This window comes from Molossus molossus, unplaced genomic scaffold, assembly GCF_014108415.1.
Source record: "Molossus molossus isolate mMolMol1 unplaced genomic scaffold, mMolMol1.p scaffold_m16_p_1, whole genome shotgun sequence".
Lineage (NCBI taxonomy): Eukaryota > Metazoa > Chordata > Mammalia > Chiroptera > Molossidae > Molossus > Molossus molossus.
In genome coordinates, this window is record NW_023425344.1 from 245,310,258 (window position 1) to 245,454,436 (window position 144,179).

General features: G+C 44.1%; 2 protein-coding genes across 11 annotated transcripts in view; both read left to right on the forward strand.

The window, feature by feature from the left end:
• AK7 (adenylate kinase 7) overlaps positions 1 to 11,440 on the forward strand; it is a 66,384-nt gene extending 54,944 nt beyond the window's left edge. For all 4 annotated transcript variants that reach the window (XM_036279378.1, XM_036279388.1, XM_036279404.1 and 1 more), the window contains 4 exons: positions 2,538 to 2,735; positions 5,988 to 6,208; positions 10,530 to 10,688; positions 11,402 to 11,440. In XM_036279378.1, coding sequence (XP_036135271.1) covers positions 2,538 to 2,735; positions 5,988 to 6,208; positions 10,530 to 10,688; positions 11,402 to 11,440 — 617 coding nt within the window. The remainder of the gene's footprint in view (positions 1 to 2,537; positions 2,736 to 5,987; positions 6,209 to 10,529; positions 10,689 to 11,401) is intronic.
• Positions 11,441 to 29,453: 18,013 nt separating this feature from the next.
• On the forward strand, positions 29,454 to 98,432 carry PAPOLA (poly(A) polymerase alpha). Of its 7 annotated transcripts, none has more exons than XM_036241657.1 (22): positions 29,454 to 29,645; positions 48,777 to 48,950; positions 49,338 to 49,404; positions 54,660 to 54,741; positions 56,733 to 56,842; positions 57,291 to 57,344; positions 59,934 to 60,045; positions 60,922 to 61,011; positions 61,102 to 61,240; positions 62,967 to 63,039; positions 64,355 to 64,475; positions 65,406 to 65,490; positions 71,000 to 71,053; positions 71,597 to 71,716; positions 73,680 to 73,789; positions 78,035 to 78,156; positions 82,502 to 82,644; positions 85,827 to 85,927; positions 87,033 to 87,253; positions 91,578 to 91,640; positions 93,991 to 94,065; positions 96,282 to 98,432. In XM_036241657.1, the coding sequence occupies exons 1-22, from the start codon at positions 29,638 to 29,640 to the stop codon at positions 96,375 to 96,377; spliced, it is 2,220 nt and encodes a 739-aa protein (XP_036097550.1). In that variant the 5' UTR covers positions 29,454 to 29,637; the 3' UTR covers positions 96,378 to 98,432. The 7 variants fall into 7 exon arrangements, with proteins under 7 accessions (XP_036097550.1, XP_036097568.1, XP_036097574.1 ...); XM_036241675.1 differs by having other exon boundaries at positions 85,830 to 85,927; XM_036241667.1 differs by lacking the exon at positions 29,454 to 29,645 and adding an exon at positions 45,747 to 45,767.
• Positions 98,433 to 144,179: the final 45,747 nt, after the last annotated feature.

The window sequence follows — 144,179 nt, forward strand, 5'->3', positions numbered from 1 at the left end:
TAACAGCTTTTTTCAGAGGACTGGATGGTTTGCGTAATTCCAGTGGTCTCTGGCCTCTAGTCGCCTGGTACCTGGCCCTGGATGATTTCTGGCAGGGGAAATGTTGGCCTGGTGTGTCTTATACAAAGGGGACAGTTGATTTGCATATGAGAGGCTTGCTCCTGGTTAAGCTGTTAACTATGTTTAGAGACTAGCTAGCCCTGGGAGGGACAGCCTCCCGTCCTGTTCCGTAAGGCCCCCTCCAGATGTCAAAACATCGTAAGATACAGAAAACAACATGATTAATACAAGCACCCGTGCTTGATTTGAGTGACCACACGTTTGAATCTATGGTAATCCAGGCCTGAGGGTAAATCATTGCATTTTATCTCCACTGTTAGCATATATATCCAATTTGATTCTTTTCAGAACTCCTAGTTGAGACACGTCTCAAGTTGCGCCTGCCTGATAAATATGGAAACATTTGTTAAATTTTAATTTTCACATGACTCTAGATAGTCAAATACAGTGACCTCTTTGTTTTGTACTATCTTACCAAGCAGAAATCTACTGCTTGCTGTCCACAGTTAGCCAGCACAAGAAAAGGAGATGTTCTGAATAATTCTCTCAAGATACTGCAAAGTCCTGACGTTCTCCCTGAATCCTAAAAGATAGAGGGTTTTATTTTATTTTATTTTTTATTTTTATTTTTTAATCCTCACCCGAGGACATTTTTCCATTTTTTGTTCAGATAGAGTGGGAGGGAGAGAGAGGAAGAGAGAGAGAGAGAAATATCGATGTGAAAGGGACACATCGAGTGGCTGCCACCCGCACGACCAACCAGGGCCGGGGACAAACTGCAACCGAGGTACGTGCCCTTAGCGGGAACCGAACCCAGGTCTCTCTGGACCACAGGCCAACGCTCTAACCGCTGAGCCAAACCGGCCAGGGCAAGATAGAGGATTTTAAAGATATACCATCTAGGGGGAAATATATTTCATCATATTAAAATTGTTTGAAAATTGGAAGCCAAGTATATCACTCATTATTCATAATATTTGATTAACTGGAATCTTCCATCTCCCAATCATTAGAAAAAAGATGCAGTATTTATTATATTTTGAAATTCTTAGATTTTTGACAATTTTTTAAATTTATTGATTTTTTAAAAAGAGAGATAAAGGGATAGAGGGAAAGAGAGAGAAACATTGATTTGTTGTTCCACTTATTTATGCATTCACTGGTTGATCCTTATATGTGCCCTGACTGGGCATCGAACCTGCAGCCTCGGCATATCAGAACGACCTCTCTAGCCAACTGAGCTACCCAGCCAGGTCCCAGAATAACTAAATTTTGACCTAGATAACTGACGTCATGGAGCTTATAGACACTCAATTTCCAGTGAATTTGTTCACATAATTCCTATTTAAGTACCCTAGTAGCATCCTGGGTCCAGTTGTATCCTTTTCAAAATATAGCTACTCAGAAAAATCAAATGATCAAAGATGAGCATCTAAATACATTAAATTGGGTCAGAATAGTGGTGGTATCAGACTGTGGCTATGCTCTGTCCTCAACCTTTGTTTTCACTGTTCACGCACAAAGCCAACAGTGTTCACAGGTGTTCCATGTGCCCCAGGGCACACCCTGCTCAGGGCTCTGCACGGAACACCTACTTGTCTTGCTTATTCAAGAAAGCATATTAGAATGCAATGAAGTGAGAGTGGCATTATTATGTGGCAAACCAATACAATTTCTGGATAAAAATTAAAGCAGTCCCAAGCTTCGCAGGCAATTTGCAATGTCCATGATGGCTGATCAGTATATTCCGGTCTTGTCGAGGACATCTGAGAGTAGCATCTCGCCTAGAAAGTTAATTTCACTGACCTGCACTTTAATCACTCATTCATTCACTCCACAAATATCCATTGAACTTATACTAGAAACTGGAGAAACAGCTGCTTTCATGGTTTTCAAGAAAATCACAGGTGGGTGAAATGTCACTGTCAACACAACCTGGGGGTCAAAACTTAGATAAGCGCTGACCATGTAGTGTTGGACATAGATGTTTCTTAGCCAGCGGCATGAAGTAAGGCAAGTGCTGGATCCGTGGAAAAGTAAATTCTCAAGGGGAGTCACCGTTTATATTAATTTGGCGAATCAGCTATTAAAGCACTTCGCTCGTAGCCACCGGTCTCTGGGGATTGACTGAGAAGCTGAGGATGGATGCCTCAGGGTTATTAGAGATTTGCCGTTTACAATTTCTGCTGCTTTTATTAAAATAAAGGAAGGAAGGGAGGGGAGAGGGAAGGAAGGAAGGGCTGGAAGGAGGAAGGGAAAGAAAAATAATAGATCCTTCAAGTACCAACTGGTTGGGCCTCAGCGGGCAGTCTCTAAAAATGCCTGATTTGTGTGTATTTAACCTCCCGTTTCTCAGGCCATTGACAGCACGTGAGGTCTCAGCTGCCACCCAGGCAGTTTTCCTGTCCACCAGCACCTGCTAGTTACATAACCTGCTCTGTCACTTAGCTAACTCAGGAGCCCCTCCGTCTCCCCAGAATTTGTCTGTGCACTGGACGCCTCGGACGAGTTCCTGAAATTCCGGGTGATGAATCTCCCCGAGAGCGTTGTGGCAGGCACCCACTACAGCCAGGACCAGTTCCTCCGGGCTTTGAGCAACTACCGGGACATCAATACCGAAGATGAGACGGTCTTCAACTACTTCGATGAACTTGAAATCCACCCAATACACATTGGTATGAAATGACCCCGAGGATAATGTGAATGTGGAAAGCCACTGCCAGTGTCTGGACCAGCCCCAGCCAACCCCAGAGCAAGACCAGGTCGGGCCGGGCAGGGGAGGACGGAAGTATCACAAGGTCACAGGATCAACAGGCACTTCTCCTGGGGAGTCCTACTGGAGGCTTTGGTGGTGGCGTGTTGTTATATGAAAACACATGGATATATTATGAAGCGGGATACCAAATTTGTAAAGGGCATTTCAAAGAAATGTGTTTGCTGCTGGCTGCTCTGGGCCATTTCCCCAGCTTTCTTGGGGACTACGAGCCATCACTGTTAACATTGGGGGGCACTAGTGCTCTTCACAGAGCCCCTCCTGGCCTTTGGACCGGCCAGCTGACCCCCATAGCTACTCAGAAAAGCAAATAGCCCTTTGTTGCATTTTCCCATGTTCCCCTAAACACTTTCCTCGGAACTTAGCCCACAATAAGCACCCAGGGTGTGATCTCTCATCATCCTCACCATCATCATGGTTCCTGGCTCCAAACCTCAGCTCTCATGGCTGTTTCAACTCCACTTGGCTTGGTGAACCTCTAAACTTCCTTTCTGCTTTTCTGAGCACACACTTGTCCTCCTTTAGTGAGAAAGCCCCAGCTTGGTGGGAGCTTAGTGGCTGGGCCAACCCCTTGAGCCTCCCGAGGCCTCTCTTCACCCCCAAGAGCCAGATGGGCCAGCATTTGGACCCTGGAGTATTGGGAGCCTTAGAGCTAATGTCAGGAGAACTGATTCCAGTTCTGGCTCATTTTTCTCATCTGTGAAACAATAGAGTAATCCCTGGCTTGTAGAGTTTTTCCAAACGGTAAAGATAAGAGATAGGAAGTATCTGGCACTTTGAAGGAGTTCAAATTTTGTTTTTACTACCAATATGAAGCCATAAAATGACCTACTAAGAAAAAGATAACACTTCTTATAAATCTGCACTGTTGGAAGTGACTGGGTTTTGCCTTTGTCAGACTGTCTGTGGATATTGGATATATTTTATTTTTATAATTTCTATTTATTGATTTTAGAGTGAGAGGAAGGGAGAGGGAGAGAGATAGAGAAATCGATTGGCCACCTCCTGCGTTCCCCCCATTGGGGATTGGGCCTACAACCTGGGCATGTGTCTTGACCAGGAATCGAACCTGCGACCTCTTGGTGCATGGGTCGACACTCAATCACTGAGCCACACTGGCCGGGCTATTGGATATATTTTACATATTCTATATGTAAAGCTAAGGATCTGACACCTACTAGTAGAAAAAGTCCTTTACCCTATTTAATTAGAGAACTAAGAAAAAATGGTGAGCAAATGTCACAAAAATAGTAATTGTCATCTTTTCAGTAAAACCCCAGAAATTATTTCTGGAAAGATCAGGAGAGCCCTAGGGAGAAATGTTGAGAGACACAGAAATGACGAGAGGAATGAATGACCACTGTGTTCCTGTCTCGTTCTATGCCCAACACATTTGGCCTCATTTCCATGCTGATAACTGGGAGATAAAAGTAAAGGGGAGAAATGTGTCCTAAGGATGGACATAGGGAGGATGTCAAGGTCAGGGGTGCAGCCTGGCCTCAGAAGGGTCCGGAATGGCCTGGAAAGATGCTGGCACCCACATTCTTTCTGCATCTCTGAACTCCTCTTTTCTGTCCTGTCCTTCACTCTCTCGCTCTTTGGGCCAGAATCTCTGTCTCCTCTCTGGCTCACGCGGTGGGGCAGCCCTACAGCCCAGGGTTTCCATGTTACACTGAAGCCACGCCTGGAGCTGGACGTGACTTTCCGTCCTAACTCCACTTTCCAAGAGTCAGAGACCACGTGGTGCCCATTTGGTCCTGTGCCCATCCCCGCCCAATCCACAGTCCTCACCCCCACCCGGGGTCAGCACAGAAGTATTGCCTGGGGCAGCACTGCCCTCTGTGAGCCCTTCCTCCAAAAGTGAACCTTCTCAAAGATGCTTCAGAGCTCTTTCAAACACACCAAGGTTGTGACTACTGTACAAGAGGAATCAGGAAAACGCACTTACAGGCTAGGATTCAGGCACCCACGGACAGACGTGTTTTGTTTTTGTTTCTGCCTCTTTTTTTTGGCTTGCTTCTACCCACTGATACATTGTCCCTGTTCTTTCCCTCTTCCCAGGGCAGAAGCTGGCGTGCCTCTAGTCTAGGTCAAGGTTATGTTGTGTACACATGGGGTGGGGAGGAGAGCATCCGTGGCTGTACGTGGGTGTGGGGTGAGGGAGAACGGTCTGGAGGTGCCGAGTAGCAAAAGGCATCCAAGGAACACCCTTGTATGCAGACGGAAACCTTCCGAGGAAACCCAAAAGAGAGGCGCAGAGTTGACTATTTAGTGACTGTGGGGGAACTCATTGTTACCCACAAGTCTTTCTTTTCTTGGTCCTGATATTAACATTACTCAGAGAGTCTGTAGTTTGGACTTTGTCCTTCTCAAGTAGGCTAACTGAAATGGTTCATTTTTTTTTTTAAATCATCCTCACCTGAGGACATTTTTCCATTTTTTGTTCAGGTAGAGTGGGAGGGAGAGAGAGGAACAGAGAGAGAGAGAGACATCGATGTGAAGGGACACATCGAGTGGTTGCCACCCGCACAACCAACCAGGGCCGGGGACAAACTGCAACCGAGGTACGTGCCCTTAGTGGTAACTGAACCCGGGTCTCTCTGGACCGCAGGCTGACGCTCTAACCGCTGAGCCAAACCGGGCAGGGCAAAATGGTTCATTTTTAAAATAAATTAAAACATGTCCAAAATAATTGATTCTCAGAAACAGAAAACAAAAGAAACCTGGAGGTTACCCAGTCTGGCCTCCAAAGGATGTAGGACTTCCTTCTGTGAAAACCTCCACATGCAGTTTTCCAGTCTTTGCTTGAATGTTTCCAGGGATGGAGAGCTCACTCCTTTGAGGAAGTCCATTCAACCCCAACCCCACCCTATCCATCCACTTAAATTAATTAACAGTGACTGTCAGAACTCAAAGACTGGAGCCCAGTCTTCCTCCCTGCATTTTCCCAACACTAGTCTGATGTTACAGTTAGACAAGAAATTCTGAACTATGCAACTAGAGAAGGAAACCCCAGAGTGGTAATTCACATAACTTAACCATCACAAGTTGATAGTGATGAAGAATTTTCCCAAATATGGGCTCAGAATACATTGCAGGCAGGCCCAGAATGTAAGTATGTGTTCATCACCTTCCTCTCTCCTTGTATTTAAAGACATAGGAAAACTTGAAGACACTCAGAACAGACTCGCTATCAAACAGCTTATCAAAGAGATTGGGGAGCCTCGCAATTATGGTTTAACGGAAGAGGAGAAGGCGGAAGAGGAGCGGAGGGTTGCCGAGGAACGCATGGCCAGGGAGGCCATCGAGGAAGCGAACCGGGAGCACAGGGAAGCCACGGAGACAGCAGAGAAGATTGCTCGCTGGGAGGAGTGGGTGAGTGTGTGTGTGCGCAGGCGTGTGTGTATGTGTGCAGGCTTGTGTTTGTGTGCATGTGCGTGCACCTGTGTAGGGTCCCTGCAAAGCCTTTGAGGCCAGTTGTACTTCCAATCCTGCTAACAGAGAAATGGCACAGAAATACTCCAGGTAAGTTCTGTTTGTTAGTTTATTTAGTCCTATGTACCATTTCAGAAACAATGCCCATAATCTTTTGCTTAGTATAGATCATAACAATAGTAACTAGCTGTAACCAGTAGCATTAATAATATGTATCCCTGTACATGTGTCAAATTTCATTTGATTTTCCTCCATTTACCCATCTTGCCTGGGTGGTCAGCCTCGTTCCACCCTGCTCATTCCCAGGTTGCACTGAGTCTTACCTAGTCCGCTTCCTGCAGCAGTGCTCAGAGCCTCGTGGCTCTCCACTCCACAGGGTCAGTGCTTCTCACCTGAGTACCGGGCTCTGCCTTCCCGCTGCCGTCCCAACCCCACCCCATCCCTCCAGTCTCTTCCCATGCAGCCTTCTTTCTTTTTCTTATCCTCACCGGAGAATATTTTTCCTTTTTTCTTGATCAGTTAGGGTAGGAGGAAGAGAGAGAGAGAAACATCGATGTGAAGGGACACATCGAGTGGCTGCCACCCACACAACCCAACCAGGGCCGGGGACAAACTGCAACCGAGGTACGTGCCCTTAGCGGGAACCGAACCCAGGTCTCTCTCTGGACCGCAGGCCGACGCTCTAACCGCTGAGCCAAACCGGCCAGGGCATCATGCAGCCTTCTAAAAGAGTTGTTCCATGGCCATTCTTTGCTTCAAGTCTTCCCAGGCTGACCATCGCATTACATAAAAGTCCAAAAACTCCTTTAAAATTTATTTATTTATTTTGAGAGAAAGGGAGAGAAAATCATCGATTTGTTGTTCCACTTGTCCATGCATGTATTGGTTGACTCCTGCATGTGCCCTGACTGAGGATTGAACCCGAAACCCTGGCATTATTGGGGTGATGCTCCAACCGAGCTACAGGGCCAGGGAAAGTCCAAACTCCTTATGGGGCCCCCAAGGCCCTTGGTGACTGCCCAGTGCATTGAAACCTGCGCCACCCGCGTGACTAGTTGCCTCACATTTTTTGTCTTTACTAGAAGTCATCTTTCCAATGAGACCTTTCCTGGACATCAGCCATATTTAAATGTTCAACACCTGCCCTGGCTGTGTAGCTCAGTTGGTTAGAGTGTCATCATGATACACCAAGATTGCAGGTTCAATCCCTGGTCGGGCCACATACAAAAATCAACCAGTGAATGCCCTGGCTGGTTTGGCTCAGCGGTTGGAGCGTCGGCCTGTGGACCAGAGAGTCCTGGGTTTGGTTCCCACTAGGGGCATGTACCAAAGGAAAAAAAAAATCAACCAGTGAAGGCATAAATAAGTGGAACAACAAAATCGATGTTTCTCTCTCTCTCTCTCTCTCCCCCCAGCTTCCTCTCTCAAATCAATCAATAAAATAAAGTTTCAACCCCTGCCCCTCTCCAAAACATGTCATATCCCCTTTTATAATTTTTAATTTCTCTCTTTGCACTTATTCTTTCTATTGTACAGAAGGAAGGAAGGGTGGGAAAGAAGGAAGGAAGGAAGAGAGGGAGGGTTGGAGGATGTCCTCATGCTCATAGCCGTGTGCCCAATTGTCTCCTTAGCATATATTTCTAAGTTTGCTAGGTCAGGCTATGCATATGTGGTTTCATTTCTGATACACATTTCTGAGCTACCCTCCGGCAAGGGTAAACAAGTTCATGCACTGTTTACGGTGTGTTTCCCTCCAACCCTGCTTTCTCAATTTTGCACACACAGGCCACTCTGATAAACAACAACCGATCTCATTGTTTTAGTTTTCATGCCTCAGATCACAAATTTAACAACTTTCCCTACGTCAGTTCGGGATTTACATTTCTTCTTATGTCCCCACGTTCCCTCTGCCCATGCTTGAGCCGTGTGTGTGTGCGTTTTTATTATTATTTTGCAAGAACAACTCCTGATAAGGAAGGCCGAGAAAAACAGGAATGGCCCCAGGGGATGACGTCCTCCCAAGTTGTCCAAATCCGGCTCCACGCTCTTTGTAGGTCCGTTGCCTTGTACGTGTTACTCTCTGTCCCAGTTACTCTGTGTTCCAGGATAAAATGAGGATGGTTATAGCATCTACTTCAAAGAGTCACAGTGGTGATTAAAGAGTTAATATTGTAAAATCATGCCGACAGTACCTAGCAAATAGTGTGCACTCCCATCATATCTTAGCTTTTTATAATACGTTGTAAATAGTTTTTCGTAGCTCATTTATCCTTTAACATCATTTATGGTGTTTCTTCTGGTCATAAAAATACTTGTGTTTAGATGTAGTCAAATCCATCAGTCTTTTCCCATTTTGATTTATGGGTTTGCTGTTTTGCTGGGAAAGACCTCTTTATTATTATTTTTTTTCCTCACCTGAGGACATTTTTCCATTTTTTGTTCAGATAGAGTGGGAGGGAGAGAGAGAGAGAAACATCGACGTGAAAGGGACACATCGAGTGGTTGCCTCCTGCACGACCCAACCAGGGCCGGGGACAAACTGCAACTGAGGTACATGCCCTTAGCAGGAACCAAAGCCTGGTCTCTCTGGCTCGCAGGCCAACACCCTAACCACTGAGCCAAACCAGCCAGGGTGGAAAGACTTATTTAAAAAAAAAAAAAATCAGTTAGGACTCTTTATCTTGCAAATGACAGAAAAGTAAAGTTAAAATGGCTTAGAAGTAAAGAAAACTGATGGAGTCTGGCTGCTGTGGCTCAGTGGTTGAGCATCCTCCCAGGCACCAGGAGGTCGCTGGTTCGATTCCCAGTCAGGACACATGCCCAGGTTGTGGGCCCGATCCCCAGTGGGGGGCATGCAGGAGGCGGCCAGTCCATGTTCTCTCTCATCGATGTTTCTCCCTCTTTCCCTCTCCCTTCCTCTCTCTCTCAAATCAATAAAGAAAAAAAATTTTTTTTTTAAAGAAAATAATGGAGTCACAAAACAGACAAGTCCAGAGGTAGGACTGTCTTCAGGCAAGGCTTGATACAGTGATTCAGATGACATCACGAAAGACCTGGGGTCCCTTCCTCTGCTCCATCTTCTTTGTCAGCGTTGTCCTGGGCCTCTCCCTGATGCGTCCATGGACAGGAGGTGGGCTGGACTGATGTGCTGAAGTCCCACCTCAACCACTAGCCTGAGAAGGAAGATTTCTTAAAGGAAATATGGAATTACTCTTCCCAAGGGAGTGTGGCTGTGTGCTGAGGAAGGAATAACAAATGTCCACCACCACAGCAATACCTTCCAGACCTCCTAGCACTTCTATGAACCTTTCTTCTCTCTCTTCTCCCCTTTCTTCCTCCCTTCCCTCCTTCCCTCCTTCCCTCCTTCCCTCCTTCCTTCCTTCCTTCCTTCCTTCCTTCCTTCCTTCCTTCCTTCCTTCCTTCCTTCCTCCCTTCCTCCCTTCCTCCCTTCCCTCCCTTCCCTCCTTCCCTCCCTCCTTCCTCCCTTCCTCCCTTCCCTCCTTCCCTCCTTCTTTCCTTCCTTATCTAGACAGCTAGAAATTATTTGTTTAAGAAGTGAGGTAGGGGTCCAGTTTATTGTTTTATTTTTTTAATATGCTTTTATTGATTGTTTTTTAGAGAGAGAGGAAGGGAGAGAGACAAACATCGATGTGAGAGAGAAACCTCCATTAGCTGCCTCCTGCACGCCCCCTACTGGGGGTCGAGCTGGCAACCCAGGCATGTGCCCTGACCAGGAATCAAACTGGGACCTCCCAGTCCTTGAGACAACACTCAATCCACTGAGCCACACAGCCTAGTGAGTTTATTATTTTCTTTCTTTTTTTTTTTTTATCCTCACCTGAGGACATTTTTCCATTTTTTGTTCAGGTAGAGAGGGAGGGAGAGAGAGGAACAGAAAGAGAGAGAGAAACATCGACGTGAAAGGGACACAAGTGGCTGCCGCCCGCACGACCAACCGGGGCCAGGGGCAAACTGCAACCGAGGTACATGCTCTTAGCGGGAACCGAACCCGGGTCTCTCAGGACCACAGGCCGACGCTCTAACCGCTGAGCCAAACCGGCCAGGGCAAGTTTATTATTTTCTAAATGACTAACCCATTGTCAACACCATTTATATCTATTTTCTGCTGGTTGGAAATGCCATCTTTACAGTAACATGGTGAATATTTATAGCATTACTCTAATGCATTGTGGGGTGCGTTGTACGAAAGTGTTCTCCCTTTTCTGACTATGTACCCCACTCCTAAATGTTCTGTTTGTAGAATAAACGACTAGAGGAAGTGAAAAGAGAAGAAACAGAATTCCTAGAGGCACAGTCTGCTCCCCTGAGGAACTATTTAATGACCTATGTGATGCCAACGCTCATGCAGGGTCTGAACGAGTGTTGTAGGGTCAGGCCAGAGGATCCTGTTGATTTTCTGGTAAGGTATTTAGGTTTTTTTGTTTTTTTAAAAAATATCAGTTTGAAAATAAAATATACCTGAATCTAAATGGGAAGTTAGTTGGCATAGAGAAATTGTGTGCCTGGTATTTGGGAAATAGCCTCTAATACCTTCACAGTCTATAATAAGAGTTTTACATTTTTTATTGAATTTATTGGGGTAACATTGGCTAGTAAAATTATATAAGTTTCAGGTGTACAATTCTATCGTACATCATCTGTATACTGTATTGTGTGTTCGCCCCCTCCCCCCCCAAGTCAAGTCTCCTTCCATCACCATTTATCGCCCATTTACCCTCTCCGACCTCCCCCACCCCTTTCTCTCTGGTAATCACCACACTGTTGTCTGTCTATGAGGTTTTTCTTAATCCCTTCACCTTTTTCACCCAGTCCCCCAAACCCCCTCCCTTTTAACAGCCATCAGTCTGTTTTCTGCTTCTATGAGTCTGTTTCTATTTTGTTTATATTGTTCATTAGATTTCACATATAGGTGAAATAATATGGTGTTTTTCTCTAAGTGACTGGCTTATTTCACTTAGCTATAGTAAGATTTTTATTACTCATTTGAAAGTAAAAGATTTATATACTTTTATTTTTAAATTGTAAACATTAATAGTACAAACATATGACTCATAAATACTTTGTAATATCTGCTGATTAATGACTTGCCTTTTTCCTTTGCTTCACTTACAGGCAGAGTATCTCTTCAAGAACAACCCTGCAACACAGTGAAGCTGGAAAGGCCTCGTGCCCTAACCCTTTACAGAGCTAGAGATGACTTTGACATTTGATTTGAAAAACTGCTTTGAAATATGTTTTCCCGGTTTTTGGAAAGTTCTTTTTTCCCCCTGCAAGCAAATATTTCATTAAATCGTTATAAAAAGCTACATGGCAATGAGTGACTACTTCATTAAACCTGTATTTGAGCCCTGGCCAGTTTGGCTCAGCAGTTAGAGTGTCCGCCCGAAGACTGAAGAGTCTCGGGTTCGATTCCCAGTCAAGGGCATGTACCTGGGTTGCAGGTTTGATCCCCAGCCCTGGTTGGGGTCATGCAGGAGGCAACCAATTAATGTTTCCCTCTCACATCAATGTTTCTTTCTCGTCTCCTTTCCTTCCTTTCCCTCTGTCAAAAAAAAAAAAAAAAAAAAATCAGTGGAAAAATACCCTCCAGTGAGGATTAACGAACAGAACAAGGTAAGTTGAAAGGTAAATTTGATAAGGTATCTGTGACGGAGCTCATGGGACAAACATTGATTTAATATTTCATTCTTAGTCCAAGTAGTCTACACACTAATGTTTCTGGTAATTTATAGTATAGGGAAAAGTAAGACTATATATTATTTGAACATGTAGGTTAATAAATTTACACAATTTGTTATGGCCCAAATACCAGTGGTGTTAGAAACAGAAACAAATTATAGGATGGTTGATGCTTTGCTGAGTCACAGGAAGTCAGATGTGATTGGTTTCCATAAGGTTGGTTTTTGAGTTCAGGGTCAGTGCCCTGACCCATGAGTCAGAGAGCATTAGAAACTTCTTGGTAGAAAAATTCACGTAAGAGAATGAATAATGCTAGTATTTGTGATAACCAGAAAGCTGCCCAATATTTGAAACTGACTGTACAGTACAGGCAACAGCAATCAATCCCTGTGGTCTCTTCCAGCTCTAAAGTCCTATAATCCCCAGAATTACACTGAACAAAAAATGTGTTTAGGTTTATTTTAATGGTATATCTATTTCATCCCTTTAGATAGTAATCTGAATACAACTGTGCTATTGTTTTTTATTTTGGTAAAATACACACCACATAAAATTTATCGTTATAGCTATGTTAAAGTGTGCAATTCAGTGGCACTAAGTACACTCAGTGCTGTCCACTCACCACCACCATCTAGCTCCAGAACTTTCATCACCCCAAATGGAAATCGTGTACCCATTAAGCAGCCATTCCCCATTATCCTCTCCCCCCAGCTCCTTGCGACCATTAATCTGCTGGCTGTCTCTATGGATTTCTCTATTCTGGATATTTTATATAAACAGAATCATACAATATGTGGCCTTTTGTGTCTGGCTTCTTTTACTTAGCATGTTTTCAAGGTTCATCTATGTCACTGAATGTATCTGCTTCTATTCCTTTTTACAGCCGAATAATATTCCATTGTGTGGATAGACCACATTTGGTTTAATAATTCATTTGTTGATGGCCATTTGGGTTGTATCCACTTTTTTGTTGTTGTTCAGATAGAGTGGGGAGGGAGAGAGAGAGAGAGAGAAATATCAACGCGAAAGGGACACATCGAGTGGCTACCACCCGTACAACCCAACCAGGGCCGGGGACAAACAGCAACCAAGGTACGTGGCCTTAGCGGGAACCGAACCCGGGTCTCTCTGGACCGCAGGCCGATGCTCTACCGCTGAGCCTGTATCCACTTTTAAATGTTGTGAATTCAGCCCTGGCTGTTTTGGCTCAGCAGTTGGAGTGTCGGTCCATGGACCGAAGAGTTGTGGGTTCAGTTTCCGGTCCCCAGTTAGGGTGACGCAGGAGGCAACCAACTGATGTGTCTCTCTCATATCGATGTTTCTCCCTCCCTCCATCCCTCCCTCCCTTCTACTCTATCTAAAAAAAAAAAAAAAAGTGGAAATATATCCTTGGGTGAGGATTAAAATTAAATAAAGATAAATAAATAGATAAGTAAATATTGTGAACACAGCTGCTATGAACGTTTGTGTACAAGTTCTTATTTGAACACCCGTTGGCAATTCTTTTGGGTAGATACCTCGGAGTAGAATCACTATCATGGTAATTCCACATTTAACTAACTGAGGAACTGTCAAATTGTTTTCCACAGTGGCTGCATCATTTTGCATTCCCAGCAGCAATATATGAGGATTCTAATTTTTCTGCATCTTTACCAACACTTATTTTGTGTGTGTGTATTCAATGGTACTGAAGTGTGCATCACATTGTGACTAAGCATCTGTGCATGTGCTTGCTGGCCACTTCTATGTCTTCTTTGGAGAAATGTATATTCTAGTCCTTTGCTCACTTTTTAATTAAGTTGTTCTTTTGTTATTGAGTTATATGAGTTCTTTATATATTCTGGGTATAAGACCCTTATCAGATAAATGATGTGCAAATACTTCCTCCCATTTTGTGGCTTGTCTTTTCACTTTTTTTAAAAGTAGGTTTTTTTTTACTATTATTAAATTTTTTTTTTTTTTTTAGAGAGAAAGGGAAGGGAGGGAGAGAGAGAGAGAGAGAGAGAGAGAGAGAGAGAGAGAGAGAGAGAGAGATGGACTGCTTCCTGCATGCCCCCCACTGGGGACTGAGCTGGAAACCCCAGCATGTATCCTCACTGGAAATCAAACTGTTGAGCTCTCTATGAATGGGATGAAGCTCAACCAACTAAGCCACACTGGCTTATTTTATTTTATTAAATTTTTTTTTTCTTTATTGATTTTAGAGATGGAGGGAGAGGGAGAGAGGGATGAAAACATCAATGAGAGAGAACATGGATTGGCTGTCTCCTGCATGCCACCCACTGAGGATTTGGCCCACAACCTGGGCATGTGCCCTGACCAGGAATCAAACTGGTGACCTCTTGGTGCATGGGTCAATGCTCAACCACTGAGCCACACCAGCCAGGTGACCCTTATATTTTAATTAAAAAGCTAAATAAATAAAAAGAACACATTTTCAGCAGACTGAAGTCATTAGTCTTTATAACAGTTACCTTTTCATGCCTTCATGGTGGTTATATTTCATGATGTTGCTTCTTATTTCACTGAGAAAATCCAAGCAATCAAAAGATAGCCTGCCACTCTGGTCTGTTTGGCACAGTGGTTAGAGTGTCAGCCCAAGGACCAAAGGGTCACGGGTTCGATTTCGGTCAAGGGCACATACCTGGGTTGCAGGTTTGATCCTTGACCCCAGTTGGGGTTGTGCGGGAGGCGACCAATCAATGTTTCTCTCTCCCTCTCTCTCTCCTTCCGACTCCCTCCTTCCCTCCTTCCCTTCCTTCCACTCTCTCTAAAAATCAATGGAAAAACATCCTCGGGTGAGGATTAAAGGAGAGAGAGAGAGAGAGAGAGAGAGAGAGAGAGAGAGACTCTGCCCGCTTCTCACCCCTCCAATCTACTGCCCTGGCCCAAGACACCACCTTTTCCTACCTGGATTGCTTGCCTGCTCCTTTTTGTAACTGTTCTCAGTATATCCACAGGGGAACCTTGTTGATACGGAAGTCATATCTGCTCAAAGCCCTCCGGAGGAATGGCTCCCCATTCACGTGGAGTGAAAGGCCAAGTCCTGACCTGGGTCTGATCCCTCAAGACCTCACTGTCCCTCTCTCTGCAATATAGTGCCAAGTAGAGTCTCTTTTGGGGTCTTTGCCTTAATACTGGCCTACACATATCCATGTGCTCAGTCTGGATTTCTCCAAGCTCAGCTCAAATACCACCTCCTCAGAGAGGCCTCCCCAGATCACCCTGACATCCCACTGTTCCCTTTCTCTGCTCACACTTGACATCATTTTATATTCCTATGTGTTTATTGTCTATCTCCCCCACCAAAATGTAAGCTCCATGAAGGCAGGGATTTTGTTTTGCTTTTTTGTATCTTTAGAGACTAAAAAAGTACATAGCATATGGTAGAGGTATAACAAATATATGCTATTTAGCTGAAATTCTGTCACACAGCTGTGTGTGTGTGTTTAAATAACTAATTCCAACCTCCATTCAGTGAAGCCCATAACTTATTTACATTTTCATATAACTGTGATGGGACACTTACGTAACTGAGGGTCACCGAGAGGCTTCCCTAAGTGGCATTAATTTTGGCAGATTCACTATGGAGTCTAGCCTTCAGCCATGCAAGTTAAGAAGCATGGTCTTGCCTTGGCCAGTTTTGCTCAGTGGTTAGAGTGTTGCCCCACAGACGAATGGGTCTTAGGTTTGATTCCGGTTAAGGGCACATATCTTGGTTGCTGTTTGTCCCCGGCGTTGGTTGGGGTCATGCGGGTGGCAACCAGTCAATGTGTCTCTCTCACGTCGATGTTTCTTTCTCTCTTTCTTTCTTTCTCCTCCTCCCACTCTATCTGAAGATATTTGAAAAAATATCCTCGGGTGAGGATTAAAAAAAAAAAAGCAGCAGCTGGGTCTCAGCCACATTTTAGGACAGGACTCTAAGATGCTGACATGTCTTAACTACTCTCCTAAGTGACCAGGAGAGAAGACATGATTATTTACATTACTGTTGGGTGGGCTGATACTTGCACCCATTTCACCAGTACATTCCCTTCCTGGAAGCAGTTTCAATGAGAAGCCAAATGATCAGAAGGGCTTGGTGAATGCAAAACCAGGACAAGGCATTAGTCTCCGCTAGCTTGATCTATATCCATCACGCCACAACTGTCCGGTGTTCCGGTCCTTCCTGACAAGGTGCATGTTCCCAGACATTGTTTGGATAGGCAGTGACAATTTCTACCTCTGTGACTCTCCTTGATACCTTCTGTCTTCAGATGTATTAACATATTCACTCTTTCAGGTCTTTGTAGGTTGAGGCATTTACTCTCTTTAGGGCGACTTTTCATATTTCTAGTTTGATCCATTAATTGTCATTTTATTTATTTGTTTGTTTATTTTTGTTAATCCTCACCCAAGGATATTTTCCATTGATTTTTTTAGATAGAGTGGAAAGGAGGGAGGGAGGGAGAGAGAAGCATTGATGTGAGAGAGATTGGTGGCCTCCTGCACAACCTGAACTGGGGCTGGGGATTGAACCTGCAACCTAGGTACATGCCCTTGCCCAGGAATCAAACCCATGACCCTCTGGTCCTTGGGCCGATGCTCTAACGGTTGATCCAAACTGGCCAGCACATTGATTGTCATTTTAAAATCAAGCATCCTTTCTATATAACTATAATTTTATAATTTGGATAGACATATTCCTACCTCGCTTAAAAGAATTGGTATCATTTACAGTGGAATGCCTTGAGACAATCTAAAAAGGACGTGTAAGACCTCTGCACTGAAAATTACAAAACACTGGTGATAGTAATTAAAAATGAAATGAAAGGAGAGATGAACTATATTAATGGCTTATAAAGCTTAATATTGTCAATACTTCAATTCTTCCCCCAAATGATCCATAAAGTCAGTGCAATCCCAATCAAAACCCCAGTGTGTTTCTTCTCTGTCTCTCTCTTTCGGGTGGGGGGATGTGGAGAAGGTGGACCTTGATCATCTGATTCTGAAATGTATTAGTAATGTAAAGGACCTAGGACAGTGCAGGCAGTCTTGAGGAACAGCAACAAACCTGGAAGACTTCATTCTCCAGATATCTAGACTTATTATAAAGCTACAGTAATGAAGACAGACATGTGGATTAGTGGAAGAGACTAAGGATCATACGGGAGGCAACCAATCGATGTATCTCTCTGACATCGATGTATCTCTCTCTCCCTCTCCCTCTCACTCTCTCTGAAAATGAATGGAAAAGTATCCTCGGGTGAGGATTTGAAATAAACAAACAAACAAACAAACAAACATAGGAGGAATTCTTTATAGCCCTTGACTGAGCAAAGAATTCTCAAGACAACATTAAGAGAGTAAAAAGGCAAGCTTCAGAATAGGGAAGATATTTGTAATACATATATACAACAGAGGACTTATATTCAGAAAACATTAAAAATTCCTACAAGTCAATAAGACTGACAACCCAATTTAAAAATAGGCAGAAGGACTTCTGGTCAGGATGGCGGCACAGGTAAACGCAGTACTCGCCTCCTCCCACAACCACATCAAAACTACAGCTAAACTATAGAATAACCATCATTCAGAACCACCTGAAGTCGAGCTGAATGAAAGTCCTACAATTATGAAATTAAAGAAGCAGCCACATTGAGACTGGTAGGAGAGGCGGAGGCGCGGACGGGCTGGTCCCATACCCACGTGTGGTGGATAAAAATCAGGTGGGACACCTCGGCTGGGAAGGTCCTCCCTAAGGAGTGAGGGGTCCCCGTCCCACACCAGGCCCCTGGCTCAGGGCTCCAGTCCCAGGAAGAGAATCCCCCTCACTTCTGGCTGTAGAAATCAGCGGGAACTGAGGCTTCTGGAGCCCCAGGCAGCTCCTCTTAAAGGGCCTGCACATGAACTTACTTGGACCTGCTCCCTCCAGGCTCCAGAATGGGGGAAGCAGCTTGAAACGTACCAGAGACATATAGGGAAGAACTGAGTTGTTTGGCATTAGGGCAAGAGCTGGAGAGGCAGCTTTCTCAGGGACAGAAGTGCTGATGGAGCCCTTTGTTCCTTCGGTGAGCCCTTCCCCAGGGTGGCAGATGGCCACCATATCTGAGACTCCAGCAACCTGGCTCACACTGTTTGCCCTGCCCTGGTGATCCTACCCAACTTTCAAGCCCACCCAAGCTGTTTCCAGTGGTTTTACCATGGGATTGGCCTGTCTTGGTTCCTGCTTCAGATTTTCCAAATTCTCTCAAACAAACAGCACATGGCCTCAGCAAGCTCCACACCTCTTGCTAACTGGCCCCAGGCCTGGAACTAGAAGCAGCCAGCCTTGGTTCACAGCTTGGCTTTGCCTGGGCACCTCCAAGACCAGCACAAGAAGCAGCCATCTGCAGATCACTTTGTAGCTTATGCCTGGTGGTCCCAAATAGAACATCCGCAGAGGCTGACCTGGCCCCAGAGCCAGCACACCCAGTGGACAGCTTCAGAGCATGTCAAAGCACCACCACCCAACCCTCTCCACAAGCAATACACTCAAGGAGTGGATTCAGTGGGTACCAGAGACCTGCTGAAGTCAGTCTTGTTCTGTGTGTTGGGCCCCTCCACTGCTGATCCTCCAAGGTAGTCAGAGGTCAGTGGTCAGTGGGCACAGCCAGTCCTTGCAGCTGATCAGCCTGAGTAATCTCTCCCATTGACATGCCAACAGCAATCAAGACTCAATTTCAATAGAAGGGTGGACAGTCCATACAAGGGGTGCACCTCGAGGGTCCAGCTGGGGTGCTCAGGGAAGCTGTGCCACTGGACCCTACAGGACACCTACCACAATAGGCCACCCTAGGAAGTCTAGGAGACATAGTAACTCTACCTAATACATAGAAACAGACACAGAGAGGAAGCCAAAATGAGAAGACAAAGAAACATGTCCCACATTAAAGAACACAACAAAACTCCAGGAAAAGAATGAAATGAAATGGAGATAAGCAATCTAACAGATGTAGAGTTCAAAACACTGGTTATAAGGATGCTCAATGAACTTAGTGAGAATGTCAGTGAATTTATTGAGGACCTCAAGTGCATAATAAAGGACCAGTCAGAAATGAAGGATGCACTAACTGAAATACAGAATAATTAACAGGGAATCAATAGTAGAGTAGGTGAAGCTAAGGAGCAAATCATCAATTTGGACTATAAGGAAGCAAAAAACACCCAATCAGAACAAAGAATCCAAAAAAATGAGGATAGTGTAAGGAGCCTCTGGGACAACTTCAAGCGTATCAACATTTGCATCATGGGGGTGCCAGGAGAAGAGAGAGCAAGAAATTGAAAACCTATTTGAAACAATAATGACAGAAAACTTCCCTTGGTGACGGAAAAGTGCAAGAAGCACAGAGAATCCCAAACAAGATGAACCTAAAGAGGTCCACAGCAAGACACATCATCATCACAATGCATTAAAGATAAAGAGAGAATCGTAAAAGCAGCAAGAGAAAAGCAGTTAGTTACCTACAAAGGAGCTCCCATAAGACTATGAGCTAATTTCTCAAAAGAAACTTTGCAGGTCAGAAAGGATTGGCAAGAGATATTCAAAGTGATGAGCAACAACCTACAACCAAGATTACTCTATCCTGCAGAGCTACCATTTAGAATCAATGGACATATAAAAAGTTTCCCAGACAAGAAAAAGCTAAAGGAGTTCATCACCACCAAACCAGTATTATATGAAATGTTGAAGGGTGAAGAAGAAGGAGAAGAAGAAGAAATATAAACAATAAAATGGCTATATATATACACAATTGAATCTACAAACAAAATAAGCAAACAGAACAGAAACTGACTCACAGATACAGAGAATTTTTGTTGGTTGCCAGGGAGGGGTGGGAGCAGGGAGGAGGCGGTGAATGGGGGAAAGGGGGGGAACATCTGTAATACATTCAACAATAAAGATAAGTTTAAAAAGAAAAATTTAAAAAATAGAAGACATGAGAAACCAATTCTTTTTTTTTTTTTTATAAATATGTTTTTATTGATTTTTTTAGGGAGAGAGAGATAGAAACATGGATGTGAGAGATACATCAATTGGCTGCCTCCTTCATGCCCCCTACTGGGAATTGGGCCCACAACCTGGACACGTGCCTTAATTGAACTGGCAACCTCTTGGTACACAGGTCTATGCTCAACCAGTGAGCCACACCAGCCAGGCAAGAAAATACTTCTTTAAAAAAAAAATTATTTTTTCTTTATTGATTTTAAAAAGAGAGAAAGGGAGAGGGAGAGAGAGATAGAAACATCGATTAGAGAGAACATCGATTGGCCACCTCCTACATGCCCCCCACTGGAGATCAGGCCCACAACTAGGCATGTGCCCTGACTGGGAATCGAACCAGTGACCTCTTGGTGCATGGGTTGACGCTCAACCACTGAACCCCACCAGCTGGGCAAGGAACCACTTATTAACAGAGGATATCCAAATGACCAATCAGTATACAAAAAATACTAAAAGTCATTAATCATCAGAGATATCCAAATAAAAACTGCAATAAAATTTTATTGCAAAACTACCAGATAGCTGAAATTAAGTAGACTGATTTTATCAAGTGTTGGGGAGGATGTGGAGCAACTAGAACCCACATGTATATTGCTGGTGGGAGCCTAAATTGGTACTCTCCCTTTTACAACCATTTGGGAGTATTTACCAAAGCTAAATATGGAGATACACATGATCCAGCAACTCCACACCTGGGTATGTACGCAAGAAGGAGTGCTTATGTCTACAAAAACATGTTCAGGAATATTCACAGCAACATGACTCATAAAAGCCCCAAGCTGGAAACATCCCAAATCTTCATCAATAGGAGAAAGATACATTGTGGCACTGGAAACTACTACAGAGCAATGAAAAAGAATGAACTGTTACTTGCGCCAACATGAAGAATCTCACAGACATAATGTTGAGCAAAAGAAGTTAGATCCAAAAGTAAATACTGTATGATTCAGTGTATCTGAAGTGAAAAACAGATATAACTAATCTGATGGAGCTGATGATAGTGATAGAGGGTTATCCACTGGGAGGAAGCCTGCTGGGTACTGGACATTTTCTGTATCTTGATTTAAGTGACGGTTACATGCAAGTACACAGAGATAAAAATTCATACAGCTCAATGATGAGTGTTAATAGAAATGGGAGTCAAGCATAAAAGCCTTAATGTTTGTAAATTTGAGTGTTTAAGTTGTACTTTAATGATCTTTTTAATGAGCTGGTACTCTACCTAAAAAAAATAGTAGCCCTGTCAGTGTGGTTCAGTGGTTGAGCATCGCCCATGCACCAAGAAGTCACCGGTTCGATTCCCAGTCAGGGCACATGCCCAGGTTGTGGGCCCAATCCCCAGTGGACGGTATGCAAGAGGCGGCCAATCGATGTTCTCTCTCATGGATGTCTCTCACTCTCCCCCTCTCCCTTCTTCTCTCTCTCAAATCAATAAAGAAAAGTTATTTTAAAAAACAGTAGAGTATACCATGTGTCCTTAAAGTTAAAAAAAAAAAATGCCCTGGCCTGTTTGGCTCAGCGGTTAGAGCGTCGACCTGAGGTCCAGAGAGACCCGGATTTGGTTCCCGCTAAGGGCATGTACCTTGGTTGCAGTCTGTCCCCGGCCCTGGTTGGGTCATACGGTGGCAGCCACTCGATGTGTCCCTTTCACGTCGATGTTTCTCTCTCTCTCTCTGTTCCTCTCGCTCCCTCCCTCTCTATCTGAACAAAAAATGGAAGAGTGTCCTTGAGTGAGGATAAAAAAAAAAAAAAATGCCTGGCCAGTGTGGCTCAGAGGATTGAGCATCATCCCATGGACTGAGAAGTCCTGATTCAATTCCTGGTCAGGGCACATGCTGGGGTTTCTGGCTAGATCCCCAAAAAAGGGCATGCAGGAGGCAGCCAATCCATGTTTCTCTCTCACATTGATGTTTCTCGCTCTCTCTCTCTCCCTTCCCCTCTCTCTAAAAAAAAAAAATCAATAAAAATGTATTTTAAAAAAGCCAAACTCATGCCCTGGCTGGTAGCTCAGTGGTTAGAGTGCCGGCCTACAGTCCAGAGAGACCTGGGTTTGGTTCTCGCTAAGGGCACGTACCTTGGTTGCAGTTTGTCCCTGGTCCTGGTTGGGTCCTGCGGGAGGCAGCCACTCGATGTGTCCCTTTCATGTTGATGTTTGTCTCTCTCTTCCTCTCTCTCCCTCCCACTCTATCTGAACAAAAAATGGAAAAATGTCCTCGGGTGAGGATAAAAAACAAAACAAAAGCCAACTCCTTAAAATGTGGACTTGTTCGTAGCCATTGAGTACCTTAGATCCACTTCAGGAAAGAAAATATCATTTAAATTTCCATGAAAAAACGTTGCGGCTTTTTATATTTAAAAAATTAAAATTAGCCCTGGCCGGTTTGGCTCAGTGGTTGGAGCGTCGGCCTGCGGACCAGAGAGTTCTGGGTTTGGTTTCTGCTAGGGGCACATACCAAAAAAAAAATAAAGTAAAATTAATCAAAATTTGGTCCACATTTCTTAGTTGGTGTATTTGAGTATGGCACAATTTTAGGTGTTGCACAAAGTAAGTTCAGTTGATGTGGCAGGCCACCTCTGAGATGGCTGGTCAGGTGATCTCTGCCTGAAGGTACTTAGGCCTTTATGTAATCTCTTCTTCAAGTGTGGGTGGGTCCTGGCTTCTAGCCAGTGGAATTCAGCAAAGCTTGGTTACACAGAGTGAATGAGATCATGCTAGCAGGCTCTACTGTCTTCTCCACTACGTGCTCTGATGAAGCAAGCTGCTATACTGGAGAGGCCCACTTGGCCAGGAACTGAGAGGGCCGTTAGCAAACCACCAGCGAGACACCGGCACCTTCAATCAAACACCCTCTAGGAACTGAATCCTGCCGTCAAACAGGTGTGGAAGTGAATCCTTCCACCGCTGAGCCTTCAGATGAGACCCCAGTCCTAACATCATGAATGCAGCCTTGTTGAGAGACCCTGAAGCAGAGGACCCAACTAAGCCATGTCTGAATTCCTGATCCCCAGAAACTGGTAATAAATGTGTGTTGTTTTAAGTAGCTTAAAGTTTGTGGCAATTCTTACACAGCAAGCAATACATAACAAATATAGATACATAATTAAGAGGCATTATTACCTCCCAGGAGTTAACAATCTGTGTGGATCACTGTTATGGACTGAATGTGTATATGCCCCCAAATTCATATGTGGGAGTACTAACCCTCAAACCCCCTGTGTGACTGTATTTGGAGATGGGGCTTCTAAGGGAGTAATTAAGGTTAAGTGAGGTCATAAGGGTGGGGCCCTCATCCAGTAGGATTTGTCTCCTTATTCGAAGAGACACCAGAGCTGGCGCAGGCATGGAAGTGCTTCCTCTCTGTCTCTGCCATGTGAGGACATGCGACAACACTGCCATCCACAAGCCAGGAAGAGTCCTCACCAGAAACTGGCCATGTTGGCATCAAGATCTCGGACTTCCCAGCCTCCAAAACTATGAGAAATAAACTTTTGTTGTTTAAGCCACTCATTCCCTGGTATTTTGTTATGGCAATACATGCTAAGATAATTACCAACTGTTGTTTCAGTCAGATTAGCTGCAGAACTGAAATAGCTGAACGGAAATACTAGAATCAGTAACAACTTAATTCTTTAAGTGCCAATATGTGCCAGGGGCTGTTTTGTGCTTCGACTAGTAATAACAATATAATCAGGATCCCTACCTTCATCGAGCTTATATTTTAGTGGGGATGACAGAAAATTTTTTTTTCTTTATTGATTATACAGAGAGAGGAAATGAGAGGGAGAGATAGAAACATCAATGAGAGAGAACATTGATTGGCCGCCTCCTGCATGCCCCCCATTAGGGACTTGGCCCACAACCTGGGCGTGTGTCCTGACTGGAAATCAAACCAGTGACTTTTTGGTGCATGGGTCAATGCTCAACCACTGAGCAACATTGACCGAACCAGAATAAGTAATTAAAAAAAAAAAATTAACAAGGAAGTGCTGGTTACGTGATAAGGACTATAATGCAAATAAACAAAGCTGAGATAAGTGGTCTGGGAAGGCATCTATGACGTGATGACATTTGAGCTTTGACAGATAGACTGAGTCAGCCATTGAACTTGGCAGGACTGCAGATGGGAACAAGTGTGGAGGCTCAGAGGTGGGAAGGAGCTTCTCATATTTAAGGAAAAGAAGAGAGGCCAGGAGGGTTGATGCTCAGCCAGAAAAGCAGAAGAGTTTGAGATGGGGCTGGAGAGAAAATCAAGAGCCAGATTATGCAGGGCCTTGTAAGCCATTGTGAAGTTTGGTTTTATTCTAAGGGCAACGGGAAGCCATGAAATTGCGTTTTAATGCGGGGGAATGATAAAATCTAGAGCATGTTCTGAATATCCAGCTACTGGACGGAGAATGCACTGTAAAAAAGCATGAGAGGTAGTTGGGGGCAATGGTCTAAGAGAAGACAGTGGCTAAAACTGGGGTGGTGGTAGAAGAGACAGAGAGAAGGGGATGGATTTCAGACGAATTCTGGAGGTGGAATCAATGGCACTTGATCGTAGACTGGATTTGGGTAATGAGGGAAAGGAAGAAATCGAGGGTACTGATTTGTTGCTTTGGTTTGATGACTGCGCTGTTGACTGAGGGGCAGAAGCTAGAGGAGGCACAGGTTCGGGGCTGGTTCTGGTCAATATGCTATTGTGACCCTTTCTTATATGCAAATGGTACAAGACACATTATTCAAAACAGAAACTGACGGACATCTAAAAGGGGAATGAGAATTTAAAGAAAATACAGCTCAAGAGTCCAGTACACATTCGAGGAAAGTGCTAATGTTATTTTTATTTTAGTGACTCATAAATCTGGGTTTTAACTATACATTTTTACAAAGTATGCACCAGTAATAGCCAAATAGATCATTGAATTTTATTATTGGGACAAAAACCTCCATCTCACACAGGATCTCCAATGATTATCCCCTAAGTGACAGTGAAACACAGTCCAGGTAGATTGTGGTTGATTCCATAACCTCCCAGTATGTGAAGAGGTTCTGCTCTCAAGAACATTTGTGTGCATTTCTTTGGATTCGAATGCACTGTGGACCTAAGAGAACCAGTTTAAGAATTCTTCCTGCTATTTATGACGTTGTTGTGTAGAGAACGCAGTCAGAACTATACTTAAGATACCGGTTGAAAACATCTTCCCCTTTCTGAGGCACTGGGGTAGGGTCAGGGCTGGGGTGAGGGGCGGTCATTAGCAGAGACAGGCAGCAGCTGGAGGGAATGGGCAGGGGCTCTGAGGACAAGCAAGGCAAGACTACAAATATGGATACCATCTTAACCAATATACTGGTAATTTGCTTTATCTCACTCTCCACTTTCCTTGGCTCAAGTTTTATCCTTAATTGGGTTCTAAACATTGGGGATAGATATGTGAACACCTAGCTCATTCCTCACGTGTGAAATTTTAGTTGCAAAGATTGCAGTGACTGGGTGTATGTTTAAGTCTCTTCCAGAACTGAAACATGATTCCAAAACACGATTCTTGCTTTCAGAGTTTACAACCTCTATCTCCAGCCCTGATTTCTCTTAGCTCCTAAGGCATGTTTTCAATTGCCTGACATAGTTCTGAAGGTCTCACAGGTGCCACAAAATCAACGCACACCAAACTACTCTCCCGATCTCATCCACCCACCCAGTTATCTTTCTGCTCCTTATTTCATTTACCTATAACTCCATTCATTCTGTCACCCTCTATAGAAACTTTGTAATCATTTTTGTCTTCTACTCCATCACCTCCTACAACCAGGATTAAGTATATCACCTAAATATCTCTCAACTTGCCTGGCCGGTGTGGCTCAGTGGTTGAGCACTGACCCATGCACCAAGAGGTCGCTGGTTCTATTCCTGGTCAGGCAACATGCCCAGGTTGAGGGCCCGATCCCCAGTGGGGGGCATGCAGGAGGCAGCCAATCAATGTTCTCTCTCATCGATGTTTCTATCTCTCTCTCCTTCTCCTTTCCTCGCTCTCTAAAAATCAGTAAAGAAAAAAAGATTAATAAATAAATAATTTAAAAAATCTCTCATCCTGGTCTCTTTAATTCTTTATTTCAAGTATCATCATCTCTTACCCAAATCATGCAAGATCTACCTCACCTATCCTCCAACTTGAAAATCTCTCCCAGTTCAAATTCATCCCCCACCCTTTGCCTGCTTTCAAAAAATAGAAATGTAACCTCATTCCATTTAAAAACTTTCAGTGGCTTCCCCAGCTACAAAAAGATAAAATTCAAATCTCTCAGAATGGCCTCAGGTCTCAGCTGAAAGGTCTGCAGCTCTGTGAGGCCTTGTCTGACCACTTTATTTAAAGTTGATCCCCCCATAATTCTAACTCCTAATTTACTTTATTCATGATTCTTAATCACAACCTGTAATTCCCACCTCTGATTATGGGTTTATTATTTGCCCCCAAACCCCTAGAATTTAAGGTCTAAGTGGGTCAGAGATCTTTCTTCACTGTATTTTTCACAGTGGAAAGTAACCCCAACTCAGCACCTTTCCGTCTTTTAGTTTTTCAATTTTCCCCTCTACCTGATATACTCTTCTCTGCTAATCAGATATTAAATTTTCTATCAAGATCTCTTTCCCTTGCCTCTCCCCTTCCCTTTTCTTCTTTTTAAGTTGTTCCCTCTACCTATATGCTCCTCTCCTCCTGTCCATGTACTAAATCTTAACTTTTCTTTTTTTTAAATCCTCACCCAAGGATAGTTTTCTATTTATCTTCAGGTAGAGAGGGAGAGAAAGGGGGAGAGAAAGGGAGAGAGAGAAACATCGACATGAGAGGGACACACGGACTGGTTGCCTCCCACACAACCCCAACCAGGGCCTGGGATGAACTGCAACCAAAGTACGTGCACTTGGCTGGAATCCAACCCGGGACTCATTGGTCTGCGGGCTGATGCTCTACCACTGAGCCAAACCGGTCAGATCCTAAATCTTAACTTTTCTATCAGGACACTTCTAAAGTCACCTCCTATGTAAAACCCACCTTAACTCCATCTGCAAATATAGTTCCTTTTAACCATCTTCAGCAAGCAACATGGTACCCAGCACACTCCAGGGACTAAATAAACAACCTTTGGTTGTGCTGCCTAGTTGCCTCAGTCTACACAAGCAGAAACAAAAGTAGTGCCGAGCAACTACAGGCTGATGCCCACCTCTTGTTACTGCTCAAATGCCAGGCAGGGGACAGCTATGAGCTCAAGAAGTTTCCATTCTTTAATTTATAAAGTCCATCATCAGTACCTATCTTTACCAGCAAGTTGTAAGACCACAGCCTTCATATTTTCTTAATTTCTCTGGATCTCAGATTTTCAAAATTTTAAGGACAGTTCTGCAAATGGGTCCTTAAGCAAAAGCTGCCCCATGACAAGAAAGTAGGAGAATCAAATACCAATCTGTCTGCAGATAGTGCCATTCAATAGAAATGATGGTCTCATATACCATTTAAAACTTTCTAGTAGCCACCCTTAAAGATGTAAAAAGAAACAGGTGAAATTAATTTCTGTAATGTTCTCTTTATTATTTATTTATTTTTTGTTACAGATGTTTCTCCTTTTTTCCCCTTGACACCGTCCTCCCAATCCCGCCCCCCGCCCCCGCCCCCAGCGCTGTGTTCTACTCCATGGTTATGCATACATGCATATAAGTTCTGTTGTTTATCTCCCCCCTCACCCGCCTCTCCTGAGGTCTGTCCGTCTGTACCCTACTTCTATGTCTCTGGGTCTATTTTGTTCATTAGCTTGTTTTGTTCATTATATTCCACAAATAAGTGAGATCATGTGATACTTATCTTTCCCTGATTGGCTTGTTTCGCTTAGCATAATACTCTCCAGGTCCCTCCAGGTCTCTGGAAGGATAAGAGATCTCTCTTACAGCTGCATAGTACTCCATTGCATATATATGTACCACATTTTTTTACCCACTCATCTACTGATGGACACTTGGGCTGTTTCCAGATCTTAGCGACTGTAAATAGTGCTGCTATGAACATAGGGGTACGTGTATTCTTTCTGATTGGTCATGTTCTCTTTAATGCCACACAGCCAGACTATAAACATCATCAGTGAGGTATCTCATTCTTTTGTTCATACCAAGCTCTCTGGAATCCGGGTGTGCTTTAGTTACTGCACGCCACTCACCTCCCTGCAAGTGCGCAAAAGCCCCACGTGACAAGTGGCCACCACACCGGACCGCGCAGGTTCCCACCCTGTTTGCCCCCACTTAGTCCTAGAACGCTAGTGACACCGGATGTTGGGGGCGGGGATCCTTTGTCAAATTTCCCTTGTATGTTCGGAGAACTTAGAACTTGGGCGTTCCGGTGCGTATTTGATTCCTTCCTGCCCCTCTCTTCCCATCAACCTGTGTGACGCTTTATAACGCATTCTAATTCGAAGATCGAGGGACTATCGGACTCGAGTCTGCCTCAGGCACGGTTTCTGCAACTTTTGCTGGAGGGGTGCAGGCGGGAGTGGGGGCTCCCAGGTCCCACCCTAGGGAGAGATTAGGGCTTCAAAGTACAGCCTCGGGGAAACCATGGCCCAAATGTTAGCGTAGGTCCACCAGCAACAGAAACAGCACCCGGCTACTCTCCCAGAGGTTACTGCCAGCGAGCTTCCACGGAAGGGCAGCTTCGCCAGTCGGTTCCGCCCCTGGTCAGAGTGAAATGACCTCGTGTTCCAGAACTGGTTGTCATCGTCCCACCCTGCGAATTCATTCATTCAATCAACACTTTTCGGGCGCCGGCGTACCTGCATTCCCGGAGGAAACGGCCGACAAGCGCGGTCTCGGGGGGAAGGCATCAAGGGGGAGGGGGCCCTAACATCTCTGCGCCGCTGCACCGGCTCCGCTGGGCACCCCGCTTGCACTACCACCTTCAGCAGCAATGAGGTTTATTCTCACTCTGCAGAGCAGTATGAAGAGGTTGGGTAATTATTTACAACTCTCAGGCATCGACCCACGTGGTCGCCTTCCGAGCCCCGCGCGCGCGTGGCACACGGTGCACGTGTGGGTACCTCCGTCCCGTCCAAGCGCCTCCACAGGCGCCATTCGAGGGGAGGCGCAGCCGCCGCGACCTCAGGCGACGAGAACGACGGGACCTCACAATGCGCCGGAAGAGGCTCCTCACGGTCACGGAGCCTATCCGAGCCCTTCCTCGCGCCGTCCGGGCCGCTCGGAGACCCGAGCGTCTCCGCTGGACAGACGACCCGCCCCCTGGAGTCCCCCGCACCACTCCCATCTGACGCATGACACCCCTCGCGAAAGCGTGACGGCATCGGGGCGGAAATTGCTCGCCCGGCGGCCGCATCACGAACTACCCTTCCCGTGATGCTTCGCGGCGCCGGGCGGCCTCTGAGCAGGCGCGCGCTCGGCGTGCGTGGCAGCGTCAGCGGTTCTAGAACGTTGCTGTGGTAGCGCTCGGGCGCCATGTTAGGACGAAGGGGAAGGAGAAGCGCTTAAAGCGGCGGGAGCGGGTGCGGGAGTGGGGTTGGACCCAGGGCTGCGGCAGGCCCCCCCCTCCCTCCCGCCTCAGTGGATCATGCCCAGGGCGGCAGCGGCGGCGGTTGCGGGGGGGAAGTGACTGGGCGGTGCCGGCGCAGGAGACGATGCCGTTGTAAGTAATTAGTATTCTGTTTTCTTTGGCATGCCGGCGGGGCCTTGGGGGCGTCGGGGAAGGAGGAGGGGGTGGCGCGCGAGCCGGGCCCTCGCCCCGTGGGGGAGGCCGGCGGGACTGGGGCTCTTCCTGTTTCCTCACCCACTCGCTGCCGCACTTCCCCTTGTGCTCGGTTCCCACTTCCCCCCACCCCTTCCTGGCTTCAGCCGTCGTCGGGCCGGGGGCCTTCCCCTTCCGGAAGAGCCGGGGGGATCCCTAACCCTACTATTGCCGCTTCTGTGCTCCAGCCGGAAAACCAAAACAAACCCGAAACGGTGTCCGGCGGCGGCGGGGCGGCCCTGCTCCTCGCGGGGTCTGCACACCGGGCTGGGGCTCCGGCTCGCTCTCCGCGCCTCCCCGGAGCATGTTGCTGCTCCTGTTCCCGGGCTCCGCCGCCGCGCCCCTCTTCCCGTTTCCAGGAGGCCCAAATGGTGCTCCAGTGTTAACCCCCTTCCACGTCGGAAGTTGCTTGAGCATTCGTTCAAAACCCGGTCGCGAGCGTTGAGCCCCGCTATTTGAACCCCTCCTCCCCCGCCTCAGCCCTCCCCAGCCTTTTCCCCCGCCAGGAAAGGGGCACTTGCCACGGTGCCCTCCGAAATGCGTCCGGTTCTGTATTGCTCGCCGTTTTGTTTTGATGGGATAGCGGGATTGCAGCCGCTTCCTTCTTCCTCCATCTCTTAGTGATACTTTGTGCTTTTCTGATCGTAGAACTAAAGCCAGTCCATTTATGCCATCTAATCTCACTGGGCCTATATATTTTTTTTTTATCCCCCCCCCCCTTTTAGAGGGTTTTAAAAAGTTTTCCCTTTCTAACTGAAAGAGTGAGATGTAATTTTAGAAATCATTCTTGGGACAGAAAGATTACAGCTTATTTTCTGCGTTTATACAGCAGTGTTGAGGCCTAAATAGTGAGACTGCATTTCTTTCAATTTTGACGATATCAGAAAAGAGCCCCTTTGAGACCGGGAGGAGGGGAACCCAGTTTTCTTTGTGGCCCCCAAACGAAGTATCGATGTTTTACTTAAATTCAAAATAATGCTTTATAGACCCCTATTGTAGTACATCAGGTTCTTTTTTTTTAAGTAAAGACAATTTCTTTTATATCCTTATCACTGATTATGGTTTTACAATTTATACAGGGTGGGGCCAAAAGTAGGTTTACTGTTGTGAGTAGGAGAAACAGTTTATTTTTGTATTATTATTTGTTACTGTATTATTTTCCATACAAACAACTGTAAATCTACTTTTTCCCCACCTTGCATATGAGTGTACATACATATGTGTGTATGTGTGCATGTCTCTCGAGGTGAGGCTCTAGCTTTGACACACAGGCTTTAAGGACGTTTATTGCTTTTTACACAGTATTTAATAAAAGAATTTCATACTCCTTTTTTCTCACCTACTCCTGTCATATTGTTGAGGCTTATCAACATATTTCTGTAATGAGAATGTTAAGCTTTAATTAAATATACAGGCCTAAGATCTTAGAATCTGCAAGATCCCTTTTAATTGATTCATCCTTTTATGGAACAGAAAAAGGCACCAGGAGAACCAAGTCTAAGCAAGATTTCTGTGGCCTTTTTCAGTTTAGCAGCAATTAAAATAAACCTAAATGTTTGCAGTGATGCCATGTGACTTCTTTGTGTTAGCTCACATTTTACTGCTGCTTTTGAAAAGGGACTTCTCTTTCTGATAATCATATCAGTATTAAAAGTTGATCAGTGATAGGAAATGTATGCCTTAAAAGGCTTTAATGAGAAATAACGCAAGTAATATTTTGTCTGTCTTTCTAGAAATTAAAAGTCCTTTCATACCCAGTTTTCCCAGACTTTCTTTGAGGAGGGAGGTATACATTTTCTTTGAAGACCTAAGTGCTTTGAATTCTTTGATGTAGTTCAAATGTATAAGGTGGAAGACAGAGTGGAGACAGCAAATGTATACACATGGATATTGCCTTTCCAGTGTGTTTCTTGAAATGTGAACAATATGGCCAGTTATTCATTAGCTAGCCCTCTCATTTTTAACTTAAGTGTGCAGCAAAAGACAAAAACCGCCTACTTAAATGAGCACTTTCCTCATTGATTTGCTTTGTTTTTCATGTTCTGGTGTCACACTATCATTAATTTTGTTTCTTTGATGTTTTGAATTGTGACTTCCAGGCCAAATTGGGTCTTTCACTGTAATTTTTGGTGAAAGATTTGGGTGGGTGGGTAGGGTTGAGTCGAGTCATAGACCGTAGGTGAGTTGTCAGACTGGACCAAATCAAAATAGATTATTGAAGGTTAGGTCATTGCAAAACATTGTGAACAAGTCCATAATTTGTCTTAAAATCATATGTAATTGCATATGTAATTTTGAAAGGCTTGTATGATTTAAGAGCCATGGTGGTGAAAGCTTCCAATAATTTTGATAGTTATGGGGCTCATTGATCGAGTTTCTCACATTTTGGACTGTATAATTCTTTTCATGGGGCTGTCATGTGTTTTGTAGGGTGTTTAACAGCATTCCTGACCTCTCTACCTGCTAGATTTCAGAAGCCCTATCTTCCCTTCTCCCTAGTAGTGCCAACCAAAAAAGACTAGATTTTGCCAAATGTACTCTGGGGGCAAAATCTTTTTGTTGAGAACCACTGCATTAATATAGAGTATAATGCCCTTATGGAAACTATATTTCGATTCTGTGCTGGTGAGATTGTTATTTGCATCAGCTCAGTTCTGGCTATCACACTTGAAAAGACTTTCAAGGAGAGTAACCAGCGTCTAACATTCATGCCACCTTCATAAGATTGTTGTGCAAGTTACTAGAAGAGACATTTAGCAAGACTTGGGGGAGACAATAGCTTTTCTTCCAAATATTTTTGGGGCTGTCACAAAAGAGGGATTGGAGTAGTTTCATGTAGTCATCACATGTAATTCCACTGGGACATGTTGGTGGATACCAATATTGTGTATAGCAGTGGTTCACAGAGTGTGATCTGTCAAAGCCTTGAGAATGGGGTTCCCTGGGATTCTTTCAAGAAGTACATAAAATCTAAACTATTGTCATAACACTGAGATATGTTTTTTTTACTCCGTTGACATTTGCACCAGTGGTGCAAAAGCGATGATGTCTAATACTTCTCACGTCTTAGGAAGAATGAAGGCAGAGGCATCGTGTTATACTACTATTCATTGTACTTCTTCACTGCGCAGAACTGTTTTAAAAAGTCCTTGATGCTCAGGTGGCGTGGGTCAGTGGATTGAATTTCATCCCACACACCAGAGGTCACCCAGCTAGGGCACATGCCTGGGTTTCTGCCTCGACCCCTGCCTCCTGCAGGCCCCCTACTGGAGATCCAGCTGGCAACCCGGGCATGTGCCCTAACCAAAAATTGAACTGGGACCTGTCAGTCCATGGGACGACTCTCAGTCCACTGAGCCACACCAGCCGCCTCATCGATGTTTCTCTCTCTCCCTTCCTCTCTCTCTAAAAGAATCAATAAAAATATATTTTAAAAAAAGTCTTTGATGAAGCAGTGATGTTAATTTTATTAAATCTTGACCCTTGAATTTGTCTTTTTTTTTTTTGCATTTATCTTCAGATACAGCAGGAGGGAGAGAGGGAGGAAGAGAGAGAGAAATATTGCTGTGAGAGAGACACATCGAGTGGTTACCACCTGCACAACCCCACCTGGGGCCGGGGACAAACTGCAATGGAGGTACGTGCCCTTAGTGGGAATCCAACCGGGGCCTCTCTGGTCTGCAGGCTGATGCTCTAACCGCTGAGCCAAACTGGCCAGGGCTTGAGTTTGTCTTTTAAGTATGCTGTGTTAAAATGGTAAATACAGCCCTGGTCGGTTTGCTAAGTGGTTAGAGCATTGGCCCATGGACCAGAGAGACCTGGGTTCAGTTTCCATTAAGGGCACGGACCTTGGTTGCAGTTTGTCCCCAGTCTTGGTTGGGGTTGGGTAGGTGGCAACCAGTCAGTGTGTGTCTCTTGCATCAATGTTTCCCTCCCTCCCTCCCTTCCTTCTCTTCCTCCCACTCTATCTGAAGATAAATGCAAAAATGTCCTCAGGTGAGGATTAAAAAAAAAAGTAAATACACATAAAGCTATATTTTAAAAAAGTAGAATGGAGGTTTTGAGAAGAACACATGTGTGATGATTTGATTTGTGAGCTAAACTGGTGCTTTTCTCGTGGAACTCTATTTTTACCTGAAAGAACAAGTGATGAACTGTTGGTAGTTGTACTTGACTATTTAGCATTTACTTGAAAATGAAGTGAGCCCGTCTTTTTAAGGAAAATGACACAATATTTTTGGCCAATGATAAAACTTGAGCTTTCAAACAAAATTAGAATTCTGGAAAGCTTGTTTCTGCCATTGTGTGCTTGATAGCTTCTCAACAATTAAAAATGTTTCTAATTAGATTGGTGGTGATATTGAGCAATACAGTTTTTTGATAGTGTATAATAATGTGTCAGCATTTGGAAGATACGTATAATTTTGTGAACCCACATTTTCCAAATCACCACTCATGGTGTAATACAATCATACGTGGGTGAAAGGTAGACAAGTGCAAGATAGACCAATGGCTTTTATTTTATTTGTTTTTAAAGGGATAGAGGGAGGGATGGGGAGGAGAGGGGGGGGGGAGAGAGAGAGAGAGAGAAGTGTCTATGTGAAAGAGACATAGATTGGTTGCCTCCATGCACCCTGACGGGCCGGGGATCGAACCTGCAACCCTGGTATGTGCCCTTGACTGGAAATCAAACCTGGGACCCTTTCACACTGGTCGATGCTCTAACCATCACGCCACACCGGCCAGGGCAGACCAATAGATTTTAATGCAACAGAGTACAAAGGGTTTATTGATCGGGTTTCAGCTTTCAAACTAAAATCTGAATGAGATGACCACTTGTGGAGTTATAGTGTAATATCAAAGAAGAATATCCACAATTTGAAAAGTTTACTAAAATACTCTTTCCCAGTTATAATGGTATGATGCCAGGTTTACTTCGTATGTGTCTACAAAAACAGCTTATTGAAAGGGGTTGAATGCAGAAGCAAATAGGAAATCCAGCTGTCTTTGTTTAAGTCAGAATTAAAGAGACTTGCAAAAATGTAGAATAATGCCATGCTTCTAACTAAATTTTTGTTTTCGAAAACAGTTATTTTTTAGAAAAGTTATTTATGTTAACATGTAATGGATTTCTTGTTACTTAAATGAGTTAACATTAAAAATTTTTCCCAGCCCTGGCCGGTTTGGCTCAGCGGTTAGAGCATCGGCTTGCGGTCCGGAGAGACCCAGGCTCGGTTCCCGCTAAGGGCACGTACCTCGGTTGCAGTTTGTCCCCTGCCCTGGTTGGTTGTGCGGGTGGCGACCACTCGATGTGTCCCTTTCACATCGATGTTTCTCTCTCTCTGTTCCTCTCTCTCCCTCCCACTCTATCTGAACAAAGAATGGAAAAATGTCCTCGGGTGAGGATGATTAAAAAAAAAAAAAAAAAATTTTCCCAGTTATAATTTCCAATGCAGTAAATATTGGCAGACATAATCCATCTAAACAAAAGTTCTTTGGGGTCCTCAGTAAATTTTAAGACTTATAAAAGGGTCCTAAGACCAGAAAGTTTGAGAACTGCTGCTGTATAGTAACAGCTAACAACTTGCCCCAAGTTGCTATTTCCAATGGTGGTGTCGGTGCAACAGCTCTGGTGGTTTTTTAACATAGTCTAGGAAAGGACACGTGATTTAAAGACATCTTTTTGTTGTCAGTTAAAATGCATTAGATAATCGTTAGAGAAGGTAACTTCTAAGTGAGAGATTTTGATTCTAAGATTTTAGGATTTAGAGATTTGTAATGAATTATTTGCTGCTTAATGAGTATTATGGTTTTGAAATGTGTTTTCAGTGCATGCTTTTTCAGTTGGGAGGGAAGGTATTTGAGTTGGGTAAATTTATGAGCCTATTCAGTTCTATTCTCTGATAACTCCCACTATCCCTTAGGCAAAAGCCTTTTGGCTTGATAACAGTACTTTTTTAAACGTTTTGTTTGATTTATTAGAACGTTCTAATTCTTGATAATTAAGCCGCATTTAAGTTAACATTACAATTGAATTGAATTGAATTTCACCTTTATGTGCATCTAGGCAAGTTTATAAAAGTTACTTTTAGGCAAAATGTGGCCATTTTGATTCTTACCTATTTCTCTTTTTGGGGGGGGTGGAGTGGGAGGCATGTCTTTTATTCTGTACGTTTATTGTTTTGAATATTCAGCAGCTTTTAAGTAATTGCACAATCTCAGTTCACAATTAGCGAAACAACAGCATTGGAGGAGGCATTAGTTCTCCTTAAAGTTGGTTAAATTGAGGCTCAAAGTAGTCACTGGCCCAAAGAATTAAGGATGCTAAGTTGTAGATTGGGCCTTAATTCAACTCTGGGTTCCATGTTCTATTCACATTCTCATCCTGTACAGTGCCATCACCTATGAACCTTGTTGGGAACTGTTTGATTAGCTCAGTTGGAGTCTGTTTACATGTCTGAAATATAATTAATTTTCAGTATCAAGTCTTTTTTTGTGAAGAACATTTGAATCTTATTTTTTTTAATTGGTAACATTTATTATATACTTAGAGTATATAGGAAGTATAATATAATATAGAATCTAAGATCTTAGTATGTATTTTTAGTGACTCATTTATTTATTATTATTTTGTTAATCCTCATCTGAGGATTTTTTTTTCCCATTAATTTTTTAGAGAGAGTGGAAAAGTGGGAGGGATGGAGGGAGAAATATCAGTGTGAGAAAGACACATCAATTGGGGCCTGGGAACGAACCTGCAACCCAGGTATGTGCCCTTGACCAGGAATGGAACCTGCGACCCTTCGGTCTGAGGGCCTGTTATTTAACCTCTGAGCCAAACTGGCCAGGGCATGACTTTTATTTATTTAAAGCCATGTACAGATTATCAGGTACAAACTTCGTTTTGTGACCACTGCCTTCTGTGGAAAGGTGTTATTGTTATTTTTTAAAATATTTTTTCTTTTGCCCTGGCCAGTTTGGCTCAGCGGTTAGAGCGTCCACCTGCGGTCCGGAGAGACCCGGGTTCGGTTCCCGCTAAGGGCATGTACCTCGGTTGCAGTTTGTCCCCGGCCCTGGTTGGTCGTGCGGGTGGCAGCCACTCGATGTGTTCCTTTCACATCGATGTTTCCCTCTCTCTCTTCCTCTCTCTCCCTCCCACTCTGTCTGTACAAAAAATGGAAAAATGTCCTCGGATGAGGATTAAAAAAAAAAAAAATTTTTTTTCTTTTTATTGATATTTAGAGAGAGAGGAAGGGAGAGGGAGAGAGAAACAGAAACATCGATGAGAGAGAACTTCAATTGGCTATCTACTGCATGCCCCCACTCAGGATTTGGCCCACAACCTGGGCATGTGCCCTGACCAGGAATCTAACCAGCAACCTCTGATGCATGGGTCAGCACTCAACCACTGAGCCACACTGGCTGAGTGAAAGGTGTTATTTTTTAATCTTTGGATTGCAGGTCTGCAGAATTGTATGGCATTCTCATTTGTGGGAATTTAAGGCTTGGGAAAGAAAAAATTTAGGTTTTTTAAAGATATCTTTATTTTTCTTCTGTCACAGAAATTGTCTTTCAAATTTATTTTATTTTAATTTAAAAAAATTTTTTTAAATTGATTTTTAGAGAGAGAGGGAGAGGGAGAGGGAGAGGGAGAGAAACATTGATGCGATCTTTAGGGAATTGAGCCTGCAACCTGGGCACGTACCCTGACCAGGAATAGAACCAGCAACCTTTTGGTGCATGGGATGATGCCCAGTCAACTCAGCCACACTGACTGTTTTTCAAATTTATATTTTCTCTATATTTTGTCCAGAAACCAGCTTCTTGCAACTTATGGTAGTTTTTATAGCTTGGGATTAATAATAATGTTCCTTTCGGTTTGGTCAACCGAAACTTCTAAATTGTATTTTCTAGCGTTATTGTATATATTGTATTGATATATTTTGACTATTCCCAATACATTTTCATACTTTTTCAGGTTTTCTACTTTATTTACATTTCCTTCATTTTCAAGGGTTCTTGGCAAGTTGATGTAAGAGTGCTGTGGTTTGTCTGACTTTGTACTGCTTCTAATACGTTTAGTAGTACAAAATGAATAAACTGATAATCATGTCAGTATTAAATATGGGTCATTGATAAGAAATGTATACCTTAAAAGGTTTTAATGAGGAAATAACTAAAGTGATAATTCGTCTTTCTTGAAATTAAAAGTCCTTTTATACCTACTTTTTCCAAGCTTTCTTTGAGGAGGGAGTTGTACACTTCTTTTGAAGACAAGACCCTCTAGAGAAGAGAACAAAGGGGCAGCTGGAAGTGCAGTTAGGAAGGAAGGAAAAATAACGTGGCCATTGTTATAATTGAATAAAAGTACCATTTCCCTGCATAATTAACCTTGAATTTCCAAAGTTTGGCCTTGGGATTCATGATAATTTATTCCTCTTCAGCATGAACTATTATTTCATCTGTATCTGAACCTCTGTGCTGCTTTCTAAATATTGGCTGAATGATCCACCTGGAATATAAATTTTAAGAATATAATTAGGTTCTAAGTGTATTTAGTACCACTAACACAGAACACATGGCAGGTGAATTAGCTATCCTTAGAATAATTTCTTAGTGAGCAAATAAGTACATTGTCATGGTATATGCTTGACCATAAGCTATGAGAAAAATTCAAATATGTTAAACTTGTGAAAGATTTATATTTCTGCTAAGAATGAATATTTAATGCACATTCACATAGTTCATAGAGATCCCTTATTTTCTGCCCCGTGTCTTTTTTTCCCCCTACTTAATCCAAATGGACATATTATGTTTAAGACCTTTAAACAGCAGATTGTATTGTTATGAGTTACTACATGAAATAAGTTATTGTGGTTTGTCTGATTGCTTCCAAAGAAGAATATCATGTTTTCAGTTTAAAAAAAATTTTTTTTATCATCACCAGAGGACATTTTTGCATTTATCTTCAGATAGAGCGGGAGGGAGAGAAGGGAGGAAGAGAGAAACATCCATGTGAGAGAGACACATGAAGTGGTTGCCACCCACACGACCCCACCCAGGGCTGGGGACAAGCTGCAACCGAGGTACGTGCCCTTAGCGGGAACCGAACCTGGAACTCTCTGGTCCAAGAGCCGACGCTCTAACCGCTGAGCCAAACCGGCCAGGGCATGCTTTCAGTTTTAACTTGACTAAAACTATGAAGAAATGATAAAAGTGTTTTTTATTGGCTGATAGCTGCATGTTTTGATATCATTGACCACAACATGTACCAAATGCCCAATATGAGGAAGCAGGGATTCATCAGTAGTATGAGCTTTGTTTAGATTGGGATGCAAAGGCATTAAACATTTACTATTTGGGAAAGCACCATTGGTGATTTATTGTCCTTTTCTTTTGTAATAGTCATCTACCTAGACTGCACCTTTCCAAACTCTCTCCCTTCCAATCATTTAAGGACATACCTCTTTCACTTTTTCCTTCTGCATAGCATTGATTTTTTTGTTTGTTTCTATAATATTTATTTTAAGCTTTTACTTTGCACTTATCTGTTGTTTACGGTTCTGCATTCCAGACCATATTTGAGACTCATCGAGAATAGAGGTTATCATTATATCCCTGATTTTAGCATTGTTTTTCATACGTATTTAGGGGTTCGGTAAATTTCAGCCTAAGTATTTATTATACTATGCTTTTTGGCAAAAATAACTTAAATGAGGAAAGGGTGATTTTAGGAAAATTACATTAATGAAGCTTGATCACCTTGGATGCCTTAACAGTTTTCTGGAGCTATTAATGAAGCATAATGTGCTTTGTATTTGCTATTTTAAGTCACAGAGTATTGCACTGAAGAAATCATTTTTAAACTGTTGTTTTATTTTACTTCTTTAAAATAATGTGTTTTGATTAACACAAGTTGGATTTTTAGTTAATCAAAAAGCTACTTACTATTTTGTTTCTGTTTATGTTTTTTTCCCTTTGTTTTTAGAGAGAAAGGAAGGGGATAGAGAGATAGAAACATGAATGTGAGAGAAACAGCAACTGAGCATGTGCTCTCACTGGGAATTGAACTGGGACCTATCAGTCCACTGATCTACATCGGCTGGGCACTACTTATTGTTATAAATGAAGCATTTGTTTGGTGTCCCTTTCTGCCAGGCAGAGATTTTAAACTTACTATCACTAACTTAATTTAATGTTGGATAATAGAATTAGGAGATTTCAACTTTTGTATGACATCATTAATATTTGTTTTTAAGAATAACAAATTGATATACAAATTTATAAAATAGAAAGTGGTATTTTCTCATCTCATTTCTGCTTGGTGTGTTTCTGTGCACATATAGATATACTATACATACTTTTTAAAGAGTATATTGTGAAAGATGTACAGAGACACTTTAGCCTTTAGACATAGAGGTTATGATTATAGTCAGATGCCTGGGTTTATAGCCTAGTCCAGTGAATTTAGGTAAGCCTTTTTTTTTTTTCTCTATTTAATTTTTTTCATCTGTAAAATGGAGAGTTAATAGAGTTGTTAGAAACAATTGGGAATAATGTACTTCACACACTACCTGGAATATGTTTCAGTAAATAGTAGCTATTATCATAGTTATATTCTACAACTTTTTTATCCTCACCAGAGGACATTTTCCCATTCTTTGTTTAGATAGAGCAGGAGGGGAAGAGAGAAAGAGAGAGAGAGAAACATCGACGTGAAAGGGACACATCGAGTGGTCGCCACCCGCATGACCCACCCAGGGCCGGGGACAAACTGCAATCGAGGTACGTGCCCTTAGCAGGAACCGAACCCGGGTCTCTCCGGACCACAGGCCAACGCTCTAACCGCTGAGCCAAACCGGCTAGGACTATTCTACAACTTTTTACCTGACATTGTGGGCAGCTATCCTTGCAACTTACCTTATTCTTTTTTTTTTTTTTTAACTTTTTATTGAATTTATTGGGGTGGCATTGGTTAATAAAGTTATATAGGTTTAAGATATACAATTTATGATACAGCATATATATGTTTTTTAAAATATGTTTTTATTGATTTTTGGTTTTTTTTGAGAGAAACGTCGATCTGAGAGAGCACGCCCCCTACTGAGGATTGAGCCTGAAACCCTGAATGGGAATTGAAATGGGAACTCTCAGTCCACGGGGCGATGCTCAGTCCACTGAGCAACACTGGTCAGGCATCATCTGTATATTGCATTGTGTGTTCACCACCCAAGTCAAGTCTCCTTCCATCACCATTTATCCCCCCTTTACCCACCTCCCTACCTTATTCTTTTTATCTTTATTTTTTAATCCTCACCTGAGGATATTTCTCCATTTATTTACAGATATAGTACAAGGGAGGGAAAGAGAGAAAGAGGAAAATATTGATGTGAGAGAGACATATCAACTGGCTGCCTACCGCACAACTCTGACCAGGGTCAGGGACAAACCACAACTAAAGTATGTTCCCTTGACCAGAATTGAACCTGCGACTCATTGGTCTGTGGGCTGATGCTCTAATCGCTGAGCTATATCAGCCAGTGCTACCTCATTCTTCTTATATCACATAGTATTATATTATAGGAATGTATTGCAATTAACCAGTTCTATGTTAATGGAACATTTAGGGTGGTTTTCAGTTTGTTAGTGCATTATGTCCAGTGCTCCAGTGAATAATCTGGGATATCTTTTTGTATAATTTCTTTGAAAAGGGTCAAATTCCAGATCCTGTGGGGTCAAGAGAGGTATTCTTTGCAAATATCAAGTACGCCCCCTCTATAGGAAATAACCCTGGAATAAACACTGCTCATGTCAAGCTTATTGTTGCTGTACAGGCTCTAGGGGCCATGTCCATATTTGGCCTGCCTTCTAATCCATTGTACCCCTACCCTAGGAGTAACCGGAAATTAGGATTTTTGTGTAATGTGTTATGTATTAAAATATGAATTAAATAGGATTTGTTTTCCTACTTCAGGGCCTTCAGTTTGGGTCCTGTGTCCTAGTATTTCTGTACAATAGATTGCTAGAGGTGCAATTGCTAGGCATAAACTTCAAAAATTGATATGTGCATTTTAAATTTTGATGAATGTTGCCAAATTGCTTTTTATCTCTTTTTTATCTTCACCTGAGGACATTTTTGCATTTATCTTCAGATGGAGCGGGAGGCGGGGAGAGAGAGAGAAACATCAATGTGAGAGAGACACATTGAGTGGTCGCCACACACACGACCCCAACCAGGGCCAGGGACAAACTGCAACCGAGTTATGTGCCCTTAGCGGGAACCGAACCTGGGACTCTCTGGTCCATGGGCTGACGCTCTAACCGCTGAGCCAAACCAGCCAGGGCACCAAATTGCTTTTTAAATGACGTACTGAGTTCACTTTTATTGTGATGGATAGGAGTGCTCTTTTTTTTTTCACCATTGCCAAATTGGAGGTTTATAGTAAGTTTTTTAAAAATATTTTTTTACTTTTTATTGACTTTATTGAGGTGACACTGGTTAACAAAATTACATAGGTTTCAGGTGTACAATTCTACAACATATCATCTGTATACTGTATTGTGTGTTCACTACCCCAAGTCAAGTCTCCATCCATCACCATTTATTCCCCCTATATCATAAGTTTTTAATTTTTATCAGCTATTCATCAACTTTGTTTTACTCCAGTCTGGCAGAAAATGGTTGTCTTAATTTGCTTCCCTGATTTGCATTGAAACTGTGTGTGTGTATTTAGAATTTTACTACTTTGGCAGAGGTTGCATGTATTTTCCTCACTTATCATTTGCTTGACCTTTGTTTATGATGTATTGTTACTATATAAAAGTTGGAATATTTTTATTTAGGCAAATCTGTTTTGTGTATGGCTTTTGGGATTTTTATCTTGCTTAAAATATTCTGAAAATAGTGTTTATTTCCTTTAACATTTTGAAATATCTCTAATTGTTAAATGTTTTGAAATATATCATGGCATCTGAAATTTAAGTTTTACTGTATGTAACCAAAGCTATCTGAGTATTTTAAACTTTCTTCACTGACTTGGAATAGTTATCAGTAACAATATATGCAAAGAGTGATCATACTTTAGCTGTTTGGATGCATGGCCACTAAACTACATTCACAAATCATGGGAACCTGCATGCTGAGTTAGCTTTATAATTACTGTACCAAAGTAGTTCTTGATATTTCAGAGTGTACATATTGGTTAAATTGGATGTCTAAACTTAAAAAAAAAATCTTATCTTTATTGTTGAAAGTATTACAGATGTCCAGTAGAGGTACAGGTGTACAATAGATTGCTAGAGATGAAATTGCTAGACATAAACTTTAAAAATTGATATATGCATTTTTAATTTTTGATGAATATTGCTAGATGTCCCCCATTTTCCCCCATTGACCCTGTCTTCCCCACTCCCACCCACACCTCTTGCCCAGACTTTTGAACTATCTAACTGTATTGAGTCTCCTGTGCTAATTTTACAAAAACATTGCTATTCTTTCTAAGTGCCTAGATATCCTAATTACAGTCAGGTCTTGGACAATCTATTATGGGGAAAGGATGGAACTTTGAGTATTGGTTTAAAAAATTTCTATGTTTGGAGAACTCTTTAGTGTCACAGTTTTTATTTATTTATTTATTTATTTATTTATTTATTTATTTATTTATTTATTGTGTCACCGTTTTTAAATTCCTAGTTTGCCATCTAACTCTAACTTAGAGAAGAGATATAATAAATTCTAATGTAAATCCATAGAGATACATCACCAAGAATAATGTTACTAGTGGCAGAAGTGAAACCAGTGATACAACCAGTAGAAGAGAAAATAGGCCTCTTTCTCACTCTCTTTCTACTTGATCACATTGCTTCGGAGTTGAGAGTAGACTTTGTAGATGAGTTTTGAATGCCATTACCAGAAGTCATGGAGGTTTTTAAGGAAGCTTTGTTTTAGGAAGACACTCTTGGTAGCAGTATGGATGGTGGACTGGCATGGCAAGGGAGCAGGTGGAGGGAGTGGGGCCAAATGCCAAGCATCAGAATTGAAGTAGTTGGAATGGAATTGTTACATAGAATGTTGTTAAAAAAAAAAATAAAAAAAGTGAAAAGGAAATATGGGCATGTGCCTTGTGTGGACTTTGCCCTGATGAAAATAGTTTAAATGTAGTAAAGAAAATACCCCATGTTCTAAATGTTTTAAGCGAGAGAAGGATTCTGAAAACACCTTGCCCTCTTCCTCCTGCTCTGTGCATCCCCTCCCACTGGAGTATTTGGCAATCATTTGTGATTTTGAGAGGGACGAAAATTTGTATATGTACTATACGTGTAGGTATGTATATTTTACTGTGATCCAGAAAGGAATAAGACTTTGAAGAATGTTTTAGTAGTCACATGTTAAAAACTAGTTAAAAACTAACAAGATGTTTGCATTAAAGATGGGTGTAAAGGAAGAATGCGGATAGAGATATAAAGCAGAGGAAGAAATTAGGGTACTAAAGTAGTTCTTACAGAAATATAGTGATATTTAGATTTTTGTAAAATAGAGAACTTGATGGATTCACAGCAGTTTTACTCAAAGAATTCAGGCAGGATCCTAAAGGTAAATACAAATAATGTTTATAAGATGAAAATAAACCAGTTGCTCAAAAGAACAAATGTTCTTGATGTTGAAAACTAGAAAGAAATTGTAATGAGTCACACACACAGTAGCTCTGTATCTAGTTTTTTTTTTTTTTTCATTGTTTCACATAATTGTAGTTTTATTTTTAAAATAGAATAATGTCTGAAGAATACTAAATACTGGTAAAAAATGTCTCTAGAAAGTGATAGACATGGGCAGGTGTCCAATGTGTTCAAGAAGGGGAGGAAGAGCTTTGCATTCCTGGGATTGGGTCTGGTGTATGGTTCCAGAAGAGTCTGTAAAGCAGAATCCTTCAAATTACCCAGTATTGTAGTGTGAGTTTTTGTTTTGTTAGCGATGTAACAGCAACATAAAGATCCTTAAATTGTTTTATTACTCTATTTAATTTCTAATATTAAAATTAAATGGAAAGACTTAGCTTTCTCTATTTAAAGTACAATCATGGTTAGTGTTTCTACTTGGGATATTTTGGAAATACAAAGCATCTGGCAGTTTGGAATTTCTAGCCTTGTCACTTTTTATTGGAGGCACAAGTATATTGTAATGTTCAGAACATGTATTTTTTTCCTTCCTTTTATTTGGTAGTGATTTATTTATATGTGTTCTTTCTTGAATTACTATATGTTCTGTATGTGTACTTCAATTAGATATATATCCTAGATGTATAAATATGTGCTACATATATTTTTTCTTGAATTAGTGGGACAGATAAATGTGGTTTTATCATAGATGATGTGATTACATTTTGAATAAAGTAAATAAAAATTTACAACTTGCATATTATTTGTTTTCCCGTCGAAATGTTAATGTTGAAACTAATGTAGACATCAACGTTTGTTTTTCAAATTAAAGTGAACAAACTTAGTGTAAATTTAGAAATTCCCATCTGTATTCTAATATTCTGGTAACATAGTTGAAGTAGACAGGTTTTCCAGTCATTGTTTTTTTGTATGACAGTGAAAAAACTGAATATCTGAGAAAGAAAAAAATGGGAAGTGAGGAATCTTCACCCTGCAGAGAATGGGTACTCATGTTTTGTTGATGATCTAAACTCAACTAATGAATTTAACCCTTTCAGAAAGGAAATGAATGCAAAGAAACATATTACTACCGACAAACTATCCAAAAGATAGTTTACTGAGTAGAGATTTACTGAAGTTTAGAAAACATGAATTCAGTTTACACTTGACTTGAAGTCTCTCCTTGCTTGAACCAATTCTGTCTAGAATAAACTTTACACTTGTTTTCATTTTTGGCTTCGCTCAAAGTTAAATTATTTATATAAAAGTATTCATAACCCTGGATAGTAATGAAGGGCTGTCGTTTACTTGGAGAAACTCATGAAGCAATGAACAACATAAGACAGTGTAATTACTCTAAGATATGTAGTAAGTGTACTTTTTTTCATTCAATGCTAATTTGTGTGAATTTATTAAGAGTATGGTGTAAAAGAGGATTATAAAATGACTGGATTATGAAATGACTTTTTTAGGTAACTATTCGTTGATTGATGAAAATGTGATTGACCAAGATATTATGAATGTACTTGTTAAGTTGTATATTTTAATCATAGGAGGTACTACATAAATTTTTGAGAAATAGAACATTAATGTAAGATATTTAGTCTTGCCCTGGCCGGTTTGGCTCAGTGGTTAGAGTGTCCGCCTGGGGACCAGTGAGTTGCGGGTTTGATTCCGGTCAAAGGCACGTACCTTGGTTGCAGTTCGTCCCTGGCCCTGGTCAGGGCCATGTGTGAGGCAACCAGTCGATGTGTCTCACATCGATGTTTCTCTCTCTCTCCCCCTCACACTCTATCTGAAGATAAATGGAAAAATATCCTCAGGTGAGGATAAAAATAAAGATATTTAGTCTTCAGATAGTGCTTGGTCCTCATGTGGATTGTAGCTCTGTGAATTAACATCATAGCCTTATAAAACTATGCAGTTTTATTTATTTTGGTTAATCCTCACCTGAGGATATTTTTCCATTGATTTTCTTTTTTTTCTTTTAAGATAGAGTAGAAGGGAGGGAGGGAGGGAGAAGAGAGAGAGAGAGAGAGAGAGAGAGAGAGAGAGAGAGAGAGAGAGACATCGAGACAGATTCTAGGTTGCCTCATGCACAACCCTGAGACCCTGACCGGGGTGGCGGATCGAACCTGCAACCCCTGGCACATGCCCTTGACCAGAAATCAAACCCAAGACCCTTCTGTCCGCAGGCCCACTCGATAACCAAACCAGCTAGGGCTAAAGCTATGCAATTTTGATTAAAGGAGTAGGAGGGAGTGATCCAACATGACTTAACTGCTGCAAGAGATAATAAATCAGATATTTACTTAGTAAATGTTACTATAAAATCTGTGTAAAAATTAAGACAGTTTCTGACTAGGTCAGGAAACATTGATCAGATGATATACAGCCCACTGCCTAGTTAGTGACAAGCAGTATGGGCTTCTTGGTATTCTTAGGTCTGTGTTGATTTTCAGAAGACAGAATACACAAACACAGTCCAATGGTCATAGTAAAAACAGAACCCAGTGGATAGGCAGTAAATGTGTTATGGGACTTACCTGTCTAGGGTTCTTGGATTTGGCCTGTTATAACTTAAGTAGATTATTACACTTTAATTTTGATTAAAAATATGTATTGCCCTGGCCGTTTTGTTTCAGTGGTTTGAGCATCAGCCTGCAGTCCAGAGAGACCCAAGTTCGGTTCCTGCTAAGGACATGTACCTCGGTTGCAGTTTGTCCCCGGCCCTGGTTGGGTCGTGCGGATGGCAACCACTCGATGTGCCCCTTTCACGTTGATGTTTTCTCTCTCTCTCTCCCTCTCTCTCTCCCACTCTATCTGAACAAAATGTGGAAAAAATGTCTTCGGTGAGGATTAAAAAGAATAAATAAAAAGAAATATTTATTTAGAACTTAAAAAAAAAAAAGAGAGTGTGTGTGTGTGTGCGCGTGCGTGCGCGTGTATAACAAACGCTTTTTTGTTGTTGTTAAGGAATAGAATTTGGGAGAAGTAACTGATCCAGATGTTAAGTTCTTTCCTTAGTCCCTACCTGGTATTGTATGTTATTTGACTTGTTAGTTTTAAAATAATAGTTGTGCTACTTATCTTTAGAGTCCTTGTTCATGAATTATAAAATTAATTATAAAAAAAAAGAATTGTTTTCACTCAAGAATAATTGAGTCAAATTAATTTCTTAAGTATTGAAAGCATGTTATATTAAAATCTTACTAGTTCTGCCTTGGCCGATTTGGCTCAGCGGTTAGAGTATCAGCCTGCGGTCCAGAGAGACCCAGGTTTGGTTCCCACTAAGGGCATGTACCTTGGTTGCAGTTTGTCCCCGGCCCTAGTTGGTTGTGTGGGTGGCAACCACTCGATGTGTCCCTTTCACATCGATGTTTCTCTCTCCCTCCCTCCCTCCCTCGCTCCCTCCCTCCCTCTCTCCCTCCCTCCCACTCTATCTGAACAAAAAATGGAAAAAATGTCCTTGGGTGAGGATAAAAAAACATTTAAAAAAAAATCTTATTAGTTTAAAAATCTTCATTTCTCTTAAAATGGAAAAACTTTTAGACTAGCATCATTGTTGAAGTGTATCTCTTACTAAAAATCTGTAACAAACTCAGTGTGAATATAGTTCTTCATCCCCAAGTTATGTTTTTTGTTGTTTGCCCTGTTCATCTATGAGTTTTAGTCATTGTGAGTCAGATGTTAAGTTCTGTTTGGGGAGTCTACTGTATTGGTAAATAGTGTTTTTGTAGTATGTTTGTTATTGCTTTAGAAATAACAGTGTAACAGACTGTGGCTCTTGGCTCTTTTTTTTTTTTTTAATCCTCACCTGAAGACACCTTAGAGGAAGGGGGAGAGGGGAGGGAGACACACACACACACACATGCACCCCCCTCTCATGTGAGAGAAAAGCATCAATGGTCTTCTGCAAGCGCCAGAACAGGGAATTGAACCTGAAACCCAGGCGCGTACCCTGACCAGAAATCAACATGTAACTCCTCTGCACACAGGATGTTGCTCAGCCAACTGAGCCATTCTGACCAGCTTGGCTCCTTTTTAAGAATTAAAAATTCTCCATTTATTTCTATTCTAGATTGCATTTTTTTCAGCAATATATTTGATCTGGATTTTTACTTGTAGTTTTAGATATTTAGGTCGTGACAAAGTGAAGCTCCTTGAAGTGGAAGGAGAAATAATGTTTTCTTTCATTTGCTCACTTTTGTTATAAGGGCAAGTAAAATACCTTTTGAAAGTCAAGTGTTTTAGGGTGTGACAGGGAACCAAGTATGTTTAGAAATGCATTTTACTAAAGCAGTTTTTCTAGTCATGCTGATTTGTTTCAAATTGTAGAAATTTTTTGGCAGTAATTTTATTCCATTCCATTTGCAGTCCAGTTACAACGCAGGGATCACAACAAACACAGCCGCCACAGAAGCACTATGGCATTACCTCTCCTATCAGCTTAGCAGCCCCCAAGGAGACTGACTGCCTGCTTACACAGAAACTAATTGAGACTCTGAAGCCTTTTGGGGTTTTTGAAGAGGAAGAGGAACTGCAGCGCAGGTAAATACATACAAATTTATAATTTCTTGTTAACACGATAAACTAATTTTGAGGCATTCTCAACTTAGAAAGTCAGATTTACTCTTCCAAGTATGTCTGTTTCAGACAAGAGTAATAATAGAAAAAGTTGTTTCTACATAGAGGTCCATTCCCTTAATTTTGATTTTTGAGACTTTTGGTTATTGCAGTACAGAATTGTCAGGAGAAAGGGGAATGCCTTACCAGTGGAACAGTGCCTACATATAGCTAACTACTATATACTTTCGTTCTGGTAGCTTAAAAACTGTTTAAAATTTAGGAACCCACCTATTGAAAACTTCTGCATTTTAATAAGTAATGATTTGGAATAACAAACAACTTGATGATTGATATGTGCTCTATCAACAGGATTTTAATTTTGGGAAAATTAAATAACCTGGTAAAAGAGTGGATACGAGAAATCAGTGAAAGCAAGGTAAGGTGACTTATTTGTATATGAAAAATCTGCCAACTGAACATAGCAGTTGTCTAATGTAACCTGTTCTTCTTTGAGTAGACTTAGAGTTTTTTTGTTGGTACATGCCCCTAGCGGGAACCGAACCCAGGACTCTCTGGTCCGCAGGCTGACGCTCAACCCCTGAGCCAAACTGGCCAGGGCTAGACTTAGAGTCTTAGTTACAGAATTTATATTTTCTTTATAGTTATTTATTTAATTTTTAGAGCGGAAGGGAGAGAGGCATAGAAACATCAATGTGAGAGAGAAATGTCCATTGGCTACTGGGCATCAAGCCTGCCACCTGGGCATGTGCCCTGACTGGGAATCAAACTGGGTCCTCTCAGTCCCTGGGACAATACTTAGTCCACTGAGCCACACTATCTGGGCTCTAGTTATCTTGAAAGCAAGAAAAACTAAACTGCATTCAGTGGTTGGTTGGTTGGTTGGTTGGTTATTTATTTATTTATTTATTTATTTATTTATATCTTACCCTTCCTTCCTTCCTTCCTTCCTTCCTTCCTTCCTTCCTTCCTTCCTTCCTTCCTTCCTTCCTTCCTTCCTTCCTTCCCTCCCTCCCTCCCTCCCTCCCTCCCTCCCTCCCTCCCTCCCTCCCTCCCTCCCTCCCTCCCCCGGGGGCATTTTTTCATTTTTTGTTCAGGGAGGGAGGGAGGGAGGAACGGGGAGGGAGAGAGAGAGAGAGAGAGAAACAAACATCGATGTGTCCAGTGGTTGCCACCCTCATGACCCAACCAGGGCCGGGGACAAACTGCAACCGAGGTACGTGCCCCTAGTGGGAACTGAACATGGGTCTCTCTGGAACGCGGGCCAACGCTCTAACCGCTGAGCTAAACCGGCCAGGGCTAATTATTATTTTTAATTAATACTTTTTGTTAGCAACATTTCAAAGCTGAAACTAATTACTTATACACTTTACTGTAATAGTAGATATTTCCCTGGAAAGGTGCTTTCAAAATGTGTATTAAATATTTGAGAATCTCAAAAGCTTCTGCACAGCAAAAGATACAATGATCAAAATGGAAAGGCAACCCACTGTATGGGAGAGCATAATTGCCAATGATATATCAGATAAGGGGTTAATTTCCAATATATATATAGAGTGCTCATACAACTCAACAAAAGGAAGACAAAGAACCCAATTAAAAAATGGGCAGAGGAACTAAATAGACACCTCTCCATACAGGACATACAAATGGCTAAGAGACATATGAAGAAATACTCAGTGTCACTAATCATCAGAGAGATGCAAATTAAAACAACAATGAGGTATCACCTCACACCTGCCAGAATGGCGGCCATCAGCAAATCATCAAACAACAAGTGTTGGCGAGGGTGTGGAGAAAAGGGGACTCTAGTACAGTGCTGGTGGGAATGCAGACTGGTGCAGCCACTGTGGAAAACAATATGGTGTTACCTCAAAAAATTAAAAATTGAACTTCCATTTTACCCAGTGATCCCACTTCTAGGAATATACCCTAAGAAGCCTGAAACACCAATAGAAAGAATATATGTACCCCCATGTTTGTAGCAGTACAATTTACAATAACTAAGATCTGGAAATAGACCAAATGTCCATCAGTAAACAAATGGATAAAAAAGCTGTGGTACATGTACACAATGGAGTTCTATGCAGCTGTAAGAAAAAAATGTCTTATCCTTTGAGACGACATGGAGGGACTTGGAGAGTATTATCCTAAGCGAAACAAGCCAAACAGAGAAAGACAAGTAGCATATGATCGCACTTATTTGTGGATATAATGAACATAACAGTCTGAGGAATGGGGTAGTCCCAGGGACATGGTAGTGGGGTACAGACTGACAATCCCCAGAAGAGGGGGTGTTGGGGGAGAGAGAAACCACAGAACTTTTATGCATGTGTGCATGAACAGTGGACATAGACAACAAAGCTGGGGACAGGGTGGGGAGGGACGGGGATGGGGTAATCAGTGGGGGGAAAGAAACATCTGTAATAAAAATTAATTAAAATAAAATTAAATATTTGAGAATCTTGTTACATTTTAAGGAATCCTACAACAACGAGCATTTTTTTAGATTTTCAGGTATTAGACTCTCAAACTGAATATTTAGTTTTTTATGGTAACGTCCCCTGAGTTTCTAGTACTGAATTATGAAAAATCATACGCACAACTGATGAATCTGACTGGGCTTCTGGTAAAGCAAATGTATTTTTAGATGTGTGTGGAATTCATTTGACCCATTTAAAATAAATCCCTAAATAGTGATAGTTTTTGCACTACCATTTTTGCAGGGTAGTACCAAATGCATATTTATTCTATAATACAGCTGAAAATTTGATGGAAAGAACCAAGGGTAGAAGAAAACCTGAGAGAGGGTATCATCATAGAAGAAAAGGTAGTCTTTTGGTTTCAGTCAAATTTGTATTATTACTATTTTTCTTATAACAGTGTGTATGTATTTCAAGTAACTGATGAAAACTTTAGCAATGGGAGTATTGTAAATTGTGGACTCCATGAATTTTCCATTTTTCTTTGATAGAGTTTGATAAAAATGAGATTTTGAAAAGGAAGTTTTTTTGAGCTGAACAAAAGAAGTCCATGTTTAAGTATTTTAACACATTTATTGAACTTAGTGTTTCCTTAACTTTGTGTAGGGAACATAGTTTTTAATTTTTTTTAATCCTCAAGGACATTTTCAGTGACTATTTTTTTTTTTTTTTTTTTCTTTAGAGAGATATCTCATTTGGTTGCCTCACACACACTCCCCGATTGGGTCTGGAATCTAACTTACAATCTAGGTATGTGCACTGACTCAGAATCGAACCTGCAGCCTTCTGGTGTACGCATGATGCTACTGCCTACTGAGTGTCCTGGCCAGGGCCATTGCTTTGTTTTAATGGCTTTTTCCCTAGAAGTTTAGTTTAAGTTTAAAATGGTAGTCAACTAGATAAGGCCAGAACTTAAAGTTATTTAATGTGAAACAACAGTATTGTCTCATTGATGATTTGTTTTAGGTAGTTGAATACCTAATAAGTTGCCTTAACCATTCATTGTTTTTAAGTTTTTTATTTTTCAATTTTAGCTGACACTGAATATTATATTTAGTTTCAGGTGTACAGCTTAGTGTTTAGACATTTATATAACTTATGAAGTGATTCCCCCTGAAAAGTCTAGTACCCCTCTGGCACCGTACATAGTCATTACAAATTACTGGCTCTATTCCCTAAGCTGTACTTTACATCCCCAGGACTGTTTCATGACTGGCAGTTTGTACTTTGTAATACTTTTAACCATTTTTACCTTCCCCCCAATTCCCATCTCATCTGGCAATCATCAGTTAGTTCTCTGTATCTATGAGTTTGTTTCTGTTTTATTTGTTTGTTTATTTTGTGTTTTAGATTGATACGATAATTGTTTTTCTCTGGCTTATTTCATTTGGCATAATACCCTCTTCTAGGAGTCTTATGGTTTCAGGTCTTACATTTTAAGTATTTAATCTATTTTGAGTTTATTCTGTATATGGTGTAAGAAAGTGATTCAGTTTCTTTTCTTTTTTTTTTTTGCATGTATCTTTCAACACCATTTATTGAAGAGACTGTCTTCACCTTATTGTATATTCTTGCCTTCTTTGTTGTAGACTAGTTGACCCATATAGGCTGGGTTTTAGTTTTGGGGCTCTGTTCTCTTCCATTGATCTATGTGTCTGTTTTATGCCAGTGCCATGCTGTTGTGATTACCAAAGCCTTTAGTATAGTTTGATATCAGGTAGTGTGGTGTACTTCCAACTTTGTTCTTTTTTCTTAATGTTGCTTTGGCTCTTCGGGGTCTGTGTGGTTTCTGGCTTTGACTACTTTTAACAAATGTAATACACATATAGATTGTCTATTTTCTATAAGTGATGATTAAGTATGTCCTTAAAACACAGGAGCGTCCCTGAATCTTGACAATTTATTTTTTAGGGTTTTTGGAAGATGAAGTTAATACTTTATTGATGTCATTTGAGCAGGGGGAAGAAGTGTGTGTCCTTGTTGCCCTGTTACTGAATAAAACTTTACTGGGTAATTAGAAGGTAAAGAGAAATAATTGACCTAGCACACATTAATATTATTTTTTTTTTTCGGGCAGAAATTATCCTGTTGCTAAGGACAGTAAGTACTCACCGTGGTACTTTAGTGCCAGGGTCAGGAAGATGATTTTAAATGTTTTCCTTCCTCCTGTTTCTGGTTTTTTAATTGTAAGAAACCATCAGTAAGTTTAGTTTTGCTCAGAATCATCCCACCAAAGTCTTGGAAATCAAAACTAAACCATTGTGGAGTAGTATTGGCCTCTAAGTCAGTCACTTTGATATGGTGAAATTATACTCTAATGTACTATGGAATGTTTGGTATAATCATCAAATATAATATCTTTTAAGCAATCAGAATATGTGTTTTGTTACATGTATACATTTTTTCTTTATTGATTTTTAGAGAGAGGGAGAGGGGAGGGGAGAGAGAAACTTCAATGAGCGAGAACATCGACTGGCCTCCTCCAGCATGCCCCCCACTTGAGATTTGGCCCGCAATTTGAGCATGTACCCTGGCTGGGAATCGAACTGGTGACCTCCTGGTGCATGGGTCGATGCTCAACCACTGAGCTACACTGGCCGGGCATGTTTTGTTATATTCTAATATTTATGTTATGCAGCATATTTGTCATGAATAAAAATCTATGATTCATTGCTCCTGTGTAATCTGTAATCACATGATCTCCTCTACCACAGTCTTCTTTAAAGTAGTTTCTGGAAGTGTGTCAAAATTCTAAAATAGTATGGGTCTTCATCAAAGAATACTCATTAAAAGTTGAATTGGCCCTGCTGGTGTGGCTCAGTGGATTGAGCATCCTTCCATGGACTGAGAGGTCCTGGTTGGATTCCTGCCTGGTCAGGGCACATGCCCGGGTTGCGGGCTCGATCCCCAGTAGGGGGCGTGCAGGAGGCAGCCAGTTGATGTTTCTCTCACATTGATGTTTCTCTCTCTCTCTCCTTTCCTCTCTCTCTCTCAACAATAAAAACATAAAAGTTGAAAATTGCTTACATTTCAAATTAGGTTGATCTGTGAAGGCCTGGTGTTTTATAGAGCTTGTAAGTAAGTTTATCCTCTGAAATCTTGAATCTTTAAAAAAATATATCAGTGTTATTTGAAATAATTTTCTTTGTGCTCCACTGGGAAAATAACAACTTTTTGTTTGTTTCAACAGAATCTTCCACAATCTGTAATTGAAAATGTTGGAGGAAAAATTTTTACATTTGGATCTTACAGATTAGGAGTACACACAAAAGGTAAATGTTTTTTAATTATTTCGAGAAGGAATACTTTTTTTGTTCTTAAAAATTATAATGGTGTGTCCATCCAAGTTGCTGTGGTATATCATACAGCTTAAATTTGCATTGAAGAAAGTACTTCAGGGTGCCTAAGTTTAGTAAGGAGACAGTAATAAAATAAAGGCTGGCCAGTGTGGCTCAGTGGATTGAGCGTCGTCCCATGGACTGAGAGTTGTCCCTGTTCCATTCCCAGTCAGGGAACATGCCTGGGTTGTGGGCTTGATCCCCAGTAGGGGGTGTGCAGGAGGCAGCTGATCAATGTTTCTCTCTCACATTGATTTTCTATCTGTCTCTAAAAAAAATGAAGCCTTCTATGCTTGCACTGTTCAGTGCACTATTAAGTAAAATTTAAAACTCAGTTTCTCAGTAGAAGTAACCACATTTTAATTGTTGAATAGCCACATACGGCTAGTGGCTACCATATTGGAAAGGGCAGATACAGAACATTTTTCCCATTGGAGGGTTCTTTTGAACAATTCTGTTCTCGATGCCATTCTTTTTCTTTTTCTTTTTTATCCTCACCCGAGGACATTTTTTCCATTTTTGTTCAGATAGAGTGGGAGGGAGAGAGAGGAAGAGAGAGAGAGAAACATCGATGTGAAAGGGACACATCGAGTGGCTGCCACCTGCACGACCCAACCAGGGCCAGGGACAAACTGCAACCGAGGTACATGCCCTTAGCGGGAACCGAACCCGGGTCTCACTGGACCGCAGGCCGACGCTCTAACCGCTGAGCCAAACCAACCAGGGCTAGAAGCCATTTCTTCTACCTGAAGAACATCAGTCTGGAAATCAGAACCAAAATGAATTAAAGCCTATTATTTTACTTATCCATTTATTTATTTTTGTGTATGTTAATCTTCACCCAAGGACATTTTTTTAATTGATTTTTTTTTTTTTTAGAGGGAGTGGGAGGGAGGGAGGAAGAGAGAAAGAGATAACCTTCGAGAGAGAAGGAAACAGATGTGAAAGACACATCAATTGGTTGCCTCCTGGACCAGGGCCAGGTATTGAACCTGCAACATAGGTACGTTCCCTTGACTGGGAATCAAACCTGAGACCCTTCAGTCTGTAAGCCAGTGCTCTAACCACTGAGAAAACCATGTTCCTCACTACTCTCATTCTCATGTAATGTATAGGAGTCTGAGACTTAAAGAGGCAATAAAGCCTGAACAATTTTACCCAGCCACCCCGGCAGAACTAGGATTCTTCTTGGAAGTTCTGAGACTGTCCTTTTCATCCATTAATCACTAGCCTCTGTGTTAAAAATGACCTGTCATATATAGGTCTTCTCTGTTCTGTCCTCCTTCTTCCCATCTCCCATTACTTTGTGCCAGTAAAGTAATGAAATGCTGAAGAACAACCTTCATGGTAGTACCCCGGTTGTTGAGTTTTTTAAGACGATGACTCTGTTGACTTGATTCCACACTGATATCTCTTTTATTATTATTCTAATTACTGATTTTAATCATATTTTTTGTATTCTCCCTGTGTACTTGGTGCTAGTGTGCTGTCAAACACTAAATAATAAACATATTATGATGGTTTTTCTCATTGGATTCTTGCCAATGATCCTTCTTGATCTATACTGTAGGTCCCATTTAGAGGATAGGCAGGAGCCTATAAGCACCAGTAACATAATGTGTAGAAGAAAACTATTGCTTTGGTTCACTAATGAATATGTGTATGACTAATGACATCAAGATGTTCATCTATTCTTGAATGATTCTTTCCCTTCACCATAAAAGTCCTATCTTAGTCACCTTTCTTTGCTTCCCAGTTTATTACTATACTGACTGTGGTCATTTTTTTAAAGGGGAGAGGTGCCGTTTTAGAGGCTCACTAGTCTAATGTTAACAGATTCTCAACATCAAATACTGTCATGATAAGATGCAAAAATAATTTTCTTGTAATAGTAATTAATGGTTGATGGGCTTAATCTCTTTTAGGTGCCGATATTGATGCGTTGTGTGTTGCACCAAGACATGTTGATCGAAGTGACTTTTTCACCTCATTCTATGATAAGTTAAAACTACAAGAAGAAGTAAAAGATTTAAGAGTGCGTAAATGTTCGGGGTGAAAGGGGAGAAGTTATAAAAATTAGTTTAGTCAGTTGAGTGAATTTTACAGTACAGCCATCATTTGTTGAACTTGTAAAATTTGCCAAACCTTCGTAAGTGCTTACCCATGTATGCTTGGATTTTATTCTTTACAGTAAGCCCGAAATCATAAATTTGTAATTTTGTGTACAAAGTAGGAGATGAGGCAAATGCTTATGCATTTTGGCCATGATCATATATCTGAGTGACAGAAATAAAAGATTTGAACTTAAGTTTGTCTGATTCAAGAGTCTAGTGTGTTAAAGCTAGTTGCTGAGAACATAGTCTGTATCAGACATGCTAAATTACTTTTAAGCAATTTTCAAGTATCACATGCATTTAAAAGTACATTAGTATAGGTCTAATGTGTAGTTTCAGAGACATTGAACTTGTTTAATTTTCTTACAGGCTGTTGAAGAGGCATTTGTGCCAGTTATCAAACTATGTTTTGATGGGATAGAGGTAAGGTGTAGTTCAGATAGACAGTTATATATATAATTTTGATTGACATAGGTTAAAAACTTGATTTAAAGTTTTCTAATTGGTGATTTGGTGTGATATATAATGGGAATTAAATTGGGGTGTTTTTTTTTAGAGTTATTTTTTAATCCTCACCCAAGGACATTTTTCGATATTTTGTTCAGATAGAATGGGAGGAAAAGAGAGAGAGAGATAAACATCGACATGAAAGGGATACATCGAGTGGTTGCCATCCACATGACCCAATCAGGGCCGGGGACAAATTGCAACTGAGGTACGTGCCCTTAGCGGGAACCGAACCTGGGTCTCTCCAGACCGCAGGCCAACGCTCTAACCCCTGAGCCAAACCGGCCAGGGTGAGATTTTTTTTTTTTCTTTATTGATTTTAGAGTGAGAGGAAGTGAGAGGGAGAGAGAGATAGAAACATTGATGAGAGAGAACATCTATTGGCCGCCTTCTGCATGTCCCCAGTTGGGGATCGGTCCCACAACCTGGGCATGTGTCCTGACTGGGAATCAAACCAGCTACTTCTTGGTGCATGGGTCGACACTCAACCACTGAGCCACACCAGCCGGACAGGAATTAAGTTTTTTTTAGAAATGGAAGTGACTGCTTGTTCTTTGTAGAATACCACTTTGTCTTTTAAAAGAGACAGAAGTAATGAAACCAACAATGAAATGATGCTACAAAACAGTTTGCTTGGTAGTTTTTCTATAAGCAAGTTTTGTATACATCTAAGACATTAAGACAGTACAATATAATTTTGCAAATAGAACTCCTTAATTTCATTTAAATTACATATTTAAGAAGTTTAGAGAAAGTTGTGACCTGATATTATGCCGATATATTTTCTGATAGGGGGGTGTATGATCTCATTCTTCAGATGCATTCATTGCATTTCTTTTTGCTGCTTTCAGTGTGTTGTTAAAGTAATTGAAATAAAGCTGACAGTGAAGCAACTTTAGTTATTATGTTACTGCTTCCATACAGAATGGTGCTGGAAAGTCACTGATAGTAATAGTGCAGATTATAAAATTTTGGAAACCTGAAGAATAATACTTCATTGTTTTGCTTAAAAGGTGGTTTCTATAATTGCTGCATAAGATGCCCAACTCAGTGTCTTCTGTAAAAAGTCAAATGACTAACCTTAATAAGTAGACGTCAAATGTTAAGTTTAATAAAGGGCTATACAATTGAGGTAGTTTTTATTTATTGTCAATGTTTAAGTTAATATAAAATAATCTTAATGTAAGGTGATGCCCCGTTTCCCAAAAAGAACATTACCAACAAAGGGGAGGTTTTTTTTGTTTTTGTTTTGTTTTTTTTTGGTGGGAGACCCAACTCAGTTGTGTAAACTTTTCAGGATGGAGATGAAAGTCAGATGGTTACTTGAAATATTTAATGTGTTTTCTACTTATGTATTATATATAAAATACTATTTTAGGGAATGTTGTTTCATTTCCGTATTTGTGAAATTATTTTTTAGATGTCATCACTTAAGTTGCTTTCTGAGTTAATATTTTTGCGAGCATATACTCTTTATTTCTGTCTAAATGGAGGCTTTGTAATCTGCTTTATTAGAAAACTTATGCTATGTCACAAGTCCTATTTGTATGTGTACAGTTTTTTCTATCCTGTATAGAAAAAATAAATATGTGAATGATTTTTCACAATGAACTCTATACTTGTTTTTTGAAGTGATCTTATAATAGGCTTGTTTCCAGCAGCATCCAATGTTTTGGAAGCATTAAATCATACCCTCAGGAATAATGAACAAATCTGTGCTAAGTTTCTTTGCACACCAACCTTTTCTTGAAAAAAGAAAAAAAAAGTCACTTGTATTCTAGAAGCCTTCAAAATTAGTAGCATTTGTTTTTGTTTTCTTAGTCAAAACTAAGTTGGAGAAACAGTATAGATATGTAAGTTTTTTAATATAAGGAGCTTCTTTTTTATGAAAAGGTATATTTGGGCTAAATATAGGATATAGCCTTATCTTTGTGTACCTTTTAGTATGTAATCATTTTGTAGTTCATCTAGATAGGGAACTAAATGGATAATTTTAAGTAATTCAGTATATGAATTTAGCAAATTTAGTAAATCCACTAGATGCATTTAATAAACATAGTAAATCATACTTAGTAAGTATGATTAAAACGATAAGTAGCTATCTATGCAAGTCATTTCATATTACCTTTTTTTTCAAAATATTTTTTAAATTGATTTTTTAGAGAGAGAGATAGAAACATCCATCAGCTGCCTCCTGTATGCCCCCTACTGGTGGGGATCACTGCAACCTGGGCATGTGCCTTGATCAGGAATTGAACTGGGACCTCTCAGTCCATGGGACGATGCTCAATCCACTGAGACAAACCAGGCAGGCCATATTACTATGTTTTAACATTATCTGATTAAAATACCTATGGTATGAAATCGTACTTTTTGGATTCTGGAGGCATCATCATGTTCATAATTGATGAGAAGATCCAGGCTTTAGGGAATACTGTTTTATTTTTTAAAGAAATACCTTAAAAATAGACAGATATGGAATGTTGAGTTTTGTTTTTGTTTTAGATTGATATTTTATTTGCAAGATTAGCACTGCAGACTATTCCAGAAGACTTGGACTTACGAGATGACAGTCTGCTTAAAAATTTAGATATAAGATGCATAAGAAGTCTTAACGGTATGTCAAAACCTTCCTTTTGCATAGTTGCAGTTTTTGTGAAACACCAGATCATTTTATTTATTTATTTTGCATTTATCTTCAGATAGAGTGGGAGGGAGAGAGGGGGGAAGAGAGAGAGAGAGAAGCATCAATGTGAAAGAGACACATCGGCTGATTGCCACCCACACGACCCCAACCGGGGCGGGGACAAACTGCAACTGAGATACATGCCCTTAGTGAGAACCGAACCTGAGTCTCGGCTCTAACCGCTGAGCAAAAACCAGTCAGGGCAAATATGAGATAGTTTTAAACTCAAGTTTTATAATGAAGCCTTTTATAGGCATATTGTTTATCCACAGTGATTCAAAATTAGAGGCTATTTGGTAATTTATTTTACTCATCTTGCACTTTTTAATTTTATTTTCTGGGACATTTAAAGACTGACTTTGGTACTCCATTGCTAATGATTTGGGTTTTACTATGTAACCCTAATTAATTTTGATCCTGGTGTCTTTTGTAATGTTTTCAACTTTTGTATTTAAAAGATTGCCTTTGAGCACTTTTGTATTTGCATTGCTTGTTGCCTGTACTTGAAGAACAATTCTTGGCAGTTTAAGTGGATCAGTCTGTCCTCAGTAGATCTGGACTGGAAGAAGTTTTAATTATCGGTTGAAAGTTTGAGATGAGGCAGAATATTGTTCAAATTCTTTGGTTGAGGGTAGTACTTGTGATAAGAGATCAAAGTTTTAGATTTTTTATTTGCTTCTTTATTGAATTAACATTACTGATTCTGCCAGTTTTTAAAATTTGACAATAATCTCAGAAAATTAAAAAATTATCATTAAATTATTGATAATTTAATGTTCTATTTTTTTTCCCACTCCTATCAATCAGGTTGCAGGGTAACCGATGAAATTTTACACCTAGTACCAAACATTGACAACTTCAGGTTAACTCTGAGAGCTATCAAACTGTGGGCCAAACGTGAGTTCAGAATTTGTTGGCTAGCTTATTAAAACTATTTAAATTTGTGTTCAACACTAACTTTTCTTTTTGCTTTTCCCTTATCAACAGGCCACAACATCTATTCCAATATATTAGGTTTCCTCGGTGGTGTTTCCTGGGCTATGCTAGTAGCAAGAACTTGCCAGCTTTATCCAAATGCAATAGCATCAACTCTTGTACATAAATTTTTCTTGGTATTTTCTAAATGGTATGTGTTTAGATTATATTAAAATAAAATTGATTGTAGACACTGAAGTTTAGTCTTATTTCTATGACATTTCTGCAGCTGGTTTCAGATTCAAATTTTAGTTCATGATGTAGTCATTTAGGTAGTCTTGGGGCGGGGAGATCATATTGTATATAAAATGACAAAATTCTATTCCTTTCCCTAGGTTTCCCAGGATAGTAAGGCAGTTGCTATTTGTAACCTCCATTCATAAACTTACCCTCTAAATAAACTCTTATTTTTAGCTGTAATGTGTACAAAATTTGATGAATTGACAGGCTGAGATATTAGTTACTTTGGATATATACCACCTTTTACTTTTTGAATTCTTCTAAATCTATAGTTCTTTAATTTCTTGTGATTGTTTTTTGCTTTCAGCTGCCCATTTATCTTTGATAAAATGCTAAGATGCAAACGTATATAAAAAGCTTTTAAGAATAAACTATAAGTGCTTGAAAAGCAATTAATTGACCATTGTTTTGAGATTAGTCATTAATCCTGGAGAGATTTTTTTTTTTAAATTCCATTTCAGCATGTTCACATTTGTCAAACTTTTAAGAAAAATAAGATCAAAGGTTATCGCCATTTTATATTAGTTTCATTGGCCCAAAAGCTTAGGTTTTAATCAAAATGATTCTAGAGATTTGTCTTTCCTCCCTGTTCTTGCCAACTTATATATTTCCTCCTTCTGGGGAAAAAAGTGTGTTTTAGTTATTTTATAAAAATCAGTTTTTTGATAGAGTTGATAATGTAGAGCTGTGCCACACTTTTAAAATGTTTTTTCTTTTTTAATTGATTTTAGAGATAGGAAGGGAGAGGGAGAAAGAGATAGAAACATCCATCAGCTACCTCCTGCATGCCCCCTACTGGGGATTGAGCACGCAACCTGGGCATGAGCCCTGACCAGGAATCAAACCGGCGACCTCCTGGTGCATGGGACAATGCTCAACCGAGTTACACTGGCTAGGCACTGTGCCACACTTTTTAAGACACATTCCATTATTTATGGATTTGATTTAATCATATATAATCAGGTCTGATGAGAATGGCTAAAGAATGTCAGATTTTTTTAATGCTACACATTCCTAGCCAGTACTATTTTTAAGACATTAACCTTGATATTAAGGATGGCAAATGTTTTCCAGTTTTTAATCTCTTCCATAGAGGACTGAAGTAGCTAACTCATAGGGTGCATCTTGAAAATATCTGTGTTCACGTCACAAAGTTTTATTCCACATACTCATCACCTTTAAGTCATGAGGTAGAGAAAAATATTTCTAATCAATTTTTATAATTATTTATACTTTGCCTGTAATGAGTTAACTTTTCATTCTCAGTTGTCTTTGGAATGAGCTAGTATAAAGGCAGGATTTTTGTCTTTCAAGTGAGATTTATCCTGTTCAGGGTTAATGTGAACATATGAGATGTCATGGGGTAGTACCTTTTAATTTAAATAGTGCTTTATCGGTTCTTTGAGGGGCAGAGAAGATGTTTGACTTCAATCTGAGAAAGCTACCAAATGATTTTAGTTAATATCATAGAGGAAAAGTATTTCAAGTAGTTTAACGTCAACAGGAATAAAAGATTATGTATACCAAGAGGGCAAAATGAATGAAGAAGGATCACGTTCACAATGCTGTATGTTTAACAAAATACGTTTAGATGGTAATATCCAAGTCTTATCAAGTGCTACAATCTTTTTAAACAGGGAATGGCCAAATCCAGTGCTATTGAAACAACCTGAAGAATGCAATCTTAATTTGCCTGTATGGGACCCAAGGGTTAGTGTATTATTTTTTCCCCTACAAATTCACACTGTGCAATAACAAGTAAAGTCATCTGCATAAATTTCAGGGAGACTTTCCATCCTTTTACCTATGAGTGGACATGTTCGTATTACACTTTCTTTTAGATAACCTCAGCTATAATTGTCCTCTGATGTGAGAAGCATAATTATGTACCCTGTAAACAACATTTAATTGTACATAGTTTATAATATCAATTTCACTAACATTTTAATTTATTTTATATAGAACTATCTTGTAAGTCAAAGTTGTGTGGGCATTTGTGCTTAACAAAAAATAAAAGGATACTAAAAATTCCTGTATTTTTTTATTTGATCTAAATATTCTGTTAAAATCAGGTTGTTATAGGAAAATTTACTTAATGTTTACCTGTGACAGATACCTTCTAAGCAATTATCAGTTTAATTTTTATGATGTAATTATAAAAATTGGTTTGGGTATTTAAAATTACAAAAACAAGGTTGGGCTAAAGAGCTTCCATTCTGCTTCTTGGGAAGTGATGATCTTTACTGCCTACTCAGTTTAAATGTTAACAACATGCACTTTTTTATTAGGTAAAATATTTAGGTTTGAATAAGGCTTTAGAGGTTTATAAAATTCTATTTTTTCCACATTGTTTTGCTATCTTACTACAGTATCAAAAATATTGTCAGTTTTAAGTTCTGTTAATTAGATCAAGCTGTGTATTTTCACATTTTTCAAACCCCAAGGCATTTTTGGAGGGACGTGAGTTTAGAATTTCTTTGTGGAGATGTGCCACTTATCCTTAGTATGTGGATTAAGATGAACAGTTACTCAATAATTTCATTATCTTTTAAAATGACACCAACATGCATAATATAGTTTCACCATGTATTAATAAATTAAGCTTAATTCTTTATAAATTGAGGGTATATTAAAACATGAGTTTACATCTTATTTAAAATTTGTTTTGCACAGAATATTGGAAAGTGACATTTCTCAAAAGTATAATTGTGTGTGCATCCTCATTTCTGTTGAAAAAAGAAAAACTAAACATGAAGAGCTGTCCAAAGTAGAACGTTTTTTGCTCGACAGGCACACTGTTTCTATAGAGTGAGGTTACCACAATAACAAGCATTAGTTTAGACCAAATCCCAATTCTATAAAGAACTCCTGTAAAAACAATGTCTCCTTACATGGTTTTTCTTTCTCAACTCCAGCAATGAATGAAATAAAATTTAATCATTGGTTCAGTTTAACAAGGTGTAAAAAGTCCAAGTATCTGTTGCATATGTACTTGAAGAAACTGATTGGCTGTTGTTGTATGTAGGTAAATCCCAGTGATAGGTACCATCTTATGCCTATAATTACACCAGCATACCCACAACAGAACTCCACGTACAATGTGTCCGTTTCAACACGGATGGTCATGGTTGAGGAGTTTAAACAAGGTAAGTGGTTATCCTTATGCTGTCCTTTAAACACAGAGGATTTACATAACCGTTGTAGACCCAGTAATCGGGTATACAATTTAAAATGAAGGAAGCATTCACCATGGTGGATTTTGGTGTTTTTATTTATTGATTACAAGATATATTTATGAGTTGATTTGAAAAACATAATTTAATTCCTCTTAGGCAATTTATTTTTGATTATATTGGAAGATCAGCCAATATTTAAAGCCACATTCTTAGCAGGGCTTTTTTGGATTGGTTAGTGCCATATTGTTGCCATGTAAAAATTTAAATGATACCATAGTTTGTCTCCACTGGGTGACATAGATGTTTTTAGCAGGCTATGTTCTTGGATAGAGCTTTGGGCAGAATTGGATTCAAACTGCCCATTATTTTGGAAGAAACTCTGAACTTTTTTGAATCCCAATAGTACTGTTTATTTGAAAGCATAACGGTTGCCAGTCTTTGAGGGAAGTTACAGGAATAGGATTGTTTGATTTGACTGACATCAGTCTAGGAAGTAGAATTAGTTGTATGACTACTGGCTTCAAGGTCAGAAGTGCCTACAGGCTCTTCACAGGAAGATGTTGGTATCTCTTTAGAATTAGTAGGAAGAAAGATGAGAAACAAGCTTTTGGCAAAAATTTTTTGGGTAACTACGGTGCTTTAATTTTTAGAGTCATTCCATGAGCATGGCATTTTAGAGTAATGCTAATTTTCCTGACACCTGGCTGTCAAATCCTCCAGCTTTTTTGAAAAGTGTGTATATATGTAAGAGTCTTTATGCTCTAAAATCATAGACTAAAATTGTTTTTTGTTAAAATTACTTTAGGGTTATAGTGAACGCATGTGGTATGTTTAAGATCTTTTAAAACTTTAGATTGTTAGACCAAACCTTGCAAACATTTTAATATGTTTTTAATTTAGGTCTTGCTATCACAGATGAAATTTTGCTGAGTAAGGGAGAGTGGTCCAAACTTTTTGAAGCTCCAAACTTCTTTCAAAAGTACAAGTATGTATTTAAGGCATGTTGGACATGTTGCTCTCTTAAGTAATGGTTGCATATGTGAAATCTCTTCTTGCTAGATGTAGTTTTGAATTTTCCTTTAAGTATCTTCTATAGAACTTAACCTATCACAAAAGATGTACTGTTTTTAGTTAAACCTCGTGTTTTTGGCTTTTTTTTTTCTGTCAAGGTAAAGTATAGCCTCTACAGTTTTGCTGCCTTCTGTAACCAAACTCCTACTGCATTTGTAGCAACATCAGTTTTGCAGGCATATGTTAGTCCACCCAATCTCAAAACCTGTATACCTTGGCAAAGGAATGAACTGTTAAAATTTGTAGTATTTTCAGCTATTTCTGGAAACTTACTAAGATTCTCTCTAACATAGGCAAAGTTAGTAAAATGTCAGTATGTAGTCAAATGTTTTCAATAGTTAGAGCATATGATTAGCCTACAATTTCCCCTTAGTGTTAATAAAGCCCCCTCAAATATTTCTACAGATAATTTTTTTGGAGTCTAAATGGGAGCAATAGTTTTTTACTAATGGTTTTAATATAATGGTTAAACACCTTAGTACAGGTTAAAAGCCTGTTTGTGTTGGTTTTGATGAAAATTGTAAGTTACAATAAATCTTACTTTTAAAAAAATGGACTTGCACTTTTATTTGCCCTGAGCTGAAAACTTGCCAAAGTCCCACTTAAATTTTTTCTTTAATGCTTGAAACTTTCCTGACCATTTGATCTTGTGGATTGTGTTTTGTAATAATCTAAGCAAGATTGCTTTATGCTATTTCCCCAATTAAAAACAAGAATGATGACCTTCATGATGTCTCTGTGTTTTGTTTCTGTATCTTTTGCATGAAAAAGCAGTAATGAGCCAGCTTAATTGTTGTGTTCTGGGAGCACTACCTTGTTATTAAACAGTTAAATAGCATAACATTGAATGTTCTTGTTTATTACTTATTCCCTATAAGTTGGGCTTTTCCATTTGGCAGATACCTTTTCTTTGTTTTTTATTTGAACCAGTGTTGATTGAGGGAGTACTTTTGAACATTTAAACTAATGAACATATATTCTGATATTTTTAAAACTACATAATAGAGTACATAATAGTGTGTATGGAGAATAATAAATTGGTTTTGTGGAAAAGTATCAACTCTTAATCCCTAAGAATCAAAGATGAAGCTAGATTTTCTTTTTCCCATCTCACATCCTCATAGGATGAGAGGTGGGTAGAATGAAATTCTAGAAAGTAAAGTGTCTTTCTTCACTGTAGGAAAGATTATTGTTGAAATTGAACAAACCTTGATAGTGTTGTCCATTTGAATAAATTTGTATTACTAGGTTTGGAAGGTTTTTTTTTTTATTTTTTTTATCCTCACCCGAGGACATTTTTCCATTTTTTGTTCAGGTAGAGTGGGAGGGAGAGAGAGGAACAGAGAGAGAGAGAAACATCGATGTGAAAGGAACACATCGAGTGGCTGCCACCCACACAACCCAACCAGGGCCGGGAACAAACTGCAACCGAGGTACGTGCCCTTAGCGGGAACCGAACCCGGGTCTCTCAGGACCTCAGGCCGACGCTCTAACCGCTGAGCCAAACCAGCCTGTGCTGGAAGGTTTTTTTTAAAGCTTACTTAATCTTTTAAAATTTTTAGGCTGTCTTTCAAGCTATGCTAAATTACACCTGCAAGCTCTTCAATTGATTAAAATATAGATTACTATCTTTACTGAATTCTCTTAAAACAATCCTTTTAGGTTATCACAGATGACTTTAAACATATTTAGATGTGAGGATGTAGCAACAAATAGAGGAAATTATATCAAGAAAATGAAAATTTCAGCTGCGAGCCCTTGGAAAACAGATTTGAAGACATGACAATTGGCTGTATTTATCTATACCAAATTGTATTTCTACAAAAAATTTTCCTCAGATTCCTAGTAAACACTTTGATTAGACTTTGGAGGTATTTACAGATTTGAATTTTTTTTTTTTTTAAGAGAGGGAGGAGGAAGGGAGAGAGCGACAGAGACATTGATATGGGAGAGACATCGATCAGTTGCCTCCTGTATGTGCCCTGGCCGGGAATGGAACCCAAGACCTTCCAGTGCTTGGGATGACGCTCCAACCAACTGAGCCACACTGGCCAGGGCTTGAAATGTTCTTTTAACATATATGAAATACTCCAGCTGAATTGAAATTCTTCATTTTCTCTTGAGACAAAGTTGGTTAAACCTTATTTGAAGTACGCCCTGCAAGTATTTGTTGTCATGTGTAATATACCTGCTTGCCATTGGAAAGGAGAGAACCATGGAGGAAATTTTGTCTTGCTTTTTAAGACAAATCATCTTCCAGAAGAGATCAGTGTTCCTTGTGAAAGGGGTAACATTGCATTGTGAAATTTTAAATAGACCTAAGAAAATATTTTTTTATGTTTTTCCTTGAGGGATACTCGACATTTAAGTAGCAATAAAATAAATTATTATTGATATAGGAAATGTGAATACTTATTTTAGGTGTTTCATTTCATTAGGAAACGAAGGAAGGGTATTAAGAAAGCCAGACTGTTCTTTAAGGTATAAGATGACCAGAAAATCTATTTACAGAATACTTTTTTGGGGGTAAATAGTTATTAAGTAATAATAGCAACTTAATATAGTGTTCTTAGGAGTTTTTAAATAGGTTTTAATTCAGAACACGCTTTTATACTTAAATTTATTACTGGAAATTGATAATCTTTAAATTTGGGAAAATGTTAATCACTATTTTATATTAAGACTTGAAAGGGTCTCTGAAGGCATCTGAACGTCGGAAGCATGACAGTGACAGTATGAAGTAGAGGCTTGTGGGGGTTTTTTTGATCAGCAACAAAATAGTCTAAATTTATCAGTACTACTTGGTCTTTGTGAACTGATAGGGATGTGAGGAGCTGAATACCAATTTTGGTTTTTAAAATTAAACTGAGTTAGCTGGGATTCTGTTCTTAGTTTCTGAGATGGATGAGTCTTTGTTTTATAAGTAAGTTCCTAATGGCAGTTTGTTTCTATTAAACTTAATTATTGTATTTTGTATCTACCACTTGAAATTTGCTTAAATGTGGCTGAGTAAAGGACATTTAACCTCAGCATATGTACTTGTTATTTACTTAACACTTTCAGCTATGTTGAAACAAATGCATTTGTATGTAAACAATGTACAGAGTAGATGCACCCCTTACCATTTCATTAAAAACCAAAGTTGAAATCTTTAAGCTTCAAAATGTTAAACTTTGAATTGCCAACAAAATTATGTTTAAATGGATTGTATATTTGCCTTAGTAAATAGAGACCATTGTACATCATTTAAGCTTTTGGTGGGAGACTCAGGTGGTCAGTAAGAATATCCATTTTAATAGTGTGGTAAAGTGATTTAAAGACTTTTGGCAAGGTTTGTCCCTAAACTAGGTGAACCCAGACAACTTTGCTTTTTTTGAGTTTTTTATGCATGCTTGCTTTTTATACTTTGTTGTCTCCTGTTATAAATTGTTATACTTTGTCAGAGAGCTGGCTCTTCCTCCATTTGCCTTTCCCTTTTTAAAAAAATCTGCCCATTTTCAATTTCCTAGGGAAATGGAAATCAGGTTACTGATCTTGTTAGGATTTTGTTTGACTTAAGAGCATTGAGGGCTCTTGAAAGTATGTTTCTGTGTACATAAAATGCATGAGCTTGTAAAAGTGCTTTCATGTGACTTATTTATTTGGGCCATCTGTGCTTGTTTCCTATTCAGTTGACCCTTGGAAAATGCAGGTATTCGGGGCACCAGAACCCCCATACAGCTGAAAACCTTTATATAACTTTTGACTCCCCCAAAACTTAACTACTAGTAGTGTACTGTTGACTGGAAGCCTTACTGATGACATAAACAATTGATAAACACTCTTTGTATGTTACTTAAGTATTGTGTACTTTATCCTTACAATACAGTAAGCTAGAGAAAAAAGTTATTAAAAATTAAAACCATAAGGAAAATGCATTTACAGTATTTATTGAAAAAAAAAAATTCACATGTAAATGGACCTGTGCAGTTCGTTCATACTGTGTTGTTCAAGGGTCAGCTATATTTGGTTTGCTCCAAATAATGCTGAACAAATTAAACTGGTAAAGGAAGAATTAGTCTGTATGGATTGGACTGCATATTCGCATATCTGACTCTATGTTTTTATGTATATATATTACCTCTGTTACCGTAAATTCATAAACACTTGAACTTAACTCGAACTTCACAATTCCTCTGTCATTAATATAGGTATCCCATTGTACAGATATTATACGCAAACAAGTCTTAGGTCTGCATTGCATAGTTATGAAGAATCTGAACTATTGTTTTCAAATACTTTATAAGCATAAATAATCAAATGGTCTGTTTTAAGGGAGTTTGGTTTAAAATTGCTTAAACTTGCCAAATCTTCAGTATCCCTTGCCTAAATGTCTTGGGGTGGGGGGAGGGCTGCTCATTTAAACTCTAGGTTTGGTAGTTGCTCCCCCGCGCCCCCCAGATCTTGGTCATTTGCTTTGGGCCTGAAATCTCACTTGTAAAATATAAAAGATAACATAGAGTTCAGCTTTTGAAAGAGTAAAATAATTTAAAAATTTTGGTCATGCTCTGACTTTTTAAACCAGTGTCTACATTAGATAATGTCAGTTAGCTCCTTGAGGTCAAGCGTCTGGTGAGGAGTTTGGCTTCCAGCACTTCTAAAATGGATTCTGTAGAAGAGTTACTAGACTGAACTTTTTTTTTGTTTGTTTTGGTTTTATGAAATTGAATTATATGAATTTTACTGCAGTTATAGTTAGTCTTAAAAAGACTTATAATAGTTACTTGGTCCTGGTGGTATTTTCTAAAATTGCTTTTTCTCTAATTTCAAGGGAATTGGAATCTGCATAGAAATCAGATTTCTTTGATGTGCTCACGTTAGTGATGTCTGTTTCTTTGTTATAGAAATTCATACTGTTACTTGAAAAAAGACATGAGGCCTAACTTCAGTATCAATTAACTTGGGTTTAATTTTTGCTATCTTTTAATTTGTATTAAGAAGCATGATGTGTTTTGATACTGCTCTTTAAGGTTACTGATGTAATATGTATATTTAGTGATTCTATTTTTGTGGCTACAACCTTGGTACTTTATTTCCATTAAAATAATTTTCTTCTAATGGACGATATTTTTGTGAGCAGCTCTTTAACTTCATAGGTAAAACACTCCATTGTAGCCATTGAACCAAATTTTCAATTAATCTTGATTCAGCATTCTTGAATTAAGCTGCTTTTTGGGTAATTATCCATAAAATAATTATTGATCAAAGAATATAGAAACTTGGGAATTTAGCTTTTATGATTTTATGTACATTTTGAGATTGCAATTTCCCCCTTGCTAAATTGATGCTGATATATAACTCACAAAGCTTATTATATTGTGGTATTAATACCCAGCACAAAGCACTTAAATAAAATAAATAGCATGTTGTCTTTATCTTCAAAGGCATTATATTGTACTTCTAGCAAGTGCACCAACAGAAAAACAACGCCTAGAATGGTGAGTACAAGATTAGACTTCACAGAAAAAGTCAACTTCAAAATGAACCAGATAGCCACAGAACACAATAGGAGATGGGAGGAAGTTCTTAAAACATCCAGTTTGGTTTTGGTCATAATGGAGCTTTACTACTTATAATAGAGGTATAGGAATTTGGGGAGTCATATACAACTTTTGTGTGCCTTGGAGATATCCATGTATCATTTCCTAACTGTATATTAAAGTGCTTTAAAAAAAATAAAGTGCTTTAATTTAGGTTACTAATTTTTTTGTTTAACTATATGTGAGGATATTTTTTGTAACCTTCCTAGTTTGAAATGTGGTTTGATTCTTTTCTACCCCAGTTTTCTCTTTGGCGTTTTGGGGTAGAGCATAAGGCTTTGGTTTTATGTGTGGGGGTCCAGACAGTTGAACTGCTCCCCTCCCCCGCCATGTGTTTAAGTATGATCTTCATAATATTGCTTTACATAAACATTTGATTTTATGTATTTTGTTTTTTAAATTAACCAGAATTTTTATTAATACTAAGTGACATTTGTTCAGGGTGGGCTTGGTGGAATCAAAAATTCGAATCTTGGTTGGAAGTTTGGAGAAGAATGAATTTATTACACTGGCTCATGTGAATCCTCAGTCATTTCCAGCACCCAAAGAAAATCCTGACAAGTAAGCAGTCTTCTATTTCATCTAGTTTCCTCTTCCCATTTTCAACTTTTTATTTATAGAAGTATTTATAGGCAATTTTTAATAAGTAGTCACTATTTTATTATATATGGCTCAAAACTAATTTGAGCTTTACAGTTTAGGTTGTCCTGATCAGAAACATTGAAGAGAAAAGTTATTCCTTGAGAAAAATCACCACTGAAATAAATTGTTTTCTCTGATAATAGTTTGTAATGATTAGGTGTATATTAACTAATTAGAGTTCATATTCTGCATATCCGCCCTTTAGCATTTCTTCTTAACATTTCTTTCTTGTCCTGTTTTATACAGTGATTGTCAGAATAGCTGTTATACCAAACAACAGTCTTTGCTTTTTATCTTAATTTTGTAAAGAGAGCATACTTGGATTTGACTTTGTAAAAATCTGATTTGTGATGTATTCTGGAACATTGAGAAGATAACGTTAAAAGGCAGGCTCACTTCATACTATTAAAGGTCTTTTATAGGTCAATTTCTGGTTTGATTGTTGCTGTATTATTATATGAGATTCTACTTTGCCTATATGTACTTTGTCGCATTTGGAGGGTGAAGAGAGTTTTAGTGAGCTTTTTGTTTGTTTATTTTTTAATCCTCACCCGAGGACATTTTTTTTTTCTTTTTTATTAATTAATTTTTGTTACAGATGTTTCTCCTTTACCCCCACTGATTCCTCCCTCCCCCTCCCTCCCTGCCCTGTCCCCAGTTTGTTGTCCATGTCCACTGTTCATGCATACATGCATATAAGTTCTGTGGTTTATCTCTCCCCCACCATCCACCCGAGAACATTTTTGCATTTACCTTCAGATAGAGCAGGAGGGAAAGAAGGAGGAAGAGAGAGAGAGAAAAACATCATGGATGTGAGAGAGACATGTTGACTGGTTGCAACCCACACAACCCCAGCCAGGGCCAGGGACGAACTGCAACCACGGTAGGTGCCCTTAAATGGAATTGAACCCGGGACTCTGATCCGTGGGCCAACACTCTAACCACTGAGCAAACTGGCCAGGGCTTTAGTGAGCTTTAAAAAAAAAATAGCTTTAATGAAAGATTGAAAATACAAGTGAGTGGCTCATTTAAGATTGTACTATAATAGAATAGTTGTTATTCTGATAGCTTACCCAGATTTTTTTTTTTGTAACCATGTAAAAGAGTGTGATTTGAGCTTTTTACAATATTTTGTTGCTACAATCTTAATTATTGAGAGACTATGATTCATTCCGTTGTTATGTCACTGAATTACCCTTGTCCAGTTGTTATGCTGTAGTCAGTTTTTGTTCATGTTGCCTTTTCAATTGAGTTATATATGTATTAAGGTCTAGTTACATTTTTTTTCTCTATTGTTTTTAGAGAGAGAGAGAAAGGGAGAGGGAGAGAGAGAGAAATATCTATGAGAGAGAACATGGATTGGCTGCCTTCTACATGCCCCCCACTGGGGATCAGGCCCACAACCTGGGCATGTGCCCTGACCAGGAATCTAACCAGCTTCCTCTTGGTGCATGGGTCGATGCTCAACCACTGAGCCACACTGGCCGGGCCTAGTTAAACTTTTATATCTAGAATATCCTTCTTTGTTTCACATTTTTCTACAATATATTAATTCTTTCCCTTCATTAGTTTAAACATAATTTTTCTTTATTTACAGTGTCTGTGGTACTTTAGGATCATCATTAAGAAAATTGGCTATCAGTACATAGATAATACAAGTATATTTGTCCTAGTATTCTGTTTATATGTTAATAGCAATAAAGAGGACAGATGTAGGGGAGGTCTTTGAATTTTAATGGAGTTTGGGCTTAGAACTTTACTTAGTTTGCTTATACATTTTACATTTCAAGTTTTTCCACATACGTCAGGTTGTCAGACACCTTGATAACTGTATTTTTATGATATCCTGATAAACTGTGGTAATACTCTTCTTACTTTTCAGGGAAGAATTTCGCACGATGTGGGTGATTGGGTTAGTGTTTAAAAAAACCGAAAACTCTGAAAATCTCAGTGTTGATCTCACCTATGATATTCAGTCTTTCACAGATACAGGTATATCTCTACTTAGATAATCAAAACATGTACTCGCGTATCTGAATTTGTCTTCGTGTATACCATAGTGATAATAACTGTTAATATTACTTGGGAATAGTGAACAATAATCATCAAAATAATTTTAATGGTTTTAGATTAGTTATTAGTTGCAGTATTGTCTAATATATTAATCTTTTTTTGTTTTAGTGTGGTAGACTTAAAGTTAAGTAGAACCATTTTAAATATCATTTTTCCATAAGTACTTATTAGAAACCACCTGAATATTTGATTGTCTAAAAGACTGAGTCTGTGTCTGACTGCCTTAATAATCTTGAACCTTGGAAATTTATGAAGCTAAACTTTTGGTTACTTTGAGGAAATGTATCTTCTATGTCAAATATACATTCAAGTGTTCATTCATGGCTGGGGGATAGTATTATTAGAGCTGCATTTCAGATTGACCTGTACCCTGAGATATAATATGGTAGTACAATTTAAAGACCAAATGGTAGATGTAGTTGACAAAAGCTGAGGCTATATATATGCACAGCTTTTCAAGGGAATGGTGAATTGTATAGAGATAGTGGTGAATGGCATCTTTATTAGGGGGTAATTTTTCTTTCAAACATCTCTCCTCCCCCAACCCCATTTAAGAAATTCTAGTGTGTTTATTTTTACCTGTCACCAATAAGAAGTTTCCCCCCAAGGACATACAGATTTAAGATAAAAGGTTTTTTACTTCCTTAGAGAAGGAGAAACAACAATAGGTATAATGTGTTTAGAAGTCAGTATCATACTCTAAATGTAAAGGAGAAATAAAGGGAAAAGAATATGTATTTCAGAATGTAAATACATACTTAGGTACAGTGACTAGGAGGTACACTGTACTCAGGTGTTACACATATGTGTAGAATTACTAGCAGTATGATGTCTGTAATTTCCTACTGAGCCAGGTGTTAACCTGTTGTGATTCAGAGACTAGCAGCGTTGCCATTGGTGACATAATAAAAGTTAAAGTTTTAAACGGAACAAAAGGTGATCTTTTGCTATATGTGGTAGTTACATTCCTGAAAATTTCAAATAAAAAGTACTTGATGTTTTTATGTAAAATTGAGTTGAGTTCTTGCTTCAAATAATTGATAAGTATGTTTTTTTGTCTTTAGGAATGTAAGTAGGACATGATACAATTCTTCATTGTGAGGAACTCTCCACATTGAAGGCTATTTAGTGTCCGTAACCAGTAATAACCCTTAATTATTGTGACAACAAAAGTGTTCATACAGTGTTTTTTTAAAAAGTTATGTTTTTATTGATCTTTAAGAGAGAGACAGGGAGAGAGAAACATCGATGTGAGAGAGAAACATTGATCTGCCTCCTGCACACCCCATACTGGGGATCAAGCCTGCAACCCAGGTATGTGCCCTGACCCGGAATCGAACCAGGACCTCTCAGTCCATGGGACGAAGATCAATCCACTGGGCAACACCAGCTGGGCTGCTCATACAGGTTTTTAGGATGTGATTTGGAGGGTGCTAATAACTCCACCTGCTGAACACCACAGAAGTGTTTTTTCCCAAAGTAGAAATTCTGATGTTAGCTTAAACTACTTACGAACTAACAAATCATCTCTGGATACTTGAATTAGACGATTTGTTTTGTACTTTGCATCTAAGTTGAGCTGTTTATTGAAGATTGTATTAATGAACCATCAAGATTTTTAAGGAACTTTCAGGTATTTGGGGTAGGAAATATTTAGTAGTCCTGTATCCTGAAACATTTTAATGGAATACTTTGTGGGATTTTTAATAAAACACATTTAGCATGTTCAGAACTCAAATTCTTACCTCCGATCTCTTCCATCTTCCCTAAGTCTTTTTGATCTCAGGTTTTGGCAACTATATTATTGTAATTGTTCAAGCTAGAAATCTTAAAGTCCTCCTCTCTTGTTTTTCTCATATAGTAAGTCCTCACTTAATGTCATGGATAGGTTCTTGGAAGCTGTGATGTTAAGCAAAGCAATATGTAACAAAACCAGTTTTACCATAGACTAATTGATATAAACATGAGTTAAGTTCCTATGGCATAGTTCTGGTCTCAAAAAAAACCCACCTCACTTTGAAATAAAGATCCCAAACACTTATAGTATGAAACATTGAAATAAATGTGAGCTATACATACATTTAAGAAAGATTAATAAAAACAAGATAATTATTCCCACTTATCACAGTTCAGGGTGACTGGTGGCCTGTGCCTGTCCTGGCAGCTCAGGTTTTAAGGCGGGACCCATCTGTACAGGACACCCTTCCAGTGCAGGCTACATGCACACACACACCCACACTCACTGAGACTAGGACAGACACACCAGTTCACCTAACTAAACATCTCTTGGGTGTGTGAAGAAAACCTGAGTCCCTGGAAGAAACGTATGCAGACATGGTGGGGGGGAATGCAAACACCATAGAGACTCCGATCCTGACCAGGAATCAATTATTTTTTTCTTATCAATGGTATAATGAAATGATGTTATTCAAAAACCTGCTGTACTTCATATAAATCTATTAAAAATTTATTTTGCCTCTGCTTTCAGAATACATTGAGATTTTTGCTAATAGGTATTTCTACTGCTGTCAGCCTAGTCCAGGCCACTTATCACTGCGTGGTTGGATTACTGCTATTGCTCTAGGACCCCTGTTCTTCAGCTATTTCGGTCATCCAAATTATGCCTCGCCTGTTCAAAACCTATAATGTCTGCTCATGTCACTTGGAATAAAAGTCCAAGTCTTTGCTGTGGTTGGCAAGCCTTTACTTGATCTGACCTTCTCATTGTTTCTCTGGCCTCATTTTTTATTATAACTTCAGAATTCTTTATCCTTTTGGGGCCAGAAAGTAATACAGTTAGTAAGTATCATTCCAGGTCTTAGAGCAACATTTGTAGTCAAAGACAGTAACATTTCTGCAGGGAACTATTTAATAGTCACATTAAGCAAAGATAGAGACCAAATAACCACAAATAGTTCAGGTCAGATGAGTTTTGGTGCCAATCTTATAAAAAAAACTGTGTTGGGGTGGAAACTTTTGGGATTTTAGAATTGCTGATAAAGGATTACTGATCTCTACTTTTCCTCCTTCCCTGTGGCCTTTTTGTTGTTCCTCAAACATTCCAGGCATTCTCTCCATTCAGGACATTTTGTCCTTGATGTTTGCTCTTCCTGGAATACTATTCCACCAGGTACTTGTCAGCTTACTTCCTCACTTTCATTTGAGTCTCCACTCAACTGTAATCCTAGTCTCCAGGCTGAGCTTCACTTCTTCCCTACTCTGTTTTCCATAGCACCTATCACCATCTGATAAGAAATACAGTTGACTCTTGAGCAACACAGATTTGCACTGAGCATGTCCAGTTATACGTGGAATTTTTCAATTGACCTGCACAGTTCAAACCCATGTTAAAGGGAATCCATGTATGCGGAGGGCCAATTAGAATTATATTTGTATTTTTTACTTCCCTGGGAGGTCACCACCCCTAACCCCTGCTTTCAAAGGATAACTATGGTTTACTTTTTTTTTTTTCCTGTTTATTACATTTTTCCTACTGGAATGTAGACTCTGAAATTATTTTGGTCTCTTATTCCCTGCTATAACCCTGTGTCTAGAGCAGTGTGATACAGTATAGCTACTCCATAATTATTTGTTGTTTAAGCACATGAATTTTTCCATTTTTCAGACCCTCTAGAACTAAATTATTTGGATTTACTTATTTTTGTTCCTGTGACCTCTGTTATTTGAGTTATTTCTATAATAGAAAGTATGTTATTGTCTTAAAATTTTGTCTTGCAGATTCTTGAAAAGGTATCTTTAGATATATTTAAATAAGTTTGACTTTTGTTCTGCTTTTATTACATACTTAGTTTAGACTTATAAACTTTACTGGTACATAAAGGGTATGGTTTTAAGAACCTCTTTTTCTCCTATTCCACTGTTTCTTAAAGAGTTACTCTTTAAAGTTACTTTAATAAGAGTTTTTACACTGGAAGAATTCATATATTTTATGCTTTTAATCATTATGTAGACCTTCTGGTAAAAGGGACTTAAAGTTTGCTCAGGCAATGAATTGTCAGAGTAGAAGATTTTCTCCTGATAATTTTACATATATAAAGTATTGATGTAAAAAAGGAACCTTACTTAGAATAGCTTCTCCTGGATGAGTTGAACTGCCGTTATTAAAATGTTTCTATTTCTTGTAACAATTTCCTAATTGTATAGTTTATAGGCAAGCAATAAACAGCAAGATGTTTGAGGTGGACATGAAAATTGCTGCAATGCATGTAAAAAGAAAGCAACTCCATGAACTACTACCTAATCATGTGCTTCAGAAAAAGAAAAAGGTAAATTTAGAAAGTACTTACAAAAGCATTACTAATAATATTTTATGTATCCAGGCTATTAGTACTTTAAAAATTTAGGCTCAGTGAATTAGTTATATTTGAAATAGATCACAGCATTAAAAAAATTTGTTAAGTGGAGCAGTTCCATTATATAAAACCCTGTTCCTAATCAGGTTTCCTGCACACAATTGCTTCAGACTTTAGAAAGATTAATGATGATGCTTTGTGTCTTTATTTTATATATATACTTAGATTCTCTTAAAAATCTTTTATTATCTATTTAATATTCCACATAAATATCTAATTTCCTTTCCTTTAAAAAGTGACCACATTAATTAGGTATTATGTAGCTCAAGTAAATTAAATTACTTTCTAAATGAAAATGGCTTTATTTTGGTAAGAATTATACATGTATTTTATTCAAAAATTTTTAATTATTGAACATAAAGATTACTAATAGAGATAACTAGAGTTAATCTTTTGTATTATGTTCTGTTGTTAGTGATTCCTGTTGAGTAACATACAGCTTTATGTTACTTATTTCTTATTTGGACTTACTATAGAGGACATATTGGAATTTTGGTCCAGAGATAAGTTAGTTTTTGCTTTAAGAGGTTTCAAAAGTAGAAGACTTACTCCTATAATGGAATATTTAAACATACTGAAAATAAATGAGCTTCAGCTATATATTATGTTGAGTTAAAAAGGTAAAGATGGATATGTACCATTTGATAGATTTATATAAAATTTACAAGTTTAAAAAATGTAAAACAATACATGATTTAAAAGAGATTACGAAATAAAATATATTAGAAAACAGTAACCACCACATTCACCATAATGGTTAGTTAACTGGGGCTGGAATTGGGAAGAGGAATAAAGTAATCAACTTTATAATGTTCTGTTTCCTAAACATGAAATACATTATAATACAAAATATGTAAGTCAAGGGCAAGGGTTTTCAAGTAGACATCCTGGTCAAATTCAAGTTCTGCTGTTTCCTAGCTGTGAGACTTGGGCATGTTTTATAACAAACATCACATTCTTGATTTGCCTTACTTCTAAAATCAGGATGTAATTTTCGCCTACCTCATTAGGTATGTTGTGAGGAAGAAATGAGTCAATACCTCTAAAAGGTTATTTAGATTAGTGCCTGGCACATGGTAAATGCTTATTTTTGTTTCTGTTATTATCACCATCATTATTTACTAAATTTGGGATACTTGCTTTCTTTTTTGGTGAAAAGTGTACTTTTTTAAATGTTTTATTTGTAAAAATAACATCATATTAAAGCGTTTATGTGGATAACTATTTTCTTCTTAACCTAATGGTTTCATGAGTTAACTAATCTAGAAAGTGATACAAATGTACTGTTGTTTTCTTGAGCAATGTTTGTTTTTTCTTTCATTCTTTTTCATAAGATATACATAACATAAAACTTACCATGAAATAATTTTGTTTTTAAATTAAAGTGTCAAGTCAAATATTTGTCTTCTAATTGTCCGTTGTTGTTATGAGATGAATTGGGGTTAAGCAACCACACGCGTGTAGTTACTACATGTAAAAATACACTAGCATTTTATGTTTTCAGAAGTAAATGTAAATAATTAGATTGTTATGTGAATACTTACCTATTTCTGTTCTATTGAAACAACTATTTATAACTTGAGGTAATTAGATTTTCCAGAACCCTTGATTCAGATTACTTTTTTAAACTCCTATTTACATGGCAATATTGATATTTGGAACAACTAGTGTATAATTTAAGTAAATTTTATGTTCTATTTCTTAAGGTAGTATTTAGATATAATCTTCTAGACTATAAAGGAATCACTAATGATCAGAAATTTACTGTAGTCCAAAAATTGTATTTAACTAGTCTCATCACCCAGTAATAGCAACTCTTAACATTTTAGTTTATTTCTACATAGACTACTCAGTGCAAATATGTAAACACATATAAAAGGTATTTTTAAAAGGTTTTTGATCAGACCATTTTGTGACCTTTTTTGGGTGCTTACTATATTGTGACTACATATCCAATTACATTACAAGTACCAAAGCTGTTTAGTATTTCTATGTATGGCTACAGTGATAAAAATCTGTCCTCTGGCTGGCATTATTTAAATTATTTCCAAGTTTCTACTTGTAAAATAGCACTTGTTTTTGTAAATAATAACTGTCTAGACATTTACATCCATGAATCTTTTTATTCAATTCTTATAATAGCTTCTTTTTATTAACTGCTATTTGCAAAGCACAAAGTACAAGTGTTTTTCTATATTTAACGATTTAGCAACCCATAGGTATTGTCTGTACTTGCCCAAGGTCGTGTATCATGTGGATTGGTCCTAGGTCTCAGTGCAAAATATATGTGCATATTTCTCTCTATACTAGTATGTTCTATCTCTGTCCTTTACTAGAAAGTTTTGATAGAATATTTATGATTTCTTAACATTGAAGTCTCTTGTGCCAATAGAGACATGGACACAGAGGCAAAGTGAAACAGCTTAATGCTGTTTTCTGTTAAGTCCAACCAGGTAAAGTCTCCACATTTATAGGTCTTCCCTAACAAGTGGCCTGTTATCTCACAGGTGTTTGATTACTTGGTCATGCAGGTAACTATTTTAAATTGAGTATAATTTACTAAACGAATCTTTGTCTGGTAGAGAGTGAGATTGGTATCATTTTTGGATAGGAAAGATGCTCATTTAGAATATTAGAAAATTTGTTCCACAGTGGATTTCAAGAGCAAGTGGCAAACTCTCTCCTCCTCTCCCTTCTGCCAAATCTCATCTTCCTCATTTGACCAGTGTTTGTTTATGTACACAGTTGTTTCTCTGTTCTAATTTAAAAATTAGCATAGAGTCTACACTCGAGCACATGTGCACACACATGGGATGTGAGTTTTTGTCAACAATGCAAATTATTTCCATTAAAATGTTTCTGTAGGTAAAGGCTAAAATATTCTGGGGAGAAAAAAAGCTGAAGAAGTAAATTTGATATTATAATAGCATTAATTGCCAAAATGAAAACTTTAAGTCAGTATAGAAATCAACTTTCATCCATTGAACCACTTACAATTTTTTTTTAATCCTCACCTGAGGATATTTTTCCATTTACTTTTTAGATAGAGTGGGAGGGAGGGGTAGAGAGAAACAGAAAGAGAAACACCAAATTGAGAGAGACACACTGTTTGGTTGCCTCTCGCACAGCCCAGACCAGGGCTGGGGTCGAACCGCAACTGAGGTACATGCCCTTGACTGGAATCGAACCCTTGACTCTTTGGTCCATGGCTGATGCTCTAACTGCTGAGCCAAACTGACCAGGGCACCACTTACAATTTTTAGCTTTCTTTTGGTTTTCCTATATTATGTAACTGTCTTTGAATGCTTTGCTTTTGAAGAAGCAGGGCCAACATTAGGATTTATATGTGGATATAAGGTTTAGTTTTCAGAAAATTATTCTTTTCCATAGGATAGTTTACACTATTAAATGCACCATATGAAAATCCCAAGTTGCAGTTAGAGCACTAAGAAATCCTTTGTTTTGGAGAGGCTCATGTATATATATATATTTTTTTTTTATCCTCATCCAAGGACAATTTTCCATTTTTTGTTCAGATAGGGTGGGAGGGGAAGAGAGAGAGAGCAAGAGAAATATCGACATGAAAGGGGCACATCGAATGGTTGCCACTCACACAATCCAACCAGGGCCGAGGACAAACTGCAACCAAGGTACGCACCCTTAGCTAGAACTGAACCCGGGTCTCTCCGGACCTCAGGCCAACGCTCTAACCGCTGAGCCAAACCGGCCAGGGCGAGGCTCATATATTTACAAATAGGGCGGCACTAAATTGTACTTATTGATATTTTTTGAAATTGCACAATTTCTATGTTTATTGTAGGATAATTTAAAAATCTGTAAACAAATAATTCTAATCCCGCTAACCAGATATTCACTGTTAATATTGTTATTAAAAGACTTTACTAACATATATATATATGTGTGTATATATTTAAGCCCTCAGATATAAGATCCATGTGTTTTCATGTACTTTTTAATTTGCAATGTGTTTCACATTCAGTGTGTACGTTTAATGTACCATTCCTTTCTCTTTATTTCTCCCACGGAAGAACTGTAGTTGAATTGAAGGCCTCTTAGAAGTCAGGAGTATGTGTCTCTCAAGTTTGCCTTTTATGGTCAGCAATGACACTTAAAATTTTCATAAAATTTGATTTTTACTTTTTAGTAGAAATCATTTATCAGTGAATAAAAGATGTTCATATTTTAAAGATCTGAATAAAATACAGCTATATTTGATTAAATATTTTATTAATTGCAGCATTCAGTGGAAGGTGTCAGATTGACACCTGTGAATGAGAACAGCCTCGACTTGTCTATGGACAGTGATAACAGCATGTCTGTGCCTTCACCTACGAGTGCTATGAAGACCAGTCCATTGAACAGTTCTGGCAGCTCTCAGGGGTAAGGAGGATGAGGGAACAGAATTGTAGTGCTATTTATAAACATATGAGATAACTTGTTGTTAAAGTCACTTATTTAGAATACTAATTTTATAACACCTTTTAATATTTTTTAAATAGCCATTTAACTCTTAGTTTTGCAGGAAGTAATATTTTGTCCTGCCATGTCATACTTGTGTTCCATATGTCTTGGTACAGATATGAATATTAGTGCCATAACCCCTTCCGTTTCATACTGAGACTGCCTACAGGGAATGTCCTGATGTGCTAGGGAGAACAGACAAGAGGGACAAGTTACCTTTTTGTCCTAGAGCTGCTTATACTGTGTCATACGGGGACATATCTTTGAAATACTAGGGATCTTCTGAAGAAGGTGAAGATTTATGTGGGCTGGTTTATGTTAGGGGACACTTTTCTGAAGAATTAAATGCCTCTTTAAAAACATTTAAAGCAGCTGATGTTTTTATTATGAAAGAAATACATGACTGTGGTAACAAAAATTAGACCACAAAAGACCATATTTATATTTAACTTACATAAATCTTTATAGTGTATCCTTGTAGACTTTTTTAAAATGGATAAACAACTATATTTTGAAAGGGAGCTGTTATGTTGTGGAAGGTTTTTGGGCTGCTGCTAATGTTTTAAATTGTGATGGTTACACTGATCACTTGTTAATTGATGAGTTGATATTTAAAATTTGGGCACTTTTATGAATGCATGTTATATTTCAGTTTTTACAAGGCATTTTAAAACCAGATTGTTAAATTATTACCAATAGCAGAGGCTCAGGTTGGGTGATTCTTTGGATAAGCTAGAAACAGAAAATGCTGAGGTGCAGTGGATGGGTTCTGTTCTCTTGTCTTGGGCTTAGAATATGTGATGTGTTTTTAGGCTAATAATGAATAATCTGAAGACTTCAGGCATGAACATGGCCTCTAAATCTTTAGTAGTAAAACAATTCCCCATATATGGAGTGTCAACTTCCAGATTTTTAGTTTTAATAGTTTTATTTTTGAGTATAAAAGAAATTTTAGTAAGATTTTAAGGATTTGTATAAAAGCCTTTGTAACTGAGTTTATGCACATACAGGGGTGGGCAAAAATAGGTCTACAGTTTTAATACAAATAGATAATACAATAATTTAATAGTACAAGAATAAACTGTTTCAACATATATGTAAAATAGGTATATAAAGTAATTTCAGAAATTTTAATATTTTCAGAGCTTTAATATTAGAATTAATATTAAATAGCTTCTGTAATTAAGACTTCTGGATTTTAAGGTTATGCTTGTGTATTTGCTTTACAATTAATGAGTATTTATTATGTACTGGCCACTTTGCTAGCTCTTTCAGATTTTTTCCTGCATCTATGGTTCTTTGGTCAACTTTTTTTTTCTGTTTAATCATTAGATGTTTGTGCCCTTGAGGGCTCTCTCCTCAGGCCTTTATTTCATCTTTGTATTTTCCTTGGGTTGTGGTATCACCTGCTCTGTTGACTCCAGTTACTTCCATGTACAGTAAGTCCTCACTTAACGTCATTCATAGACTCTTGGAAACTGATTTTAAGCAAAACGTATAACAAAACCAGTTTTACCATAGGCTAATTGATATAACATTAGTTGAGTTCCTACGGCATATTTTTGGTCTCAAAAATATCACCAAACTTCTAAATAAAGACCCCAGACACTAACAGTATTAAATACTGAAATGTGAGCTATACCTACATTTAAGAAAGATTACTAAAAACAAGATGATAATTTTCTAAACTGCTAATTCCAGTTCAGGGTTGCAGGTGGCTAGAGCTTATCTGGGCATCCCAGAGCACAAGGTGGGCCCCAGCCTGGACAGGATGCCCTTCCATTGCAGGGTCTCCCCCACACATCTACACTTAAGTGGGACAGCTTGGACACGCCCTTCACCTAATGTGCACATCTTTGGGATGTGGGAGGAATCCAGAGTACCCGGTGAAAACCCACACAGACATGGGGAAAACGTGCAAAACTGCACATAGATAGATAGTGTCCCCAGCTGAGAGTTTATTTTTTATTTTTTTCATCAATATAATAATGAAACAATGTGACGTTGAATGAAACAATGTTGAGTGAAACGACGTTATTTGAGGACCTGCTGTACCAGTTAGCTGGAAAGCTTTAATAAGCTGAATGTTCTCTGATGTTTTTATATGAATGTCACATAGGCACCCAAAATCTGTAGGTCTTCTAGTGTTGCCCACCTTATCATGACGTCATCCAACAGTTGTAGAGTGTGAGCTTTAGCTGAGGGAGAGAGTAACCACAGAGAACTTTTTTCCCCTAGGAGGTAATAAAATGAGATTATGTAAGTACTTATGTACAGGGTTTATTTGAAATAGAAAAGTTGAAGAGATAGAAGAGCAAAGGGGGGAATGGTCAGAGTTTCCTGAGACGGTAGGCGGAAGTGGGATCCAGAACACAGAAGGAGGGATTGGGCTTTGAGAGTCTTTGCAGTTTCTCTGGCCACTGGATGGGCTTTTAGGGTTTCATGAACCCTTAGATTTTGTGTGTGGAAACTTTCTATTTCTCAGGTTGTTTTCTTATATTTTTTGGTAGGATTCTTTTATACCCCAAATCAGATAACTTTTAAAAATATATATTTTTACTGGTTTTTAGAGAGAGAGGACGGGACAGGGAGAGGGAAACATGGATGAGAGAAACTGCATGCTCCTTACCTGGGATCCAGCCACAACCCAGGCATGTGCCCTGACCAGGAATCAAACCAGAAACCTTGGTGCAGGGGACAACATTCAACCAACCGAGCCACACCAGCCAGGGCAGATAAGAACATTTTTTTACTGTTCTAACATAGTAGTCACTAGTCATGTGTGGCGCTTTAAATGTAGTTAATATTAAATTAAATTAAATATTCAGTTTTTCACTACCCGTATTTCATCTGTATAGTGACTACCCTATAGGATCGTGCAGCTAAAGGACATTGTTACAGAAAGTTCTGTGGGACAGCACTGCTTTAGAATGTTTGTGTGCTTTTGACTGTTGGTTATATCTTATTGAATGCAGTCAGTTACTAATGTTATGTCTGAGAAGTAAACCTGAACAATCCTTTACTTTAGAAAATAACTTCACATAAATTTTGTTACGGAATTTTACACTTCTCTGTTTACTTTTCAACCTTTTTTTTAATAGCAGAAACAGTCCTGCTCCAGCTGTAACAGCAGCATCTGTGACCAACGTCCAGGCTACCGAAGTTCCTGTGCCACAAGTGAATTCCAGTGAAAGCTCAGGGGGTAAGGAGATTGGTTTGACAGGTTTGGGAGGACTTACAGTATATGGAGTTAGCCTTCATTTGGATAGATGGCTTTATTTGTTAACACAATGTTGACCGGCAATTTTACGCAGAAGTTATCTCATGTTACGGGCTATTTTTTCGTAATTGAGTATGCAAGTGAAACAATTTAAATAAATGTCAGTATACTTTATTTATATATAATGAATTTAAATGAAACTTTGTACATATCTGTTATATGTTATATTGTATACGTTATATATTTTAGTAATTTTTTTTTTTTTTTATCCTCACCCGAGGATATTTTTCCATTTTTTGTACAGATAGAATGGGAGGGAGAGAGAGGAAGGGAGAGAGAGTGAGAAACATTGACGTGAAGGGACACATCGAGTGGCTGCCACCCGCACGACCAACCAGGGCCGGGGACAAACTGCAACTGAAGTACGTGCCCTTAGCGGGAACTGAACCCGGGTCTCTGAACCGCAGGCCGACGCTCTAACCGCTGAGCCAAACTGGCCAGGGCTATTTTAGTAATTTTTACAGTTTTAGTAGATTTTTTGTAAAATTTTTCTATTTGGTGGTGGTATAAATTGGTTTGAGAAACAACTAAATCAAAAAAATCATCACTAAAAAGTAATTCTGTCACTTCCCTGATGCTTCGTGAATCACTAAGATCGGCAGTTACACCTGAAATATTTGAATAATCCTCCAAAGTTGGTGTAATGTCATTTTCAATCCACTCTTCTTCAAAATCACTTTCACTATCACATCTTACTACATTTCCCTTTTTGTTGTTTTGGTGGTCTAATAACAGAATGATGTGCTGTTTTTCGAACTTCGACCCTCAGGGCGAAGAGTCACAAATACAATAATCCTATATTACCATGAGTTTCAAAAATTGAAATAGCTAATGCAAGTGCAAACATGAGTTAACTCATGAGTGGTCAACAATGTGTTAATTAAGTAGTTGGAATTTAGTTTTTTAATGCCATTCTAGTATTTGCATGTAAAAATATAAGGAAATCAAATCCAGAGACATAGCTTTATTTGTAACTTGATGGTGATAGGATTTAATTTTTATGTATCAATGTATGCTTATTACTTAGGTACATCGAGTGAAAGCATTCCTCAAACTGCCACACAGCCAGCCATTTCATCACCACCAAAGCCTGCGGTCTCCAGAGTGGTTTCTGCAACACGCCTGGTCAACCCATCACCACGACCTTCAGGAAATGCAGCAACAAAAATACCTAATACTACAGCAGGAGTCAAGAGGAGATCCTCACCTCACAAAGAAGAGAGTCCCAAGAAAACCAAAACAGAAGAGGTATTTATGTATTAGTTACCCATGAGAATACCAGTTTAACTACTTTAAAATCCAGTGGAAAGAAACCTTTGTGAGCCAAAATTGAGAAGCAGCAAGAAGGAAAGCTTTTAGGGAATTTTTAGCTGGTGCTGTAGTGCCATAGTTTCTCCACCCTCCCTCTTCTTTCAGTAGCTGCCTTTTCTAAAGTGGTGTCTCTCCTTGCAGCTGCGGCAGCACGCCCCGTTTGTAGCACAGCCTAGCATGGACTTCCACGGCACCGCCCCGTACCCTCTCCTATAGCAGGCTCTTATGTGCATTGATTTTTTATAGCCCTTTTGGACACAGGTTTTTTGTTTCTGTGATCCAAATGGAATTTTGGGGTTTCTACACTGTACTTGGTGTTACAGGGTCACTGAAAGCAAGTGGTTCTTAGGGAATTCTTACAGAATGATTGACCAAAGTTGCAAAATCAGATTAGTTTTGGGACCTTGAATGATGATTTTCTCTAACCCTGTAGGAAATGTCCTAGCAATACTTGAACTTTTTATAGGGGATGGTTTATCTTGTCAGAGTCTCAGATAGTTTTAAGAAAACCATTAAAAGTGACACTGATTTTAGTGTGTGTCTTAGACTAGAAATTGCCTTGTTACAGTCTCATTGATCCCCTGGAGTCACTCTTGTGTTGATGTCCCATTAGGCATTCACCACTGCCACAGAGGTGACAGTCTGAAACATCAGTTTTGTTGTGATTTTTGGCTGACGGTTGGTTAGGAACTTAATTCATTACAACAAAGTTTCTCTAGAATGAGGAGAAAATATCTCTCATGATCTGTAATGGAGAAAGATTATTGTTTCTAATTTTAAAATGTTCTAGTCTCTAGATTATTCTGAAGTTTTTTTTATTTTAGGAAATAGTCGCTATTAATGAACTAGGAATAATTTGATGAATTTTGTCACTCTTGTGATTTCAAGTGTGAATGAAAAATGGTTACAGTGTATTTCAAAACGTGTTCTGAAAAACCATCTATGTCTGTGGAATTATCTCTAAAGGCAGTGATTTTGAACCCTGGGCATGTTCATCATAATTACTTTTTCAGGGTTTTTTTCCCCCTCTTAACAGATTTTAGGACCTTCTCCAGATTCACTGAATCAGAAACTCTCCAGGAGTTAGTTCTGAGAATTTTTCTTTTTTCTTTTTTTTTGCAATAAGGAAATAATTTTGTTTATTAAGGTATCTGTGTAAAACTTAATTTTTTTTTTAACAAAACACCACTGAAGGGGGATTAGTTCACTTCATCCCATCTTCAGTCATCTGCACCCAAACCCTAGACTAAAGCATTTTGGAGGCAGGGAGTGGGTGGGGAAGAGCTGACCAGGGACCCTGGGAATCTTCACTGAAAGTCCAGTGTTGCTGGATTGTGCTGCGCATCCACCTCGAATGTCCTGGTGTTGGTGTGACTCTGCATTTTGTCTGTCGTTGGGAGTTATCAGAGCATTTCAGAATTCACAGTTCTTTGTACCTTAGGAAAGTATATGTAAGCGTAACTCTAGATGCTGATCCTTCTGTTTTCCTTAATGTTAAGAAGTTAATTTTTGAATGATTTTCTGTGAGCCCTAACCAGATATTTACCAGCACAATATTTGTAATTTCATTCGCTCTTACCTTGGTAGAAAACACTCGTGTTTCTTCTCTAGTTTAGAGAAGCAATAGGAATATAGAGTTTTGTTTTGTTTTAAATATGTTTTTATTGTTTTTTTAGAGAGGAAGGGAGAGGGAGAGAGATAGAAACATTGACGTGAGAGAGAAACATTGATGGGCCGCCTCCTTCACAACCCCTACTGGGGATTGAGCCCGAAACCCAGGCATGTGACCTGACCAGGAATTGAACCAGGACCTCTCAGTCCATGGGACTCGCTCAATACACTAAGCCACACTTTCCAGGCGAGATTTTAAACTTAGTATGGAAAAATTAAAATGTGCACACAAGAGAATCATTTCATGTACCCATGTACCCATGATGCAGCTTCAGGTGTAAGGCACTTGGCCAGTCCCTACACCCTTAATTCTTCTAGCCTTTTCCATTTTTCCCTGTACTTAGATTATTTAGATAAAAAATCCAAATATCATTTCATTAGTTTGTTTAAACTCTCCTATCTAAAAGATAATAGTTACAAAAAAGAAAGCATAAACAAAATAAATGTAATCCACTTAGAAAAATCAGTTCATTAATACCAAATATCGAGTCAGTATCCAAATATCTCTGATTGTGTCGTTGATTCTTTTTAAAGTCTTTTTTTTTTCTTCTAAATCTGTGACTAAATAAAATATCTGTTTAGCAGTTGATTGATATCTCAAGCATTCTATAAAATACAGGTTTCTCCCCTTCTTTTCTTATAACTTTTTGTTCTGTATAGTTTTTCAGTCTGGGTTTTGCTTATGGCAGCTCTGTGAAGTTGACTAATAAAAACAGAATTTTAAGCTGTTGAAGGGATGTTAGAATCTTAGTTGTAAATCTCATTTCTTAGAAACTTGAGGTTCATTGGCTTTTCTTTTTATAAAGCTAATGAAAGTCAGAGATACGATTAGAGCCCAGGCCTAAAATGATGGTGCTAAATTTGAAGATTGGTAAAAATACCCTAAATACCCTAATCTTGAAGCTCTTCTAAACTGTGTTGTTTATTCTCTGTTAGTAAGTAATTGGTGTTAGAAATTTTAGCAAATCAGAAAGAAACACAGATTATGCTGAATAATAATACACTAACATGTATGTAGATAGGAGGGTTTTAGGTATTGCCAGGTAGTTTAGCTCTGCTTAATTTACATCACATGCTAAAGCTTTTTAAATATATATAAATGGTAGGAATGTAAAATAAAAATAGAAAAAAATATATATATAGTTTTAAATTTTATGATGCTATTTATTTTTTATAGGATGCTATATATTTATTTTTCAAACTTCAAACATGTACAGAGTTATAATGAACAGTCATATTTGTGTCACTTAACAGTGAAAAGTCATTGATTGCCAGCCTCCTTTCATCTGCACATCTACTTCCCGTTGTGACAGGCGTATCATGTCAACCACAGATACTTCTGCAAATAGGGACTAATAAAAACACAACTATACTATATTGTCACCATGTGTATTTGTGTGTGTGTGTGTGTGTGTGTGTTTAAGTACATTTACCAATATTAACAATAGTTTCATGTCACATATCCAGTCAGAATTGAAATTTGCCCAGTAGTGATTTAAATTACTGTATGTTTATGGAATACAAATAAGGTTCTTATTGGAATTGGTTGATAACTGAATTAAATGTCTCCTACTCCATAAGTTAGCTTGTGATTTCTATGTCTTGTTTTAAAAACAATTTAAAATTAAATTTTAGTTCTGCCTAGTAAATAAAGCAGAGAAATTAGTGTCAAAATTATTTTTCTTTTCCTTTTTTTTATCTTTACCTGAAGACATTTTTTGCATTTATCTTCAGAAAAGATAGCTGGGGAGTGAGAGAGAGGGAGAGACACATCAACTGGTTGCCACTCACACGACCCCAACCTGAGCCGGGGGCAAACTGCAACCGAGGTACGTGCCCTTAGCGGAAACCGAACCCAGGACTCTCTGGTCCTGGGCTGACGCTCTAACCGTTGAGCCAAACCAGCCAGGGCAAAATTATTTTTCTTAAGAAAGTGATGTTTATTAACAAGTCACTGCAGGAATGGGAAAGTACAGCTGTTTTTGGCTTCCCCGATTTCCTCTATAAAAAATGAGTTTTTTAGAATAGAATTATAATAAATTTAAAAATTAAGACCAGAGGAAGGCATTTCTCAAACCTTCTATCCAGAATTTTAATAGGTCTTACTAAATGGGTATTTTATGGTTAATTAACTTTGGGAAAGTTAAAGGGATGTTCTTTTTAGAACCTTTTGTGTGTGCGTGCGTGCGTGTGTGTAAGAGAGGTGGACTCTCTGAGAATGCAGGTTGATCATATTACAAGTTCCTAAATTGTTTAATTAAGGAATTCTTTTTTTTTTCTCTTTCTGACAAAAACATAAAAAATTATGAATTTATAGGTTTTGGAGAATGTACTTTTAGGTGGTGGTGATCAACAACAGATTTCGTCATGTTCTTTTTAATTTTGACAGAAACTACAAATTAATATACTAATTAAATTTATTGGTATGGAAAAAAAATTTAACTGAATCAGTAATTTATATTAAGGCCATACTTGATCTTACAGGTTAAATTATTTCATAATTTTAAAAATTTATATAAATTAAAGCATTGATTGGCAAGTAATCTAAATTTTTCATTTTAGAGAATAAAGCTTTTTTTTTTAAAAACAGGATGAAACAAGTGAAGATGCTAACTGTCCTGCTTTGAGTGGACATGATAAAACAGAAACAAAGGTATACTAAATTTAGCCTTGGAATATATACACATTTAAGAGGACAGAAGATGTGATAGGAATGTGTCTAGAATATTGTACTGTATTTTGTACTATAGGCTATTTTCAGTATTGTTTTCAGAAAAGTGTCCCTTTTTAATGTTAATTTATAATGCTGAAATGGAATTGCTCACGTTTGAGGCCCTTCTAGATACATTGTAATCTGGTGGGCACCTGATGGGATAGAAGGATGAGTGAGCTATGTTCCATACCTTTTAAGAATTTATAATTAAGTACAGAAGCTAAGAGGCAGAAGCAATTAATTACATTATTAAAGAAAGTTAAAATAATTGAGGATTTAGGGGTGGGGAGAGGCAAGAGGAGCTAGATGTTATTTTTTGACTGCAGAAATAATGTAAGGTGTCAAAAAGGGAAGATAACAGTATTTTAGGTAGTCTTTGAAGGATACATAGGACTATTGGCAATCCAAAATGAGAGGTCATCTCAGGTTGGAGGGATAGTATAGTATGTTTAGAGAACTAGTGTTTGGCAGAAGGTTCTGGCTAGAACCTGAGACGCATGGGGCTTGAAACAGGTAGCTAGTCTGGGAGATAACCAGTTCAGTCAAACCATAGTAGACTTGGAATGTCATTTTTTCCCAGAAATTGAAATGTACTAAAAAGGCTTTTAACTTATTTCTCCTTGTAGAAAAATTGGAAATCTTCTTTCCCCCAAATTATCCAGATTCCCATGCTTGATATTTTAGCATGTATTGTTTTGATGTTGTCTGTACACCAATGCCTATTGCTTTTAAATTTTTATTCATTCTTTAAACCAAGAAAAAACTTTGTCATTTTATAATCTAGAAAATATTGTTAGTGGCTGCACAGAATGCTATCTTAAAGCAGTTAACATTTTTTTTGTCCTCACCAGAGGACATTTTTCCATTTATCTTCAGATAGAGTGGGAGGGGGAGAGAGAGAGAGAGAAACATTGATGCGAGGTGGATACATCGACTGGTTGCCTCCCGCACAGCCCCAACCAGGGCTGGGGACGAACCGCAACCAAGTATATGCCCTTGACCGGAATCAAACCTGAGACTTTTTGGTCTGCTGGCTGACACCTTAACCACTGAGTCAAACTGGCCAGGGCGCAGTTAACATTTTTTATGCAACCAGTTTTTTATTGTTAGCCATTGTTTTTGTTAAAAAAAAGAAGTTGTCCTTTCCTACTATAGTACTGGCTATAGTTAAATACTTGTCATCCATTTATGTTTATTTCATTAGGATAATTAATTTAAGAGGAATTTTACTGAGTCATATAATATAGTATGCTTCCTTTTAAATCTTGATGTGTATTGCCAGGCTGTGCTACAGAAACACTGCACTTTTTCATTTCTTCTACTTGTATCATCCTATTGTACCCTTTTCAGTTTCAGAGGAGAACATTGTTATTTCATTGTTTTATTATATTTTTTTAATAGAAATTCCATTTTTAATTTTCATTTGTGTGTATATATCTGTGTGTTATTTTTTTGTGTGCACTGCCTTTTTTTGTTGTTGTTAATCCTCATCTGAGGATATTTTCCCGTTGATTTTTAGATAGAATGGTAGGGAGGAAAGGATAGAGAAGAGAGATAAACATTGATGTGAGAGAACACGTGACCCTTCCTGGGGCCGGTGATCAAACCTGAAACCTAGGTAACGTGGACTTGACCAGGAATCAAACTCGAAACCCTCAATCCAAGGGGGCCCGTGCTCTAACCATTGAGCCAAACCAACCAGAGCCTGCTTTTAAAAAGTTTAGAGCAGTGGAATGACATGGTTCATTCACCCCATAGTTCCTCGTTAAACATAAGGGCAGAGTACATTGATTATTGAGAATGGGAAGAGAAACCAAAAGGAAGGAGCAATGTTTTAGAGACAGTTTCTACTTTTAATTAAAGGCGTGAGAGCAATTTTTGTGCTTTCGGGCAGTTTTATTTAATAATACTGGATGGACTTTGTGTTTTTCACATTGCTCAGAGCTTGAGTTTATATTTTGTTAATTATTGTCTGGGCAACGTTTCATAATGTGCCTGTGCATGTCTTTAATTATTGTTTGCTTAAAATGTCCAAATTGGAGCTTGTTGGAAAGTCATGAGATATTTTGACCATGCCTTAAAAGATTTAAGTAAGCAAATAGAAAACCACGTGTATATGAAATGGGGTAATAACCTATAATGAAGCTTAATAAATGATTTTGTAATGTAGTTGCATCTTTCTCTTAATCCTTTCTGTTTTCTAATATGTCTACTTCATTTGCCACCAAACCTAGTTATGTTCTTGTATTCTTTTCTAAGTCTCTCTGTCCCCCTCTTCTTTGTCTCACAGGAACAGCCTGATACAGAGACGAGTACAACCCAACCAGAAACTGTTCAGACAGCGGCTTCTCTGTTGGCCTCTCAGGTACTGAGTGCGAAAAGCAAGGAGAGTTTTATAAATGTTGTTAAGATTAGTGTGGTATAATGAATTTAAATGAGCATATGCAGAAAACTAATAAAAGTATCTTTGTGAAAGTAATTACTTGCTAGCCTATCAGTGTATTTGTTGTAGTTTAGAGCCCAGGATTTGATGGAACTTTTTTTTTTTTTTTTTTTTTGCACTTTCAAGATGCTAACTCATCCCTTTACACATTTGATATTGCTAATCATTTAAGTCCTTACTAGTCACAGCATGCAGTGTTCATATAGAGGCTTTATTTAGAGGTCAAAGTGAAATTTAAGACAACTAAAAACCATTCTTTATGGATTTTACAAGGATAATACGATCTTTTTATTTTTTATATGTTATTGATTATTTAGAGAGGGAGGAAGGGAGAGAGAGAGAGAAACATCAATGTGAGAAACATTGATTGGCTGCCTCCCACATGCCTCCTACTGGGGATCGAGCCCCCAACTTGGTCATGTGCCCTGACCCAAAACTGAACCGGGACCTCTCAGTCCATGGGACAATGCTCAGTCCACTGCGCCACACACTGGCTGGGTGATCTTTTTATTTTTAAAATGTGTTTCTGCCTCACTGTTTACTTCTGATTTTTAATTATTAATTTAATGTAACCCATAGTTTTTTAAAATAATTTTTCATTTCACCTAGAAATTCTACTTGTGACAGTCCCTTACATATAGTAGGCACTTAGAATATTTTTTCCCCCATTAATTTGTGAACCTCCATTTTGTGAAATGTTTTCTTCTTGAATTATTTCAAATTAAATATATTTCAAAGTCTAGGTCAAACTCTGACACAAAGTAAATACTGGAAGTCGAACGGGTTAACCCTTACAAATACCTGAGATAATTGCTGCCGTTGTTGCTGATCGGTACACGGATGTTTTGCTGCTTTGTGGTTCAGAGTTATTTTAATGTGATAATTCTAAAATGTGTTTTTGCTGGCTGTTAACCTATGTCACAGTCCCTAAAGATATTCTAAATATTATGTTTACTCTTCTGGAATGTCTTTTATTTTCATAACCTTTATTTAATAAAATGTGTTGGGGGTTAACTAAAACAACATTAGGAAGTGTTGTGCTTGATGTCAGTGCATGGACAGACCTGTTCATCAGACTTCAACTGTCCTGCGATTGTGGTTGCACGACTTGCAGTTTGACACATTCCTCTGTAGGGAACTCTTCATGGTTTTGTCTTATTGAGTTCATCCCTATGGTGATCAGTACCCATGGGTGTTTGCCTTGTAGCTATTTTTATGAGGAAATAGAATTTTCTTTCCAATGAAAAGATTCCTAGAGCCATTGAAAGGAAAACCACACAGTTCTAAAAGAATGATTGTGTTGATTTAAAAAAATACATCCCTATATTTGGTGGTATAAGGGGGATATTTTAGGGGGGCATGATTAAGAGATTGTGGCTGTGTCTAACAAAGATCATCATTGTTTTAAGATAAACTTGAAATATTTACAGATGAAATGATAGGATCTCTGGGATTTGCTTCAGAATAATCCGGGAGTGAAGGTGGGAGGACAAGTCAGTTGGCTTTCATTTGACAGTTGATGAAGCTGGACAGTGAATGCATGGGATCATCATGCAGTGCTCTCTGCTTTTGTGTATTTTTGGAATTTTCCATAATAAAACATTTAAATATTTATCTCTATGTTTTTGAATGTTAAAGAAGACTTGTGATTTAATTTATTTTTAACATGAAAGTTCCCTGAAATTTAGTATCAAATTATTGCTGAGTTGTTTAGATTTAATTTCATAATTTACAGGGTCAGAAAATAAAAAATTTACTGATAACTGCTGCTCCTGTGTGTAAGGTGAACTTGAAGTTTTCTCCCACATGGGGGTGCTCCAGTACCAGTCAACACTATAGCTGTTGGTGTTATCACCTTAATAATTACATGATAGGTGATCTTAGAGGAGTGTGTTTATACAAGCTGTATTTGAAATTAAGTTTTCTATATGTTGATAAAATATTCCTATAAGTGTAGAAGAAATAATTTCATAGTAAGTCATATTTATTTGCATTCCATTTTGACAATTTTCTTTAAATTTTTGTATTTCTTATGCTAAGGTCCCATCCATTCTTTAGGAATAAAGCAGTGGGAAAGTAATCTCATTGTTAAGTTACAGTGCTTTGAACAACCTTGTGTTCTTTGCTTTTGTTCTCAGAAAACATCCAGTACAGACCTTTCTGATATCCCTGCTCTCCCTGCAAATCCTATTCCTGTTATCAAGAATTCAATAAAACTGAGATTGAATCGGTAAAAACAACCTCAGGGGTCCATTAACAATATCTGCCAACTCAACCTGTTGTCTTCAAATGCTAAAAAAGGAGAATGGAGGGTACAAGACTAGACATGACTGAAAATGGATTTAGGTTTTTTTTTGTGACCTCCCTTACTGGGCTAATCAGCACTTGATCGGAAGTCCAGGTTAGTATGTGAAGCCAGGAGTACTATTATTATTGTGTTAGCAACAGTTGCATTAACTATTTCAAAAAATTACTGCCTTTAAAAAAAAAAAAAAGCAAAAAAAAACACAAAAAAAACCAACAACAAAAAAAAACACCTCAAGCTATATTTGTATCCATAATTGACATCTGGATTGGGTTTATGTTTGATGCATTGTTTGGAAAATTTGCGATACAAACTGGCATAAGAACTCCTTATTCTGATGATGCACTTTTATGTATTTTTGTTATTAGAAAGTAGAACTAATTTTAGATTTCAGCCTGATGGATTTTCATTTTTCTTGAAGAATTTCCTTTACCATTAGTCTTCAGATTGGATACCATTGTGCAGTGGTGTATGGCTAGGAGTACGTCTAGTTCAGTCCCTCTGAGGCAGCTGTAACCCTTCCAAGTGAAATGTCAAATCTAGGATATATATTTGACATTGAAAGAATAATTAGGAAATACTTGGTTTGATGGGGGTCATGATTAAGAAATGATATATTGGTTTTATTTATAGAATTGTTTAGAGTGCAGATAAATCAGCGATCAGCCAGCAAATATTTTTCTTTGAGCTTATTAAAGCTCTGTATTCTTTTGCCTTCAGTCTGTTGTCTTTGAAACAAAGCTTTCTGCTCCCTCCCCCTTATTTTTCTTTTTCCCTTTCTGCTTGTATGCATAAGGTAGGATTTATTTCACGCAAAACAAAATGCCAGTATTTCCTTAAGCTGTGATGTGAAACCAATGACCCTGTGCCACACTGCACAGAACACTAAATTTTGGTCCCCTGGCTGAAACTTCAGGACGACTAAAAGCAATGCCTGTGAACGTGGTGTCTCTCTTGAATGGCCATTCGATCTCTACCATGGAGGAAGTTGGTACACTCCACAGAACTGTCTGTAGTAAAGTTGATTTTCAATTTTAAACATGTGGGCAAAAAGGCATTTTCTCCAAGAATTTTAAACTAATTTTTACTTTTAAATGGTTGACCAAATTTGTCAGTAAATTTTACATGTAGAAATATTTAAAAAATAATTTCTAGCACTCGGTTGACATCTAGTCAGCACTCTCTCCTCCTTTTTCTTTTCTTTTTTTATCCTGTCAGTAGATTAGGAACTCTTTAAAGAAGATAACTCCTCATAATTAAGCAACAGAACATCCATCTTCACGAGCTCTGAGGGATGCCAGATGTGGATAAACTTACTTTTTTTAAATCTGGACAAAGCAAACCTAACATTTTTCTGATGAGCATGTTTTATGAATCCTTCCTAGTGCTCCATTCTGTCACATGTGCATTTTCACGTTAGACTGCAGCTGCTTAACCTCTTCCCTGTCCTTCTAAAGTAATTGTCCAAAGTTGGAGAATAGTCTTCCCCTTAGGCTATGCATCGAGACTTTCTTTTCACCATACTTTATAATGTCTACATTTCTACTTCCCACATCCTCGCTCTGCACAGTCACCTTGCCCTTTCTCCCACCACCTCAGAAAAAAGATGGTCATACTAACAGGTGAAGTGTACAAGGTGTCTGTTTCGTGTAGCTTCAGAGTTAGATTGAAATTGCCAGGCACAGATTTAGTCTTGTCATTTGTTTACACATTGGGGAAAAAATTCGGTTTATTAAATGTTTCATGTAACTGCACCCAAGTTTTGCCAAGCTGGAAACTTGGACCTTTTCTGTGTAGTGACTTTTTAATTCTAGTTTTCATAACCTGGAGATCAGACTGTTGCTTTCGCATGATGTACGTAGTGTCTCATGACTGGATTTGCTTTGTTTTATAGTATCTGTACTCCTTGTATTTTTCAAGAGCTATTTTGTAAACAGATGATGTATTTCTCCATTGAAAACACAATAAAAAAACAACAGCACAATCTCACAGTTGGCTGGTTTCTTTTGACTGACTTTGTATTTTTTTTTTCCCAGTGATATAATTGGTACTACTTAAAACTTATATAGTAAGACTCTAAGTGAAGATTGGCTGAGGAATTTACTCTGGTTACATTTACAAAAGACTCGCTTCTGGTTAATTCATGCCAATAGCAACAGCCTAATATTAATTGATAGTTCACATAATTAAGAATTTGTTTTTCATATAAGTGATCATTAGGGAGGAAAACCTGAATGTAGTTACTATTAATTCACTTCCAGCTGCCCCATCCTCTAGAGTATGTATTCTGTGTATGTAGACAGCACACCTTTTCTGTGTATGTAGTCCATGCATGTGGACCCCTGGAGTGCTTCCTCAAAGCTATTGGTTTCCAAAGCAGTCGGTGCTGTATCTCTAATGTCAGCAGGTGGCACTGTTGGTTTTCAGTGTATTTGGGTTTATGTTATAGAGCACAGCCGGCCAGGATCCTGTGTTTATCATTTTACTAAACCCAGATCAGATACTGCTTTTCCTAAGCCCTCAAATGTTCAGCGTTGCATACATAACTCAGGGTTAGGAGTGAACCGCCCTGTGCGAGTGTGTGTGATGGCCACCCCTTGAGTGTGGTTCTCTTCAGTGCTTCAAGTGGAGGGAGACACCTTATGCAAACGCCATTGTTCCAAGGGACATGCAGTTGTGCATATTTCATTCTAAATTCTAAATTCTGATGCCTTTCCTATGTATAAAAACACGAGACTGCATTGTAGGGTAGGTTTTCACGAAACTTCTGAGACTATTCATGAAAAGCATACTGTACAAATCACCCTGACGCCATTGTTCACACCTACAGAACTGAACTTCCTGTGCTTCGTCCCTTGGACAGACACCTAGCCCCAGGACCGAACACGCATCTGAGCTCTGTCGTCCATGTGGCCTGTTGGCATTTCTTTCCTCTTGCTGAATTAGTAAAATGATTGTTGAAAGTTGTGTGTTTTGTGGCTGTGGATGTATTCTGGAATAAAGTTTGTATTTTTCTAATTTAACACCTTTGTTTTTTTTCTCCACACAGAAAAATGTGTTAGAGCCCTGCATAGCATTAATTCTGGTGCACTAAAGGTGGCTAAATGACCAGCAGCTCCAAGTAGTAACTGACACATGAAAGGACAAACCACTAATATACACAAACTCGTAGACCAAGCCCTGGAAATATTAACTGTTAGTGCACTTTGGTGCATTTAAACAAAAAGACCTGTTTGCCTAAAAAGGCATCGAACAGTCCTTCGGCCCATGTTTTACCTATTTTAATTCTAATAAAAGAATAGCACAAGGAAAATTAGTTGCCTTTTATCCTGACTTGTATGTCTTTTTAAAAATTCCCCAACTTTATTCCTCTTCTGTTAGCTTCAAACCAAGATCACAAATGGATGCTGTCTTAACTCGGACATGGACTTGGTAAATGCAATACTAAGTGCACTCTGTAATTATCAGGACCTTCAGTCGTATAGGAAGACAAGTGGTCTGCTTAATTCCGTGTAATACTTATTTGTGGAATCGATTTGCTCATCCTTTCGTTACACTTCTCGGTTTAAAAATTCTTACGACATTTTATGTATCTTTATTGGCACCAAGAAAGATGGCATCAATATTTCTGAGCCACGGATTTCAGAAGAGATTGTGTGTGCTTCATTCTGGAAGTGGTTTCATATACTTGGGAAGCCATTTCAAATTCTGCTTTTATTCCTCAGAGACATGCTTTTGTCTCTGTTCTGGGAGCATCATTGCAGCTTATCAAACCATATACGTATTTTGTTGAAAGGGATGGAATTTCAAGTACATTTCCTCCTTTCCTCGTCCACTGCCAATTCACAGGCCTTTCCTTGAAAGGGTAGAATTAAGGCGACGCTCAAGTTCACATCTCAGAAAGCTCACATTTGTGTGAGAGGTGGTGACTGTAATTATTGTGGTTTTTTCTTCAATTACCTTTTTTAAATGCTTCACATTTTCAGATAGCTAATGATTGTATTAATTTAGAGCTCAGGGCACAGTATTGTTTAGAGTTTATGGAGTTTAACCATCTACTATTTAAAATGTTAACTTTGAAAATGTTCATACTTGAATGTAAATAAGACGGTGCAGTCACTTCCCTGCTATCTTCGGTATCTTTAAACTCCACTAAGGATGGGAAATGCATCTTTTGAAATGAAGAGCAGAACAGTCTGTGCTTTAAGTCGAGCTTTATATTTCTTGCTCTGATTTTTTCTAAATGCAGGATAATACCCTTAACAATAGTTCCTTCTTGCCACTCAGCTTAGAGTTTTTGTTTATATGTGTTTTTTACTAGTGAGGATGGATTTATGTTAAACTCTCCACAGGTCCTCTCCCTGGGTGCCTTGGTTTTGTTTTACACTGTGGAACGAACAGTGGGGGTCTGAAGACCAGAGCTGATTCACCCAGCGCTTGAACTTGCCACCTGGGTCTTAGCAGCAGAGTTCCTTCTCCACCTGGGCACCACGTCAGCCCTAAGTTCCCCCAAGACGGGCCACAGCCCAGAGCGTTATTTGGAGCAATGTCAATTCAGCTACATAGCACCAGAGTCTTAAAAACATTTTGTAAAAATTGTTTTACCTGTAGTTTTTGAATATATTTCAAACAATTGCATCATTGGGTTGAAATACAAAACACATTAAAGGGAAAACCATGAAGGGTAAATCCTAACCTACGGTAGGTTTATCTTGGGCTGAGCATAATGGAATCAGCCGTTAAAGAGGGATAAGGGTTACCTAGTCGAAGGGCATGCGTCTCTGTATTTGGGATGATTCTCAGTTTTCACTGAACTTGAATGTTTTTAATGTCATGTTAGTCATGAGTACAACCTGATTTTTTTAAAAATCTAAGTCTCAAAAATATATTGTAAGCCTTTTAAAAGAAGCATTTCCTTTAATTGTAAGATGCTATTTTTTGATCCAACAGATTTCAATCTGGAAGGAGGTATTTGGAATAATTTAAAATTTTGATTTTATGGATTTCTTATGGTTCATCGCAGACATTTATCTCAGCCTTGTACGTTTTCTAATAATGTCATATAGCCCTAAAATTATTTTTGGCACAATATTTTCTCTAAGAAGACTTATGTAAATGCAAAATAACCAAGTTATTTCTGGGGATTAAAATGATCTTGCACCTCCACTGTGCCCCTCCCAACCCCCTTGCACACACATAAGTGGGTATTGGGTTCTTTCAGACAGAAGAAAGCAGGGATGTGTATTTTAAAATAATAACGTAGAATGCCCCCATCTCTGCTTGTTCCTTGTGGATGCTGTCTCTCTCTTGGCATAACACCCTCCTTACAAACTTTCACACTGCGTGATGCCTGGTGCTCTGTGATTTCCAGAAATCTGGCCCGAGAATTGGTCCTTGTTTGCGTTTTCTGACTGCAGAGGAGCTGTTAATAAAGAGATTGATGATAAAGTTGTCGGGAAAAGACAGTTGGGCAGAACCGCTCCCCATGAGTGACAGAGGGCACGATCTGCCTTCTCAGCCAAGAAAGCCGCCCCCAGCAGAGAGCCGCCGGAGCCCGGACCCCGTGCCAGGGCTGTGGGGAGCTGGCGCGGCGCTGGTTGAGGCTTGTTCCACAGTCCCGTTTTGTCCAGAAGTCCACAGGTGTCGGGACACGTGTGTCTGCAAGTGCGGCACGCACTCCCCACTGTTTGCACCTTCTTCATTCACCCTAATTTAGTTTAGTAAGATTAAGTCGTATTTAGAAAGTATTAGTATGGTTTTCATAGGAAACCTGTTTCTTCTAGGCAGCAGGCTCCTCGGAGTCTTCCAGGGGCCCTGACAGCCTCAGGATTAAGCGTTGGTTGCAGGACTTTGAATGTCCCAGTCCTCGTGCTGGTAGTCGGGAGTCCTCACTGCTGGTAAGCGGAGGCGGGGCCTTCAGGTGCCCCGTTTGCTGTTCTGTTGCTCCTGACGGCCCACCAGAGTCTGGCGCTGGTACTGAAGTCAGAGGCGCACGCTTTGTCTCATCCTTCCTAGGTTGCGTGTTTTCTTGACCATGAGAGTATTTTATTGGCCAGCTTTCTCTTGTAAGGAAACTCCTATGTCACTGTGGCCTTTGTTTTGTTAAATGATCCAAATGTGGACACTAGTTTCTTAACAATGAAAATTCTTGAAAAAGGTCCTTTCGCAAGCGTGGTTTTTGCCATCTGCCCAAACTGTTGGGTTACTTTCCCCTACACCCCCACCACAATCTAGAATCAGTTGTAAGGATTTTTTTTTTTAATTTTTCTTTATTGATTTTTTTTAGAGAGAGAGGAAGGGAGACGGAGAGAGAGATAGAAACATTGATGAGAGAGAACATCGATTGGCTGCCTCCTGCATGCCCCCACTGGGGATCGGGCCCACAACCTGGGCATGTGCCTGACCAGGAATCAAACCCGCGACCTCTTGGTGCATGGGTTGACGCTCAACCGGTGAGCCACACCAGCCAGGCAGCTTTTCAAAAATATTTGCATAAAATCTCAAGGGTTAGAACCTAATGAAACATCTCATTCATTGTATCCATGATAGGCTCAGCCACTGAGGACAGACCATGTTTCACCATCTCCATTGCTAGGCAGTATCTACAATTTCAGATGGGGCTCAGGGTGGTTTGTTTTTTTTTATCCTCACCTGAGGACATTTTTCCATATTTTTTGTTCAGAGTGGAGGGAGAGAGAGAAAAACATCGACATGAAAGGGACACGTCAAGTGGCTGCCACCCGCACGACCCAACCAGGGCCGGGGACAAACTGCAACCGAGGTACATGCCCTTAGTGGGAACCGTACCCGGGACTTTTGGGACCGCAGGCCGATGCTCTAACCGCTGAGCCAAACCAGCCAGGGCCAGGGTGGGTTTTTTGATGACTAACCTTGAGAAGCAAGTTCTGACTACTCGAGACCTTCAAACACAGATTACTGTTCTGTCGCTGGCTGGTTTCCCATCCCAGATGGAACTGCACTGGGATGCGCTCTGTGGCCAGAGTACACGAGCTGAGGACTCAGGACGAGTGGACAGGCACCAGTAAGTCAGATCGGTTAAGTGACTTGTCAGGTCGCACGTCATTTCTCCCCTCGTTTGTCTGACTCTGTCTTTTACTGCTATTCTGTGTTGCTTGTTCTTTGGCCTTACCTTTGATGTGGGGGGAAGTAAAATGGGATGTGTATAGGCCCCTGGTATAGTGAGCCTCCCTGGTGTCAAATCATAGCATGTTTGAGAGCCAGTTCTCTGAGGCAGGGATCGTGCTTAGGAGTCCCCTGGACCTCCCAAGAAATTTCGTTGGCCAGACTTCCTAGGGCTAGTTCTGATCCCAGACCTATAAACGAACCCCTACAAAATAGACGGGTGCTGTGATGGAAGAAAGGTGAGCTGCAACTCCTTTTCTTTGTTAGTCCTCACCTGAGGGTATTTTCCCATTGATTTTTAGATAGCGTGGGAGGGAGGGAGAGAAACATCAATGTGAGAGAGACATGCTGATTGGTTGCCTCCCACATGACCCTAGACAAGGGCTGGGGATCACCTGCAACCCAGGTATGTGCCCTTGATCAGGAATCCAACCCATGACCCTCCAGTCCAATTCTCTAACCGCTGCGAAAAGCTAGCCCGGGCGACGCCTGCTATTTTCCATCATCTCCCTTTTGGCCTCGTATTACTTTTCTGAAGGCTTTGGACTTGGCGATTGTTGAGCAAACGGACTGTAGGAAACTTTGAAGATCTTCATTTCCCAAAGGTTGAAAAGGGTTGAACCTTTGAAATGGTTAAGACTGAAATTTGTAAAGAGGGCAGTGCAGTTGGGATAGAGAAGATGAATGTCCAGTAAGGCGAGGCCAAAAACCTAAAGAAAATAACCTACTGTCCCCTTCCCCTTGGTTCATTCAGCGCTTTTCAGGTTCTCTCGGTAGCACTTTCTAGTCATAGGCTTCGTGGGAATTTACATTTCAGTGCAAGTTATCATCTTTGTTACATTTGTATTAGTAATGGCTACCTGCTAAACCACAGAAGTGAGGAAAACTTCATTCATTGCCAATTATTTGAAAATTCTCACTTGGAATTTTTGGCTCGATCACTGCTCAAGACCAAGACATCCAAAGCAGTGACACTTTCGTGAATGAAGGATCAGAAGTTGAAATTTAAGAGTTGGTTTTTTTATTTTTTATTTTTGGTACGTGCCCCTAGCGGGAACTGAACCCGGGACTCTCTGGTCCGCAGGCCAGCGCTCCAACCGCTGAGCCAAACCTGCCAGGGCTGAAGGATTAGAAGTTAAAGCATCTCGGGGGCTCTGACTTGTGTAGTGTTCTGTGTGAAACCTGCCATGATGGTCACCATGGGGAGAAGACGGGAGGGGCGCCACCGGGATGTTTGAGGGGTGACCCGACACTGGACCAGTTGGGAATCTGAGGCCCCATGGAGGAGGAGGCGACGCGGTCCCATTCAGTGGAGGCCGGAGCTCCGCTCTGGTGGGAGTGAGGGGGGTGCCTAGTCCCTGGCATAAAAGTTGACTTCCATAGGGTACCGGGTCACTGTGTCAGGTGTGGCCCTTGCTAGAAACCATCTTCAGCCAAGTCGCCTCTTGAGCCATTCATCCTGGTGGCCCTTTTCTTGTGTTGGCCGAGTCGAAGTACTGAGCAAACCCCTTTCCTGTGTGGTAGGGGAGGAACGCCTGCCGTCAGGTCAGGGCTGCGTTCGGATCTCGGCTTGAGCAACGGCCTCCATTGCTCACGGGCCTCTGAGCTCTGGCTGGCCCTTAGGTGGGTCAGCCGAGAGGTCTGTGGCCATTCGAGGTTTGGGCCACGGCAGGAGTTCCACAGGCTCACCGAGAAGAGGTCGAATGTTTGACATTCCACTAAGGCCTCCAGTTGTGTCAGATCTGCCTGATGGTGGATTTTGTAAGTGTTTCAGCCGAATGTGGTCGTCAGTTAATTTCTTGAAATGTTGTATCTGTTTGTTGGTGTGAAGAGCCAAAACCAGTGATTTTCAACCTGTGTGCTGCAAGAAATTTTAAAACATGCAATACCTGCGCTGGCCAGGTGGCTCTGTTGGTTGGAGTGTTGCCTTGTACACCAAAAGGTTGTGGGTTCAATCCCCAGTCGGGGCGTGTACAGGAGGCAACCAATCGAGGTTTCTCCCTCACATCAGTGCCCCCCCCCGTCTCTAAAATCAATAAAAACATATCCTCAGGTGAGTATTAGGGGGAAAAGCACGTAATCCTGACTATTCAGTCAGGGGCACGGACTCTTTTCCCTGAGACTGTCAAATAAAGAACTGATGACAGCCAACGCAACAATAGCCGTCCGGTATGAATGAATCAAAATTACACCTAAAAATCTTATCGCCAAAAATATATTGTTTGTTGTGCCACAGAATTTTACTAGTTAGTTCATGTGTGCCATGAGCTGGAAAAGGTGGGAAATCACTGGCCTGAACCTACCCCCACCGAAGGTTCCCAGGTAACAGTGGGAGGAAAGAACACCTGTGAAGTGATGCTTCTGATGCATACGTTGGACATTGGCGAACGCGGGCCGCGGTCCGCGCGTGTAACCCTGGTTAGTGTCAGGAGGCAGACCTGTGCGGCGCGGCGCGATGCTGCCCCCCAGGGCCTGGGGACTGTGGGCAAGCGGACCCCCAGTTTCTGAGTCAAATGGAACTCCTAGGACACCTCTTCATTTCTATTGGACATTTATGTGGATTAGCGAGTAAATGACATGTGTGGGAGCCATGGATTTTTTTTTTTTTTTTTAGAAAGTGCTGGGCTAAACCTGAGTTGGACTTGTTAGAGGGCGGGCACAAAGGTCGATGGCAGACTGCAAAGGAGTGTCTGGCCAGTCACCCCCAAGCTGCCTTCCCAATAGGAAATTAGGGCAGGAGCAGGTAGGGAGCAAAATGTCTGGAGTCAGGCAAAGCCCTCCCGCCCTGACTGTGGGGTGGGGAGGGCAGACTGACCTCGTGCCTAGATGGCACAGCTGGGCAGTGCGCAGGCCCGCCGCTGCCCGCCGAGGGGCAAAACCTGGGCAAACCTGACAGTGGCTGGTGTCACGTGGGAGGTCTGGTTGTTATAGCAACCCGCGAGGTGGTACTGACCTCTCCGATGAGAACAGGTGTGCTCTGCAGAACACCTTGCCCGTGGCCACCCGGTCGATTGGGATTTGAACCCGCTGGACTCTAAAACTGAATCCTGAAACGTGACCTCGTGGTTTCCGGCGTGGCCGTGGTGCCCCTTTGCCGGATCTCTGGGCGCTGGCATTGGAAAGGCTGGGCTGTTGGCTTCTTCTCCTGCATAAGCTTATTTGGCAGCAGCTCGGGGCCACTTCCGAGGCTGGGACCCCTTAACGCTGCCCGGCAAGGGCCAGGCGGGACGACCCGGCCGCATCCCAAGCCACGCGTTTGATACATTTTTATTAAAACTGAAATGAGGGCAGACGCCCCCTTAGAGGAACTACATAAAAACAATACTTAATGTCATGTTTTAGAAGGTACACACAGAAATCAACATCAGAAAATGAGTTTTCGGTGGGAGGCCTTGTCCGTCAGGGGGACATAGAATGGCATGACTGTGCTAAGCACGGTTGGCAGAGTGGACGGTGGGCGACCGCGTCAGCTGGAAGCTGAATTGATTTTCGGTAAAATTGATGCTAGGTAGAATTTGTTCATGTTGATTTTTTTTCCTGATTATAATAGAAATACATAGTCATTGTGATACTTGAAAAATACAAAAACAAAAAAACCAAAGAAAATAAAAACCATCCATGTGACCTCTCAGTTTGTATTTAAGACCTTTTATGTCTTTTCTTTGTCCTTTACGCACTTTCTTGCGTGGCTGCGATCACACTAGTAAGCTAGCTTACGTCTAGGTGTTCTCCCCGCAGTGCGTCATGGCAGTCGGACAGGGACAGCGAGGGACCCACGGACAGCCTGGGCGCCTGCGAGCCAGCCTTCGGAGGGAGGCCCTGGGCCCGGAGGGGATGGGGCGGGGGGAGGAGAGGCTGCCCTGGTGGAGACCCTGAGCTTCCTGAGGACTAAGTGGTGGCAGTTTGCCGTGCCGACTGGCTCTCTGTGGGAGGGACCACCCTGTCAGACAGGAGAGCCCGCTCAGCCTTACTGTGGCCCGCCCCCCTTTCCCTGGTGTGGGGGCAGTTGGAGAGGACACGGTTCCGTCTCCCAAGGCTCCTTCCTCACTGCCTCTCCGGGTGCCCGGACCTCTGCACTGGCCTCGGGCGTGGGCAGTGGGCGCTGGGGGCACTGGTCACTTCACACTTAGCTGCTGTGACCACGCCGCGTGGTGGTGACACAGTGGAGCCAGGAATAGCTTGGGCCCGGCTGGTCCGAAGCCAGGCCCTTCCTGCTTTGAGACCCTGGCCCACACGCGTGGGGAGAAGCCTGGGGTATCCGTGGTGAGCGGCTCCTGCAGTCGCCCGTCCTTCTGAAAGCTCACAGTTCCCGGGAGTCCCCTTTCGACAAGCTTCGGCCGGAAGGAGGAGGTGGCAGAGTGACGGGCAGCCTCTTTCTGGAGCAGGAAGGAGCTTGGTGACTTCAGAGGGACGACGGCGCCGGGGTCTCTGGAGCCGAGTGAACTGGAAGGGAGCTGGGGTTAAGAGCCGTGAACCCCCAGATGTGTCATGGCCAGATGATAGACCCAGAGTGCTTCCTGGTGGCGAGGGAGGACGTGGGAGAGCAGGTGCCGTTTGAACAGTGATTGGGGTGACATGGTTCAGAGCCAGGGAGCTGGAGCAGGAGCAGGAGCAGGAGGTGGCACTCGGAGCGAGCAGGGCGGGGGCACCCGGGCGCGACGGGGAGGCCTGGCATGGCCCAGAGCAAAGCCACAGCAGCCCCGTGGGGCAGGTCAACCAGAGAGAGTCGCGGCGGATCTTGGCAGGGTCCTGACGGTCGTAAAAAGTTTCCACATGAGCAAGGCATGGTGCAGACTTAGTGCGGTTAGAACTCACGCGGGGAAGAAACAGCGCGCTGAATGCACAGACGGCCCATGTGTCCCACGGGCTCGTACCTGACCCCGCCCAAGCTGCTGTCCTGCTTCGGGTCAGCGGGTGGCCAGGAGAAACAGCCCTTGGCCAGTGACCAGCCCACAGTGGGACGTGTGGGCGGCCCGCGCTCAGTTCCCCTTTTATTCCAGCCTGTGTCCAGCCCGTGTCCAGCCCATGTCCAGCCCGTGTCCAGCCCTTCATGCTGCTCCTTCCTCACCCAGGCTCCTCGACTCCCACATGGTGTCCTCAGGTTCCCGTGCCCGCTCCTCCTCCCGCCCGGGTGTCTCGGCCCGAGTCACCCTCCCTGTGATACGCAGTAACACCTGCGTTCCGAGCACCAGGCCAGCACTAAGTGCTGTGTGACCCCACCTGCTTCCGTCCGCACACGGCCCACGAAGGAAGACACTGCGAGTCCCGGGCTCCTGGTAAAGCCCTGGTTCCTTTGGAGAGCTGAGCACCGGGCTCCCTGGTTCACTTCCCCCAGTGATGCCACCGCTTTCTTGTCTCAGCCACTTGGGGGCTGTGACCCCAGGTCCCCAGAACACGATTTCATCCGGTTTGCAGGGCATGAGAGGGAGGACATGTCACTGAAGCCAGAGGACTTTGCAAGCTGCCCGCCCTTTGCACCTGGACATGGCACGTGGGGGCCACGGCACGAGCCGTGGGGTAGGGCCTGCGTCTCTGCAGCCCTCCCCAGAAAGCCTTTTAGTCCTTGCCGTCCATCACGGTGGAGCTCAGCCCGGCTAAGCTGAATATTTATGAGTCTTTATTTAATTAGGGCCAGAAACAGCGCCTCGAATGTTCATTGATAAACACAGCCTCCCCCTCCTGGCCCTCACCCCACCTCCCAGCAGTCCGAAGAAGACACCGCGGCCCGGGCTCTGGAGCGGTACTGACCCTGCGGTCCCCCAGCCCCCTCCACGTCCCCGTCACAGAGGCCAAGTGGGAGGCATTTGCACTCCCAGCGGGGAGACACTGAGCTTCCACTACAGGCCCTGCCACAAGGCCATTGGCAACTTGTAACCTGAGTGGGAGACGCTGGAGAAAACCTAACAGGCATTTGGGGACACGCCCGTCCTGTGGTCCTCCTGATGCTGCTTGTCTGTCTGCTGGTTCTAATTACAGGCTTCCCTGAGGGGAGGGCACAGTGAACAATAAACAACTCAGCAGACAGCTTCAGGGGGGTGTGGACGGGAGGCTGGAGCGAGCTGCTAGGAAGGGGACAAATGGGGACACGTTTGGGAGCATTTGCCGGAAGGAGGCATGGGGAGTACAGCCCTGAGGAGGTTCACAGTCCCCCCGGCCTGCTTCCTAAGGTACGATTTCTCCGGAACCCTGTTCCAAACCCCTGGCACTTGGCTGCGCCACCCGGGGCCCCGCCCATGCTCGGGGACCCTGGGGCCTGGGGACGGTTCCCCTGCCTATGGTTCACTCTTTCTCAGCCTAGAAGCCCTTGCCTCAAATCCTCACTGGACATCCTTTTGTGCTTGGCTGACGTTCACTCCTGCGGGGTGTAGCTGACGCGTCACCCCTGAGAAGGCTCCGGGTCCGCAGGCGGATTAGAGCCCTCCACCTCCAATGCCCTCTGCAACCCAGTGTCTCAGGTCCTGCGTGTGGTATTATTGCCCCCGGTGGAAACCAGGCTCTTTGAAAGCTGGGCCGGGACTTGATAGGTGTCTGTGGCCGCAGCCCAGGAGTGTGGTAGACGCTTGTCAGTGTAAGTCAGGGAATGAAGGACCGGCCTGCTCCCGCTCGGAGGAGCCCCGATGCTGGGGGAGCACCAGCTAACACGCAGTGAAGACCTGATGTACTGGACACGGTGCTAAATCCACCACTGGATTATCTCATTGAAGCGACAATCCTTCAGGCAGATATCGCTCCCATTTTACAGATGATGAAACTGAGGCACAGAGCCGTTCAATACTTGTCCAAGGTCCCACGCCCTGTGGGTGATGGAACCAGCTGCTCTGATGGGAACGTTTAGGCCGATGGAGCAGAGGGGAGGGGCACCTGACTACGTCCTCGGCTCTGGTGGGCACTTTCCGTATCTTACTCAGTTCTCACAACAACCCCGAGAGAGTCGTGGTGTTGCCCGGAACCTGAGAATTCAGACGAATTCGGAGACTTGTTTCGACCTGACTGGCTAAGAAGCAGTCAAGTCAGAATCCAAACCCTCTGACCGTTCTGGAGCAGAAGGACCCTGACGGCCAAGGGGCACTTGAAGGCAGGAGCTGATTCTTCCCGTGGTCTCTCCCGCCGACTGGGAAGAGACTGTAAATTCTTACTGTCCTTCACTGGATAACCACGACGGAGCCCAGCTAATGGGTCCCTCCAGATCTCAGGGGTCACTTGGACTAGCTGTTGGTTGCCCAAAGTCTGGGTGCTCACCACCTCCCTGCTAGGGCGGGGTTTTGGACCAACGACAGGCTTCTGAGTGCGGCGGAAGCACCCGCACTCGGGGCTGGGCCGGGGCTGGTGGTGTGATTTAAAGCACCCATCCTGGCCTGTGACTCATTTTCATAAAAAATGAATGTGGCATCGCTGCCCTAATTCTCATTTCTTTAAAAGGATGCTAAGAGCATTCAGGAGAGAGCTATGCCAGATTCGCACAGAGCTTTCGCTGTCCTTTGGGGGAACTTGGGCGGACGAGGTCCTCACGGATGGCGCGAAACCGGGCGGGGGAAGCGGGGGCAGGGGCCGCCGGCCTACGGGAAAAGTGAAGGCCTGTTACCTGGGCCACTGGCTGTGTCCCTCGGGAGCTGAGCCCCAAATCTCTCAGCCATGAGTGCGAAAGGCTTCCGGGCTCTGGGTAGAAATGTCACACGGCCCAGGTGCCCAGGCTGCGCCCTGTCCCCTTCAGGTGCCTGGCAAGGTTCCTGGTGGCTACCCCACACCTCTTTCTTGCTTCACATCCCCGCTTCTATGTCTGTTTCACGGTTCGCACCAGGTGATCCTAGACAGCTGTGTTTAACTTCACAGCTGCCAGGTACCCGAAGCCGGTGCCCTGGACTCCATCGGAAACCGGGCCGTGGCCTTGTGAACTGCGTTTTGCGGGTTGCGCAGCTGGTTCCGATCAGAGGGGCCTGGCTGGTAGGCTGCAGGTGTCTGGTGCCGACAGCGGCGCTGCGATCGATCCGCTCATTGTGCGGGGGAAGGGGGGCTGCTTTGGCCTCAGTTGGTTCTTTCAGTCACGCGCGCTTTGAACTATTAAAGCTGCGTCTTTTCTCCGCATCCATTTTTACAGATGGGGAGGTGTTTGCACACCGTTTCTCCCAGAGATCCCCGAGGAAGGGGACTTGGGTGGGGAGCCAGAGCAGGGCTCAGACGGAAGAGGGACTGTGAGGCCCCAGCCCACTGTCTGGGGCGACCCCACCCCGGGCGCTCCGGCGGAACCTGGCACAGAGCTGGCACAGAGCGCGTGCTCGGGGCTTTGAGAACACCGGGGCGCCCGCTCCTCAGTGCTTAGCACCGTTCGCTTTGTGTTGCTGGCTACGCGTCCTGCATAGCAGCTGGGCTTTTCCCTCCCGGACACTGTGTGCCTATCTGCAAGGCCAGGGCCCAGCTCCGTGGACGGAGCGGGACCTCGATGTGCCCGGCCTTCTAAGGACCCCCTGGATCTTTCTTCACCTACGGGATCAAAAATAAGAATGAAACCCAGCTGTGTCTGCATATGAACCGAGCACATGACACCTGGCTGTGCGTGTCTCAGCCAGTCATTTCTCCTCTCAGGGCCTCAACGTTCCCATCGGTGAGGTGAGGCCAGTTGACTGGGGTCCTTGGGGGGGCTTCCGGTGGCAGCTCCTTTGGGCTCCTGAGTCTCTTTGAGGACGTCTTTCCTCCTGAAAACGGATTTGACAAAGACCTACCCCACCCCCCAGGGGCCCATTTCCCACCTGGCTCTGGCCCGCCAGCCTGCCGCCCCCGACGTGCCCCACCCACCAGCTCTCTTTGTTTGGAATTCGAACAGGAGCCAGGCCCCTCCAGGCTTTTCCGGGAGAGTCCTGATGAATACAGATACTGCCTTTTTTGCATATTAGCACCGGGTGCCAGTCTGAACCCAGCTGTGTGCAACGTAAGGTGAAATATAGATCCCCCACCCTGGCCGCGGCTTCTCCGCGGCTGATCGGAAAGCTCTGGAGTGGCCCTCGCTGAATATGCATGAGCTCCCCCTCGGCTGTGGGGTGGGTGGAGGGTGACTTCGCGCTTCCCCACTGTGTCTCTTTGTGCTTCTGTGGGCTTCCTTCAAGACGAGCAGGCCATCTGGGCCAAGCTGCTGTTGGAAGTGACCTGGCCAGACTCCGGGCTGGCCTCCGGGGGTCTCTGGGACTTGAGTCTTGAACCGGAACCCGCCCTCCTGCCCACCCACTCAGCATGGCAGCAGGAGCCTTTATTTGTCAGCGGCCACCTGAGAGAAGAGGTCCAAAGGTCCCTTCACCTTCTGCAGGATAAAGATAAACCCCACTCCTGGTATTGGAAGCCCTGCCCCGTCTGTGCCCAGGCCTCGCCCCCGCTCTCCAGCCGTCCAGCCTTTTACTGCCAAGCCTGCTCTGCCTGCCCCAGAGCCTTTGCACGGGCTGTTTCTTCTGACCCTACTGGGCCCGGGGCGGACAGGAGGATGCAGAGCCCCCTTCGTGTGGCTGTAGCCCGGTGGTCTGTCTCTGACACACACCTGCAAGAGGAAATCAATCCGTTCCCACTGGCTGCGGCCCCCCTGCCCCAGCCAGCACCTGCCCTTTAACCTCCTTTATCAAGAACGCAATTTAAAAACCTCCCTGAATCCTGCCATGGATGCAGTGTGCACAGGTCAAGATTTGAGGGGAAAGCTAGTCAGAGATCATCTCGGCACTCTGGTGGGAAACACGCAAACGCAGGGAGGGTCTCCCGGGCAGGTGCTGCTGCTATTGCCGTGGCTGAGGCGGAAGGCTCCTAGGAGGGAAGGCCCTCAGACCCCGCCGCGGGATGGAGAGGAAGTTGGGCTGCCTGTCTGTCAGGACCGGCTCGATCACGTGGGGGCCGTGGGCATTGAGTGGCCACCCTGTCCTCCTCCTCCCTGCCCTCCACATGCCCTGCCCGGTCCCCTGGGCTCCCTCTCCCTCCACTCCTCTCGGATAGCTGGGAGAGCAGAGGTGCTAAATCGGGTTTATACAGCTCCCCTGTATATATTTGGAGACAAGAGGGTCATGTGGGGATTGGGGGCTGCCTCTTGTCTATGCATCGCCAAGCAACCACATCTGCTGCCGCGCTGGCAATCAGCAGAATATTGAGAGAAGATATAAAGAAATCTTTGCGTCGGTTCATTTTCATCCTGCTCTCGAGCCCCGGCTTTCGCGAGCGGGTGGACGGGAGGAAGCTGGGGCTGCAGGAACCAGTCTCGGGACCTGGGACAGGACTCAGAGGAGCAAAAGTAACTCGACCTTGACCTGTGCTCAGGAGAGCACGGAGGGTGAGGGAGAGAAGGTGGTCGGGAGAGAGTGCCCTGGCCTTCTGCCACGTGGCGGGGCCAGGAGGGCGTGATGGATGCCTCGTGGAAGCCGAGGGGCCTGCAGTCCTGAGCACTGCTCTGCGGTCAGAGGCTGGAGACCAGGCTTAGCTGCCATCTGTCTGGGTGACCTTGGCCAGGCCGCTTCCCCTCTCTGGTTCTCAGTCTCCTCACCTGAAACTTGAGGGTGGTCTCGCCTTGCTGAGGGGCGAGGGGACGAGGGAGCGGTGAAAAAGTGCACCCAGAGGAGGTTCCCAGTAAATGAGCTCCAGGCCTCCTGCTCCCAGCCCAGCGCAGCCAGCCAGGGCCTGGTCTGCACGGCTTCAGGGAGCCTGGCCAGGGGGTCGGGGACCTGCGGCCCGGCGGCCCAGGGCCCTCTTCTCCCGCCGCCCGCAACCCCAGGTGAAGTAACGGCAGCAGGGCCCGCACAGCCAGGCTCACGGGAGGCACCGTGTCCCCACCGCCTGCAATTGGGAGGGTTCCTGGGATTGCACTTAACCTCGTGACCGCCCTGGAGGAGGGGGTGCCATGGGGCTGGCGGAGGAAGGTGGAAACCCGGGTCTGAGATGGGTGTCGCCGCAGCTGCTTGGGAGCAGGGGACCGCAGGCAGCGTGTCCAGGCCTGGGCCGTCTTGGAGGCTTGGGGCCCCCAGAGGGCTGGTGGGAGGTGGGACAGAGCACAGAGGCCCGGGGCAGTAGCAGGGACAGAGAGACCAAATAGCCAGGGTATTCCTGGGGTACCGCACAGGGCGGCACCTACCCTTCTCCAACACTGCGGACATCAGGATGGTGAAGGGCCCCTTCTAAAAGTCTGTTTTTCAAAAAGGACCAGCTGGATGCGGTTTTCCCAGGGAATTTATCCCAGAAACCACAACCCCCTGGTCATCCTGTCTTGCACTGGCTGGGCCATGCCAGCCACCTTCGGGCACCTCTCAGGTAAGGGAACCCTGACCTGACCACTCTTTGGGGGACTGTTGAGCTCCAACATACTGCCCCCCGCCCCCTGTTGTTCTGCTCTCCTTTTAATTCTGCATTTCATTCTGGCTTGAGAAACCTCCTGGACATGAAAATATTTGTATCTCTGGAACCAGGTTTTGGGGGGGCTCTTATCTGGGAGCTGAGGGTCCTCCCTCAGACCCAGCAGCTGCTGGGGAAGGTGCGGCAGGGCTGTGGGCTCCCTTCTCTTAATTCCTGTTCAAAGAGAACATAGAAACAAGGGTATGTGTGTGCGTGCGCGCGTGTGTGCGTGTATGTGTGTGTGTGTGTGTGTGTGTGTGTGGCAAGGGCACAGAATATTTCCAGGCCTTAAAACAAGAAGAAAAATACAGTTTTGAATAAGAATGGTCCATGTGCTGTGACCGCAGGGCAAATGCAAATGCCTGTTTTCAAACACAGACTCGTGAATTCTTATTAAGAGTTCCTGACTGCGCCTCCAAGCAGGACATTACATATTTATAAGTGTGAGGGACCTGGCCCCCCACTTCAGGTGTGGCCTTCCCGTGTCCCTTTCATCTAGGGGGAGGAAGAAGGAAAAGGAGACCAAACCCCGTGGCCAGCGCGGCTGGCCGTTCGCCTCAGTCCCTAAAGCGTTAAGGGAACCAGATAAAAAGCCGCGTGCGGAAGCAGAAGCCGCCGCAGCCGACCTCTCCGAAGATCTTTTTAGTGTCAACTTAAATGTACACAAATAGTGGATGATGATCTCCTTTATTGGACTAACATTTATCCAGTAATATCCACACACTTTTAAAACCATTGAGGCCTCCTCTTCAGGTGTTCATTTGAATAGAAATAGCTGAATGAGTGTTTTTATAATTGATCCCCTGAGAACCGACTGTCTAGTGCTGCATAACCAACATTTTCCCATTGCTGGGTTTCCCCCCCCAAATTGCCACTCTGCAAAATTAGGATTTTGTACGGTTTTGATAAGAGAATTAACCTCCCACATGCCAAACTCCTGAAGTGTGAGGAGTTCTTGGGGAGTTGGGCTGTGTGGGGTCAGCTTCCATGCAGGCAGCTCCAAGAATTTCTGGGGGGCTAGAGGGGGGCTGGCTGCTTCCTGGCCTCAGAGAGAAAACTTCCAAGATCTGGTCAGACGGGTTTGATGGCGGCAGCGGGAGGCGGCTCCCGCACACTCCAGGGGTGCCAGGCTTCCGACTTCTCCCCTTTGTAGTCGGCAGGGTGAGCCTGGCACCCCCCAGACACCCCTGAAGGGTCAGCTCTGGACTAATGCGACGTCTGTGGGTGCTTGGAGCTCGGGCCCTTGAGGACAACATGAAAAATACAACACGAGGAATCCACTCAGTAGTATTGCGGTAACTCTGAATGGTGCCAGGGGGGTGCCAGACTTATGGGGGGATCGCTTCGTAGGTGATACCGTGTCTCACTGTGTCGTACACCCAAGCCTAACTGGTGTGTCAACTGTGACAAAAAAAAATCTAAAAACCCAAACTTTCTCTGTTTCCAGTGCTTTGTCTTAATATTTATGCTGGTTTCGGGGTTATAATCATAGTATGCTCAGTGTAGAAAATTTGAAAATGATGTAGAAATATAAAGTTGAAAATAAATATTACCCCCAACTGATCACTCAGGGATAAACACTAGTTTCTTCCCGTCTTTTCCTGGGTGTGTACAGATACGAAACGGGGGTCGTCCTGTACTTTGCTGAGCCCCTCCCCCTTTGAGGTGTCGACCAGCAGCTCCGCGGGCGAATCACGGTGGCAGCCTCAGAGCAGCGGCCACCACACGGCCATCAGGTGGCTGTAGCTGAGTTTAATCACCGCCGGTGACGGACCTGAGCTGGGAGTTTGCTGTTTTGACAGGAACAAAGGATGGTCTCTGGCCCTTTGAAGGGAGGCTCATTGAAAGAAAGAGTAAGAACGTTACTTAGGAAAAAATGTTCCTTTGTGGACGAGAAGCGATGGAAAAGGCAGGTTCTCGGGGCAGTCCTGAGCAGGCCTCAACCAGCGAGGCCCGTGGTGGCCAGGGCTGCCCGTGGGCAGACACTCAGACCAGGAGCCTGGGAGCGGGCCTGGGTCCCCAGCCCCCCGGGGCCACGAGCTCTGAGCCTGCACCGCCCCCTCCCCTCCGAGTGGAGCTGCCATGGGCGGGCCTTGTGGCTGCAGGTGCCGTCAGCTGCATGGAGCACAAAACCGCAGCTCGACTGGCTGCAAGAGCCAGGACACTGTCCCTGTCACACAGCAGGATTTTTGGAGGTGGCAGCACCAGGTGAGCTGGTTCAGTGACTCCATGTCACCACCCAGGACCCACAACTGCCCCCAGTCATCCGCAGCACAGCAGCTGACCTCAGGCACATCGGCTGCCCAGTCTGGACATGCCACCCAGATACGGTGAAGCCCGCAGGCGGGAAAGGGACAGTTTCTTCAAATGTGATGTTGTTTCTCAGCAAGGACAGACTTCTCCAGAAGTCCAGACCTCCTTCCCTATCCAGCTCCCCTGCCTCTCACGGCGAGAACTGCACGCCCAGGCCTAAGCCGGTCATTGGCAGGAAGGACTCCATCCTTTCCGAGGCTGAGGCTACAGGCAAGGGGTGGGGGGCACTGTGGGTGCCTGGGATGTGCTCTCCTGCACTTCTGGGTGTAGAACCCCTGACCCTCTGCACCTCTAGGCTGTGGGCATTGACTTCTTCAAGCTGCGGGTTCACCCAAGCCCTAAGGTGCCCTCAAGCAAGTGACCAGAATGTGAACTGTCCCAGCCTCATGGCCCTGGGCCCACTATGAGACCTGGGCCAGCCTCAGCGGTGGCCTTCCCAGATCTTGGAGTGACCCGGGAGCCTGAGTGGTGGCCCTGCTTGGGAGGCCCTCAGAGGCTGCCTTGGGGTTGCCAATCCCCCTCTGCCCTCCGTGGTCTCCCCCTGCTGTATTGTTCTCCCCCTCCACCCATCCTCCTGCCTCTGGAAATAGAATGTGCATTTTCCCATGGAGAACCCCTCCTCCACAGGCAGCTCATCTGGATTACGAGGGGCCGACCCCACCTCAGCACCATGGGTGGGACCAGAGTGCTGGATAGCTAATCATTGCGTCACAGCCCCAGATCAATCTGGTAAGTTACTATGGGAATGGTCACATCATCCAATCAGAGTTGAGGTCTGCTGGGATTCCTGGAAAAGAGGTGAGCTTCCTGGCCCCAGAGATCTCCAGGTGCGAGCCGGGAGCTGGTGGTCGCCCCCTGACTACGACAGTGGAGAGTCCACCTGAGAATGAAGCCAACATAGAAGAAAGCGGTTGGAAGATGGAGAGAGACCAGGTCCTGATGACATCAGTTGAACTCCTGGATCCAGCCATGCCTGAAGCAGTCCTACCTCTGACATGATCACTTATGGAAACCACCATTTTTCTTTCTCACATAAACCCATTCAAGTTGGGTTTTTGTTGCCACTGAGAAGTCTTGACTAAACCACCTACCAAAGCCAGGATCCCATGGCCCTGCTCTGATGACCATCCCTGATGTCCCAGTGAGCTTGACTTTGCCACTTCCTTTGGGCTCGGAAGACTGAAGCCTGCTCACGTGTCCTGCTCACGTGTCCTGCTCACGGGGCCATTCCCTCCAGTTCTCAGGACTTCTCTGCAGGAGAGCTGCTTGTCCTGTGCCCGCTGAATGATCTGTGTGCTCTTGAGAGAAGAAGTCAGGCAGAAACTGAAAAGCATTTCCCTTCCCTCTCTCCGTCCACCCTGCCCCCCGCCCCGGCCAGACTTTTACAACTTTAAGGGTAGTTTTCTGATAATTCAGCTGGAAATTTCCATGGCTCACTTTCTGCTTCTCTGAGTTTCCCCCTTGTCCCCTTCTGAGGACTCAGCTCCTCCCCGAGGCTGGCGGTCTGGGTGCGTCTCCGGCCACCTCCTGTTTAGACAAACTGGCACATCTCCTGTGTTCATTCTCCTTCATACACCACATCTCCAGCCTGCTCATCACGACAGACACGTTTCGGGGGATGCTTTGCGATCTTCATCAGCTCTGTGTTGAGCGGTTTCCTGGCTTCTTCTAGGCAGCAAGGGGCTTCCCTCGGAAAGCAGCCCGTGCCTGTGTCCGACGCTCTCGGGCCAGAGGGAGAGGGTTCCGGGAAGCAGGCCTGGTGTCAGCGGGGGGACGGGCATGCCAACTAGGGCCCGTGCCTCCCCCTCCAGGCCAGCCAATTGTCGTCACGGGGAATCAGGCCCAGCATCTGCAGAGGTTATGATTTCTCAGGAAAAGGTGGAAATCCATGTTTTATTGTGTGCGTTTCCCGTTTTTTTGAAACTGCCAGCAACAAAATTAAAACATTTAAATGCTGTGAAAACCGACTCTCTCTTGGACCACTGGTTTGTTCGAGTTACAAATAAAGTGACAGGGCTGTCAGACCACAGACAGCTGGGTGGCCTAGTGGACAGACACTAGGCGGGACCGGGAGGCCTGAATTCCCGCCCACGCAGCATGTGACCCTGGGCACATCATTCAGTTTCTAAAAGGTCCTCGCTGCTTATTTCTTCACCTTGTAAGAGGGACTTCGTTATCACCGTTTTTTTCGGAAGCGATAACCCAGCTCAGAGAGGTGAGGTGCCCGCTGAAGGACACAGCTGTCCCCAGCGCTGGGTTGTTTGAGTCATGCAGCCAGCTCATGGCTCTGAGTCCCTGCACGTCTCCAGGGCGTCAGGGAGATGCCATCTGGCCCAGGAGGATCTGTCTTCAGTGGCTCAGGCTGGTTGCAGAGTCTGGGGCCCTCCATGCTCACAGGCTTTTCTTCCTGTGAACTTGAGAGTTCTTCCCCCTCCCCTTCCCTCCCCTCCCCGCCTCCCCTCCGTCCCCTTTGGGCTGTCCCATGCCTCTATATTCTCAGTATATTTTGTTTCTGCAGCCCCATTGTCTTCCCATGCTCCTGGTCTGGCTGATGCTTCAAACTGTTGGCAGTGGTTTAGCAATTCTGTTGTCTAAGTCAGAAAGACTCCAGGAGGGTCGTGTGTCTTTCCCATGAGCTTCCCTCTGCTCATGTGACTAGAATGACGGTGGCCCGGCCCTCATTGCTTTCCAGTCTTCAATCCTCCTTTCTCTGCCCCAGGTGATGGTTTCTGAAAAAAGGGAGGTTCAAAAGCTCAGGCATTTAGACCTTTTTGCTCTCAGCACTGGCTTCTTGCTTCATGAATGGTGCTTCATCGCGATCACGGTGACACACTGGGATGTCCCCTTGCCACACACTCTGAGAAAGTCACCTCAGTTTGCAGAAGCTTTGAGATTTTATGTTGTTTTTCTAAACCAAACAAAAGCGAGCTATTGGTATTGTTCTATTTTACAGACAGAAAAACAGAGGCCAAGCTGCCTAAATAACCAGCTCGGTAAACCCACATAGCAAAGCAAGAGGTGAGATTCACTTGGCCTACATTTTTAATCTTAAGGTCTAGGTGATATCCTCCCCTCAGTCACCCCTGCCCCCACCTGTCTTAGTTGGATGTACTAATTTGGATTTAGAAGCAGAAGTTCTATGTTCTTAGAAATTGTGATCTGGTACTTGCTCTTCTTCTGTTTCTCCCATTATCTCTTCTTCAGCAGTGGTTCATTGGCTATTAGAATATAAAATTCAAGCGTGGACTAGGAGCCATGGGGAATCACCAAACTCCAAAGGGAGAGGTAAGAATGTGTTCATCCTCCCCTTCCCTCCTCCAAACCAGCCTTGGACCCTGCCCAGAGTGTGCTCGCACCTCCTGAAATGCCAAGGAGGGAGACTGAGGGTCAGGACCCTGAGAGAGGATGGGCAGTGGTATAAGTGACCTCCTTTTCCCAGCGTACCCAATAGCCTCCCAAACCTGACCTCACACTCTTGTGTGCTGACCACTGGTTTTATCCCTGAATCTGTCTGCCTTTGTTGCCCCCTCCTGGCCTGTGGGGGCTCTTCTGTCTCAGAGTAATGGGAAGAACAGCTCTCTCTGTGTGCGGGGCCTCACCTCCATGGGAACTCTCTGTGTTTACCCCTGCCCCATACCTTTCTCCCACCTCTGTTTGAAATGGGCAGTTCTTTGCCAAGTTTCAGGTTTTGGGCGATGGAGCACTGAGTTTTTAGGGGGAGGGAGTTTTTAGGAAGAATTGAGCTGCTCCTGGCTGGGTAGCTCAGTTGGTTAGAACGTCATCCCGATATGTCAAGGTTGCAGGTCCGATCCAGTCAGGGCACCTACAAGAATCAAGTGCTTAGCTCAGTGCATACAGTGGGCACTTAATGAATGCCCACCCTGTCTTCCTGTTCCCCTCCCCATCTTCACTCTCTGGCCCCTTCTCTGTAGGGTTCTGCAACCCAAAGCTGGTACCTTTCTGATTTTAAGATTTAGCCTCTCCCAGCCCCACATCAGACTCGCTCAATTTGAATGTCCAGATTCCAAATCTTGGTGTAGATGAAAAGGTGGAGTTGAACATTTATGCTAGGAGCAGATCTAAGTTTCTGAGGGCCTGGAGTTCATACATTCTGGGGTGCCCTCTGGAAAACTATGAACGGGGCTCAGGGCTGTGGCAGGGCCCGGGCAGGGAGGGCCCTGAGCAGAAGCTTCATTAGCTCGGCAGCAAATCCCCTCCCATCCATAGACCACCGTGTGCTGTGCCTCAGGGCCTGGACCCCGATGCCTCCCCCTTGGAGCCCTCCTGGGTGACTGTGTATGAGCCCCAGAGCAGAGCCTGAAGGGTGGGAGAGAGGGGATGGAGGTGGGGACCTCTGACCCCTTCATCCACACCTGGGCTTGTCAGCTCTGGGTAAGCCCTGCACATTGCCAGGTCTGCTCCTGAAACCTGGCGAACATCCCCCCAGAAGCTCCCCGAGACAGCCTCGCCCTGGGACTGAGGCGGCCCTGCTCATTGGCTAGAGCAGCATGAAGCTGGGATTCAGGCTGTGCCCTGCCAGGTGCCCCCCCACCAGCCTGCCGAGCTCTGGGTCTGGGCCTCCACCCACCTCCCCTGGCTCCTTCCCAACCTCCTTGCTCCTTTTCCCCAAGGACTCCCCCCCCCCTCAGCCTTCTTCCTGCTCCCTCTTCCTCTCCTGCTCACCCCCCCCTTCCTCCTCCAGCCTCCCCTATGGTAGCTGAGCTCTGGAAGGTCCTTCTCCCTCTGGAGGTGTCTGCTCAGTCTGTGGACCCCCCCACCCGGCCCCCACTGTGCTAACAGCCCAGCTGAGCCGTCCTGGTGATGACGGCGTCCAGTTTCCTGCAAAGGGCTGACGGCAGGCACGGCCCTGGTTGGGCAGAGCCGGTCCCCAGCCAGCTGGTGAGGGGATGGGCCCGAGCCAGGTAATTATTGCCCAGTGCAGAGGTCGCGAGCCGCAGAGCGCTGCGCGCACTAATGAAACACAAACGGGACATCTGTGTTCAGGAGTTCAGCAAACCGTGGAGGCCGGCTCTGCCAGGAGCGTGTCCGACGGCCGCACAGCCCTCGCGGCGCAGGGGGCAGCAGGCCCGCGGGGTGATCCCCTGCTTCTCGCACAGCCTCTGTGCTGCCGCTTGCCTGGTCCCGGGCCTGCTGGGCCGAGGGCTCTCCCCAGAGGTCCCCGGAGCCCCTGTGCCCCGGCCCTGGACACCGCGGGGAGCATGTGAGGGACTGACGCTGCATCCCCCCAGGTCTCATCTGCTCTCGGGCTCGTGCTGAGCCTGGTCAGGACTTTCCAATCCAGCAGCGTGCGCGTGCGGACGGGCCGTCTGAAACCTGAGCCACGGGGCCACGGGGCTCTGGGTGGGTCCCCTGTATTTAAGTCACAGTAGGGAGTGAGGGGTGATGCCAAGAAGCCGGAGTTCTCTCAGACCTGCCATTCCCTCCCTGGGCAGCCTGGGTGAGAAACCTGAGCCCCGGCCTCAGTTTCCCTGTGCGGAAAGCGAGGGGGGCCCTGGATTCATTCAGATTCTCTGCGTGGCAAGCAACAGACCCCAACTCTGATGTCTCTTTCAACAAGAGAGAATCTACTGCAGGAGGGGTGTCCTGGGAAGCGGGGGGAGGTGCAGGCTGGGTCAGCCCAGGGCCAGGACAGCCGTGGGGACTGCGGGGCCGGGGGGGCAGTCCTTGCTGACTCACTCCAGTGGCCGAGTGGGTCGCAGTCTGGCGTGGAGCTCAGAGTGTGCTGTTGGGGGACGGAGCTGGGAGAGCGGGGAGGGCCCGGGGGCTCGGACGTGCCCTCCCCCTCGGCTCCCCCTCCTGCCTTTCCCAGTCAGTTGCCATCCCTGAGCTGGACGAGGTGACCGTCCTAGCATTTTCCAGGACAGCAACATGCCAGACCAAGTCTGACCGGAGGTGATGGCAGTGGTCACCGGATGGCCTGTGGCTCCTGCGTGTGAAGCCCCAAGGACAGGGTTGCTCATCCTTCCTGGCCAAGGTCTTGCCTCTCCTCGGCACTCATTTCTCAGTGTCGGCAGGACGTGCTAAGGATGCTCTGGAGCGGGCGAACACCTTCCCACTCCAGGCTCCCGGGGGAGCAGGTGCAGCAGACACTCGGCTGCTGCTTGAATCCACGCCTCCTCTCGGACAGGGCCACCTGCTCCACCCCCGGCCGTGGCTTGGGAGCTGGGACGGGTCCAAGGTTCCCATTCCCCTGACACTGCAGCTGGTCAGCTGACCTACCAGGTCCAGAGGCGGCGCCACCTCGGGGTCTTTGCATGTGGGGCTGTGAATCCCTCCATTGTTTAAACCCCTTTGAGTTGGTGTTCCTGGTACTTGCAGCCTGAAGCGAGCTGGCTGATGCTGCCAACGCAGGAGACTGAGGCAGGAAACCTGTCACTGGTGAGAGAGGGTCTGTGGTCCTCATGATGCCCACGCTGCCCCGAGGCGGGGAGGGGCATGCTCCATGTTTCAGATGAGAACAACCGAGGCCAGGGACAGACAGCTCCCTGGTGACAGGGCCAGAGCTCCGGCTCAGGAGGGAGGGCTTGCAGGGTAGCGTGGGTCATCCTACCACCTGACAACCGGGAAGAAACGAAGCCACCTTGAGCTGGGGAAAACCACCCAGTGTCAGCGCCACGCCCGCACGGTCAGCACGCAGCACCCGTGGTGGGCAGAAGGGTCTCCCTTTAGTCATGACGGCAACTGGGTGTGTATCGACCGCTTGCTCTGTGCGTCACTGTGCAGGACCTCACGCCGGCTCCCGGAGTCCCCATGAGGGTCTGTATTATTTGCATTTTCAGATGAGGAAACGGAGGGGAAGATAAATAAGTGCGGGCATGTGGATTGAAACTCAGTTCTGCCGGAGATTTTAACCACTGGCTAAACTAATCCCAGGAGCTGTTCAGGCAGAAGGCAAGGGACTGAAGGGCGCACATGGAGCTGCAGGCATCCAGGGCCCGGGAGGGGGTGGGGGCAGCGTGTGGGTTTCGGCTTGGCAGGCACCTAACCAGGGGAGCCCTCCCGGCCCCAGACTGCGAGCAGCTCAGGGGTGCGACCTGGCTCAATGCCCCAGGGCCCCAAGGCCCAGCATGGGGACGGGCACACGGGACAGGCACACGGGACGGGCACACAGGACAGGCACACGGGACGGGCACACGGGACGGGCCCCGTGGGTGCGTGTTGAATGAAGGGATGAGTGGCTATTTCAGTGGCAGTTTAACCCTGAGCAGTTCTTAGGATGAGAAAACCCATCCTGAACCCACAGGAGCCTTGGACTGGAGACTCTCAGGGGACAGACGCGGGGGCCAGCCAGAGTCTAGGGTCACACAATGAGTTGGGGAGGTCAGGGCCGAATTTGGGCCTCCTGCCGTCCAGTCCAGGGTGGGCCAGGGGCTTGTGTTGTACCGCAGGCTCGCCACAGGGTCGGGTATGTGGGAGGGGAAGGAAGTGGTGGCCATGCCTGTCTGTGGGGAAGGAGACGACAGAGAGAGAGAAGACCTCATTGGCCAGGGAAGCGGCCCTTTCCCATCTCAGGGCCTCAGGAGAGCAGGGGCACCGGGCTCCCAGCTGCCACCTTTGCCCCGGCCCTTCTCTGGCCAGACTGGATGAGGCGCTGCTGCGGTGGCCAGTCCTGGGTGGGGGAACTGAGACAATGCTTCCAGTCCCCAAGCCGCCAAATCCTAGGGGTCTTGGGGTTGCATCTGGAGAAAAGAGAGGTCCCAATAGTCTTTCCCGGGGGTGGAGACGGTGGGCTGGGACTGTGGTTAGGGGGTTTCCCTGCCCAGGAGCCCCCAGGGTCCTCTGAGCTGGCAGGACCGAGGGGAAGGCCCGTGGGCTTGGCTTTGCTCTGCCCGCGATGAACTTGGCCCAAAGTGCTCAGTAGGCAGAAAGAGGAGCAGCGAAAAGGCTTCGTGCGCTATTTCAGGACTGCTGGCCCCGAACATTTATCACTTACTGATGCATATAATTTGCCTGATGACTCAGTTTCATGTATTTTCGTTTCCAAAGATAACCAGTTTTGCATATTTCCTGCAAATGGGGGTTATATTTAATAATCTGAGGGTAGGAGGGCTGGATGCTGGGGACAGGCAGTCCGCGGAAGGCGGGGGACGCGGGGCGGCCTGCGCACAGCGGGCTGGGGTCTTGGCACACGCTCGGAATTTTGGCAGGAGGTGGCTTTAGCCTCATGGGAAGAGGTACCAGGATGTGGCCCAAAGACGGGCTGGTTTAGAGGTGGTTGGGCTGAGTCGCTGCAGCTTTTGGTGCCTGTTTTCTGATGGTGTCTGGTTGGGGCGAGCCTGGGCTGGGCATTGAGGGGGTGGGGAGCCCTAGTTCGGAGGCTGGGCAGAGACACTCATCAGTTGCCTGCAGAATCCAGACCTGGCCCTGACCGGCCGTCTCACCATCCCGGTCACAAGCAGTTCACCCGGAAGAGTGCTGTGTCCCCTTAGGACAGTCAAAACCCGGAGCTGGAGGACCAGGGGGTCTGGAAGCCCCAGAGACAGTACTGCCAACACCGCCCAGGGGGCGCGCCTCAGCCAGGGCAGACGTCGGCTCCATTTCCAGCTCCGTTACCGACGTCAGACTGGCTTGGACAAAGAGTTTAATCTTTTTGAATCTTGACAGTGAATTGACCTTACGGGCTTCTCATACCTTGGGATAAGAGCCTTCCATAGAAAGGTACAAAAAATTTTAAATGCTAAAGAAATAGCTATAGAAATCATAGAAGATACTGTACCTGATCAATGAGACCAATGCTTGTAAAACAATAAAAAGGAGAGCCAGTGCCCAGCTGGTGTGGCTCAGTGGCTGAACGTCGACCCAGGCACCAAGAGGTCGCCAGTTTGATTCCTGGTCAGGGCACACGCCCAGGTTGTGGGCCCGATCCCAGTGGGGGGCACGCAGGAGGCGGCCACTCGACATTCTCTCTCATTGATGTTTCTATCTCCCCCTTCCTTTCTCTAAAATCAATAAAGAAATAAAACTTAAAATAAAAAAAGAAAGCACCTAGCACAATGCCGGGCCCAGAGTAAATGCTGCATACGTGCTCCTCTCCAAGACGTGTGCTTAGTCGTGGGCTGGACACTCGGGGTGATTACAAATTAGTAGCACAGGTCTCCATGCTTAAGTTTATATTTTGTTAGGGAGGCAAAGAACATCCCGGGGAGAGTTAAACTGCAGTCCAAGGGTCTGACTAGATGGTAGTATCCATCAGGCTCCTTGGAGGCGGGTCACAGAGAGCCAGCTCAGACGGCCTGAGAAGATTCTTGTAACCAAACAGACCCCTGTAACCAAAAGGTGGTTTCCTCCACAACTGGCCCGGGGCCCAGGTGATGCTGTGGGACCGGGCCCTGCACTTGCTGTCTCCGGGGGGCTCCACCCTCCTGCAAACTGTCTCCACATGGTGCCAAGACGGCTGCCAAACGGAAGCTTCTCTTTCTTGTCAGCCTGAAGGAGAGGCTTAGAAATGAACGACACTGACTCAGTGGGCCTGGCCGGGGTCGTGTGCCCCTCCTTGAACCAACACCCATGGCAAAGAGGTTCCCGGATGAAGTGGGTGGCGGATGGTATTACTGCTCTCAACGATTTCCTCTCCTCTCCTGCCCAGGGTTCTACACCCCCTGCGCATGCATCCGACTTACAGCGCCTCCTCTGGGAGGGGTTCACGCGCCCTGCCCGCTGACCTTGAGCCTGGCATGGGCTTCGCTTCAGCCAATGGAAATGTCACAATAGAGGCGAGATCTGAAAATAAAGGAATAAGAAGGCAGCTGGCCTGAAGGCCGCGTGGACGACGTACAGGAACTGAATGTTTGCTGTCGCCAGTCACCGAGGTGGGGTCGTTTTCACTGCAGCGCCGCCTGGTAACCGCTGACGGAGGGGACGCAAACAGGGAATGATGCTGGGCAGGCGGAAGCAACAGGCATGTCCCGCAGAGGCAAGAAGGGGGGAGACCCCCCAGGCTCTGTGAAGTCAGAGAGGGCCCGGCACTGGCGCAGGGCTCGGCAGGAGGAGTGGTCCGGGGATGGCAGGTGGGTTTACTGAGCCGGCTCAGACGGCTCGGGAGCTGGCTCTCCAGGTCACTGCTGCCCAGAGCGGAGTGAGTCTTGTCCTAGATGCGGTGGTCTCTGAGGCTCCCTTTGAACATAGTCCTGCTCACGTTACTTGCTTGTTTAAAATCCCTCAGTGGGTCCCCACGGCCTGCCCTGACCTGTCACAGGGTGGTCGCTGTGTGTGCTAGTGAGCCACACGGCGGCTCTGGTGTCCATGTCCACCAGCACCCTCAGCTGAACCGTAGCAGTAACCCCGTAATTGCTTCTACTCAGCCCCCTAATCCACTCTCTGCCCAGCAGCTCACGTGAGCCCTTAAAAATGCAAGTCAGGATCTGTTGGGTTCAGCAGAACCCAAACTCCTTGCCAGAGTGGGGCAGCTTGTGTTTTCCAAACTGCCCCCAACCCCGTCTCCCACCCCCACGCTCTGCTCACAGTGTGGGCCGCCCCTCCGCTCATTGGCGGAGACTGGGGGCCTATGTCCCCTCCCCGTGAACCTGGGTGGACTGTGTGGTGGAAAAACGCACTCCGGAGGCTAGACTGCATGGCAGGCAATACGGGTTCTACCTGGTTCTCTTGGATACGCTCTCGGAACCGGGCCACTGCCCGGGAGAAAGTGCCAGCATCCCGTGCAAAGGCCCCTTGGACAGGAGTGCAGGCCAACAGCCGAATCGGCCGCTGGAATGAGGCCTCTCGGAGGTGAACTCTCCAGCTCTCTGGTCCAACCCTGTCGACGCCTCGTGGAGCACTGACAAGCCCTCCTTGCACGGACATGAGCAAAATAAATGACTTGTTAGAAATCACCAAGGGGTGGGGTGCTTGTTATGCAGCCGTAGCTGGCTGATGCTCTCAGCCTTCGAGGCCCTGTGGGTCTGGCGCCTGCCAGCTCCACCCCTTCCTCTCAGGCTCCTGTCCTGTGTACTGTATACACTTATATTTTAATCCTCGCCCAAGGATATTTTTCTATTTATCATTAGATAGAATGGGAGGGAGGGAGGGAGAGAGAGAGAGAGAGAGAGAGAGAGAGAGAGAGAGAGAGAATCATCGATGTGAGAGACACACATCAACTGGTTGCCTCCTGCATGGCCCAACCAGGGCCGGGGATGAGCCACAACCGAGGTACTGGAATCGAACCCGAGACTCATTGGTTTGTGGGCCGACGCTCTAACCACTGAGACAATCTGGCCAGAGCTATATTTTTTTATTTTCTATTTTTGGACAAGTCAAGCACAATCCTGCCTCTGCCTTTATATATCATCTCAGAGAGAGCTCTCCCGACCACCTTGCTGAAATAAACTTCTCGTCCACACTCCCATCAAATGACCGTTTCTGTTTCATTGTTGCATACCCCTTACGACTATCCGAAGCTATATTGCTTAGTTATTTCCATACGGTGTGTCTCTCCCACTAGGTTATGGGCTGGGGGAGGGCAGGGGCGAGTCACCCTGGTTCCCTCTTGCTGATCCGCACTCACTTCTAAAGGCTCTGATTGTGTGTCCATGTGCCTGGGACCCTGAGTGCCCAGATGAAGCATGACTTCCCGGGCGTCAGGGAGGGTGTTTCTGGGTGAGATTAGCACTTGCATCAGTGGACTGAGGAGAGCAGAGGGCCCTCTCCAGTGTGGGTGGGCCTCATCCAATCAGCTGAAGGTCTGAACAGAACAAGGCAGAGGAGAGAGAATTCACCCTCCCTGCCTGCCTCTGGGCGGGGACAGCGGTCTTTCCCCACCTCCTGGGACTTACACCATTGGCACGTTTGTTCTCGGAGCTACGAACGGCCTCTCCTGAGTCTCCAGCTTGCAGATGGCAGAGCACGGGATTCTGCAGCCTGTGTAATCTTGTAGCACAATTTTCCCCCAAAAGTCTTAGCTAGATACCTATACCTGGTACCTTTACTATACCAACGCCTATAGCTACAGCTATACCTATACCTACACATTTACCTTTACCTATGCCTATAGGTATACCTATACCTACACATTTACCAACATCTAAAGCTTTACCTATACCTATACTGATAACTAGACCTAGATCTATACCTATACCTATGCCTATACTTATACCTATACTAAACCTATGCCTATGCCTATATGTATACCTATACCTATACCTACACTTTTACCTTTACATTTACTGATACCTATACCTATACCTATACCTACACCTATACGTGTGTCTGTATCTATCTCCTATTGGATCTGTTCCTCTGAAGAGGCCTGCCTAACACGCTCTGTCTGCCCACACTTGAACGGTGCGTGGCCCACAGTGGAAACTCGGGAGACATTTGCCCGACGACCCACGCGGGCCGCGGTCTCTGTGGTCCAGGCTGCTGGTTCCGTAAGGCTGCTCCAGACTCCTGCCCTCTTGCTAATGCACATTTACTCTGAAGACTCTGCTCAGCACTCCCTGGGGCCAGTGGTCTGAGGTAGAAGAAGATCCCAAGGTCCAAGTGTCTCTGTGGCAGCAGGACCAGTGAGGGGGCGAGATGGCTGTGGATCCCTGTCGCTGACCCGCCAGGGCCGAGAGGAGAGCCCTGGCTGAGGCGTCCCTCAGTGGCCCCGTCTTCTCTGCGCGGCTCTCACCCGCTCTGGGACCCATTGCCGCCTGTACGGGCTCCCGGTCTGGTCCAAGAGACACGTGGACAAACGGGTGCTCAGGGACCACGACCAGGGACCCCCACCCTCTCTGGACATCTGGGAAGGCTTCTCAGAGGAGGAGACCCTGGGGCAGAGAGACCCGGCGGAGCAAAGTCTAGAGGTGGGCCATCGAGTTCAAAGGCTGTGTCGGCAGGAGACAGGGCTGGCACTTGGTCTCCGCATGGTGGGAGCCATCTGGTCCATCTGGGTTTGGACAAGGTGTGACCTTCAACTGGAGACCTGCGCGCCTGGGGCCTTGACGACGGGGCACATGGGTGGGCAGGGATTTTCGGTTCGTGAGAAAACCCTCAGCGGGAGAGGCCCTTGGTGGGATCCAGCGGTCACGCTGACTCCAGCCCGTGTCCGAGAAACCCAGGGACTTAGCAAGGACATGTTTGCATTCTGCTCGAAAGAAGAGCCCTCTTTCCATCTCAGAGATGCCCAGGCGGGTAGGGACCTCTCCCGTCCTCCATGGGGCCTGGCCGAACTCGAGCAGAAAGCCCCAGATGGAGGCGGAGTGGTCTCGTCCTCACTGCAGCTGTCCTGGAAGGTGGCTGTGGGGACCCGGGGGCCGAGGGCCAGGAGGAGCGATGGGGGCCGGGCAGAAGGACAGCATTGGCCTCCCGGCCAGGAGAAAGTTGAGGTGTGTGTTTCTGACCTCCACTGTCCCCTCCCTGTGGGCTCTGGGTGATGTGTAAGGTTCCCAGGGAGCGTGAGGGAGGGAGGGAGGCTTGGAGCCACAAGGTGGAAGGGGGTGGCCCGGTGGGAGTCTTGGCTTTGCCCTTCACAGCGGGGCAGGCCGGGTGAGTTGCCTCTGCTCTGAGTCTGTTCCCTCCTGTGGGACACGGAGGAGGTGATGTGTGGCTGGCGGGACAGGAGAGGACGACACGCCTACAGGTGACCACGAGAAGCACAGGGCCCCTCCTGCAGTCATTACCATCGTCTTCCTCAAGGGCGCGTTGTTTCTCGTAACCATGGTCACTGTCCTCCTCTACCTCTGTGGGTTTTTTCAGAATACTGTCTCACTTACGGGGACTGTGCACCCCCCCACTGTGCACCCCCCGCCCTGGCTCAGTGTCACTGGCTTAGAGTGTGGGCTGTAGACTGGGCTCTGGCCTGAGCCTCTGCTTGGGGCCTGTTGGCCTTGGTCGTGACGGGGTGTCGGGGCACAGAGAGGGCACGGGTGAAGCCCTGCCCAGTGAGGGCACGAATCAGCCTCCGTGACCGGAGAGAGGTTGTAACCCTCCTCAGTTACCCGAGGGGTCATGGACTGCCTAGTCCTTCTCAGTTGGCAGCTCCCACAGGCCCAGTCCCTAGACCCTGAGCCACTGCACCTGGCGGGGAGGCCTCTGGGAACCCCCTCCTCCTGCTGCATATGGATCTGGGTGTATGGAGAACAAGGGGACTCTGGCAGCCCCCTCCCAACCCATGGCAGCTCTTTCCATCCCCTCCCATCCCCGCCCATCCCCTCCCAGCCCCTCCCAGCTCCTCCCAGCCCCTCCCAGCCCCTCCCAACCCCTCCCAGCCCCTCCCAGCCCATGCCAGCCCCTCCCAGCCCCTCCCAGCCCATGCCAGCCCCTCCCAACCCCTCTCAGCCCCTCCCAGCCCCTCCCAGCCCCTCCCAGCCCCTCCCAGTCCATGCCATCCCCTCCCAACCCCTCTCAGCCCCTCCCAGCCCCTCCCAACCCCTCCCAGCCCCTCCCAGCCCATGCCAGCCCCTCCCAGTCCATGCCATCCCCTCCCAACCCCTCTCAGCCCCTCCCAGCCCCTCCCAACCCCTCCCAGCCCCTCCCAGCCCATGCCAGCCCCTCCCATCCCCTCCCAGCTCCTCCCATCCCCTCCCAGACCCTCCCAGCCCCTCCCAGCCCATGCCAGCTCCTCCCAGTCCATGCCAGCCCCTCCCAACCCCTCCCAGCCCATGCCAGCTCCTCCCAGTCCATGCCAGCCCCTCCCAACCCCTCCCAGCCCCTCCCAGCCCATGCCAGCCCCTCCCAGTCCATGCCATCCCCTCCCAACCCCTCTCAGCCCCTCCCAGCCCCTCCCAACCCTCCCAGCCCCTCCCAGCCCATGCCAGCCCCTCCCATCCCCTCCCAGCTCCTCCCATCCCCTTCCAGACCCTCCCAGCCCCTCCCAGCCCATGCCAGCTCCTCCCAGTCCATGCCAGCCCCTCCCAACCCCTCCCAGCCCATGCCAGCTCCTCCCAGTCCATGCCAGCCCCTCCCAACCCCTCCCAGCCCCTCCCAGCCCATGCCAGCCCCTCCCAGTCCATGCCATCCCCTCCCAACCCCTCTCAGCCCCTCCCAGACCCTCCCAGCCCCTCCCAGCCCCTCCCAACCCCTCCCAGCCCCTCCCAGCCCATGCCAGCCCCTCCCAGTCCATGCCATCCCCTCCCAACCCCTCTCAGCCCCTCCCAGCCCCTCCCAACCCCTCCCAGCCCCTCCCAGCCCATGCCAGCCCCTCCCAGCCCCTCCCAGCCCATGCCAGCCCCTCCCAGCCCATGCCATCCCCTCCCATCCTCTCCCAGCCCCTCCCAACCCTTCCCAGCCCCTCCTAGCCCCTCCAGCCCCTCCCAGCCCCTCCCAGCCCCTCCCATGCCCTCTCAGCCCCTCTAGCCCCTCCCAGCCCCTCCCATGCCCTCCCAGCCCCTCCCATGCCCTCCCAACCGGCCTCTCTGAGCTCCCAGCTCGCTGCCTACTGTGTGGTCATAGGCTTTAGACTATGCCATCTTTATACATCTTTTCCTTCTGATTATGAAATTCATGTGTCCATAGTGGAAAATATGGAAAACACACAACATGACAAAGAGCGACAGAGTGCTCCTGTTACCACTGGCATGTTGGATTTGTGCCCTAACCGCTTCTTCTTGCTTTTCTTGCTTCTGTTTTTGGGGAGGTTTCCTCGACTTGGCCTTCTGAGCTGTCCACCGAGTTTAAAATTTCTTCAGTCGTATTCTTCAGCGCTTTTCTGCTCTCTGGTTCTTCCTTTTTTTGTTTTTTCTTTCTTTTTTTAATTGATTTTTAGAGAGAGAGAGAGAGAGAAACATTGATGACAGAGAACATCGACTGGCCGCCTCCTGCACGCCCCCCACTGGGGATCGGGCCCACAACCTGGGGATGTGCCCTGATGGGAATCAAACCGGCGACCTTGGTGCATGGGTCGATGCTCAAGCACTGAGCTGGGTACTGGTTCTTCCTTTTACTGTCGTTTTATGAGCGTCAGTCTCATTTATCAGGTGCAGTATTTTCTATGATTTCTATGGCTGTTTCTTTAGCAATTTAAATTTTTTGTACCTTTCTACTGAAGGCTCTTATCCAGCCTGGTGACCACACGTGACGAGCCTTGGCTGTCCACTTCAGGTAAGACTGAGGTACTACAGAGCCAGTGGGAGCTCCAGGGCTGGGCCTGCGCCCCGATGTCTCTCGTATAGCTCACCACGTGGCTGTCTGGTCATTCTCTTGGGGGGCTCCTCAGTGTCTGTATACCTAAGTCTTTTCTCTTGGACCCTTCCCTAAAAAAAAAACACCTTTGGCCTGGCTGATGTGGCTCAATGGATTGAGCATCATCACATGCACCAGGAGGTCGCTGGTTTGATTTCAGGTCAGGGCACGTGCCCAGGCTGTGGGCCCGATCCCCAGTGGGGGGCATGCAGGAGGCGGCCAATCGATGTTTTCTGTCATCCATGTTTCCATCTCTCTCTCCCTCTCCCTTCCTCTGAAATCAATAAAAACATATTTAAAAAAGAAAGGGATCTCTGAATCTCCTACTGGGGATGGGGCTGCATGTGGACAGGAGGGTGGTATGTAAGCTGCCAAGACTCTGAACCCCATGAGGAAGAAGGGCCATGGATCCCCCGGGTTCTCTGGGCACACTTTCTCTTAACCCCCCTATTTTCGGTAGGGTCCTAACTGCCTGGGGTTGTTGCGTACACGACCTGCTTTGTTTTCACCACAAAAGACACTTGATTCCGTTTTCTCCTAGGGCGGGAGGGGCACAGAGACACAGGGTGGGGTGCAGAAGAGACCTGGCGGTGGGCCACTAACTCACCCTGGTTTCAGCACTGGACGCCCCACTTCCTGGGAAACCCTCAGGCCCGGTGCCAGGGCAGTGGGTGGTGCTATCAGGTGGTCTTGCTGACCTAGTGCCGTCCTCAGGCCCATCTTCCCCCCGGACTTCAGATGTCCTTGGCCCTCCGGCTCCAGCCTGGCGGGGCTTCTCTGGGGGGACTGGCTGCCTTCCTGGTGCGCGCGCTCCCCCACCCCTTGAAGTCAGTTAGATTGTAGCTCTCCGGTATGCTAAGTCAATTACCACTGACCCATCAACTGTCCATCTTGCAACATTTTGTTGACCTCGCTCATCTGCTGGGTAATCGTCCCTCTTTCTTTTGTTCTTGTGGGTTCAGAGCTGTTTTGTTCGATTGCCATCATTTCGGTGGGGTTCCTGGGCCCCGGTAAACACATGGGTTCCTCTCTCCTGCTTAACCGTGAGGCCCCCCGCCTTTGATTTTAGCCGCCGTCAACTAGACTGCTCTGAGGCACCCCTTCCCCCTCCTCCCACCCCTTCCCCCACTTATGATTTTTATTTTATTTCTTTCTTTCTTTCCATTATTGATTTTTAGAGATAGAGGAAGAGAGAGGGAGAAAGAGATAGAAACATGGACGAGAAACATGGATCGGTCACCTCCTGCATGCTCCCCACTGGGGATCGGGCCCACAACCTGGGCATGTGCCCTGATGGGGAATCGAACCAGTGACCTCCTGGTGCCTGGGTGGACGCTCAATCACTGAGTCACAATACTACATCTCTTCTGAAACCACAGTTCCATGGTTCTGCAGCTCTAGTTCTATGTTATTTGTTTGTTTATTTTTGTAAGCTTTATTGCTGTAAGTATGATAGGATTCTCCTTTCCCCCTCATTGATACCCTTCTCCCTGCCTCCCACTCCCCCGTCTCTGTACTGCTGTCGGCGACCAGCGGTTATGCACATAAGTAGGCAAGTCTATGGTTTATCTCCGCCCCCCGCACCGTCCCTCTGTTTGTCAGTCTGTGTGGGTCCAGCCCCTGCCACTTGGGGCTGCCCCTGTATTTCTGCCTTGGAGGGTCTCCATTGGAACTGGCTGATTTCAATGACAAGTCCGTTTTTTCAAGGACTTGGATGCTCTATTTCTGGAGTTTTATCATGTTTGAGAATCTCGCTCTCGCTTGTTGTCATTATACTGAGGCAGCATCTTTGCAGGCTGCCTCGCTCACGGTCGGTCCAGAACCCTGGAGCCACTTGCCCGGTGCGTCCTGGCACCGAGCACTGCTGCGGACACGGCTTCGGCCGCGAGATTGTTTTTCTGCTAGTGGGTCTTCTGCCTTTTCTGCCTTGGTCTGCAGAGCACTCACGTGTCCTTGATGTTCTAGAGTTTAATCAGGCAGCATTTCGGAGCTCATGGCTCCCGGTGATGTTTTTCTGGAACGCTGTGTGTGTGTATCTGTTGGAAAAGTTACCCATGGAGGAGAAATCGCCTTGTGTTATTTCTTCACAGGCGTCTTCTGTTCTGTGTGTTGGGTGCTTACCTCCAGGAAGCACACATCCTGATCCGCTGTCGATATCTTATCTCTAATTACTTTGATCTCTTTATTTCATCTGCATTCACTGATGTCCTCAAGCCTTCCCATTATGTCAAGAGTTTGGGTTCTCAGTGTGTTTTCTTGTGCCTTGTATTTAAAAGTCAGACATGACTCTTGCAGTGCCCTGTTGCTCCATCCCGTCTCTTCCCTTGGCGCTGGACGATCTCCTTTCCATCGCTTCCTGTTGCTCCACTGCCTTTGTCTTTCTGCCCTTGTTTTGTTGAGTCATCAGCTCATTAATTGTCCAATAAGGAGGAATTTCCTTCTCTCCCCAGAATGACGTGTTCCTGTAGGTCAGCACCTTGGTTTCTCTCTGTCTCTCTCCTCCTCCCCTCTCCTCCGCTGTGGACCCGGGCATGGGTGCCATGATAATAGCACCCCATCGGGGCCGCTCTGCCCAGACGTCGCGTGCTGCATTGTAACGGACGAGGAGATACCGGGGTGTGTAAGGGACTTCCCGGCTTCTTCCCTATTGTATTTCAGAGTGGTTCTTTTCTCTTCCAAGCTGCAGTCTGAGGTTGGTTGTGTGATGTTCTGTCTCCATTTTAATAACTGGGGTAGAGTTGAGGGCAGGGGACAGTCCAGCTTAGGGGGCAGGAGGTCTTTGTCATGACATGGGGGCTCCGCTCCCTCATTCGAGAGTACATGAAGGTCCTCTGAGTTCGCATCTTTGGTTGTGGGATAGATCCCTTCCCATGATGGGCTTCAGATGGTCCTCAGTTTGGACTGGCCCTGAGGACTTCTGCTGGGCTGTGGGGCCCTTCTGAGCCTCTTTCAGGGCCATTAGGGATCAGGGTGGAGAAAGGAGTGGCAGGTGGGCCGAGACAGGCGGGCAGCCCGGCCGGTGAGGCTGTGGTTGAGTGTCGACCCACACACCAAGAGGTCGTCGGTTGATTCCCGGTCAGGGCACATGCCCAAGTTGGGGGCCAAATTCCCAGTGGGGGGCATGCAGGAGGCGGTCAGTCAATGTTTTCTCTCATCGATGTTTCTGTCTCTCTCTCCTCACCCTTCCTCTCTCTCTAAGAGAATCAATAAAGGAAAACAATAAAATAAAGACAGGCTGGGGCAGAGGCAGGGCACGAGGGGCCAGGTGCTGCGTATTTGGGTGCTTGAGCCTGAGTGTGCTGTCTGCCCGACATGACGTGCCGGCTAGCATCTCTTCTCCTTAAATATTGCCACGATCCCCCTGCTTGGGTCCCATCATTGAGAGTGGTCCATGGGAGGTCAGTGGCCCGGCACATGCTGGGTCTGAGAGAATTCCCATGGGGGCATCATTTAAATGCTCTGGAGCCGTGAGGACGCAGAGGGCTGACCCCAGCCTGTGGCCAGGGCTGATGTGCTGGGTGGACAGTGTGACCCTCCCACGAGCTTCTCTTGTAAGCTCTCAGGCCTCAGGTGCCATGTCACCTGTCACCCCATGTGACCCATCCACCTCTCTGGAACCTTCAGGCCTCTGCCGCCCCGAGGGGTCCAGGGTCACCAGCAGGTGGAGGAAAATGCCCGCTCGCCTCTAGTCCATTGGGCAGCCTGGGGCAGAGGGGATGGCCACTGGTATTCCCCTCACAGACCCCAGCTGCCCAGGGTGAAGAGGCCTGTGGCAAACCTCCCCTCTTCTGAAATCCGACCCTGGGCTTAGATGCGTCTTCCACTGGAATCCATTCCAAACCCTCAAAGTGAAAGGTGCCCCCTCCTCAGGCCTCCCCGTGCTTCCTGTGTAATCTCCTCCACAGCACCTTGCTCTGGGCTGTAGCTGTCTGTGCCGGTGTCTGTCACCGGACCCAAGAGCCTCTCAAGTACAAGCACCCTATCCCGTTCCCCAGTGCCCTCCCTACCCCGTTCCCCAGTGCCCTACCCCGTTCCCCTGTGCTCTACCCCGTTCCCCTGCGCCCTACCCCGTTCCCCAGTGCCTGTGGAATGCCCAAATGGCTTCATGGAAGACCAATAGGTCTCTTCTTTTTTTTATTCTCACCCGAGGACATTTTTCCATTTTTTGTTCAGAGAGAGTGGGAGGGAGAGAGAGAGAGAGAGAGAGAGAGAGAGAGGGAGAGAGAGAAACATCGACGTGAAAGGGACACATCGAGTGGCTGCCACCTGCACAACCCTGCCAGGGCCGGGGACAAACTGCAACCGAGGTCCGTGCCCTTAGCGGGAACCGAACCCCGGTCTCTCAGGACCGCAGGCCGACGCTCTAAGCGCTGAGCCAAACCGGCCAGGGCTATAGGTCTCTTCTCCAGCAGTGCCCTCCTCATCCCTCCACTGGCGACCACAGAAGGGGGCACACCTTTAGGAGCAGGCGAGTTGAAAGCCGGTCGCATCCATTCATAATTACATAGTTAAGTAAAATTTACGTTTGGCGGAATTAGCCGGGCTCCCTGAGGGCAGCATAAACCAGAGAGGCGCTCCGATCCGCAGTCCCGTCTCCTGGTTTCAAACAGTTTGTCATTCTTTCGTGGCAACGGCTAAGCGCTCCTGGAGGCGCAGGGAGGCTTATTTACTGATCCACAGATGACGGATGGCGGATCCCTGCTTTGTTTGGAAGGGGAAACTTGAACAGCTTGTCTGCACCTCTCCACTCGGACATTAAATCAACATGACTCTATTAGTGGCCTTGGGATGCCAGCTGAGCTGTCTCTGAGCCTGTCACCGTGATGTCTTCATCTGTAACCAGAGCAGACGTGAGCTCCTGGCAGCTTCAGGAGGCGACAACAAATCCAATTAGCTCCTCTCCACGGCGCCGCAGCACCGCCGCGAAACGGCCTGACGGAGGGCCCTGCAGAACCCGCGCGGTGGGACGCGGTGGAGGGGTAGAGGGAGCGCGGGGGCGCGGGAGCCAGGAACAAAGGCACGGAGCTCCATTGTTGGGGGACTTTCCGTGAGTGGAGACCCCCGTGCCAGCCCCGGCCAGCCCCCGCCCAGCTGGTGCAGTCAGCCCCACGCTGCAACCTGGCTGGACTGCGATGCTGGTTATCTCGGGGCACGCGCCCCTCCCCCTCCCCTTCCCGCTCCGAGCGCAGGCCAGGAAAAACCAGAACTTTTGGTGCTGGTGGGAGGTGAACATTTGGTATTTCTCTCGGTCAAGCTGGGTGCCAAGAGACAGATTCGCTCTTGGAAGTGAGTGGGGGTGGAGGCGAGGGGTGGGGAGGCGGCAGGGTGGGGGGGACACGCCCGGGAGAAGGTGCTGGAAGGGCACCAGCCTGGTCTGTTCGCTCTCGAGGTACTGGGGAGGGAGAAGGGGAAAGAGAAGACAAAGGAGAAAAAGAACAACTTCCCCCAAAAGCGCCAAGTCAAACCAGCTCGCCAGTCTGGGAGTTCACTCAAGTTTGCGGGTTCCCGGGAGGAACACAATGGTGACGATTTCTCGGGTCATTTATTTCCTAGGAATGACTTCCCTGCGAGCTCGGGGACGTTCCGCCATCGCCGGAGGGCCTCTCTGGATCAGGCTTCTCTGCTCCAAGAATAGCCACCCGGAGGGGGGCAGGGGGACTCGGATGGCCTGGCGGAAGGGGACCCTGGAGATGGAGAATGTGAGGGCTTGGTGGACAGGGGCCAAGAAAGGGGGGAGGATGGAGAAGTGAGCAGGCCTCTGAATTGTGCCGTAGACCAGACAGGACCTCTGCTCTGTGCTGCCCCTCCGCCCTGGGGAAGGGCACGGTGAGGGGACCGGGCGTGCAGGGGGAGGTAGCTGGAGTCGGAGGCCTCGCCTTACACCCTGGACTCACCCTCTCTGAACTTCTAGTTTGCTGCCCGTTGGCAAGAAGGGAGAGCAGAGCCCTCCCAAGGCTGCCGGGAGGGGAATACGGTGGGAGCAGGGACAGCCCCTCCAGAGTCTTTGCCTTCATCGCCTCTCATCTTTCTGGTTCCTTAGGGAGCACTAAGGGGGGGAAGGGCCCTGGCCTGCAGGAACCAGGTCTCAGGAATGCCTCCGGAGTTCTGACCCCATGGAACGGGCGAAGTCCCTTCCAGGAAAGGGCTCAGTGCGTGGACGGCTTCCCGGGAGAGGCAGCAAACAGGCGTCCCGACCAGCACCTGCCGGAGCCAGCGGGAACGTGGTCAGGGCTAGTGGCCGGCAGCGCAGGGGTCCGCTGCCAGCTCGCCGGTGGGGGTGTCACTTCCTGTCACAACCTGGTGCCGGCTCCCTGTGGGGGGCTGGCAGCGGCAGGGCCCTCGGGTGAGCAGTGGAAGGGGGCAGGCAGGGGCCAGGAAGCGGTTCCGTGGTCCTTCTTTCAGAAGCAGTTTGTTGGGAATGTACATCGTCACAGTCCAACTCATTCCAGATTAATTGGGCAGGAGATGGAGGCATCTGGCTGTGGCATGGAGAACCAACGGTGCCGCGTGTGCTGGAGCGCCCGACGGCTTTTGGAACCGGCCCAGCGCTGCCAGGCACAATTATTTTCAGCAATGTCTTTCTGCCACCGAAACTTAGGACCATGGACTTGGGCCTGCGAGCTAAGTGCCAATTTGCGAGCTCACAAATTGACACGATCTTTGATGCAAGATGCTATACCGGGGCCCCTGCCTGCTGCCAAGGGGTGCTGGGGCCCGTTTGGAGAGAGAGAGAGAGAGAGAGAGTGTGTGTGTGTGTGCGCGCGTGCGTGTGTGTGCACGAGCCGGGCATGAGGAGGCTGGGAGTAGCCAGGGGGCCAGCTCACAAGGGGCCATGTAGGCCAACTGGAGAGTTTGGACTTCGGTGACAGTGAGGAAGACCTCGCTCATCTCAGCCGCATTCCCTCCCAAGACTGCCGCCTGTGACCCTGCACCACTTGCGGCTCTAGTTCCTAATGTTCATGACTCTTCATTCTTCGGCTGATGTTGTCCTGAGATTTTGAGCTTCTGGAGAGAACAGTGTTTGGTCCCACAGATTCCCCGACACAGCACAGTGCAGACACCTCAGCTGATGCAGGTGGAAGAGCTGCCGTGGACGGGACAGGTCCGACCAGGTCCTCTGGCACAGTGTGGGGAGGGACGGAGGATGGGCCCTGGACCAAGCAAACCACGGGGATCAGACACCGGTGGTCCAGGAAAGAGAGGAGGAGGCTTGAGCTTTGGTAGAAGAGGTGGCAGGAGGGGAGGATGAGGAAGATTTAACAAGCAGAGTGGAAGGATCTGGACACTCTTTTGATGTGAGACGGGAGAAGGAGGGTGTCCAGGGTGACAGCATCTCCGTCTCCGGCAGTGGAGGGGCGCATGCGGGTAGGGGAGGAGCATGCATTCGGGAGAGAGCGGAGGTCAGCGTGGGCATGCCGAGGTGGGACATCCAGGTGGAGAGTTTCCATCGCATCAGGGTCTGGGCCCCAGGACGGGCCTGGGTTGGAGTCCCATGGGTCATCAGCCAGGCCCGTGGAGGAGCAAGGACAGAGCTCTCCGGGAGAGGCAAGAGAAGAGAGGAGTGAGAGGCGGCCCGGAGGGTGGGGAGAGGCGCTGGACAGGAGAGATGGGTCTAAACCTTGGCTCTTTCGTCTGCTGGCTGGAGACCTGGGTGGTGCCCTGGAACCTTTCTGAGCTCGTTTCCCTCAAGCCGGGGGTTTAATGGAGATTCAAGGAGACGATGTACAAGAAGCACACAGTCAGAGCCCCAGCGACGTCGGCTCTAACTGCTCCTCACAACAACCGTGGGGTGCACGATGTTGTTCCTCATACTTGCCAGATGAGGACCTGCGGCTCAGAGAGGTTAAGCGACTGGGACACAGTCACACAGCCAGGGAGTGGCAGGGTCTGATACTGTGGACTCCAGAGCCCAGCATGGAGCCCTGTGAAGGAACCGCCCAGGGTCTTGGCTGCACTGCTGTGAACAAGGACTATTGAGTCAGCAAATGGATGAGAGCGAAGATGGTCAGCCAGTACCCTCCCAGGGAGAGCGGGATTGCTGTCTGAGCCCTGGGTCTAGGCAGGAAGCCTCCCCACGGGCTGCGCATGCCCTCAGTCCCACAGACCGTCCCACAGTCTGCTCTGCCCGAGGGACCTTCCCGGTGTGACCGTAGCCTGGGCAACAGGAGGGCCTGGAAAAGCCACGGCCTCCCCCCGGGGGGGTTGCACTCTGTGGCAGCATCGCCTCGCCTTGCCACTCTGCCCACAGTCCTGCTCCCCCTTCCTTCGAGACCCAGCATTTAACTGCCCTCCCTCGTTCCTGCCATCCCTGTGCTGGCTCCGGGGAAGGCCTAGGGGTCTGACCTGGAGGAGTGACAGCGACCAAAAGGCCCACCTGCTGCTACGTTGACCTAAGAGCCCCAAGAGGTAGGGGCTGTGCGGGTGCTGGGAGCATACAGAGCAAAGTGAGGGGTGACGGGAGGCTTTGCAGAGGTGACATTTGGGCTGGGTCTTACATTCCCAGGGTGGGGCATAGTCTAGGTGACAGACCTACTGTGGAGGGGCAGGCACATGGGACATGTTTGGGGAGCTGAGAGCAGTTAGGACAGGATGGTTCCACCAGACGTGTGGCCCCATTTACAATTCCACCCCGCACACCCCATCCAGGCTCCGCCCCCTTTAGCCCAGGACAGGACCAGGTTCATGCGCCTCCCCCTGCCCCCACCCTGGAAAAGTTCTTTTTTTAAAAATTTTTTTTTAATTGATTTTAGAGAGAGGGAGAAAGAGGGATGGAAACAGTGATGAGAAAGAACATCAATTGGCCGCCTCCTGCACGCCCCCCACTGGGGATCAGGCCCACGACCTGGGCATGTGTCCTGACTAGGAATTGAACCAGCGACCTCTTGGTGCCTGGGTCGACGCTCAACCACTGAGCCACACTGGCCGGGCTGGGAAAGTTCTTTATAGAATTATTGTCGATTAAGAGACGACAACAACACATTCCCACCCCCTCCGCATCTGCATTCCCCTAATGCCGACAAGGAAAGAAAGACCCAGAGCCCCGGGTTCCAGGTTAGAAGCAGAGCCCGAGCATCATGGCAGGTTTGGCCAGAAGAGGCCAAGAGGTCAGGGAGAGTGGGCAGGTGACCCCCAAAGGCGGGCTCTGACCTAGGGCGGGAAGGTCTGCCCTCTCCACCCTGCCTTCCCCCTGCTGTGACTGGGGCCTGCGGTGTTCCCTCTGCTCCGGAGGGGAAGCAAGAAGAAGCCAGGTAGTCACCGCAGCGCGGCTGCGGCAGGGGAGGAGCGGGGGCCAAGCGCACCTGCTCACGAGGCGGGTGGTTCCATGTCCAGCCTCCGTCACGGCAGGAGCCAGGCTGGGGCACTGGTGTGTCCCCAGTGCCTTGTGTGGCACCAGACATGTCAAAGGCACTCAATAACTACTCATGGAGTGGGTCAAAGAACAAATGGCGACCCATTTAGCCACAGCCACCCATTGGGATAAAGCGGCGGTTGCTTGGCCCATAAACTCTGAAGCATGGTCAATACCAACTGTACCCAGGCAATGGCAAAGCCCGACCTTTCTGGAAAGGGGGTGCATTGCAAGAATATGCAGAAAGGCCCTGGTCGACTTGGCTCAGTGGTTGGAGCATTGGCCTGTGGACCAGAGAGTCCCGGGTTCGGTTCCTGTTAGGGGCATGTACCAAAAAAAAAAAAAGAATACGCAGAAAGGAACAACAATTAAAACAGAAAGTGAAGCACTTGAGTGCTAGAACTCTGTGTGAGGGGCTCCCATGGGAAGGCAGGTCCTTCCTCCGTGCGCGTTGCTAACGTTCCTTCAACTTGAAACAACCTCCCTTGGCCAGTCTCCCCCCCTTTATCTTCCTCCTGCAAGGCTCCCTCTTGTCAAGTTCATATTTTTATTTTGGAATTATTCTGTGTGTTGGATCTCAAGTACACAAATTGGACTCATCTACCCACCCCTCGTCCTCCCCAGAGATGCTGTATCATCGTTTGTGCAGCCCTACTCCCCGCCCCAGGTCCACGTCCACGTCCATCCACTCCCCGGAGCCACCGAATCTCACGTAATTAAGGTGTAGCCATTTAACGCACATAATACAGAGTGAAAAACATATGTAAGTGTAAATGATATATGGTATTGTTCTTGCATTTGAAATGTTTCCTTAAAACCATATCATACTGTACGTTGAATTCTACCAGTTGTTTTCTTCCCTTCAATATACTCTTTGCGTCAACCCACTTGTAAACAAAGATCCAGTACATCTGACAAATTGCTGTCTGGTTTTCCAGTACACAAACATGCCATTTTCCTTCTAGGTATTCTCCGATGATGGGTGTTCTTTTAAAAAAATGTGTTGTTTTGTTTTTAATTTTTTGAGAGAGAGAGGAAGGGAGAGGAAAAGAGAGATAGAAACATACATGGATTGGCTGCCCCCTGCACATGTCCCCCACTCCCAACCAGGGATCGAGCCTGCAGCCCGGGCATGTGTTCTGACCGGGAATTGAACCAGTGACCTCTTGGTGCACGTGTCAACGCTCAACCACTGAGCCACACTGGCCGGGCGGGATGGGTGCTTTTATTTTCGATTTTGCCATAACAAATGATGGCTTGTGAACCCTCTTAGACCTGTCAGTTTGTGTTAAGAGTCCCTCCAGGTCGAGGGTGTACGCCGTGACCGGAGGGCTGACCTATGGACTGTGTACATGTGGTGGGTGGGAATCCATGGCCACATGACCCCTCAGCTCCTCCTGCCTTTTGCATCAGCTGGTCTTGGCACTTGCTTTGACCCCCAGACTCTGCCTCTTTTTTAAA

Excerpts from the sequence above, each read along its gene's own strand:
- PAPOLA (XM_036241657.1), top strand. Across the intron at positions 56,843-57,290 it reads AAGAAGTAAAAGATTTAAGA|GCTGTTGAAGAGGCATTTGT; the intron begins GTGCGTAAATGT and ends ATTTTCTTACAG. Across the intron at positions 65,491-70,999 it reads AACTTCTTTCAAAAGTACAA|GCATTATATTGTACTTCTAG; the intron begins GTATGTATTTAA and ends TTATCTTCAAAG.